This window comes from Scyliorhinus torazame, chromosome 18 (genome assembly GCF_047496885.1).
Source record: "Scyliorhinus torazame isolate Kashiwa2021f chromosome 18, sScyTor2.1, whole genome shotgun sequence".
Classification (NCBI taxonomy): domain Eukaryota; kingdom Metazoa; phylum Chordata; class Chondrichthyes; order Carcharhiniformes; family Scyliorhinidae; genus Scyliorhinus; species Scyliorhinus torazame.
The window spans coordinates 1,413,911-1,558,089 of record NC_092724.1 but is presented as its reverse complement, the minus strand read 5'-3'; the positions used below and the strand labels follow the sequence as shown (position 1 = coordinate 1,558,089).

The window sequence follows — 144,179 nt, the reverse complement described above, 5'->3', positions numbered from 1 at the left end:
GTGTTGTTACAGAGTGTTTGTTGTTATTATCTAACACAGGGCCGGACAATGATGGGAACATCACTGACGATATTTATTGGAGAAAGACGGTAATAGAGGTACCACTTAAACAGTGCAGCTGAGGCAGTCTCATCTCAACGGATGAGAGGTAATTGAAAGAAGCTTGAAACATTAACTGAATAAAGCGGATTGTGACCATTGGAAGTAGGTACACATTACATAACTGTTTCTGAATAAAGAGTAAATGGATTGATAGTAGAAAATCTATTTTTAATTTAGAAGCTAAACTGTCACAAACTGTCACCATAATGGTCCTGCTTGTGGTTGCTAGGACACTTGCATTTCATATTTTATTGTTATATATTCAGATGACGATATGAATTTGATCTTTGTTCAAAGGAAGCAAATATAATGGTCGCTTTCCTTTGTTGCAACAGGAATACTGATTTGCATCAAAGATAATGGCCAACATTTACAATAGAACAAAGTATTGTGAGCTGGCCACTTTCCAGCAAGTCTATTTAGAATTTCAGTAAATTAACCCTTTACATGCTGCACTAGACATTCCTCAGCTCCCCTTTAAGAAAATGTCGTCCCATCGAATCGAGGATTTGCCATACTGTTGCCGTTGTCATTTCAAACGGTCTGCACAATTGCTCATTCGCACACACTGTTACTATTCCTGAGCTAGATGCACATTGTGAAATGAAATGAAATGAAAATCGCTTATTGTCACAAGTAGGCTTCAATGAAGTTACTGTGAAAAGCCCCTAGTCGCCACATTCCGCCGCCTGTTCGGGGAGGCTGGTACGGGAATTGAACCGTGCTGCTGGCCTGCTTTAAAAGCCAGCGATTTAGCCCAGTGTGCTAAACCAGCCCCTGTTGTTGTTGAATGAGAGAGTGTCAAACAGATTTTGAAGTATCTGCACTAAATGCTCCTCTCTTGTCGGGGGGGGGGGGGGGGGGGCTTTATGGGGTCAGCAGCTGTGGATACAGCGATAAAACTCTAAACTCTCCAAGTCAGCCGCTCACTGTTTCGTCACCCTACAACCATCACGTCTTGTAAACCCAACCTGGTATCTATCACCCAATCAGTCGTTCTAGATTTACCGCAGGTTGTGCTTTTGTTAACTCCAGACTAACTTCATACAATGCTCTCCTGGAGAGGAATGTCTAATAATTTTACCGAGATTCTAAATATACTTGCTGGCGTGGCCAGCTCTGAATGTTATGCTCTATTGCGAATGTTGGCCGTTATCTCTGATGCAAATCAGGATTCATCCACCCTCCTTTCTGCTCCGTTCTGGAATTCCCTTTCCAAACCTCTCCACTCTTTTACCTTTCCTTTTCCCTGTCACCTCCTCTCAACTCTGCCAATCTCATCATGTGATTCAGTGTCAGATTGGACCCGATATCGCTGCTCCTGTGAAGTTCCTTTGACCAGTCACAAGGCGCTACACAAGTGAACGTTGTTTTAGTCCCTTCAGATGGCTGGTGTCTTTCTCCCTGGTCAAATGACAAAAAAAAACTGTGGTTCTTAATTTTAAAAGGGCGGGAATGCTGAGAGGTATCTATAATTCCAGGTTTTGTCAGAGTTTCCGAGAAGCCATGTCAAGGAGAGGCAGCAAGTTGCTCATTATTCCAATTGCTTATTGTGTGAAATGAAAGCAGGAAGTGGCTCTGTGCAGAGAGAAACAGAGTTAATGTTTGAAAGTGGAAAATGACCCTTCTTCCATCCTGAAGTGTCATCAAAATCAAAAAGTTAGCCCTGGTGCTCTTTCCACAGGAGCTGCCCGGCCTGCTGAGTTTTCCATTACTTTCTGCTTTTAACTACAGGTTTCCAGCATAATAATCATCTTTATTAGTGTCACAAGTGCAATAAAGTTACTGTGAAAATCCCCTAGTTGCCACATTCTGGCACCTGTTCGGGTACACAGAGGGAGAATTCAGAATGTCCAATTCACCTGACAGTGCGTCTTTCGGGGCTTGTGGGAGGAAACCGGAGCACCCGGAGGAAACCCACGCAGACACGGGGAGAACGTGCAGACTCTGCACAGACAGTGACCCAAGCTGGGAATCAAACCTGGGACCCTGGCACTGTGAAGCAACAGTGCTAACCACTGTGTTACCGTGCTGCCCACATCCGCAGTATTTTGATTTGATTAGTGACAGAGCCACTTTGGCAAAAGAGAAGTGGTAACAGTGCAAATAATGTAAAGAAAGATGTCAAACAATACCGGGTAGAGAGGTTCTCTTCAATTGAACCATTGGCTGTAGCTGTTACAGCAGCGGGAATCAGTTATACTGCTCACTCTGAGTCTCTCAACCACAACATATTGACCAAGCACTAATTAGTGCCATCCAGCAGCTTGAGGGCTTTTTAATATTCATAGACTGACAATGACAGTGAGCCCTTTTCATCTTCACAAACTGAACGAATGGCTGCTGAGTTTTCTTTTAAATGTTAATAAAGTTTTAAAAAGCAGACTGCATTTCCTGCTTCAGTGAACAGCACATGTGATGCCTCAGGAGTACAGCACCTACTCCCTGTGCTCCCTCAGTCAGCTCCGAACATCAGTCGTGTCACTCTGCATATCGAACACTAATGCAGTGCAAATTATCTCAACAATCTTTTCATTTAAGCTGCGCCAACAGAGCAAGTGTCTCAATTCACTCTCCACAGGCGGAGCTGACACCAAGCGCGAGATCAGTGTTCACCCCGGTACGGGGGAGGCGGATGGTAACAGCCTTAAAACACATGGGGAAAACTTCACTTCCCCATTGATCCTCTCGATGTCGCCAACATCACAGAGAGGCTCGTTAAGCAGCCGGCCCCATTGCCAGTCCACAAGACACCGGATAGATACTGCACACATTCTACTCACTCCTGTCCAATTGCCAGAGTCCAAATAATGGCCAATTTTCACAACGTATATTTATCCAGCACCTTCAACATAGCCAAATATCTCACTTGGACATCGGGGCAAAAGCTCAGTCAAGGAACATAGACTTGAAAGAGTCTTAAAGAAAGAAAGAGGATGGGAGCTGTTAGAATATTCCAGCTATCACAAGATCTTTACCATCTACTTGATTGGCAGCTTTTATTTCTACAACCATCCATGTTCAAAAAAATCTTCAGGAAGACAATATTGATCAGGATGAAAGAATGGAAAAAAGATTTTCAGTTGGGTTCAGAAATACAGTTAAAGGGAAGGATTTGGTGAATGGTCTTGATGGCGAATTGGGAGGCGAGTGTATGGAAGACGGAGGCAATGATCTTCGTGCCAGAGGGAGGAGGAGCAGGGGTAAGGACTCGGGCAGGGAAGCTGTCGCATGGGGACAAGAACTGAAGGAGATCACTGGGATAGAGTGCGGACACCATGGAGGGATCTGAAAGTCAGTTCACTGGAGCGAAGGAAGCAAAGTCCTGAAACGATGGCGATGATGGCCGAGCGCAGAGCTTTGAATAGAGGATGATCCTGGCTGTGAATGATTTATTTCCAAAAAGACGTTCTGCCCACCACACAATTCAGTAAAGTCTGGTACGAGTCTCCGCGTGAAGCCAGGAGTGGCTAATAAAATCAAATTACTATATTCCATAAGACCATAAGACATAGGAGCGGAAGTAAGGCCATTCGGCCCATCGAGTCCACTCCACCATTCAATCATGGCTGATTTCAACTCCATTTACCCGCTCTCTCTCCATAGCCCTTAATTCCTCGAGAAATCAAGAATTTATCAACTTCTGTCTTAAAGACACTCAGCGTCCCGGCCTCCACCGCCCTCTGTGGCAATGAATTCCACAGACTCACCACTCTCTGGCTGAAGAAATTTCTCCTCATCTCTGTTCTAAAGTGACTCCCTTTTATTCTAAGGCTGTGCCCCCGGGTCCTAGTCTCCCCTGCTAATGGAAACAACTTCCCTACGTCCACCCTATCTAAGCCATTCATTATCTTGTAAGTTTCTATTAGATCTCCCCTCAACCTCCTAAACTCCAATGAATATAATCCCAGGATCCTCAGATGTTCATCGTATGTTAGGCCCACCATTCCTGGGATCATCCGTGTGAATCTCCGCTGGACCCGCTCCAGTCCCAGTATGTTCCTCCTGAGGTGTGGGGCCCAATATTGCTCACAGTATTCTAAATGGGGCCTAACTAATGCTTTATAAAGCTTCAGAAGTACATCCCTGCTTTTATATTCCAAGATAAATGACAACATTGCATTTGCTTTCTTAATTACAGACTCAACCTGCAAGTTTACCTTTAGAGAATCCTGGACTAGGACTCCCAAGTCCCTTTGCACTTCAGCATTATGAATTTTGTCACTGTTTAGAAAATAGTCCATGTCTCTATTCTTTTCTCCAAAGTGCAAGACCTCGCACTTGCCCACGTTGAATTTCATCAGCCATTTCTTGGACCACTCTCCTAAACTGTCTAAATCTTTCTGCAGCCTCCCCACCTCCTCCATACTACCTTTGTATCATCGGCAAACTTAGCCAGAATGCCCCCAGTCCCGTCATCTAGATCGTTAATATATAAAGAGAACAGCTGTGGCCCCAACACTGAACCCTGCGGACACCACTCGTCACCGGTTGCCATTCCAAAAAAGAACCTTTTATCCCAACTCTCTGCCTTCTGCCTGACAGCCAATCGTCAATCCATGTTAGTACCTTGCCTCGAATACCACGGGCCCTTATTTTACTCAGCAGTCTCCCGTGAGGCACCTTATCAAAGGCCTTTTGGAAGTCAAGATAGATAACATCCATTGGCTCTCCTTGGTCTAACCTATTTGTTATCTCTTCAAAGAACTCTAACAGGTTTGTCAGGCGCGACCTCCCCTTACTAAATCCATGCTGACTTGTCCTAATCCGACCCTGCACTTCCAAGAATTTAGAAATCTTATCCTTAATGATGGATTCTAGAATCCTGCCAACAACCGAGGTTAGGCTAATTGGCCTATACTTTTCCATCTTTTTTCTTGTTCCCTTCTTGAACAGGGGGGTTACAACAGCGATTTTCTAATCCTCTGGGACTTTCCCTGACTCCAGTGACTTTTAAAAGATCATAACTAACGCCTCCACTATTTCTTCAGCTATCTCATTTAGAACTCTAGGATGTAGACCATCTGGGCCCGGAGATTTATCCATTTTTAGACCTCTTAGTTTCTCTAGCACTTTTTCCTTTGTGATGGCTACCATATTCAACTCTGCCCCCTGACTCTCCGGAATTGTTGGATATTACTCATGTCTTCTACTGTGAAGACTGACGCAAAGTACTTATTTAGTTCCTCAGCTATTTCCTTGTCTCCCATCACTAGATTACCAGCGTCATTTTGGAGCGGCCCAATGTCTACTTTTGCCTCCCGTTTGTTTTTAATGTATTTAAAGAAACTTTTACTATCATTCCTAATGTTACTGGCTAGCCTACCTTCATATTTCATCCTCTCTTTCCTTATTTCTCTCTTTGTTATCCTCTGTTTTTGTAGCTTTCCCAATCTTCTGACTTCCCACTACTCTTTGCCACATTATAGGCTTTCTCTTTTGCTTTGATGCATTCCCTAACTTCCTTTGTCAGCCATGGCTGCCTAATCCCCCCTCTAAGAACCTTTCTTTTCTTTGGGATGAACCTCTGCACTGTGTCCTCAATTACTCCCAGAAACTCCTGCCATTGCTGTTCTACTGTCTTTCCCACTAGGCTCTGCTCCCAGTCAATTTTTTGTCAGTTCCTTCCTCATGCCCCTGTAGTTACCTTCATTTTTTTAAATTTAAAATTAAAAAAAAAAAAATTCTCCTCCTTTTTCACATTTTCTCCCACATTTACACCCATCAACAATAAACAATAATCAGCAAGATATGTCAGTCCCCATAATAACAACGATCCCATCCGCCCACCAACCCCCAAACATCAGCCGCATGTTTACATAAACAAATGACAAAAAGGAATCAGGGATTACCCGTAGTCACCCTTAATCTACACAGCCCCCCTCCCCCCCACCCCCACCCCCCCAACTAACGTTCGATGTTATCCAGTTCTTGAAAGTGCATAATAAATAGTGCCCATGACTTGTAGAACCCCTCCGAGCTTCCCCTCAGTTCGAACTTAACCTTCTCAAGGGTCAAGTATTCCAACAGGTCCCCCCACCACGCCAGGGCACTGGGTGGAGAGGCTGCTCTCCATCCCAGCAGGATCCACCTTCGGGCGATCAATGAGCCGAAGGCTATGATATCTGCCTCCGCTCCCGTTTCCAACCCTGGCTGGTCCGACACCCCGAATATGGCCTCCTGGGGACCCGGGTCCCGTTTCACACGCACCACCTTGGAAATTACCCTAAACACCTCCTTCCAGTAATCCTCTAGCTTGGGACAGGACCAAAACATATGAACGTGAATCCCCCCCCCCCGCCCGCAGCAACGCTCACACACACCCTCTACTCCTTCAAAAAAATCGGCTCATCCTCGCCCTCTATATACCACCTTCAGCTGGATCAGCCCCAACCTCGCACATGAGGTGGAGGCATTCACTCTCCGGAGCACCTCACACCAGACCCCCTCCTCTATAACCTCTCCCAGCTCTTCCTCCCACTTTGCTTTGATCCCTTCCAGTGGTGCCTTATCCTCTTCCAAAATAGCTCCGTACACCGCTGACACTGCCCCCTTCTCCAGTCCCCTTGTCGTCAACACCTCCTCCAGCAATGTGGAGGCCGGTTCCTCTGGGAAGCTCTGTATCTCCTTCCTGGCAAAATCCCAAACCTGCATGTACCTAAACACTTCTCCCTGCTCTAGCCCATACTTCGCTTACAGCTCCCTCAATCCTGCAAACCGACCCCGAAGAAACAAATCTTTCAGCGTCTTAATCCCCTTCTCTTCCCATTTCCGAAAACTTCCATCCCACCTCCCTGGCTCAAATCTGTGGTTCCCCCGAATCGGCATTTCCCTTGACCCTAAACCCAACCCGAAGTGTTGGTGAAACTGCCTCCAGATTTTCAATGAAGCTATTATTACCGGACTCCCTGAATATTTCCCCGGAGCTATCGGGAGCGGCGCTGTTGCAAGTGCCTTCAGCCCCGACCCCCTGCACAAACTCTCCTCCATTCTGACCCACTGAGAATCCACCCCTCTGACCCAGCTCCGCACTTTCTCCACATTCGCCGCCCAGTAGGAGTACCACAGGTTCGGGAGACCCAAATCCCCTGCCTGCCTTCCCCTCTGTAGCAGCACCTTTCTCACTCTGGCCACCTCCCCTCCCCATATGAATGAGGTAATCCTTCCCTCAATCTCCCTGAAAAAAGACTTTGGCAGGGAAATCGGTAGGCATTGAAAAATAAACAGGAATCGCGGCAACACATTCATTTTAACCGCCTGTACCCGACCTGCCAGTGACAGAGGGAGGCCGTCCCACCTTGCCAGATCGGCTTTCACTCTCCCCACCAAACTAGTGATGTTGTACCTGCGAAGCCTCCCCCACTCCCGGGCAACCTGCACCCCCAGATACCTAAATTGAGTCCCTGCTCTATGGAATGGCAGCCCCCCCCCCCCCCCCACCCCTGCCCCCACCCCCGGCCGAGACACCACAAAGTACTCACTCTTGTCCAGGTTCAACTTGTAACCCGAGAAAGACCCAAATACCCGTAGTAGCTCCAATATTCCTCCTATCGACGCACTCGGCTCCGACACATACAGCAGCAAGTCGTCGGCATATAAGGACACCCTATGCTCTATCCGCCCCCCCACCCCCCCGCACTATTCCTTTCCATGCTCCCGAACTTCTCAATGCGATGGCCAACGGCTCAATCGCAAGTTCAAACAGCAGGGGGACATAGGACATCCCTGTCTCGTCCCACGGTGGAGAGAAAAGTATCTCGAACTGATATTATTTGTGCGGACACTCGCCTTCGGCTCCTTATATAATAGCTTTACCCAGTTCACAAACCTTGGTCCAATCCCAAACCGCTCCAGCACTGCCATCAAGTACCCCCATTCTACCCGATCAAACGCCTTCTCGGCGTCCAATGCCACAACTACCCGTGTTTCCTTTCTTTCCGCCGGTGCCATAACAACGTTCAAAACCCTCCTAATGTTCGTAAACAGCTGCCTCCCTTTCACGAACCCCGTCTGATCCTCCCCTATCACCTTCGGGAGGCACTCCTCCAGCCTACCCGCCAGTACCTTCGCCAACACTTTTACGTCCACATTCAGAGGTGATATGGGCCGATACGACCCACACTCCGTCGGATCCTTATCTTTTTTTAGTAACAGGGAAATTGATGCCTGCCCCAAGGTTTGTGGTAACACCCCCTTCCCTATCGCCTCCTCAAACATCCCCACCATCTGGGGTGCCAACCTATCTTTAAATTTTTTATAATATTCCACCGGAAACCCATCCGGCCCTGCCACCTTCCCCGACTGCATCCTCCCAATCGCATCCTTTATCTCCTGCTCCACCATTGCTCCTTCTAATGTCGCCCTGTCCCCCTCCCCTAGCCTCGGGTACTCCAACCCATCCAGAAATTCCTGCATCTCACGGACTCCCCCGAGTGGCTCTGACTTGTACAACCTCTCATAAAACTCCTCAAAAACCTTGTTAATCAGCACTGGGGCCACCACCAACTTCCCTGCCCTATCCTTCACCTGAAGAATTTCCCTTACCGCTGCCTCCCTCTGGAGCGGACCTGCTAATATACCCGCCTTATCTCCATGTTCATAAACTGCACCCCTTGCCCATCTCAGTTGGCGCACCGCCTTCCTGGTGGACAGTTGGTCGAAGCTCGCCTGTAGTTCCTTCCTCTTTTCCAGCTTCGCCGGGTCCCCATCCTCTGCATAAGAACATAAGAACTAGGAACAGGAGTAGGCCATCTGGCCCCTCGAGCCTGCTCCGCCATTCAATGAGATCATGGCTGATCTTTGTGGACTCAGCTCCATTCTCCAGCCCGTACACCATATCCCCGAATCCCTTTATTCTTTAGAAAGGTATCTTTTGCATACCTCCTATCTACCTCCAACATCTCATCTATTAGTCTCTGCCGCTCCAACCTCTCCTCTTTATCCACCCTGGCCTTAAACAAAATTACCTCACCTCTCACCACCGCCTTTAGAGCCTCCCAGATGACGGCCTTCAACACCTCACCTGTACAATTGAAACCTGCATATTCCTTAATTACCTTTTCAATTTTCTCACCGAATACTTGGTTCCCCAAAAGCCCCACATCCAGTTTCCATCCCGGTCTCTGCGCTGCCCCCTTCTCTAGCACCATATCCACCCAATGGGGAGCGTGATCGGACACTGCAATTGCAGAGTATTCCGACCCCTTGACTCCAGCCAGCAAAGCCTTCCCCACCACAAAAAAGTCAATCCGCGAGTATACCTTATGGACCGCTGAGAAAAACGAATACTCCCGTTCCCTTGGGTGCAGGAACCTCCAAGGGTCCACCCCTCCCATTTCCACCATTAGCCCAGCCAGCGCCTTCGCCCCCCCCCTGATGGGACCAGCGAGCGCGGCCGTGATCTGTCCAACCTTGGCTCCTGCACCAAGTTCCAGTCCCCCCGCCCCCCACAATCAGCTCATGCGTGTCCAATTCGGGAATAGCCCCAAACACCTTCCTCGCAAATCCCACATCGTCCCAATTGGGACCGTATACACTTAACAACGCCACTAATCTCCCCTCCAGTGCCCCTGTCACAATCACATATCTACCCCCCTGATCTGCCACCACCTTCTCCATCTGGAAGCGTACCCTTTTGCTGACCAGCACCGCTACCCCTCGAGCCCTTCCATCAAATCCGGAGTGAAACACTTGGCTAACCCAGCCCTTTTTAAGTCTCACCTGGTCCTTCACCCTCAAGCGAGTCTCCTGCAGCATTTCTACATCGGCTTTCAAACTTTTAAGATGTGCAAGCACCCTTGACCTCTTGACCGGACCTCCTAGCCCTCTCACGTTCCACGTGACTATCCTTACTGGGGGTCTCTCACCCCCCGCCCCCCCCCCCCACCTTTCTTATCCACCATCACCATACCACCGGGCCCTGCCCCATAAGCCTGACCCGCCCCTGTCCATTGTTAACATCGAACCCCTTCCCCCCCCTCCCAAGAACCCTCCCTACAAAAACATCCCCCAGCATCCCTCCCTCCACCCCCCCCTTGCTCGCTTCGTAGGCTCATTGGAGCCTGCTATCCAGGCTCCAGCGTCCGCAGCCCTCCTCTCACCTCACCCCCGTTCACTAACTGACTTTAGTTAGCTAGCGCGGGTGGCTCCCCCCGCTAAGACCTTTCGCCCCCTTCCGCCCAGTCCCAGAGAAAGAAACACCAAAACAAACCCAACAATCCTTCCCCTACAATTCACTAACATAACATTTAACCGTCGCAACACAGAACACCATTAACCTGAACTCTGTAACAATGCAGAGAAGTAAATTTCAATACAAATCAGTAAAAAGAAAGTTGTAACATTTGTACATTTTCCAGCTGCTCAAACACAGTCCACAGTCTCTCTTCCAGTTCCGCTCTTCACGTCTGTCCCAAGCCTTCTGCCCTCACGAACGCCTCAGCCGCCGCCGCTGTCTCAAAATAAAAGTCTTTGGTGTTATATGTTACTCTCAACTTCGCCGGGTACACCACACCAAATCGCACCCCCTTCTTGTACAAAGCCGCCTTCACTCGCCCAAACGCCGCTCGTCTTTTTGCCAACTCCACTGTCCAGTCCTGGTAGATCCGAACCGCAGTACCAGCCCACAGCACCTCACGCTTCTGCTTCGCCCAGCTTAATACTTTCTCCTTCATGCAAAACTTATGGAAGCAGATAATTACTGCCCTTGGCGGCTCGTTCACTTTGGGCTTCGTCCTTAATGACCGATGAGCTCGGTCTAGCTCGTACAGGGTGGGGCTCTCCCCCTCCCCCATCAGCTCCGCCAACTTCTTAGCGAAGTATTGCGTTGGCCTTGGGCCCTCTGTCCCTTTGGGCAAGCCCACAATTCTCAAATTGTGCCGCTTTGAGCGTTTTCCAAGTCTTCCAGCTTTGCTCGGAGTCCTCTGTTAACCTCCACCACCCTCCGCAGCTTGTCCCCCATCGAGGTGACCTGGTCGCTGTGTCGTGTCACGGCCTCCTCCACCTCCTTCATCTTCTCGCCCTGCTCTCTCACCTCGGCCGATGCCTTTGCCACCTCCACCCTCATCGGGCCGATTGCCTCCTCCACCAATGACCTCAACACGACCGCCGTCTTTCCTCAGGACCTCCATGTGCCTCACCAAACGTTTTTCCAGCTCCACCACCATCACCTCGGTCATCTTCTCCACCGTAAGTAGTGCGGCCCCGCCTTGCAGCTCGGCTTCCGCCATCCTGTCAACACCTTTGCTTTTGCTCGTCTTCCCCTTCGGCGGCGAACCCGCGTTTCCTCCTTTCTTCGACGCTGCTCTTCACATCCTTTAGCGGCTTATTGTTTTTTATCTTCTTTCCTTTCCCCTCTCTCCCCCTTCACCCTCCTGCCCTTCATCAATCTGACACTCTTCTTTTTTGAAAAAAAAACTTTTACCAAACTTCCTTAAACCTTCTTGCTTTCTCCTCTACATTCACCTGGGACCAGGCTTCAACTTTCTTTCTTCTTCCTAGGTGGGAGCCATCCGACGTGGAGCACCCTCCCTACATGGCGCCCTAGCCTCGGGCCTGCCGCCTCGGCCTCCTCTTAGCTCCGCCCCCGCTGCTCTGACCTGCCGGGCCCGGCACCTCAGCCCCCGCCGCCCGCGCGGGGTTCTTCGCCGGTTTTTAAACCGGCCCCGCTGGCTGCTCGGGGCGGCCCCAAAGGCCGACGATATTACCTTTATTTAACTGTAACACCTTTACATCTGATTCTACCTTCTTTCTTTCAAATTGCAGATTGAATTCTACCATATCATGATCACTGCCTCCTAAGTGCTCCCTTACTTTAAGATCTTTTATCAAGTCTGGCTCATTACATAACACTAAGTCCAGAATGGCCTGTTCCCTCGTGGGCTCCATCACAAGCTGTTCCAAAAAGCCCTCCTGTAAACATTCAATTAATTCCCTTTCCTTGGGTCCACTGGCAGCATTATTTACCTAGTCCACCTGCATATTGAAGTCCCCCATGATCACTGTGACCTTGCCTGTCTGACATGCACTTTCTATTTCGTGGTGCATTTTGTGCCCCCGGTCCTGACCACTGTTAGGAGGCCTGTACATAACTCCAATTATAGTTTTTTTGCCTTTGTGGTTCCTCAACTCTGCCCACACAGACTCCACATCATCTGACCCTCTGTCATTTAGTGCTATTGATTTAACTTCATTCCTAATTAACAAGGCAACCCCGCCCCCTCTGCCTTTTCGATAGATTGTGAATCCCTGGATGTTTAAATGCCAGTCCTGAACCCCCTGCAACCACGTCTCTGTGATGCCTACCACATCATACCTGCCAGTCACAATCTGGGCCACAAGCTCATCTACCTTTTTCCGTACACTGCGCACATTTAAATATAGCACCTTTAATTCTCTATTGACCGTCCCTTTTTGTTTTCTTAGTGGCGGACCTTGGTTTACTGAGCCTTTCCATACACTGTCATATTTTGTGGGATGGGGACTATCGTAACCTCTCCCGAGTTCAATCATTTTGTGCTTTTTTGTATTCCTAAGCAGCTACGCTCCCCGCTGATTACTTCATCTCTTGGTTCCCTGACTTTCTTTCCCCCCCAATCTCTAGTTTAAAGTCCTATTGACCACCCTATTTACTCTTTTCGCCAGAACACTGGTCCCAGCTCGGTTCAAGTGGAGACCATCCCAACGGTATAGGTCCCCCCTGTCCCAAAACTGATGCCAGTGTCCCATGAAAAGGAACCCCTCTTTCCCACACCACTCTTTCAGCCACGTGTTAACTTCCCTTATTCTTGCCTCCCTATGTCAATTTGCACGTGGCTCGGGCAGTAATCCGGAGATTATGACCCTTGAGGACCTGTTTTTTAAAATTTAAATCCTAGCTCTTTATAATCTCTAAACCGGTCCTTTTTCCTAGACTTGCCTATGTTGTTGGTACCGACATGGACCACAACAACTGGATCCTCCCCCTCCCTCTCCAGTGTCCTTACAAGCCGGTCAGAGATGTCCCGCACCCTAGCACTGGACAGGCAACATACCATGCGGGGCTCTTTATCCTGCTCACAAAGGATACTATCTATCCCCCTGATAATAGAATCCCCGACAACTACAACTTGCCTATTTACTTCCTCCAGTTCTTCAAAATAAGCAGAGCAACAAGCCCGTGTTTGATAAAACCCAAAACAAAACGGCTGCTAATTGTGATTCAGCAATTGGGCAGCACCTTCTGAACAATCCTGAGTGCGTGAATGGCTACATTAACAACTAATTCAAGATAATTAAGTTGAACTGGTAATGTGCCTCATTTACATTTGCTAAAACTGACATACAGTCATACACAAGGACCTATTCTCAGCAAACTAAAGCAATCTGTTCAAGCCTTTTGGGAGCCTCTAGTCCCCTATTGTTTTCATCATGGCAATGCCTCGGCCAATCAGAGTCAACATGCCAACCAATCAACACCCTTTACCCTTTGCAATACAATTGTGATTGTTTGAAGATTTGTAACTTGTGAAAGGTGGAGGCAAAGATCATTAGAGAAAGTGGAAAATGGATTTTATTAATAATAATCTTTATTGTCACAAGTAGGCATTAACACTGCAATGAAGTTACTGTGAAAATCCCCTAGTCCCCACATTCCGGCGCCTGTTCGGGTACACTGAGGGAGAATTCAGAATGTCCAATTCACCTAACAGCACGTCTTTCGGGACTTGTGGGAAGAAACCGGAGCACCCGGAGGAAACCCACGCAGACACGGGGAGAACGTGCAGACTCCGCACAGACAGTGACCCAAGCCTGGAATCGAACCTGGGACCCTGGTGCTGTGAAGCAAGAGTGTTAACCACTGTGCTAGCGTGCCACAACTGTAGCTATATATTGTGGCTATAGTGGCTCCCTGGCTAACTATATGAAATAAAATCTATCTAAACTTACATAGAACTCCAGTATAATGTCAGCTAGCAGCAGGCAATGCAAATCTGATGGCAAAGGGCTGCTTCTAATCTTTCCACAGGAAGCTTTGACTGGGAGTATCAAACGGTCATACTGAGCAACTGAGGTCATAATGGAGAATGTTCCAAACAGTAAAAAAGCACTACCCGGAGGTTGTTACTTGTGAGGATGAAGCTCTGGGCTCAGTGTGCCTCGGAAAGCTCATATCAAAGTTCCAAAACCTAGGACTCAGCCCCTCCTCTGCAACTGGATCCTCGACCTCGTGACCTACAGAACACAATCAGTAAGGATAAACACCTCCTCCACAATAGTCCTCAATACCGGAACCCCACAAGGCTGCGCACTTAGCCCCCTACTATACTCCCTGGGCACCAGGTGTTTTTAAAACTCTTTTTTTCGCTGACCCATTTTTATCAACCTTCGCGACCCACCATTTTAATGTGACAGGGTGTTCCTCAGGATCTCACTTGCTTTGTCATTTGATGTTACATTTCTTTATGGGTTGTTCATCAGAGGTCCTGGAGCTCACACCACCACTGCTTCGTCCTGTTGTGGATTCTCCTGAACAGCTCTCACCAACACTGCTTCATCCTGTTGTGGATTCTCCTGGAGCTCACACCACCACTGCTTTGTCCTGTTGCGGACTCTCCTGAACAGCTCACACCACCACTGCTTCGTCCTGTTGTGAACTCTCCTGGAGCTCACACCACCATTGCTTTGTCCTGTTGCGGACTCTCCTGAACAGCTCTCACCAACACTGCTTCATCCTGTTGTGGATTCTCCTGGAGCTCACACCACCACTGCTTTGTCCTGTTATGGACTCTCCTGAGCCACTCTCTCCAGCAGGTTCAATTGTATGATCCTGTTTATGTCTCTGGCCCTCTCTTCCTTATTACAAAAATGATCGGGGCTGTTTAGCACAGGGCTAAATCGCTGGCTTTGAAAGCAGACCAAGGCAGGCCAGCAGCACGGTTCAATTCCCGTAACAGCCTCCCTGAACAGGCACCGGAATGTGGCGACTAGGGGCTTTTCACAGTAACTTCGTTTGAAGTCTACTTGTGATAATAAGCGATTTTCATTTCATTTCATCTATTTTAAATTTTGCAGTCCAGTTGCTTGTTTGCTGCAGACAAAATGGAGGAATCGCAATCGCACCCAGAGCCTGTGACGTCAGTGTTCGGGGCCATGACCTGTTCTCTGCCGTCGCTTCAGGCAGGAAGACTGCATTGAAAAAAATAAATAAAAATCTTCTCCTGGGTCAGCGCGTCCGGGCGTGCGCACTGGTGAGCGGGCATGCATGCGCAGCGCGCCCGCATTCTGAAAGCCGGTCGCAGCTGCCATTTTTAAAAGCCAGCTGCTGCAGCCATTGCACATTAATTCCTGCGAATGGGAATGCTGCGATGAATGGCTCCGCGACCCTACCGACACCCGCCCGCACCCACCCACAGGGCACGACTCCAACTTTGAAAATGATTGCGATACACACACGGTGGCAAAATCTGGTTCCAACTCCATCTATAAGTTTGCTGATGACACGACTGTAGTGGGGCGGATCTCGAACAATGCCGAGTCAGAGTATAGGAGGGAGATCGAGAACCTAGTGGCATTGTGTAAAGACAACAATCTCTCCCTCAATGTCAGCAAAACAAAAAAGCTGGTCATTGACTTCAGGAAGCGAAGTGTTGTTCACACCCCTGTCAATGGGCCGAGGTGGAGATGGTTGACAGCTTCAAATTCCTAGGTGCGCACATCACCAACAATCTGTCCTGGTCCACCCACGTCGACGCTACAACCAAGAAAGCACAACAGCGCCTATACTTCCTCCGGAAACTACGGGAAGTCGGCATGTCCACATTGACACTTACCAACTTTTACAGGTGCACCATAGAGAGCATCCTATCGGGCTGCACCACAGCCTGGTATGGCAACTGCTCGGCCCAAGACTGAAAGTAAAGCGCAGAGGTCTGAGAGATATGCTCAAGTTTCATGTCTCAAGGCCTAAAACAAGGCTTTTGTTATTTAACTGTGCAAAGTAAAAGTTAGAATTCAGACCACAATACTTCCTGCTCATCCCTCTCCTGATCTGTTCAGCTTTGGGTCTGGTAGAAGGTGGCAACTTTAACATGAACTAATCTTTAGAACCCAGGAATATACAAGCAGTTGGAAGCTTTGGTGATAACCCAATAAAAACTTTGGTTAAGGACTGGAACTTGTATTCAAAATTTTGGTTCACCCTTTGAATTAAATTTCTTCAGCTTTAAGAGGTTGCAATCAATTTTTAAAACTCCTAGCCACTTTGATAATTTCCGACTCCATCAAAGGAAAACAATTAATTTGAGGGGTGTCCTTGCTGAGATTGGGGCTGTTTGGGATGACTACGACACCACTCCCATAATATTGCAGTCAGTTAAAAAATTTCAAAAGAATCTTGCTGGCTTGTAATTTACTCTTAATCATTTCCTGCAGCGGGACCACACAGGCCAATAAAGCCACATGTTCAAACCAGCCAGTGTTAACCAGGGTAGCAGCAGGATTGATACAATTAGTCTCAACGCCTCAATTTAGAGACGGAAGGAAAATCATCAAGGAGTCCCGACTAGCTTCCGATTGAAGTGGACAACTGCTGATATTAGGTGAAGACCTAGATCAAGGTTAGCTGCGATATAACGGCAAACGATCAAAACATCAGCTGACATTCAGTCAAGGTTCATGCATGAATAGGAGCGAATTGGCATGTTAATGTAAAGCAATAGCCCATGACACTGTACTCCAGCATGACTTGAAGGAAGGGGAGAACATAGTAATGAACAAGACTGATATTCATTTGAATGTCACCCGACATGGGATTGTACCATCATTAATAATTTGGTTTACTGATAACACTGACTCAGATGTGGGTTTGTGCCCGACTACTGGATAGGAACCAAGCATAGGAGCTGAAACTTCAGTTGGGTCGCGAGCTAATCCCTGCTACAAGATGTTAAACTGAGACCCTGTTCATTTGTTCTGGTGGAAATAAAAGATCCCATTGCACAATGTGAAAAGCAGTGAGTTCAGCATTTATCATTTAACTTTAAAAGATTAATTTGTCATTTAACTTTTCTGGCACATTGCTCTGTGCAAATTAGCTACTATATTTGTATATATAACTGACTGCACTTATACGGCAATGCATTGGCTGTCAAGTGTTTTGGGAGTGAATTATAGGCACTATACAAATGCAGTCTTTCCTACTAAAAATAGAATTGTGTCAGCACAGCTGCATTTTCAATGTGATGCTTTCAAACATTACAAAATAACAGGGAGGGCAAGACCAGGTGATCAATCAATCCTGCTCCGTGCACACATTCTGGAGCGGATTTAATTCATTCACAATTTAAAAAATTTGGTTTAAACCACGAACTAGTATGGGCATTTATAATCAAACTGGTGTCACAAGTCTAGGCTGTGAGTGAACTCCCACCTCCAAGCCACGTTCGGGTCATACAGCCACTCAGGTCTGCTCCATTTAATAAGATCATGGCTTCTCTTTTTTTTTTTTAAATTTAGAGTACCCAATTTTTTTTTTTCCAATTAAGGAGAAATTTAGCGTGGCCAATCCACCTAACCTGCACATCTTTGGGTTGTGGGGGTAAAACCCACTCAGACACGGGGAGAATGTGCAAACTCCACACGGACAGTGACCCAGGATTCGAACCTGGGTCCTCAGCGCCGCAGTCCCAGTGCTAACCACTACGCCACATGCCACCCCGATCATGGCTTCTCTTTGACCTTAACCCTGATTTCTTGCCTGATCTCCACACCCCTCAATTTTCCTAGTGCCTAAAAGTCCATCAATCTCAACAACCAAAACTATTGGCCTGTACGGGGATCAAAAGTGTGACCGCAGTACTATTTGTACCATACTCTAACCAACTGAGCTTAACCAGCCTCAGACTCGAGGCCGAGTCCATAATCCAGGCTGACGTGTCAGTCAAGGAGTGCGGAGCTCGGCGGCTCCAACGTGCCTTCAGTTGGACATAACGATTCCACAGTACAATACAGAAGTGCAATACAGGTTCCTAATCATTATTTACCCCTCAACCAATATTAGTAACTGGTCGTTTATCTCTTTGTTGGATCTTGCTGCACACAAACTAGCACTTGTCTATAATACAGCAATAGCCAATATCCAAAAGAATGTCATGAGATGTGAAATGCTTTGAGACATTGAGGTCATAGGACACTGTCAATGCAGGTTCTTTAATCAATGGAGCAGATGAACGGTGACAGTCTCACTGGCAATGACGGTTATAATGGAAATAACAGCTGCTGTGTTGAGCTGTACCAGAGCCTCACCTGGTGACAATACTCAGTGCGGCAGTGCTAAACATCTGGTCTGAAGCAGGTATTATTACAGAAACCAAACCGGACTCTTACCAGACAAAGACTTGTAACCATGGGAGCACAGGTAAATACCTAGAATTGGTTCAGTTGGGGAAAATGCAAGTATAAGCATGAAGAAACCTGTCAGTATGAGAAGGATCAATTCTGAAGATTGCTCAATTGTATGTTTAACATTTTAAAATAATTTCTTAGTGGTTTGAAAAATGAGTGGCACAAAATGGTGGGGTAGGCAAATTTCAAGCTGCTGTACCAGTGCAATGAGAAGTTGATTCTTTTAATCTCAGGTTTGAAACACTTCCCTATTCTCTCTGGAACTATTACCACCCGCAGATAACCGTGTGGCAGGAGGTTCTTCAACATCAAAAGGAGTCCAACCCTGTCCAGACAGGTTTTCAGCACAGGTCGTTATAATGTGGATCAATACCTTCACCCGATTCTCTTTTTCTACAATGGAGCGGTGAAGATAATCTTTTAAAGAATCATACATTTAAGACTTGGGAGTCAAGGATAACCACACCCTGCTTCAGGTAGATTTAAGTTACTGCAGCAAGATTAGAAGAGTCGGAACTTCCTCAGGCATTCCATTGAGCCAATAGTTATCTCTCAAATAACTCCATCAGACAGACGGGCCAAATCCTGCTCCTCTTTCTCATGGTCTCGGATTATCTGTCATTCAAAATGGTCTGTGGGGCCCTGTTGTGTGCAAATTGGCTGCTGTGTTTCCATCACAGGTCTGCACTTCGAAAGTTATTCTTCAGTTGTGAAGAAAAATCAGTTTTGGCAATTAATAAATAGCAAGTTCCAAAAGATATTCAGAACTCAAAAGGATTAATCGGTGCTGGTTCATTTTAGTGATGTGCCTCCATTGCGAAACACATGCCTTGGTTCGGCTTTTTTTTTGCTTACCGTGGCTCTCTCTGGGGCCTTATGGTATATAAACAGGAGCTCTTTTTTCTGTTGTCATTTAGAATGGTCTGGAATATTGGTTAGAAAAATGTTAGAAAGGGCATGTGGCGGATAAACAAAATGTGGGCTACTGAAAACACTAAAAATACAAATAATATATGCAACAGTTGGAAAATCCCCAAAAGACTGTCAAGCTTTGTAATTAAAGCAGTAATATGACCCGAATCTGTGGCATTTTCACAATATATTATACAACTAGGTTCTACAGCAATAAAGGCTTTAGTTTTTCCATTTCTTTAATCAGCATTATCTTACAGTAAATACCCTCCAGTAACATATTACTTCTGCCTGGTCTTGTTTGTGTAGAACAGATTTGAGATTTGTTCTGACACAGCTCTGTGCTGCAATAATTAACAGTTGAACCATAATGACAGATTACAAAGCAGTCACTCAATAGATAAGAGGATTTATTGAACATTAAAATGCCAAAATATTCCCAACTGCTGTCTAGTTAATGAAATTAATCACCAATATTCTTCAGGCTTGCTTTCAAAATAAATTTATTTCCTCAATTCCTGGAGGCTTTTATACGATTGCAAAATTAGTCTGTTCAGGTAGCTCCTGATGCGACTCAGTAGTGTAGCACTCAATGAGTGGAAGCCATTTGCACCCCATACCCCATTCACAAGCGGTTCTTGCCGGAAGCATTGATCCACCCTTCTCTCTTCTGATAGGATGATCGACTTGAACCCTGCACCCTTTCTTGCAAAATTATGCAAAGGAACAAAACTAGCGGCTGGGCGAACCCAACAAACACACAGCAAATTTAAAGAACCAAAATACTGGAAAGGATTCTGAGATGGGATTTATGATTATTTAGAAAAACATAGTTTGATTAAAGATAGTCAGCATGGCTTTGTGAGAACCACTTCATGCCTCACAAGCCTCATTGAATTCTTTGAGGATGTGATGAGACACATTGATGAAGGTCAGGCAGTGGATGGAGTGTATATGGATTTCAGTAAGGCATTTGATAAGGTGCCCCATGGTAGGCTCATTCAGAAAGTTAGGGGGCATGGGATACAGGGAAATTTGGCTCTCTGGATACAGAATTGGCTGGCCGAAAGAAGACAGCGAGTGGTAGTGGATGGAAAGTATTCCACCTGGAGGTTGGTGACTAGTGGTGTTCCGCAGGGATCTGTTCTGGGACCACTGCTCTTTATGGTTTTTATAAATGACTTGGATGAGAAAGTGGAAGGGTGGGTTAGTAAGTTTGCCGATGACACGAAGGTTGGTGGAGTTGTAGATAGTGAGGAGGGCTTTGCAGGTTACAACAGGACATTGACAGGTAGGTTGCAGAGCTGGGCTGAGGAGTGGCAGATGGAGTTCAACCTACATAAATGTGAAGTGATTCATTTTGGAAGGTTGAATTTGAATGCTGAATACAGGGTTAAAGGCAGGATTCTAGGAAGTGTGGAGGAACAGAGTGATCTTGGGGTCCACGTACATAGATCCCTCAAAGTTGCCACCCAGGTTGATAGGGTTGTTAAGAAGGCGTATGGTGTGTTGGCTTTCATTAACAGGGGGATTGAGTTTAAGAGCCGCGAGGTTTTGCTGCAGCTTTATAAGACTCTAGTTAGACCATACTTGGAACAGTGTGTCCAGTTCTGGTCGCCTCATTATAGGAAGGATGTGGATGCTTTGGAGAGGGTACAGAGGAGATTTACCAGGATGCTGCCTGGACTGGAGGGCATGTCTTATGAAGAAAGAGGGGTGACTTGAGAGAGGTATACAAGGTGATGAGAGGCATGGATAGAGTGGATAGCCAGAGACTTTTCCCCAGGGCGGAAATGGCTGTCACGAGGGGACATAGTTTTAAGGTGATTGGAGGAAGGTATAGGGGAGGTGTCAGAGGTAGGTTCTTTACACAGAGAGTGGTGGGTGTGTGGGATGCGCTGCCAGCAGAGGTGGTGGAGTCAGAGTCATTAGTGACATTTAAGCGACTCTTGGATAGGCACATGCACAGCAGTAAATTGAAGGGGTGTAGGTTAGGTGATCTTAGATTAGGATAAGTGGTCGGCACAACATCGTGGGCCGAAGGGCCTGTACTGTGCTGTACTGTTCTATGTGCCGAGCATTTTAGAATGTAACGTTTTGTTTTCCATTCCTCGGAAAATGGCAGATACAGACCCGGTCACTCCAAGGTCAGCAATGTTGCAGCATTGCTAAGAATAGCCTTAAATGCGGCAAATCAGATTTTTGGAACCTTAAAGCCAAACTATAGAGTCTGTTTGACTGACACATTTCTCCCTATTCGTGTGCACTTACACGATTCGTGCGCACTTACACGATTCGTGCGCACTTACACGATTCGTGCGCACTTACACGATTCGTGCGCACTTACACGATTCGTGCGCACTTACACGATTCGTGCGCACTTACACGATTCGTGCGCACTTACACGATTCGTGCGCACTTACACGATTCGTGCGCACTTACACGATTCCAAGCAGCTTCGGCACAGACTTATCACAGATATTCTCCAAGTGCAAGCAATGGTGGGGTTTAACCCAGCAACTAACTTACTAACAGAGGGAACTGATAAAGCTTGACAGTTCAACTAAGATCACCCAACCCAATAATGAAGCTTGCAAGGCGCTGAAGTGTCGAGTAGGAAAAATGCCACCCTACGGTAACAGGTCTACCGATTCGCCTGGGCTCCACAAGCGAGCCAAGCTGGTTGCTCATTCATAGTCAGTATCCTGGCGTACTCCTGATCCGCCTGCTTCGGAATGACTTGGGAGAAAATTCCTTCGCCAACACGTTAACTTTAAGCCAAATTCTCCATCTCCAGGGGACAATTATTATTTGCTCCTCAGGCAAATCGCCAGTGATGATTTGGATTCTTTTGAGATAGTCAGCAGGCAACTCAAGTTCTTCAGAACGAGCACGATTAGCACAACTCACTCTGAACAACGTGACTGCATTGGCACATCTTGCTAACCAATACCATGGACATACATCAAAACTTTGTACCATGGCAGAATTTTCCAGGCAAGAGGCCCGGAGCCTTAGCTGCTTGCCGCTCTTGTAGATGTTCATCCAATTTTTATCCAGATAAATTTACATGCATATAGATCTGACCTTCAGGACCCGTCATGGTAATTACCTGCAGTTCCAAATCGATAATTAGGCCTTTGGACAGTGTAGTCGGAGGGCTAGCACAGAACACCTTGTATTGTGTCAGTTACCTTGATGTTATAACTGTTCCTCGTATGTTCTAATTATTACAGCCAAGTTTCTTTATTAATTGTGCAACAGTGTTATACAGCACACGAGGGCACCCTATACCATCGATAAGTAAATTTCTCAGTGGTGAGTGTATCTCGTGAGGAGTATAGGCGGGTCTGCAAGAACATATTACCACAAAGGAACTCCCAAGTCCCTTACAATGCCATCTAATAAATGACTGGCTCCAAGCTGCTCGGGCTCAGAAGTCACAGGGAACTATTTATAGCTCGGTGCAGCCAGGATGCTGGAGTTGAGAAGCCGTGGCACTGCCAGTTAGAGCTGGAATTGTGCTGGCAGTTTGAGGCAGGAGTGTAGCTTTGCGAATCTCATGGAACACAGTCTCAGAAGTGATTGAATCATCGGGAGCTGAACAATCGTTGTGCAATCTGAATCGGAGCGGCTTTCGAGGGAATTCAAAGGTTAGATCTCCGAAAGTTGAAATCCTTCATAAGGGAGGAAGAGCTTTAACAAGATCTTGTGACTCAGGTCACTGACGTCTGGGTGAGTTTCTAAGGAATCCGTGAAATCGGTCTCGGTTGCATCTATCATTTAAATGTGCAATGTGTGCTCGACCACATTTTGCCTGTTTATTCATATATACCTCGTTAATTCTGAATGTTAAATTATAAGACGTATATTGTAAATTGTTTTACTTTTCTGACTATTGCATAATAAAGTTTATTTAAAACTGTGGAATCTTGTGGTTTTATTTTTAGTGAGTAACTGGGATTTTAAACTTTGTGCCTCCATAAAGAATTATTTAGTGCACAATAAGGTGGTCTACTGGCAAAGTAGCAGCCAATAATGAAAGCTATTTATTCCATATGATGACTCTTCAGTAGTTGTGCGTGTGCTTTACAATGTTGGAGTAAAATGACAGAATTACTTTGTCAAAGTTTGTTTTTAAATTTTCAGTTAAATACATTTAATATAATGTTGCAATAAAGAATTTTTGTCGTTGTTGCAAACAATAATCGCTTCAAAATAGAGAACAATCCAGTGGCATAAAGGGAAAATGACATGTAGTGACCAAAAGTACTTTAACACAACTGGTTAACAGTTACATTCAATCCCACTCCGTTTGGCTCCCATTTTACCACTTTTGACGATTGCACCATTTTACCTTTGCATGTCTATTATCTATTCAACATTAAAAGGTCTTAGTTTAGGGGTGAAACGTCTTAAGTGCATCACTCTTGGGCATGCTCTGGGAATGCATATAGCAAAACTGCACACTCTCCATCTGTGTTTGCCCAGTTTTGAGAGAGACATTCCCAGTTCTCACCAGGGAGTGAGACATTAGGATTCTTATCCCCTCACTCCTCTATCACCTGTTAACTACTAATTTAACGTAAAGATTGAGAGGTGTGCAATAAATTTATAATTAAAAATACATCTTTACCTTAGAACCAATGTCCTATTTAATGATTTCTATCATCTGATAACGGGCATATCCACATTTAGAATCATCATGCACATATTATGGAGGCATTAAAAATATGAACACCTGCAAGGTACAAACAGCATTAATGCCCAGGACCAAGAAATTAATCAAGGGTCTTTAGTTGGTGTAGAAATTAGTTTGTGATATTAGCATGTAAACACTTAATTTTAATGATTCTTAGGCTGCTTTTTAGAAATAAATTTCAAGTACCCAATTCTTCCCACCCCCCAATTAAGGGGCAATTTAGCGTGGCAAATCCACTGACTCTGCACATCTTTGGGTCGTGGGGGTGAGACCCACGCAGACACGGGGAGAATATGCAAACTCCACACGGACAGTGACCCGGGGCTGGGATCGAACCTGGGACCTCAGCGCCGTGAGGCAGCAGTGCTAACCAGTGCACCACAGTGCCGCCCCCGGCTGCTATCTTAACAGAGATGTCAACCTGTTTAAAACAAACCAATTAATTAAATTAGCAGACTGGAGAGTGCCCTGCTGGTGCATTAAGTGATTGTTTGCTAGTATCACAGACAATTTCTAATCCGGATATATTGTCATTAAATTTGGTGATTCTCTCCCTCCCGGTTGTCCAATTATTCCCTCCCTTCCCATAGATGTCAAGCATGCATGGAATTCTATATCACTAGCACCAACTATACTCTGGTATCTGAACCTCATTTGTGAACCTAAATGGGGAGCATCAGGCTATTTAACTGTGAGGCGCATCACAACCTCACTTGACCCTCCCCTCACTAAAAGTCCACATATTTACAAATTCTGCCAAATAATTGGATAATGACCAGAAGGCTGTTTTTCTTTTCCTTTGCTCGCCAAATGGCACTATAAAGTTACCTCGACTCAGACTGGGGTTCAAATCTCGTTATCTTTCCTGGATTGTACAGGAATTCCCGGTATTGGGCCTTCCTTCTCCAATTTCTTAACAGTTCCAGATATTAAGAAGAGTACTCAATCCTATTAATTGCTGATATATTTATAAATTAGTGGAATATCAGCTTTATTCACTTGCTCCAGGTCCTAGTGTTTGTAGATGGTGAAAATAACAAAAAGGTTAATTTAACACAATAGAAAAAGTAGTGTGGATTTGAAACTGATTTACTGCACGCCCTCACAGGTAATCATTATGTTGGTTATGTTACCGCCATGTTTACCATTCTGCTGACCTTGCAGAATAATGTACTGGACATCAATCCTGGTGGGTGTCAGTAAATATGAGATGGATTTTTGTGTTTTACCCCTCCAGTTTTCTCCTTTCCTCTCCTGAAAGCATCCACCTCTTGCTGGGTCAGTTCCACATGTGCTGGCTGCCCTCGCCTCATCCAGCACAACATTTATCACTTCTAAGCCTAGAATGCAAGCACTGACCTTGTTGGGAGGGGGACACAAAAAGAGACGAGTTGGAAATCATAGTCAAGCCTGATCCTGTTGTTGCCCAGCACCAACACAACATGCACACAATAACTAGCAGCAGTCACTGGATAGCAATCAGGAGTGGAAGCCCTAGCTGATTTTTTTCCTCTTTCCTTCCCCACACCCGGGCAGTGAGATTTCCAGCTCCTCTACCTCGTCTCAGCTGAGATCAGCTAACTCAGCACAAACTCAAACTCACGCCTCAGATTCACACCCCGGACTCTCCTTGTCTGTATGGCTCAGTTTCACACTGTGCAGTTCACTTATCCACACTGAACCATCAAGAGAAGTTTCTTTGAGATGGATCTCAAAATCCATTTAATCTTGATTGCTCTGGACAGCTTACGATACAAAAGGCAGGCCACAAGCAGCTACACTGAAACTCCGATGGATCTACCAAGTTGCTGCCAAACAGCTGAGAAATAGTTCAGTGCCCTAAACAATCTCAGAGCACCAGGTCCGTGCTGTGAAAGGCACCCACTGGGTGCAATTTGGTCAGATTTGGCTAATCCAGACATTTGCAAATGCACCCCAATGAACACTGAAAAATCCTGACCTGCGGCCGCAGGAATGGCAGAAATAATGCGCAAACAGCAAGTTTAAGATTTTGGTACACTGAGCTGGCTACTAAACTCACTTTACATTCACAACCTTAACCTAAACCACATTTATAAAATAAATTTCAGCAATTTTCTTACATAAAATATCTCCCCCCCGGTTGTATCTTTTACAATCATGCTTTCATTGATTACTGTCTCAGGCATTCTGTTCAACAAAGATTCAATTCTATGATGCTCAAGTTGTACCATTTCTAACACGCATTACCAATAAGCCACAGGTCAAACAGTTTAACACCTGCGACTTGCTGACAGGATACAATATCCCAAAGTCCTCCATATCCCTCAGTGTGTGTTTAAATGGAGCCAAGAGATGGCAGTTCATATAGGAGTATGGGAAGGGGTATGATACATCACAAGCTGATATCAATATGACAGATCAACATTCTCAGTATTAAAGGGATGAGGAAATAATTTGGAATCTTGTTCCTTTAAGAGCACAGCCTTACAATGCAGTTACATTGGTCTTTTTGGCCAATTTTCTATCCCTTTCCAATTAAGAGTATCGCCATTTTAAAGCTGCTACCCAAGAATGACTCAGCATAATTTGAAAAATAAAGTTCAAAAATACGCTATAGTACTTTTTAGCCAAGACGACCAGAGGGATTACACAAGGTGGCCTGCCTCGTAAAAGGGACAAGTTTCACATTATTCTGGTATCATCCCCACAAATTCTTATACAAATAGAAAATTAACAATTTACTATGGTTGTAAGTAATTAGCAATATTCTCAAGGCTAATTGCTGCATCACATCTGTCTTCTATGTTTTACCTTACTAGCACCCAACGTGAATTTAAAAAAAAACATCATGGTTGTGTTTGTATTTTTGATGCTATCCAAAGTTCTCCTGAAAAAATAGACTTTCCAAAATGTTTGTTCTTGGTTCCATTCAATTCCGTTGCACATTTACCAGTTCATACGAGATAAATTTTCGGAGCCTCTCCAGGTACTGACTGTACAGTTCAATGTCATTGTGACCGGCTCCCTCCACCCACAGTGGCTCCACTGCCTTCATGCAGCGCTCGTATAACGCCAGGCCATGGGAGAAATCAATCACCTCATCCTCAGTGCCATGGATGATCAACACAGGAGATGTGATTTTGGAGATTTTATCAATGCTGTAAAATACAAGAAGAAAATGAATAGTCACAGCACCAAAATAAAAGACATCTTACTTCATTCAGTGTGAATAACAATGGATCAATTCAGGCCGGCAAATTTTATTTGAAGCTTTTTTATTGAAAGGAATGAATTTTTCCAATTTTGTCTCTTTCACTTACGGTTCTTGCTGGATTTCATGGATCTTGCCCAAATTTACTCTTCATCTAGTTAAACATTGTATATGCGATAGTTCAGAGAACTGTGCATTTTGCCTGGTGCTGTGCTGGCCCATGTGGATGGGTGGGCAAGTATTAGCACATGCTGCACGGATACCCTCCAGATGCCAACCATGATTTTGACCCATAGATGACCATTATAAGAGACAAATATCTGAGCCTCTGCCAGTTACCCAGGTAGAAGCCAGAATGTAAACAATGAGAAGTAAAACACGCCCTTTTTCAACATAATTTTCAACATCAGATACTTAAAAGGTTAGTAGTAGGCAAGCCAAATGCAGGGAAAACCGCTGTGTACTCGAGTCCAAATTATCTGCAGGAGAAATAGGGTGGGGTAGGAGTAAAAAAATGTTCAGTATTTTAGTGCGTCTGCTTTCTTTATATGTATGCATTCTGATGACATTTAACAGCAAGGTAAGCTCATGTCTCTAATATCTGTACAGCACCTCACCCAAAAGAGCACAGTGCTAATGCATCAAATAGGTTATTCTTCGAACAGCAAACTTTCTTTCCCTGCATAATGAATTTGTTTGCCAGCAAAACATTTGTTTTGGGCGATTTTCTCATTCCTCCCAATGTTTCTGCTCAAACCAGTTGGATTGTGCCAGTAAAGAGCGCAGCAGCTGCAAACTCATTCTTAGGTGAGAGCAGTGGGACTCCAGCAAACACCTACAGGCCACGTTATTCACATGGAGCAAGTCACATATCCACAATCCAACCATGTACTCGAGACATTCTGAGTGCTAACACTGGCACTATAGACCGGCAGAAGGTAAATACATTGAGACATCTCAGGCACAGCCTCCATGTTGCGACGTAAATGGCCACGAGTAATCTGAGGGCTATAACATTGCTCAAAGGTGTCAATGTGGTCACACACATGGTCGAGACTCTGCATTCATATCAATCCAGCCACTACAAAAAAGTGCAATGCATTTACTACAGGAGTATTCTGATTGAAAGACAGAGAGAGAGAGAGAGGGTCATTCACACTGATAAACAAGAGATCAGGGATCTGATGAGGTCAGTGTAGACTGGCTGTTGTAGCTGGTGTTGTGAGGTCAGTGTAGACTGGCTGTTGTAGCTGGTGTTGTGAGGTCAGTGTAGACCGTCTGTTGTAGCTGGTGGTGTTGAGGTCAGTGTAGACTGGCTGTTGTAGCTGGTGTTGTGAGGTCAGTGTAGACTGGCTGTTGTAGCTGGTGTTGTGAGGTCAGTGTAGACTGGCTGTTGTAGCTGGTGTTGTGAGGTCAGTGTAGACTGGCTGTTGTAGCTGGTGGTGTTGAGGTCAGTGTAGACTGGCTGTTGTAGCTGGTGTTGTGAGGTCAGTGTAGACTGGCTGTTGTAGCTGGTGTTGTGAGGTCAGTGTAGACTGGCTGTTGTAGCTGGTGTTGAGGTCAGTGTAGACTGGCTGTTGTAGCTGGTGTTGAGGTCAGTGTGGACTGGCTGTTGTAGCTGGTGTTGAGGTCAGTGTGGACTGGCTGTTGTAGCTGGTGTTGTGAGGTCAGTGTAGACTGGCTGTTGTAGCTGGTGTTGAGGTCAGTGTGGACTGTCTGTTGTAGCTGGTGTTGAGGTTAGTGTGGACTGTCTGTTGTAGCTGGTGTTGTAAGGTCAGTGTAGACTGGCTGTTGTAGCTGGTGTTGTGAGGTCAGTGTAGACTGGCTGTTGTAGCTGGTGTTGAGGTCAGTGTGGACTGTCTGTTGTAGCTGGTGTTGAGGTTAGTGTGGACTGTCTGTTGTAGCTGGTGTTGAGGTCAGTGTGGACTGTCTGTTGTAGCTGGTGTTGAGGTTAGTGTGGACTGGCTGTTGTAGCTGGTGTTGAGGTCAGTGTGGACTGTCTGTTGTAGCTGGTGTTGAGGTTAGTGTGGACTGTCTGTTGTAGCTGGTGTTGTAAGGTCAGTGTAGACTGGCTGTTGTAGCTGGTGTTGTGAGGTCAGTGTAGACTGGCTGTTGTAGCTGGTGTTGAGGTCAGTGTGGACTGGCTGTTGTAGCTGGTGTTGTGAGGTCAGTGTAGACTGGCTGTTGTAGCTGGTGTTGAGGTCAGTGTGGACTGGCTGTTGTAGCTGGTGTTGAGGTCAGTGTGGACTGGCTGTTGTAGCTGGTGTTGTGAGGTCAGTGTAGACTGGCTGTTGTAGCTGGTGTTGAGGTCAGTGTGGACTGTCTGTTGTAGCTGGTGTTGAGGTCAGTGTGGACTGTCTGTTGTAGCTGGTGTTGAGGTTAGTGTGGACTGTCTGTTGTAGCTGGTGTTGTAAGGTCAGTGTAGACTGGCTGTTGTAGCTGGTGTTGTGAGGTCAGTGTAGACTGGCTGTTGTAGCTGGTGTTGAGGTCAGTGTGGACTGTCTGTTGTAGCTGGTGTTGAGGTTAGTGTGGACTGTCTGTTGTAGCTGGTGTTGTAAGGTCAGTGTAGACTGGCTGTTGTAGCTGGTGTTGAGGTTAGTGTGGACTGTCTGTTGTAGCTGGTGTTGTAAGGTCAGTGTAGACTGGCTGTTGTAGCTGGTGTTGTGAGGCAGCTCCAAAGAAACCATTTGCATACAAGCTCAACCCAGCGGCCCATTCGCAGCGATAGGCGGAGATGTCCCAGTCAAGGCCCAATATTGTGCCTGGTCTCGGGAAGATGGGAAAGTTATGAGACTGGGTTTCTGCTGAAACAAAGGCAGCAGAGACTGATTTCCCAGGCACGCCAAACCAACTACAGGCTCAATTTTATGGATAATGAATCCTCCAGCTCACTGATGTAGCCACCTGGGTTGGCCACTTCCCAACTTAAAATGGAGAACCGCAAAGACTAAAAGGAAATTCAGCCAACACAGGCAAAAACGAGCATGTGCAGAAATCATGTGTATTGAAACTTACAAAAACCAGACAGCACTGAAACCAGCAGCCATCTGCATACTAATGAGCGATTCCCAGGCACAATAGATACACTTCAGGCGAATAAGGCCAAGCCAGACTCCTCGGCGCCTGCAGGAGCCAAGACAAAGGAAGGCCAACGGACACTCGGGGGCCGCCCAGCGATCAAGGAACAACTCCAGTATTGGAGAAATCGATCCAAGTGATCAGAATGCAGTCCAATAATTTGGAACCAGGCACGGGGTCCACCCCGAAGGGCGGGAGGCCCCTGGGGACTATAAAGTAAAGCCCCCCCAAGTTCAAATCGTCCTTGGCAGGGTCACTGAGCAATGCGAATTAACCCTTGACAGTGACCTACCCAGCTGCCGCACCGACCAAGTAAGTCTCCAGTCAACGCTCGCTACGAGATAGGCACTCCTAGCTTCAAGTCCATACCAGCTTTTGAATCCTGCAGACTCAGGGCCTGAACGAAAGACCATTTGTTCCCCTGACCTGGTGGGCCAGTTCGAAGCTAAGTATAGGCCTTTTAATGTTAGAGAATAGTCTAGAAAGTAGAGTTTATGCATGAGTAGCGATTTACTGTGTATAATAAATGTGTTTTGATTTGAATCTTACTAATTGGTGTATTGAGTTATTGATCATTACTTAAACTTGAACCTCGTGGCGGTATCATAAAGATACCTAGCGACTCGAGAGCGAAAATTATAAAACAGAGCAAATGGAACCAACAAAAGTTAGCAACATATTACTGGCGACATCCTGACGGGACCCGACTTAGAAGTGGCTTAACCACTCCGGGAGAACCCAAAAATTTGAATTGGAAATCCAATTGGGAACAGAAAAACCACAAGTGTTCAAGCAGTTCTGATCAATCCTCATAATTCAGAAGTGTGTTAATGCATATGTAACTAACAGGGCTATAAGGTAAAAGTGATAGATTTTTGTTGCGACAAACTGTCGGGAGTTTGTATTCCGGAAAATAGCGAAAGCCGTACCCGCAATTACAGCACCGCCATAGTACCCCGCGTTCGAAATTTTAAGAGAGTATTTAGAGAGGAAAGATGGCAATGCGACGCCTCATGAACCCTGAAGAATTTGTGGTCGCAGCGGTCAGCAGCAGAGTAGGACAGTGTCCCGTTTGGGAAGAGGAAATCAGAAAGTACCTCAAAGGGAAAGGATGGCCCCTTTGGAGCGAATTCTGTGACAATGAGGAAACAGGACCCGGGAGTATAGGACATACTTGGTGGGAGAACCGATCATCAATTCATAAGAAAAGCTTGGGAAAAGCTCGCAAGCCGATTGCAATCGTGTCCTGTCTGACACAGAGGAGGTCGCTCAGACGCTCCGTAAAGAGATAGGAGTACATCAAATGAGCAAGGTCGATGTAAGTGAGGTTGAGAAAGAAAACGTAGAATTAAGAAGGAAGTTAGCAGCAAAGGATGGAGAGGTGGATGATGCCAAGTGGGCACACCAGTCTTGTCTGGCGCACCTAAGCAGCTTCCAGACACAGTACGAAAAGGCCTATCAGGACATGCAACATGCAATCTTGGTAAGAGAGGAAACAGAGAAACTGGTAGAGGCATTGCAAAGGCAGTGTAGCGACCTGAAAGCAGCATTACGAGCAGTCCATGCGACCACTACGGAGCAGAGACAAAGCTCACTAGATCATGCGAAGTGCAGGAAGCAGATTGCAGAACTGCAGTCTTTGCTTTCAGTTCAGAATGGATTCCAGAGCACCTTTGGATCCCAGGTAGATACAGAAGATGGCCCGGATTGGGAAGAATTAAATGAGACCACGCATAGGTATGTTCAGGGAACATGCGCGCAAGGAAAGCCCCAGAAGAGAAAAGCGCCCCAACCCCCCACATTGCAGATAGTTCAGGCACCAATGAATCCAGTAACCACCCACCGCACAGTCACATCGGACGGAGATACAGAATTTCTTTATACCACCCCCTTAACCGTGACCCAATTACGGGACAAATGCGTGAAAATCACACTGTTCCTCCCCACCTCAGACCCCCACCACTTCTTTGCTAGAGTAAAGCAGCAGGCGACCATGTACGTCCTGGATGAGCGTGAGCGCGTGAAGCTCACAGTTTTGAGTTTAGACCCTTCGGTCGTAGCAGCCCTTCCCGACCCACAGAATGTAGGAGGAGGTACCCTTACAGAGATGCACACAGCGATCCTAGACGCGATCGGCTACAACAGACGTGACCCAGTAGAAGGCCTGAATAAGTGCAGGCAGAAAAAGACAGAACACCCCACAGCGTTTGCTGGACGCCTGTGGATTCACTTTACAGCGGTTTCGGCAATTTAGACCGCGCCCATTTGACCCAAGAAGGTATGGCCAAATGGACCCCCACCCTTATCCCCCATGCCACAGAGGCAGGACAAAAAGCCTGTACCAACTATGACCACTCAGAAGAAGCGCATAATGAGAAATGGGTTTTAAAGAGATTGTCCCGCACCTGGGAGCAATCTGTCCAAAACAAACCTGCAGTTAGGAAACCCGAGGAACAGCAGGCAGAAGCAGACATCCAAGCGGTGAAAACGCACCAGAACCCTGCATGGGTGAACGAAGGCAGGAACAGCCCCCCACAAAAGCCACAGGAGTGTTACAACTGTGGACAGTTAGGACACTGCACGAGAATGCAATACCCCACGAAAGCCACAGAGAGCCCAGCAGGCAGGCACTCTGAATAAGAATAGGACAGAGCCCATACATAAGTGTGAACACCCATTCAGACCAGACGGACCTGAACGGAACGGACTGACGGTGTTCGGGCTCCCCCAGTTGGGGCTGCGACACCCTTTGGGATAGGTCCAGCCGATCAGTAGTTGCAGCAAAGATACGGGGACAGCCCATCGAATTTCTCTGGGACACAGGAGGGTCCCGCACCACAATAAATTCCTCCACCATGTTTCAGAAAGACACGTGGCCCACTACAGCCACAATCACCCTCAGCGGCTTCACAAGCCACTGACAGCAGGGACACATCACAGTCCCTGTACCCATTCAAATTGGCAATATAACGACAAAGCACCCCATAGTTTTAGTCGATCTACCCCACACAGCAGAACACATTTTGGGAATTGACTTTATGAACTCCCACCACCTTTCATTTGATCCGGTAAACCAATGTGTTTGGAGAATGGCAAAATCCGCAAGAGCCCCCTCAACGCTCACAATAGGTGAATACGCAAACAAGATTAGCGCAGTCGGCGAATTTTGGTTTGACCCGACCACGATTAGCACAGACAAGCAGGTTAGGGCAGTTCTGCAGAAGCACAGGACAGCATTCGCGACCCACAAACACGACTGTGGCCGGATACTAGCTGGCTTTTAAAGCAGACCAGGGTGGGCCAGCAGCGCGGGTTCATTTCCTTTACCAGCCTCCCCGAACAGTAACTTCATTTGAAGCCTACTTGTGACAAGCAATTTTCATTTCATTTTCATTTGGAGTGTATGATATTGCCCAGGCCACTGGGCACCCGGCTCTTTGAAATAGCCCCATGGAATATTTTACATCCACCTGAGATGGCAGTTTAATGTCTCATCTGAAACACATGCACCATTGACCATCCAACACTTCCTCAGTACTACAATAGAGTGTCAGTTCTGATTGTGTTTGTGCTCAAGTTCTGCAGGAGAACTTTAACCCACGACCTATCAACAAAAAAGCAAGAATGCTGGCAACTGAGCCACTAATTGACACTAAATGCTTCAAACATAAGTTACTTGTTTGTGAATAAAAACTTACAAATCTTGATTTTATGAGTGGGGAAACAATAAATCTTGAAGAGTTAATTTACCAGTGATGTCTCATACTCCATTACAAATTCTGGCCTTAAAAGTAGGCGCGATGTGGAGATGCCGGCGTTGAACTGGGGTGGGCACAGTAAGAAGTCTTACAAACCAGGTTGAAGTCCAACGGGTTTATTTGGAATCACGAGCTTTCGGAGCACAGCTCCTTCATCAGGTGAGTCAACCTGATGAAGGAGTTACGCACCAGAGGCTCGTGATTTTAAATAAACTTTTTGACTAATTTGGTGTTGTAAGACTTCTTACTGAAAAATAGGCTCACTGAATATTGTTACACAATCTATACTTCGTCGTTGGGAACTTCAACTCATAACAAACTTTGAACTTTCCGCGCATGGGCAGATTGGAAACGGGCTGCATGTGCATAGTTTGGCAGTGTAAACTCTTCGGGCACCAATGCGCTGGTGCACAGAAGAAAAATGGCATGAAAAGTAAAGTCAGGTGACCAGGAGCAGAGCTCCATAGCCAGCAGGTCTCCCAGGGAGAGGCCCCAGATATCTCCCAGGTATATGACCAACAGATCCCAGTTAAGGATAAAAAGAGGAACAGAAAAAGGTTGTGGGTAGCAGTCTCTTAAGTGAAGAGGGCTCAGGATACAAAATGATCAGGGGGTTGGATAGGGTGGACAGTGAGAGCCTTCTCCCGCGGATGGATATGGCTGGCACGAGGGGACATAACTTTAAACTGAGGGGTAATAGATATAGGACAGAGGTCAGAGGTAGGTTCTTTACGCAAAGAGTAGTGAGGCCGTGGAATGCCCTACCTGCTACAGTAGTGAACTCGCCAACATTGAGGGCATTTAAAAGTTTATTGGATAAACATATGGATGATAATGGCATAGTGTAGGTTAGATGGCTTTTGTTTCGGTGCAACATCGTGGGCCGAAGGGCCTGTACTGCGCTGTATTGTTCTATGTTCTATGTTCTATGACTGGTTCCGTTCAAATCACAGGACCTGACCCTAGACCCCAAAAGCAATATGGATTTCCCTAAGAGGCAGAGGGAGAAATCGCAAAAGTTATCGACAGCTTATTAGAGCAGGGCGTACTCAGATCAGTCGCCTCCACTAATAATGCCCAATTTGGCCAGTGAGAAAGCCCGATGGATCATGGCGACTGACCATCGATTACCGGGAACTCAACAAAGTCACCCCCGCAGTAGACCCCACGGTAGCCTCAAGTCCCGAGGCCATGCTCGAACAGGGACTCAACTCTCAGGGATTCTGGTCCATTCCATTGGCAAAAACGTGCCAGTACAAATTTGCCTTCACTTTTAAAAGTCAGCAGTACACGTGGACATGCCTTCCACAGGGATTCCACAACTCCCCCTCCATTTTCCACCGACAGCTGGCAAATGGATTATCAAAACTTTCTCGCCCCGAATATCTGGTCCAGGATGTAGACGACCTATTACTGCTGACAGACACCAAGGCAGAGCACATCAAGCTTATGTCCGAACTCCTGGAACGCCTACATTCAATTGGATGCAAAGTAACCCCCAAAAAGGCCCAGATTTTGGAAAACTGTATATTTGGGTACGATTATCACACGTGGTAAACGCGAGATCGAGCACAAAAGAATTGACTCGATTGCCAAATTGCCCCTTCCCCAGAATGTTTCAGCCCTCCAGTCGTTTTTAGGACTGGTTGGTTACTGCCGAAGCCACATTGACGGTTTCGCCAGCAAGGCAGCGCCCCTCTCGGAACTCCTAAAGAAAGGAGCCCCTTGGGAATGGCTTCCGCAGCATACGGATGCTGTGGATGCTTTGAAAAGAGCCCTCATTGTCCCCCCGCACTACAAGTTCCAGACCCGCTTTCCCCCTACGCTATAGAGATTGCTAGCACCGACCGCACCCTTTCGGCCGTGCTCCTCCAGGAACGGCCCGAACAATTAAGCTTACGCCTCCAGACTTTTAGATCCTGTGGAGCAGGGATTTTCGGCCTGTGAAAGGCACCTGCTCGCAGTTTTCTGGGCAGTTCAGTATTTTTCCCACATAACCGGACTAAACCCCATCACAATCCTCACGGAACACCCCCCCCCACCCAACTTCTACTCGACGGACGCCTTAAGGACGGTACAGTTAGCCAAATTAGAGCAGCTCGATGGACCCTTCTTTTGCAGGGACCGGGACATCACCGTTAAAAGGACCAAGACCCACACCTTCTTAGCTGATAACCTTCAGTACCCAGGCACCCCCCCCTCCCCCCCCCAAATGTGAAATCATCTCACTGCACCACAACACAGGCCCCTTTATTGCGAAAACACCCCCCAGAAAGATAGGTAGTTCACCCCAGAGCCCCCAACACACAGACACGTGCGCAACTTTAAGGATATATGTGGATGGTTCTTCCACTGTATGAGAAGGGAAGCGCATTACAGGATGCGGCATATATGTCGAGGACGCGCAGGGACGCACCCTAGAAGAGATCTCCTTAAAGCTACCAGGCCACTTAGGCGCGCAGGCGGCAGAACTAGCAGCCGTTGCGTATAATTATAGATCACCCAGATTCCTTCCCCAGCCCGGCAGACATATACTCGGACAGCCTCTATGTTTGCAACAGCCTTACAGAATTCCTACCCTTGTTGAAAGCGAGGGGATTTGTTTCCGCAGACAGGAAACCTCTCCCTTCAGCCCCATTGCTCCGCCTCATTTTAGAGAAAGCACAGGACAGGACCTTTGGTATTGTTAAAGTTCGCAGTCACCACCGTTCCTTCCCCCCAGGAAATGTAAAGGCCGATGCACTGGCCAAAGCAGGTTCCAGGCATGGATATTTTTGGACACCTCCCGAAAGCGCACCAGTGAATACAGTTCCGGTCTCGCAGACTAATATCGAGGATTTAGTGCAGGCCCAGAAGCAGGATAGCAGTCTCAGGGAGATTTTGAAAGGACAATTTACAGCACCCTATGGTAGGTTTAAAAATGCACTGACCACACATGACGGTGTAGTGTTAAAAGACACCCTTTATATGGTTCCTGAACAGGACAGCAATCAACTTATTTGTTTGTTCCATGACAGTCATGGACATCAGGGAATTGATCCCACTACAGCCCACCTCAGGCAGCTCTGTTGGTGGCCGTATTTAAAAGAAGACGTAATGCACTATGTTGAGAATTGCCTTATCTGTGCCCAGAACAATCTGGACAGATACGCAAAGAAAGCTCAACTTAGCCACACCCGCCCCGTTAATGGCCCCTGGACTAATCTCTAGATTGATTTTATAGGTCCATTGCCCCCTTGCAGGAATGGTTACAAGTACGTATTAGTCACACTTTTACGAAATGGGTAGAGGCATTCCCATCCAGAACGAACACGGCAAAGACTACCGCAAAGATCTTAACCCACGACATCTTTACGAGATGGGGAGTCCCCTACAGCATTGAATCCGACCAAGGTTCCCATTTTACGGGACGTGTCATGAAGAACGTCCTCACGATATTTGGCATTACCCAAAAATTCCATATCGCATACCACCCCCAGTCAAGTGGTATTGTGGAGCGCATGAATCGGACCCTAAAAGCAACCCTCAGAAAAATGGTCCAACAAAACAACTCCACTTGGGATTCAGTCCTCCCTTTTACGCTGATGCTTTTGAGAAATATTGTCTCAACATCCACAGGTTACACCCCACACACTCTCATGACCGGACGCCCCATGAAAGGCACAGAATTTTTATTAGGATTGGACTTGACCAGCCCCGAAGTGACGGCCCTCACACACGAGAACGCAGTCAAACAGTTATTGGAAAATGTGAAAACGGCTCAGCTAGCAGCCGCAGTAAGAATAGGCACAAGAAAGAAACAGAGCAAGGTCTGTTTCGACAAGACAGTGCATGCGACTGAGTTTGAGGTAGGACAGCAGGTCATGCTCTCAATTTACAACCCCAGCACATTCCTGTCACTGAAGTATTCGGGTCCGTACTCCATTGCAAAGTAAGCCCCTCAGTGTATAAAATTAAGTACCCCAACGGAAAGACTGCGTGGTTCCATATTAACCAGCTTAAGGCATATGGCCCACAGTCCAATCATGCACACCATGTCATGCTCTATGCAGCAGATCACACCCCGCCCACACCCAACGTATCCTTACCCTCCCCCAACACGCCCACCACATCCACGGACTCGCCCTAGACTCCACCCCCGACCTCTAGACTCCGCCCCGGAATGCCCACAGAAAGCAGCAGCAGCGACTGTGACATGGACAATAGCCACAGCACGTCTCCCTACTATCCCCATGCAACAGGACCTATCAGCCCTTATACATTCGAGAGTATGGCATCCGGGAGAAGATGACGACTTTGAGTCTGACTCCCAAAGCGAGAACCCCTTTGCGACCCTGTTCGCAACTGATAACTGAGGTGTCCAGATGATGTTTTAAAAAGGAACCGCTTGGGAGAAACGGTGTCCTTTCTGATGGAACCTGCAGCATGTTGTTTAATGTTGTTTGTTACTGTTATTGTTATGTGTTGTATGAAGATCGGAATTTTTTCCCCCACGGCCCCATGCCTCATTTGTTGGCCGAAACCTATGAAAACTTGCCAGCACGTTCATCGGCAGAAACCGGAGAGCTTGCCAGACCCCCGTTCATAACTGCCCTTTCTGGTTCGAAGGTAGAACCAATACGGCAACTCCCCACGATGACTACATTTTTGCACGATCTTGCCGGTTGCTCAGGCAGTGGATAAACTGCATTGGTCTCCGCCCTGCCTGAGGACCCCCCCTCTGGTCAACCACGCTCGGGTAGAGCGCATACGGCATTGATCACCATCCTACCCGGGGATTCCATCCAACTCTTACCCGTCGCGGCCCATACACACCTCATTTCGGCACTTTTGGTTCCAAAAGTTGTGTTTTGTTTTCGGGCAACCCTTAGGTTGCCATCCCTATGCTATTTACATCCTCAAACATTTGGATGGTAAATCGCACAGCCTGCGAGACGGCTCGCACTGTTTCAGTATTTTTAAGTGTGTCTTGTCCTGAATATTCGGTTTAAAAAAAAAGAGGGAGTCACACATGGTGACAAATTATAAAGGGAGAATTGGCACTAAAGGGCAGACATACTAACAGACGAGATATTAACCAAGACAGTAACAGACACAATGCTTGATCCATAAAACCCCAGACGCTCCAGGAAAATATACAAAACGGAAAGGAAGAGACAAAAAGAGAACGAAGAAGAACAATGAGGACACCCTCCCGGTTGATCACCACCATTATAATGTGCATTCAGTTGCGCGCGAACCCCCTGACCCCAACCCCGCCGGCCGTTAATGATTCACTTCCCCATAGCACCCAGAGCCCGTAACAGGCAACACCACACCATCATGGTACTGCCTTTCCTACGTAGTCGAATCCCTATTAGTGTTGGCGATACTCTGCAGCATCGTGCAAACTATCCGCATGAGGAAATGGCGAAGGAGAGCCTACCGCGCTCGCACCCCGGTATACAGGATAAGATCCCCTATTTTCGGTTATCACCTGGACACCGAACCCCTTGATCTACAATAAAGGCCATTTGTGTTACATCTGTTGTAAATAAAGAAATGTGCATATTGTACACCCCTGTGCTCGACTGCCGAGTCAGAGGAAAAATGTGAATGCTGCTATTATTTTTGTGTTGTTTATGAAGTTAATATGACTGAATGTTTTAGTGAGTGTAGTTTATTGAGGACAGTTAGAGGTACCGTTTTTTTTGGTGTTGTAATGCATGTCCCTGTCTGACATAGCGCCACTTAGAAACTGTTAGTTAAAATTTTTACTGCATAGTTATGGTCAGTGTAGAGGCCATGGAAGAGTGCTCACGGGTCAGGGAATTAAGACAACACAGTTATGTGGTCCTTCAATCTTCGCGTTAGGGATCACAAGGAAGGAGTGTAGCCACCTGGGTTGGCCACTTCCAAACTTAAAATGGAGAACCGCAAAGACTAAAAGGAAATTCAGCCAACACAGGCAAAAACTAGCAAGTGCAGAAATCGTGTATTTTGAAACTTGCAAAAACCAGACAGCACTGAAACCAGCAGCCATCTGCATAAAGATACCCGGCGACTCTAGAGCGAAGGTTATAAAACAGAGCAAATTGAACCAACCAAAAGTTAGCAACACCGAGGAACAGGAAATCCCAGGGAATATTCATCCCTCAGAATGTTTTTTTTTTTTATATAACTTTTTTAAAAATTGGGTTTTTGATCAGTCTATTTACCGTTATGTACACAGAATAAGATATCGTACACATATAGAAGAGAAGGGCACACCCAAACATACTAAAAAAAAAGTAATTTACAAGGGGTGTGGGGGGGGGGTGGAGACTGGGGAGGTAGATATACATTTCTGTGACGGAGAAACAATTACAGAGGGCAATACTCGAATGGGTTTGGTGTTGTCACTTGCTTCTCCCGGACAGATCTCGCTGCCGTTGTCGTCTCGCGCTCACCTCCGCTTCAGCCGTTCCTCCAGTCTTTCGCCTGTATTCTCCTTGTTCTCTGTTGATGCCAAGTTTGCTATCGTTTCCCGTGCCCTCCTTCCGGCTGTCATTTCCCTGCCTCCCCCCACCTCCCTGGTTCTCCTCTCTTGTTCCCTGTCCCTTCCCTCTCCCCCACCCCCCCGCTTCTGCCCCCTCCCCGCCTCCTGTGGTTCGCCTTTCTTTCCTCTTAGGTTTAGCTGTCTTCTCCCCCCGCCCCTCCCCCCCCCTATCTCCCGGTCTATCTCTCCGTCTCATGCTTTGGCTACTTTCCCCTGATTTTTGACTACCTGGCTATTCTTCTGCTTATTCGTTGGCCACAAACAGATCCCGGAACAATTGGGTGAATGGCTCCCACGTTCTGTGGAAGCCGTCGTCTGACCCGCGGATGGCGAATTTGATTTTCTCTATTTGGAGAGATTCAGAGAGATCGGACAGCCAGTCTGCAGCTTTGGGTGGTGCTGCTGACCGCCAGCCGAACAGGATTCTACGGTGGGCAATCAGGGAGGCAAAGGCAAGGGCGTCCACCCTCCTCCCCAGGAATAGATCTGGCTGGTCTGATACCCCGAAGACCGCCACTTTCGGGCATGGCTCCACCCTCATCCCCATCACTTTGGACATTGCCTCGAAGAAGGCTGCCCAGTACCCTGCAAGTCTGGGGCAAGACCAGAACATGTGGGCGCGGTTGGCCGGGCCTCCTTGGCACTGTTCACATCTATCCCCCACCTCCGGGAAGAACCTACTCATACGGATTCTTGTTAAGTGGGCTCTACGTACCACTTTTAGCTGCGTCAGGCTGAGCATTGCGCACGTGGACGTGGTGTTGACCCTGTGCAATGCTTCGCTCCAGAGTACCCACCCTATTTCAATCCCCAGGTCCTCCTCCCATTTCTTTCTTGTTGCGTCCAGTACGGTGTCAGCCCTTTCTACCAGTCGGTCAAGCATGTCGCTACAGTTTCCTTTATCTAGCATGCTTGCGTCCAGTAACTCTTCCAGTAATGTCTGTCGTGGCAGTTGTGGGTATGTCCTAGTCTCCTTTCTTAGGAAGTTTTTGAGTTGTAGATACCTTAGCTCGTTCCCCCTGGCTAGCTGGAATTTCTCGGTCAGTTTGTCCAGTGTTGCGATCCTGCCGTCGGTGTATAGGTCCCTGACTGTCAGTGTCCCTCCGTCCTGTCCTCACCGTTTGAAGGTGGCGTCAGTCAGCGCTGGTGTGAACCTATGGTTGTTGCAGATGGGAGCTTTGTCCGACATTCTGGTCAGGCCAAATCGCTGCCGTAGTTGGTTCCAGGACTGGAGGGTGGCTATCACCACCAGGCTGCTGGAGTGTTTTTTGGGTGGGGATGAGAGTGCTGCCGTGGCAAGGGCCTGGAGAGAGGTCCCCATGCAGGAGGCCTCTTCCGCGCCCACCCACTCGGCTTCTGGCTCCTTGATCCATCCCCTTATTCGCTCGGCCGTCGCCGCCCAGTGGTAGAATTGTAGGTTTGGGAGGGCTAGCCCCCCTCAGATTTTGTTTTTTGTAGGACCTTCTTTGGGATCCTAGCATTCTTTCCCCCCCCCCCGCATACGAACGCCATGATTAGTTTGTCTAGTGCTTTGAAAAAGGCCTTGGGGATGTAGATTGGAATGGATCTAATTAGGAAGAGGTACCTGGGCAGTACGTTATTTTTGATCGTCTGGACTCTCCCTGTGAGGGTGTGTGTTCCACCTTTGCAGGTCCTTTTTTACGTCCTCCGTCAGACTGGTGAGGTTCCATTTGTGGATCCCTTTCCAATCGTGGGCTATTTGGATCCCCAGGTAGTGGAATTTGTGATGGGCTTGTTTAAACGGCAATCCCGTTAGTGCTGCCCCACCTACTTGTGGGTGTATCGGGAAGATCTCGCTTTTGCTCATGTTGAGTTTGTAGCCCGAGAAGGTGCCAAACTCTTTCAGGAGCGCGATGATTCAGTCCATGCTGCTTTGTGGGTCCGAAATGTAGAGGAGTAGGTCATCTGCATAGAGTGAGACTCTGTGCTCTCTGCCGCCCCTTCGGATCCCCCTCCAGCATTTTGCTGCTCGGAGTGCGATTGTTAGTGGTTCGATCGCTAGAGCGAACAGCAGCGGGGACAGTGGGCATCCTTGTCTGGTGCCCCTGTGCAGCTGGAAGTATCGGGAGTTGGTGTTGTTGGTCCGTACGCTCGCCATGGGAGCGTTGAATCGGAGTTTTATCCAGGAGGTGAACCCTGTTCCAAGCCCGAGCCGCTCCAGTACCTCTATGAGGTATTTCCATTCGACTCTGTCGAAGGCCGTTTCTGCGTCTAAGGAGACAATCACCTCTGGTACTCTCTCCCCAGAGGGGGTCATTATCACATTCAGCAGGTGCCTGATGTTTGAGGTAAGCTGTCTACCTTTGACAAAGCCCATCTGGTCCTCTGCGACAACCTCTGGTACGCAGTCCCCTCAGAATGTTAACAGTACACAAGTGTGGGAGGTGAAAAAGGAAACACAGTATCACGAGGTCCATAAGGCAACACTACAAACAAATACAACTAACCAAGTGCAGCAAAAGCTGCAAAACCAATCTGTCATTCTCATAACAAATCAACATACCTCTGAGAAAGCTCAATATGAAAGTCCAGGATGCAAGGTTCAAAATGTGGCAATTTCTTAACCTTTTAATTAACTCGGGTGATGGCATATTCCTTTGGAGCAAAGCCATGCCTCAGAGGGAGGGAAGCTCGAATACTCATCTCCAGATATAATGAGCTTCTGGTGCCTGCCATAAAGATTTGAGAGCAGCCGTGTCACATCAAATCTAGGATGTCAAATTCTGATGGTGAAGAGATGCAAGGACTACTCCTGGGATTTTACAATTACCATCATTTGCTTCTGCTCGACTCTCGCAGCCTACAGTTCCACATGTACGCCATGATCTGGGAACCTCTCGATCTGCTATCGCTACCAGCCCCACCTGCCACCGTTACTGCCCCCACCTGCCACCGCCCCCACCTGCCCCCGCTACCGCCCCCACCTGCCCCCGCTACCCGCCCCCACCTGCCCCCGCTACCGCCCCCACCTGCCCCCGCTACCGCCCCCACCACCGCCCCCACCTGCCCCCGCTACCGCCCCCACCTGCCCCCGCCCGCTCCCTGCCACCGCCTCCACCTGCCCCCGTCTCCCACCACAATCCTGATCTGGGAATGTCTCGATCTGCTACCATCCTCCACCACCGTCCTGAGCTGCTACCGTTTCGCACCACCATCCTGACTGCCAGTAAAAAATCTGAGCCAAGATAAACTGCTGCTCTGATTTAACCTTCATCCTCTGTGATCTTCTCCTGGCTTCTGAACTAAAGTGCTGCATCAATTTTATTTTAGGATTCAGAGTATGTGACAACAGTAGATGCCAGCATATCAGCATATCCGTCAGGAGACAGCAAGTGTTTGAAGAGTTGGGCAAAGGAAATAATAGTGACAGCAGTCAGAACATCACCAGCCTAGAAATTACAGAGTGATTTTAATGGAGGGGTTACCTATTTAGTTTAAAACTTCACTTACAGTAGGAAACAGAACTATCATGTGAAAGCACAAATATCACAAAACAGTAATGTCAAGGATCACAATTTAATTAAAAATTTTATTTTTAATTTTTAAAAAGAGTACCCAATTTAAGGGGCAATTTAGCGTGACCAATCCACCTGCCCTGCACATTTTTGGGTTGTGGGGGTGAGACCCACGCAGACACGTGGAGAATGTACAAACTTCACACCCGGGGCTGGGATTGAATCCGTGTCCTTGGCGCCATGAGGCAGCAGTGCTAACCACTGCGCTGCCATGCCGCCCTCAGGGTTCACAATTGACTGGTTCAATCAGCTAAATCAGGGCCTCATAATGACCCAGATTATTCATTTTGTTTGAACAGTCTGAAAATATACAAGTTCTTGTGCAGTATTGCTTAATCCTTTCATGTAGGTCATTCATTTATTCTGGTGGTTTCCAAACCTTTCTGCCAGAAACCCCTGCAACTCTCAATCATTACAGCACCGGAGGCCATTCGGCCCATCGTACCTGTTCCAGCTCTCCCAACAAACATTTCACTTAAATGTCATTGTCCTGCATTCTCCCCCTAATCCTGTACATTCAGACAATTTCCCCAGCTCTCTCATTCTACAAATAACTGGAAAATATTGCCAGTTTCGGGGACCCTATCTGCCAAGAAAGGAAACAGTGCTGTCATTACAGAAAATGTTTTTATTAGTGTACAATGGAAAAAAAATGCCAATAAGCCAACAATAAAGATAAACCCTTATTTATATATTTAAAAGTAGATCTCTTCCCACAAATGTCTAAACTGCTTCACATGCAATGAACCAGGATGACTGTACGTATGAAGATAAACAGGGGGAAAAGCTCAAATCTGATAAGTCATAAATCTAGTGACCTTACAGACAGACAAAGGCCTGCAGACAGCTGAAAACCCAAGTAAACCTTAGTATATATCTGCTGATATGTAGAAAGAAATGGTCATTATTTACTGAAAGTAAAACATTTTCACCAATTTAAAGAGTGTACAATGCTGGGCAATATTACAAAATGGTGTTTGTTTCTGTGGGAAATAGGTCAAACAGGGCTAGTAAGCCCTACACTTCCTTCTAGTAGGTTTAGGCTACACACTGTAGCACGCAAAATGCATGTATGTCTGGTGTTTAAAATATTAAAATGAATATGTTTCATAGTTGACGCATCCTATCAAGAGGTCTTTAGATTTTAAGGGTGTCAGAATAACTGGATCGCTCTTTCAAAGGGTTAGCACAGGCATGGGCCAAATGGTTTCCTTCTGTGCTGTGCCTTGCATCATTCTATAAGAGGACATGTTCCCAGCGCTCATCATTGTGCCTAATCTGGGCACATGGACATGAGAGGGGAACCAGGGATGTCTTATCCTCCCTGGGAGGAAATGCTTTGGCTCCTCTCGGCATCCATTCTCATGACTCAGAATTTGGATTGTCCACATGCAGCCTAGAGTCGTGGCCTCTGTTCCATAAATCACTAGTCACAAACGTGCTGTCCTAAACACAACTCCCCTTTGTATTTCATCCCTCAAAATCCAGGCCAACATTCTGTCGGCTGTTCAGATTGCTTTCTGTACCTGTCTTCTAGCTTTTAATGATTTGTGTACGAGAGACACATAACTCAATAAAATAATTTAAAAATATGATTGCTTATCCCAACAAGCAGTCACCAAAAGGAACATTTTACATTGAAAAAAAATGACAGATTTGGCCCCTGTCACTGTTCTTCGGAATATTACAGAAAATTTAAAAAGCTGAACAAAGATCCTTACAATGGCTTAAACGGCGTCTGTCTGTGATCCCAGAACAAAATCTCACACCCAGTCATCTCTGAGGAGCTATTAATGATCACCTAGGCATTGCACAGCCCAACATCAAATGGAATTACATGGAAGGCCTTTTGTATTTGATAAACCAGGCTGGCCAGCAGAGACAGAATGTCTACTAAGAAATGGCCTCCCAAATATTCCTTTTAACTCAGAATGGCCAAGACATAATTGCCCTGAAAGGCAAGGCCAATTACAAAACACTGGAGGTCAAGTCACATAACGAGGCCTTTAGTTTGTTCAGCAAGTGATGCTGCCTTGATGGGCTGAATAGCTCAATCGGTTATTTAACATTTGATGAACAGACCATTCCAAAGGAGGTCTAGACCAGGTTGGACTCTGCAGCTGCACTGCTTCTGCTGGAAGTCTGTACCATCACCTACAAGACGGATTTATCCCCGCATGCCAATATCATGTGTAATCAACACCATCAGAAAAGTGAATTATCCAGCATCGGGTTGCAGCCCACTGACCTGCGTGAAGGAATACCCCATTGGACTTTGATTCTGGACTCTGGAACTCACATGAACCATATTTATTTATGTGGTCTCTGCATTGCAAATCCTTCTTTTCTCTGTCCCTCTCTGTACTAAGTGTGGAGGTGACATTGCAACCCTCCTCCCACATTGTGTACGTGTGCAAATAAAGTAACCCTTTGAGTTCATTCTATACAGAGTTTGCTCTCAGGCTAATAGAAAATTGGATCACACAAAAACAAGGGGATGGGGAAATATGTCATCACTTATAAAGTGGGAAATAAATTGAAACACCTTTCTGCTTAGGGAAAGTTGGGGAGAGGGGAAATCAGTGTTGTTTAAATTGACCCCCTCCCTGTATACAACTGTAATTCAGAACTCCAATTTGGGATCACCCATTTGAATTTGATCAGAGCCCAAGACACAAACCAGATAGAAAGAATCCAAAAAGGGAAAACCCGGGGGCCGGTACTTATTTTAAAACACAAGTCACTTATCACAACAAATTCCGTTTCCCCAAGAAAATGGCAACTATTTATGTCCAGATGTGGATCAAGCAAGATGTGAACAGTGAAACATTAGCATTTCTTAGCCGAGAGCAACTGAAACCTATAGCTAGGGGTTACTGTTAATGTTATCCAGTGAAGTGAAGAGATGCAAACTGATACAGTTGTTGGTACATTTGGGTCCCACATAGAACTGGTAGATGAAGGGATGAACTATGACACATCCGCTTCCAGAGAGAGCGAGAGTGCACGAGTGCAACAGAGCACTAGCGAGCGCATAGGCGAGCAACAGAAGGGCACAACGAGCGAGACTGAGAGCTTGAACACAGCTGCGTGTTAAATTCTCACTCTCTACCCAGAAGCACCCCTATCTTCCTAACTCAGGTTTATTCAAATACGCGAGATTAATTCCCAAATTCAGAGAGAATTATGCAAAATAAGAAGTTGCAGGACAGCTAAAATGGCCAGCATACACTCAAATCTTTTTAACTCAGACTGTTGTGAAGGGCTCTTCCGTGCCGACTCCTGATGTGTTCATGAATTATGAGCAGACCAAGACCATCCTATGTTTTAGTCCCAGAAGCATATTGCCGGCAATTCCAGAATACTCGCAAGAAACCTACCAAACCTATCTAGATTTCCATAGAATCCCTACATAGTGCTGGAGAAGGCCATTCGAGACTATGCCGACCATCTGAAAGAGCAGCAATCCTAGGCCCAACTCCTCCACCCTACCCCTGTAACCTCACCTAACCTGCACACCTTCGGACTGTGGGAGGAAACCGGAGCACACGGAGGAAACCCACTTACACACGGGGAGAACGTGGAGGCTCCGCACAGACAGTGACCCAAGGCCAGAATCGAGCTTGGCTCCCTGGTGCTGAGAAGCAGCAGCACCGAGCACCGAATTTGAATGGTTGAAGCAAATCCTGTTTTACGGACAACGGTCCTAAATATTCCACACAGCCACGAGGGATTGAGTTGATATTGTTGGAGGAATTCAAAAAACTGCTCACCCTCCAACCAGCGGAAGCCATTACAGCAGATAATCCTGATAGCCAGGGATGAAGCAGTCACAGCACATGGCTATGATCTTATCCATACATTGGACACTCAGTCAGACCCTTTCCAAGGCAGTCCCTTTCCAACCCATGCCCATTAACATTGGAAAGATCAGCAGAAGCCACCTAGATTACAGAGCTCCCCTACTCAGAAAAGAAAACACAAGGGTGGGTGCAAGTAGTCCTCCTGCAGCCCAAAAGGATAACCTCAGAAGCTGGCATATTCCCATTATAATAAAATAGGCCATTACAGAATGGAGGAAAACCTGTAATCTAGCAGAGCCCCATATTAGTCCCCAAAGGGCACCCCAATGGGTAGGGAGACAGAGCTGAAGATACTTACTCCTTGAAGGGCAATGCACTGCGGCTGAGCCAGACAAACTCCCAGATAGCACCAACGTGCCCCCCCACCCATCCTCCCCGAAGATCAACACACCCCCTGATCAGTGCAGTTGCAGGAGGACCTGTCGGCAGCCCTCCATAGGTGTCCACCTGGAGTGGATCTTGCTTCAGATCCTGCCATGGCACAAGCTGTCCCTGAACGAGCAGTAGCCGGGATCGATGTGGCTGGCAGCAAAGTGCTAGCTAGCAAGAGCAAAGAGGCCCAATGTCAGCCAACTGAAATCTGCAGGAGTGCAGAAGGCCCAGGAACGTTTAGAGGGCAAAAGATTCAATAAGCTGCTTGTTGGTATGAGGAAGTACAAACGCAGTGAGCCAAATAATTGGAGCTATTTATTAGAAAAGTGGCAGTGTAAGGATTATTTGTTTAAAATTATGAGAAAAGGTTAAATGTAAGAGATTAGCACAAAGATCAGGAGAAACAGTTGGTTGTGAGGCTGCAAGAATACACACCCAGAATTAGGAATTGAAACGAGCACCGTGGCGCAATCTACCCGAATGGGATCAGAGTCCCACAACCAGTGCGTTTAGCCGGGTGTTTCCTGGTGCTCAGAGTGCCAAGAAACCCCAGGCTATTGATCGGGACTCTGTTCCCACTCGGGTAAACTCAGGCCTCAGTGGAGAACTCCCCGATGGAGCTGCACGTAATCCAGTTTCCTGGCAGGTGAAGTGATGAAGGAGCAGCCCTCCAAAGGTGTGTGATTTCAGATAAACCTGTAGGACCCGGTGTTGAGAGACTTCTTACTGTGTCAATCCCTTCAGGCAGCCCCACGCACCTTGAATAACCTCTGGGTCAGGTTACACTCTTTGTCTGGTAAGCCTTAAACCGGCCCCTCCAATGGAGCACGACTACTTCTCCGTGCTCATGCACCTCACAGCAGCAAACATCCCTTAAATCGGGTGAAAAAGGACCAAGCAATTCCACCTCAAGCTGGAGCCACCAAATGTGAGACCACTCACTGCATGGCCACCTCCGGAAGTCCAGGACACAACCCCCCCCCCCCCCCCCCCCCCCCCCCCCCACCAACTCCCAGCCCAGCACAACTGGAATTTAGTATATTCGTAAAACTGAGAACACTTTAAAGGTAAAAATTTGTAAACATAGCCTTGGGAGCAAGGTTTTAATGAGGAAGGTTCAATCTGCGATTTACCATCATTGTGCTTGTGTGGCGAAACCCTGCAGACTGGAAAACTATCACAGCTGACAACTGTGGTTTTTGCGTCCCGTTCCACTGATTTGCATAAGGACATAGTCACTACGGCTGTAACACTGGAAGAGCATTGTCCCCTGCCAGCGCAATATAGTCACTGATACCCCGTCTGCACGCGTGCAAAATCAAATGGCGTGCATGCATCAGTTTACTCAGCACACGCCAACTCATTGCTTTCTAACTCGTTTATCGCAACATTAGAGTTTGTGGATTTCCAGACTCCCACATATCCCTCTCAGCAGGAAGCTTGGAATATCTAACCTAAGAATTTTATTGACACTTTGAGAAAACGTTACAGTATTTTATCTTTTCAGTTTAAGGAGGATCAATAATTTAACTGATTGATTAAAGTACCCAATTCTTTCTTTTCCCAATTAAGGGGCAATTTAGCGTGGCCAATCCACTATCCTGCACATCTTTTGGGTTGTGTGGGTGAGACCCACACAGACACGGGGAGAATGTGCTAATTCCACACAGACAGTGACCCAGGGCCGGGATCGAACCCGGGTCCTCAGCGGCAGGAGGCAGCAGTGCTAACCACTGTGCCACCGTGCAGCCCACCATGAAATCATTGTTGACTGGCGTAAAAACTCATCTGGTTCACGAATATTCTTTATGGAAGGAAACCTGCTGCCCATACCCAGTCTGGCCTACATGTGACTCCAGACCCACAGCAATGTGGTTGACTCTGAAATGCCCCTCAAGGGCAATTAGGGATGGGCAATATATGTTGATCCAGTGTGCTGCCCACATCCCATAAAATAAAAACAATATACAGTTGGTTCTACAGTACACAGTTATGTTTGCCTCTTCACAAGTGATTATCCATAACCACCACGTCCAGACATTAGGATTAGATGCCTCAAGTTATCACAATAAAGGGACACGGTGGAAATTAGCGAAAAATCAGCTCAGCATGCAAGCTCCAGTTGAATCATGGCAGTGGGCACTTACTTGGGGAATGCATCAAAGCAGTATGTTTTCTTGGTGTCTGGGAATGCCACCCGCATTCCTGAGGTCAGAGGAGAGTGCAGAATAACAGCAGCACACTCATACCGGGAAGCCAAGTCTACAGTCGGAACCGTACCAATACTCTGCCCATACAAGATAATGTTTTCAGGACTGATTCCATATCTGTAAAGGAAAAGAAATCAAGCACGTGAGAGGCACTCATCGCTTAACAGATCCCAATAATCCAGTCTTCTAATGCTGTATTTGCATCCAACAAGTGTAGTTCAGATTAATGCCCATCACAATTGACTTCTACTGAGACAACGCAATAGCAATTACCGTTCAAAACCAAAAGTAAACATATCTGCAATGTAGTTTTTAAAAAACGTGTTATGTAGAGGCGGCACGGTGGCAGAGTGGTTAGCACTGCTGCCTTGCAGCACCATGGATTCCGGGTTCCATTCCGGCCGTAGGTGGTTGCCTTGCGAGGGTTTCCTTCGGGTGCTCCAGTTTCCTCCCACAGTCCAAGAATGTGCTAGGTGGGTTATGGGGATAGGGTGTGGGAGTGTGACTAGTAGGGTGCTCTTTCAGAGGGTCAGTGCAGACTCAATAGACTGGATAGCACCCTTCGGTACTGTAGGAATTCTATTTTTATTACTTTTTAAAAATTTTAAAAATAAATTTAGAGTACCCAATTCATTTTTTCCAATTAAAGGGCAATTTAGTGTGGCCAATCCACCTACCCTGCACATCTTTGGGTTGTGTGGGCGAAACCCACGCAAACACGGGGAGAATGTGCAAACTCCACATGGACAGTGACCCAGAGCCGGGATCGAACCTGGGACCTCGGCGGCGTGAGGCAGTAGTCCTAACCACTGTGCCACCGTACTGCTCAGTGTAGGAATTCTATATTAAAAAATAAATGCCTTCTGTGATCACAGGTGTCTCCAAAGTGCTTTATTTTTGAGGTGGCACCACATTGATTTGTAAGCTATCACAGTATCCATCATGTTCACTTGACCAACTGACTTGTTCCCATGGTACAAATTGGTGAATTGCTGACTAGGGCAGAGGAAAAATTCATTGTTCTTCTCAGCATTGTATTATGCAAGCATTTATGTCCATCTGAACAGACAGAACCTTGGTTTAATATCTCAACTAAAAGAAATCAGCTATATTCCCTGTGCACAATGAGCCAAGTTTATAATTAACGTGCACAACTGTGTCAACAACAGCAAGATCCAATCTCAGTGGCACTCATCATGATGCACATAAATAGGATTTCCTGTTTTCTAATCCTGCCGATGGTTTGGTTCCTGGTGGCAGGAGATACTCCTTGTTGCAGGGCAGTACAGCTGCAGATCTTGGGCAGAGGTAGCAGAATGAAATAACAGTCAACAGCACAGGAGGCCATATAGCCTATGATGTTTGTGGCAGGTCTCTGCAAAGGTAACTCGGCTAGTCCCACTCTCCCGTACTTTCCCCACAACCCTGCAAATGTTCTCTTCAGATGCCAATCCAATTCCTTTCGAAAGCAATGATTGAATCAGCATCCACCACACACAGTCAGCGCATTCAAGATCCTAACCAGTCAGTGTAAATGTTTTTCAAACAAAGAACAAAGAAATGTACAGCACAGGAACAGGCCCTTGGTCCCTCCAAGCCCGTGCCGACCATGCTGCCCGACTAAACTACAATCTTCTACACTTTCTGGGTCCGTATCCTTCTATTCCCATCCTATTCATATATTTGTCAAGATGCCCCTTAAATGTCCCTATCGTTCCTGCTTCCACTATCTCCTCCGGTAGCGAGTTCCAGGCACCCACTACCCTCTGCGTAAAAAACTTGCCTCGTACATCTACTCTAAACCTTGCCCCTCTCACCTTAAACCTATGCCCCCTAGTAATTGACCCCTCTACCCTGGGGAAAAGCCTCTGACTATCCACTCTGTCTATGCCCCTCATAATTTTGTATACCTCTATCAGGTCTCCCCTCAACCTCCTTCGTTCCAGTGAGAACAAACCGAGTTTATTCAATCGCTCCTCATAGCTAATGCCCTCCATGCCAGGCAACATTCTGGTAAATCTCTTCTGCACCCTCTCGAAAGCCTCCACATCCTTCTGGTAGTGTGGCGACCAGAATTGAACACTATACTCCAAGTGTGGCCTAACTAAGATTCTATACAGCTGCAACATGACTTGCCAATTCTTATACTCAATGCCCCGGCCAATGAAGGCAAGCATGCCGTATGCCTTCTTGACTACCTTCTCCACCTGTGTTGCCCCTTTCAATGACCTGTGGACCTGTACTCCTAGATCTCTTTGACTTTCAATACTCTTGAGGGTTCTACCATTCACTGTATATTCCCTACCTGCATTAGACCTTCCAAAATGCATTACCTCACATTTGTCCGGATTAAACTCCATCTGCCATCTCTCCGCCCAAGTCTCCAGACAATCTAAATCCTGCTGTATCCTCCGACAGTCCTCATCGCTATCTGCAATTCCACCAACCTTTGTGTCGTCTGCAAACTTACTAATCAGACCAGTTACATTTTCCTCCAAATCATTTATATATACTACAAACAGCAAAGGTCCCAGCACTGATCCCTGTGGAACACCACTGGTCACAGCCCTCCAATTAGAAAAACATCCTTCCATTGCTACTCTCTGCCTTCTATGGCCTAGCCAGTTCTGTATCCACCTTGCCAGCTCACCCCTGATCCCGTGTGACTTCACCTTTTGTACTAGTCTACCATGAGGGACCTTGTCAAAGGCCTTACTGTAGTCCATATAGACAACATCTACTGCCCTACCTGCATCAATCATCTTAGTGACCTCCTCAAAAAACTCTATCAAGTTAGTGAGACACGACCTCCCCTTCACAAAACCGTGCTGCCTCTCACTAATACGTCCATTTGCTTCCAAATGGGAGTAGATCCTGTCTCGAAGAATTCTCTCCAGTAATTTCCCCACCACTGAAGTAAGGCTCACCGGCCTGTAGTTCCCGGGATTATCCTTGCTACCCTTCTTAAACAGAGGAACAACAATGGCTATTCTCCAGTCCTCCGGGACATCCCCTGAAGACAGCGAGGATCCAAAGATTTCTGTCAAGGCCTCAGCAATTTCCTCTCCAGCCTCCTTCAGTATTCTGGGGTAGATCCCATCAGGCCCTGGGGACTTATCTACCTTAATATTTTTTAAGACACCCAACACCTCGTCTTTTTGGATCACAATGTGACCCAGGCTATCTACACCCCCTTCTCCAGACTCAACATCTACCAATTCCTTCTCTTTGGTGAATACTGATGCAAAGTATTCATTTAGTACCTCGCCCATTTCCTCTGGCTCCACACATAGATTCCCTTGCCTATCCTTCAGTGGGCCAACCCTTTCCCTGGCTACCCTCTTGCTTTTTATGTACGTGTAAAAAGCCTTGGGATTTTCCTTAACCCTATTTGCCAGTGACTTTTCGTGACCCCTTCTAGCCCTCCTGACTCCTTGCTTAAGTTCCTTCCTACTCTCCTTATATTCCACGCAGGCTTCGTCTGTTCCCAGCCTTTTAGCCCTGACAAATGCCTCCTTTTTCTTTTTGACGAGGCCTACAATATCACTCGTCATCCAAGGTTCCCGAAAATTGCCGTATTTATCTTTCTTCCTCACAGGAACATGCCGGTCCTGTATTCCTTTCAACTGCCACTTGAAAGCCTCCCACATGTCAGATGTTGATTTGCCCTCAAACATCCGCCCCCAATCTATGTTCTTCAGTTCCCGCCTAATATTGTTATAATTAGCCTTCCCCAATTTAGCACATTCATCCTCGGACCACTCTTATCCTTGTCCACCAGTACTTTAAAACTTACTGAATTGTGGTCACTGTTACCGAAATGCTCCCCTACTGAAACATCTACCACCTGGCTGGGCTCATTCCCCAATACCAGGTCCAGTACCGCCCCTTCCCTAGTTGGACTGTCTACATATTGTTTTAAGAAGCCCTCCTGGATGCTCCTTGCAAACTCCGCCCCGTCTAAGCCCCTGGCACTAAGTGAGTCCCAGTCAATATTGGGGAAGTTGAAGTCTCCCATCACCACAACCCTGTTGTTTTTACTCTTTTCCAAAATCTGTCTACCTATCTGCTCCTCTATCTCCCGCTGGCTGTTGGGAGGCCTGTAGTATACCCCCAACATTGTGACTGCACCCTTCTTATTCCTGATCTCTACCCATATAGCCTCACGTTATACCCATATTTTCCTTTCGTCATCGATTGCTCTTTTGCCAATAACCTTAAAATCAGTGTCTCCTGGTTCCCAGTCCCTTTGCCAATGGGAACAATTTCTCTCCAACCACTGTTTAGGTGTCCTGCAAATTCAAGCACCTCTACGAAATCTCTTTTTGGCCTTCTCCAAGAAGAACACACCAGCTTCTCCAATTGATCCTCTTAACGGAGATCCCTCATCCATGGAACCAGCTTTCCTTTTAACATCCATAAGACTTAAAAAACATAACCTTTAACAGAAGCACATAAGGTTAAAGTCACTACTGAGAGCAGTTATTAGTTTTAAACCACCAAAGGATCGATTTATATTCTTTAGATTAGAGAGAGAGAGACTCATACACCTTCTGGCTGTGACTGCAGCTAACCAGCTCTGAAAACGAAACTAAAACACACCCTGCAGCAAACAGCCTAAAATGAAAGTAAAAAGCTGACAGACAGCCCAGATCCACCCACTCTCTGACATCGCTGCAATAGTAAACACCCATTTCTTAAAGGTACTCTCAGCACAGATATTTATATACACACCCATTTATAAACACCCATTTCTTAAAGGTACTCTCACTTGACATGTGACTCCAGCTCAAGTGGGGCTGAAATTGACTGTGCAATAGCCTGGGGTGTTGTGACAAAAGGGCATTAAGTAGCAGTACCTAACCTAGTAAACAGTCCAGAGTGCTGAGGCATTCTGATGGCATTCAGGAGCAAATAAATGTTGAAGATTGTGATGATCCTCAATTACTGCAAAATAACTTCTCTGGTAATTTTACAAATGTGAAGCTCCATTCCTTTAGAATTTAATTATTGGAGAGTTTTCTAAAAAGTAACATTTTTAAACCGCTCACTTTTATCGTTCTCTCAAACCTATTTTTGTGCCCTCCCGTTTCACTCCTCCTACATGATTTCACCATAATTATATATGAGAGAGAGAGAACGAGAATTAGAGAGAGAGAGAGAAAGAGAGAGGGGGAGGGGGAGGGGGAGGGGGAGGGGGAGGGGGGAGGGGGGAGGGGGAGAGGGGGGAGGGGGAGGGGGAGGGGGAGAGGGGGGAGGGGGAGAGGGGGAGGGGAGTGGGGGAGGGGGAGAGGGAGAGAGGGAGAGAGGGGAGAGAGGGAGAGAGAGGGAGAGAGGGAGAGAGAGGAGAGAGAGGGGATGAGAGAGAGAGAGAAAAGAGAGAGAGAGAGAGAGAGAGAGAGAGAGAGAGAATGAATAAAACTAATTTACAAAGAGGCAATCTGCATTTGGGCAGGACAAACGAGGCAAGGGAATACATGATAAACGGCAGGACCCTGGGAAGCACAGAGGATCAGAGGGACCTTGGTGTGCACGTACACCCGCCCCTTAAGGGAACAGAGCAGGTGGACACTGGTTAAGGCGGCACATGGTATACGTGCCTTTATTAGCCGAGGCATAGAGTTTAAGAGCAGGGAGGTTCTGCTGGAACTGTATAAAACGTTGGTTAGGCTACAGCCAGAGTATTGTGTACAATTCTGGAATCCACAATATAGGAGGCATGTGATAGCACTGGAAAGGGTGTAGAGTAGATTTACCAGGAAGTTGCCTTGGCTGGAGAGTGTTAGTTATGAAGAGAGATTGGAAAGAACATAGAACAGTACAGGTCCTTCGGCCCACAATGTTGTGCCGACCACTTATCCTAATCTAAGATCAACCTAACCTACACCCCTTCAATTTACTGCTGTGCATGTGCCTGTCCACGAGTCGCTTAAATGTCCCTAATGACTGACTCCACCACCTCTGCTGGCAGTGCATTCCACACACCCACCACTCTCTGCGTAAAGAACCAACCTCTGACATCTCCCCTATACCTTCCTCCAATCACCTTAAAACTATGTCCCCCCCCGTGACAGCCATTTCCACACTGGGGAAAAGTCTCTGGCTATCCACTCTACCCATGCATCTCATCACCTTGTACACCTCTATCAAGTCACCTCTCTTCCTTCTTCGCTCCAGTGAGAAAAGCCCTAGCTCCCTCAACCTTTCTTCAGAAGACATGCCCTCCAGTCCAGGCAGCATCCTGGTAAATCTCCTCTGCACCCTCTCCAGGGCATCCACGTCCTTCCCATAATGAGGCGAGCCGAATTTTAGACAATATTCCAAGTGTGGTCTAACCAGGGTTTTATAAAGCTGCAGCAAAACCTCGCGGCTCTTAAACTCAATCCCCCTTTAATGAAAGCCAACACACCATACGCTTTCTTAACAACCCTATCAACCTGGGTGGCAACTTTGAGGGATCTATATATGTGGACCCCAAGATCCCTCTGTTCCTCCACACTTCCAAGAATCCTGCCTTTAACCCTGTATTCAGCATTCAAATTCAACCTTCCAAAATGAATCACTTCACATTTATCTTGGTTAAACTCCATCTGTCACTTCTCAGCCTAGCTTTGCATCCTGTCAATGTCCTGTTGTAACCTGCAACAACCCTCAACACCATCTACAACTCCACCAACCTTCATATCACTGGCAAACTTACTAACCCACTGTTCCACTTCCTCATTCAAGTCATTTATAAAAACCACAAAGAGCAGAGGTCCCAGAACAGATCCCTGCGGGACACCACTGGTCACCAACCTCCAGGTGGAATACTTTCCATCCACTACCACTCGCTGTCTTCTTTCGGCCAGCCAATTCAGTCTCCAGACAGCCAAATTTCCCTGTATCCCACGCCCCTTAACTTTCTAAATGAGTCTGCCATGGGGAACCTTATCAAATGTCTCACTGAAATCCTTATATACAACATCCACTGCCCGACCTTCATCAATGTGTCTCGTCACATTCTCAAAGAATTCAATGAGGCTTGTGAGGCATGACCTGCCCCTCACAAGAATGGTTGTTTTCCTTGGAGCAGAGCAGACTGTGGGGGGACGTGATTGAGTTGTATAAAATTGAGAGTCATAGGTAAAGTAGACAGGAAGAAACATTTCCCCTTGGTGGAGGGATGACCAGGGGCAGAGATTTAAGGTGAGGGGCAGGAGGGTTAGAGGGGACGTGAGGATAGACTTTTCACCCAGAGGGGGGTGGGAGTCTGGAACTCGCTGCCTGAAAGGGCGGTGGAAGCAGAGGCCCGCATATCATTTAAGAAATATTTAGATGTGCACTTGCGATGCCAAGGCAAACAAGGCCAAGTGCTGGAAAATGGGGCTCGGAGAGTGAGGTGGTTGATTTTGACCGGCGCAGACACGGTGTGAAGGGCTTTGACTGTGCTGTGGATCTCGGACTCTATGCTGTTGGTTATTTCTGATGCAATCAAAAAATGAGAGTTTCTGGGATGGTGACTTTTGCTTGGAAGAGCTGCAGGCCCCAATAATTAATCTCAGCCGCACAGAGAATCTGCTCACCAGATAGGCAAGAGGATTCCATGATTTGTTGACACCACAAGATGAAAGGAGTGTTTTTCTTAACAACAAACTTTATCTAACTGCTGAGCCTGTCGGCAAAATTCTCTAATCTGATGAATAAAATGAAACCAATTTAGGTCATTTTCTCTTGCACCATGGAATTCTTCAAGAAATCAGTTGTCAAAACAGACTTCTAGAGCAATCCTGTTGATAGTAAAAATGGTGTAAATACGGTGAGCATAATTTCCAATCACAATGCCGGCATTCACTTCAACCAAAACATGTTTACTTAAGGCTAAAGAATTAGGGGCCAGAATCCAGCTTCTGATCAATGTTATAACAGCAGCAAACTTCCTTTGTGCCAAGAACACAGGGCTTTAAAATAGAAACATTTTTCTAACTCTAATTTATGAGAACAGCAAAAACTCAATTACCCATGTCTTACAGTGGAATAAAATTAATTTGAAGTTGTTGAGTCTTCAGTAGAAGATTGATCTAGTTAAAAGACTGGTTTGTGGGTAAAGGGACAGGGTGAGGACAGTGAATAATTGGAAGAGCAGTCGGTTTGTATTCAAAGGTCCAGAAATGGTCTGGATATGCCTTCCCTCCCCCCACTACACAATAGCTACAAGGTGGCACACACCTGGAACCTGTAGCAGATCAATCCAGGAAACATTCATGGCCAGTTCATTGTCAGGAGGAATGTGCTTCACGACAGTTCAAGGCATTAACAGCACTTCAAATAGCATTGAGTGCCAGATTTAAACATTTATGTAGCTGTTCGGAGTGGTTCAGCCATTCCGTGCTCCACAAACTCATATTTCTGTCAAGGGTTCCGCACACGGTAAATTTCCCATTGTTGCCAGGCTTTTAGAAGAGATGGCGGAGAGAGAAAATACATAACCTACAATGGAAGGGGTGGAGAAGATATTGGAGGAAAGTCAACCAAGATGAATTTACTTGCATCTTTGACTACATCCCAACCCCATGCACCAATATCACCACACACCTTGTGGTGAACAGCAAGTGGTCTGGTTCTAAAGGTGTGGGAATAGCTGTGCTGTTGATTATTTTAAATAGTACTGAATCAACAGAACAAACTGGCCTGATAGTTGGGTGTCTAAAGGACTGCCGGGTACGGGACTGATCCAGAGGTCAGATAATCCATTCCTGGTTTGTGCTGATACTACGATCTGGGGTCCAACGGAGGGGAAAGCCTCCCTGCGGAGCACTTCCTGTTCTCAGCTACAATCTGCCAGTAACGTTTGGAAAACAATTGTGTGGACGTGATTAATATGAGTGTTAATGGAATCATATCCCAGCAAGCATCATCCCTTTCAAACAAGGAGAAAAGGGAGGGGGTAAGAAAACTAGATTAAGAGGGGGGGGGGGGGGGGTGGATGGGGAGATCAGCCACTAAGTGATGTGCAACTGGCAGTAATAACAAAACTGTAACCAAGCAAGAAGTCAACGCCTCAGGAGAGAAATTAGGACGGAAAAAGAAACAGAGCAGGCTGTGTTACTTCATTCCACAGTTTAGTCCCGTGGTACACATGACAGCTGTTAATACTGCACCAGTGCCAACACAGAGTTATTGGAGCCCTGCCCTTTTCCTGTGCTGTCTCGTGCCCTGTACTCCAGCAAAGCGTCTTGTAGAATAGTTACAGAGGCTTTGACCTCAACAATCTGGTTCGTAATTTAAATTATTCCACATTTCAACAGCATGTCATCTATAATCCTTGCATTAGTTCTAATATTGCAGCCTAGTTCAGAGCTGTTCTCTTTCCTCCAGCTGTTGCTGTTATCATGACACCAAATTGAACAATACAACCAAATCAGCTCTGCTCTCCTCTCCTGAATGCAGTCTTTCCCGGGAATATAGTTCAATATCTGTCTCAGTCACCCATGAATCTTTCCCCACAACCACCATCATTTTGGCTGCAGGAGCGGAGGCATATTGATGGCTAATTGACAGGTTTATCACAGCTATGTATCATTCTATCCTCTGCAAAACATGCAGGCAGCGCATGCTAGATCTTTGCCACCAAGGAGGGGGGAAACGCAGCATGGTACTGCAGCACCCAGTTGAAAAGGAGCACAGACCCCCCCATGATCAAAACTCAAACTTTCACCAGGCCAAAGATGACATTTTGGGACATGGGGAGAGATAGGAGAAAGACGACGTGACTGCCGACAGCCTCTCCCTCACCTGCAGGGCTTCTGCTGCTGACCCGGAGACGACAGTCACCCAGCTACTGGATACAGAGGCAATGGAGGCACAGGCAGAAAGCAAGGATATTAGGTAGCTTGGCAGGCTCTGCTTCCCCCACTGTCATCTAGAAAAGCAGCTCAGCGGAGACAGTGCAGGTGAATGGCAGTCGCACTTGGAACTGGTACAAGGTGTCACACGATCGGTGTGCATTTCTGCCACGATCGTGCTCCATATGTAGCAGCAGAACCAGCGCGAAGGAGAAATCCGGTTATACCATAACAAAGTCACACGAGTCGCAGAGGCAGACAGCTTTCTGTTATATCTTTTTATGGAAAACAAAGTCTCAGTTTCAATGTGATGGTGTTATGGCAACACCAGGTCTCTGCCCGAAAGGCAGCAGACTTCAGAATAGAAAAACATTCCAATACAGCGTAGAACCCTCCGTGCTTTAACAGCAGCAGCCTGGTCTAATGATTGTACTATTTTAACAGACCTAGTCCTCATGCTGAATTTGACTTGCGCTCGAGTAGAATTGTTTGAATTTGTAACTATCTTATATTGAATTTTAAATGAAACACCCATTTACGATGTTTGACACGCTTCTGGATCTTCAGTCAGGAAAAATATTCAGCTTCGGTCATGAAATGAACAGTGGTCCAAAAACATGCAAGTTTCAGATTCACCACATACACAAACCCTGGCTCAATGATAGCAATTTTGCTAGCAAATTACATAGTCAAGCATTCATCAGGATTAATTGCATACAATCTAAACATTAAATATAAAATAGACTTATTGCATACTTTTTTAAAAAAAAAATGTATTTTATTCCAAACTTATTCAAAAAGTACAAAAATACTAACAATCCGGGGAACACTCCCCAACTCTCAGTTTTACGATCTGTACAAGTTTTTCCGCTCTTCACCCTGCCCCCTCGCGACAAACAACTCCTTGAACGTGGCCACGAACAATCCCCACCTTGCCTCAAAGTCCTCCTTTGAACCCCTCAATTCAAACTTACTCTTCTCCAACTGAGGAAGTGGTACAGGTCCCCTAGCCAGGCCGCCACCCCTGGTGGCGTTATCGACCGCCATTCCAGCGAAATTATTCACCGGGCACCCAGAGGTGAAGGCCACAATGCCGGCCTTCCTCCCCTCAATCATAGAACATAGAACAATACAGCGCAGTACAGGCCCTTCGGCCCACGATGTTGCACCGAAACAAAAGCCATCTAACCTACACTATGCCATTATCATCCATATCAGCTCCGGCTTTTCCAATATCCCAAAAATCGCCACCATAGGGTCCGGCCCGGCCTCATCCCCACAATCTTTGCTAACATCCCGAACACTCCCACCCAGTATCTCTCTAACTTCTCGCACCCCCAAAACATGTGCGCATGGTTTGCTGGTCCTCTCACACACTTCTCACTCATCTGCCACTCCCTGGAAGAACCCACTCATCCTAACCAGAGTCATGTGCACCGTGTACCACCTTAAACTGTATCAAACTATCCTCGCACACGAGGTCGAAGTCACCTCACTCCACACTCCATCTCCCCCGCCCGCATTTCTCTTTGATCCTCACCACTTACGTACCCCACTGCTCTCCCAGCCACCCTTGCATGTCCCCAATCCTCCTTTCCCACGTCGGGAAGCAACCGTACCAAAAGGGCATACTTTGGCAGGTTGGGAAACTCTTCCACACCTTCCATGCAAAGTCCCTTGTAAATATCTAAATTCACTTGCCTTAGGGAGCTCTACCCTCTCCCACAGCTCCTCTAGGCTTGCGAACCTCTCTTCCAGATATAAATACCTCACCCTCACCAGCTCCACCTCCCGTACATACCATCCGTCTCCCCTGGCTTACACCCGTGGTTCTCACAATGGTGTTAGCACCGACATCACCTCCATCCTAAAAGTGTTTCCACAGCTAGTTCCACACCTTTCTCGTGGACTGTATAACCGGGAATCGCCGTGTTCCTCCTCAGTGCCAGCGGCGGTACCGGTGTCACCACGGCCCTCAGGCTGGAGCCCCTACAGGACTCTTCCTCCATCCTCACCCATTCTGACCCCTCGCCTTCGTACCACCGCCTCACTTTCTCATAGTGCAGCAGGTTCAGTAACGCCAAACCCAAACCTCTCTAATAAGCTCCTAATCCTCCCCACACTCTCCAGTGGGTCTGTCACATATAACAGCAGGGCGCCTGTGTACAGCGACACTTGGTGTTCCCTACTCCCCCACAACTCTACTGACCCCCTAAGGGCCATAGCCAAATGCTCTATCACAAGTGCAACCAGCAGTGGCTGACATCCCTGCCTCGTTCCCCTGTGCAACCCGAAATTCCGTGAGCTCATCTCATTAGTCCTTACATTTGCCACTGGGGCCATGCACAGCAGATGCACCCATGTCACAAACTTTGGCCCAAACCTTCTCAGGACCTCTAACAGGTACCACCACACCACCTGATGAAATGCCTTCTCCGCCTCCGAAAAATACTTTTCACTGTACTTCGGTACGTGACAATAAATTAAATCAACTGATGTGTGGCCAAGACCGGAATTGTTCCCAGCAGCTCCCTCATAAACCCCACATCATCCCAATTCAGTGCGTGTATATTCACTAGCGACCGACATCCCCTCCAGCACCCTGCTCACCATCACGCATCTCCCACCCGGGTCCTTCACTTCCTTCGCACTCATAAACCATCTTTTTACGCAGCAAAATGGCCACTTCCCGCAACCTGGAGTCAAACCCCAAGCGAAATACCTGACCCAACATCCCTTTCCCAGCCTAACCTGATCCCTCACACAGAGGTGTGTCTCCTGCAGAAAGACCAGCCCTGCCTTCAGACTCCTTAGGTGCACAAAGACCAGAGATCTCTTCATTGGCCCGTTTAGCGCCCGCACGTTCCATGTTATAATAATAATCTTTATTGTCACAAGTAGGCTTACATTAACACTGCAATAAAGTTACTATGAAAAGACCCTAGTCGCCACATTCCGGCGCCTGTTCGGGTACACAGGAGAATTCAGAATGTCCAAATTATCGAATACGAGCTTTACTGGAGGCTTGCACCTCCGCCATCCTCCCCTACCGATTCCCTCTTTAATTTCACATTCAAGGTGGCCCCCTTCTCCACCCCCGACCACGCTTCTCCTCCAGCACTGCCACATCGCAATTCCACATCACCTGTGGTGATGTCTATTTTTTGGAGGAGGTGGCCTGCAGTTTTGGATGTGTCCTTGTTTGGGTGGGTGAAGGTGAACCCCACATGGAGCCATTTGCACAGATGAAGGAGGAGGGGATGGATGGAGGGGTAGATCGGAGTAGCCTTCGAGCAGGAGCTGCCACACTGGCAGGTAATGCTGGTGAATGGAAGTGAGGTGGGGAGATGGCCGCGAGGGGAGGGCGGGGGGTGCAGTTGCCCCCTTACAAGCTTATTACTGCTTAACAAATAGTCATCTCAATGAAATCCCCTCACCGAAGATGAAAAGCCCTCTCCCACCCTCCAACCCCCACACTACCCGTGTCCTCTCAACTCCGCTGTGCCAACTCCTCTGTCTCCCATCAAAGTTCAATTCTCCCCCCAGTTTATGCTCTTTAATTAAGTCATTGGCCTCAGGGGCTGGTTTAGCACAGGGCTAAATCGCTGGCTTTTGAAGCAGACCAAGGTAGGCCAGCAGCACGGTTCAATTCCCGTACCAGCCTCCCCGACCAGGCGCCGGAATGTGGCGACTAGGGGCTTTTCACAGTAACTTCATTTGAAGCCTACTTGTGACAATAAGCCATTTTCATTACATTTTCTAGGGTTTCAAAATAGTACTCCCGGCCTTCAAAAACCACCCACAGTTTTGTCGGGTACAGCACCTCAAACCTGAGCTGCTGTGGATGGAGAGTCGCCTCGACCCTGTTAAACTCAGCACGTCTTTTTGCCAGCTCCGCCCCAATGTCGTGGTATATTCAGACCTTGTTCCCCTCCCATTCACAATTCCGTTTCTCTGTGGCCACCATAACATCCTTTCCTTCTTCACAAACTTGTGGAGCCTCAGTCACCACCCGTGTCTGCTCCCCCGCTCTTGGCTTCTGCCTTAGGGACCTGTGCACTCTAACTACCTCTGGGGCCTTGTCTCGCACCCCCTCCGCCACCAGCCCCGCCAGCATCCTCTCATGGCACTCGTGCCTTCCACTCCTTCAGGTTCTGCCTTCTAGATCGGTTCTCCTGCTCTTCTACCTTTGCTCTTAACGACTTGCAAAAGGTCCCCCAGGAGCCCCACCTCCGCTTCCAATGCCACCACCCGATCACTGTGGTGAGACATCACCCTCTCCATCTCCCAGGTCTGTGACCCTGTGCCTCCAAACACTTTGACTCTCTGCATCGAGCTTTTCAGGGGTGCAACCGCTCCTTCCACTGGTCTTCCTGCATCTCCTTTCTTTGTTGGTGGAACTCTTTGATAAATGCCATCAACTGCTCCATCTGGGGCTTCCCAACCTGCGACGACCCTTCTCCCTCCACCATCTTTTCAATTGCTACTGCGCCACAGGCCTCTTCCAGTTCCTTGGCCAAGTTTTTCACCTTTTTCTGCCGGGTCTGATGACCAGCAGGCATGCCAATCCCAGGGGGAACTTCTCCTCCACATCTTCAACTACAGTTTCCCATCAACATTCTCCCACTTTCAGGTAAAAAGAGCTCAGATTTACGCCTTTGAGCTGGAGCTGCCGTGTGTGTGATCACTCACTCCATGGCCGCCACCGGAAGTCGACTTACTGCATGCTATACAGTTTAAAGAATCATTGCTATTTTGAGTGTGCTGATAAAGGTGTTTGTTTGACATGATATCATTTAAGGGAATCAATAATTACTTCCTAATACAAATGCAAAAGTACAACTACACATTTATAAACAAGGAGGTACAACTAATAATCGCGCCACTCAGTTTGTAAGTCAACCACAGCCCTGGCTGACTTAGCCAGAATCAGCGTTAGCACCACTCAAGAGTGCTGCAACTGTCTTCAGTGTGCAAAAATTGGGGATGGGTGGGCACACCAATCTGCCAGGATCGCTATCTTATGAAAAATGCATGTTGGGTGATAAGCTCTCGCTCACCCAATCTAACAGACGGCCGCTGTTTTCAGTTAATGGCCATTTGGATAAGTTTAGGGATCAGCAGGGTCCATGGAGGGGCTTGGAGGAGAGGGTGCCACTTCTCTCACATAGAAAAGGACAGATGAATGCTCAGCTATCTAGAACCCACCATTTCACACTCCATTAACCCACAGCTCTAACCCTTCATTAGGGACCATTTAACCTACAACCATAAATGAAAAAAGAATCTTATTTAGACAAAGGGGTTGGGCACTATTCACCAGTTCTAGAATCTCACTGCTTTGTTTAATTTCCCAGTCATTTTCAGGAGCTGTGTCACAGTTCGGCTATCAGACAGTGTGTGGGTGGATTCATTTCTTCCTGAAAGTAGAAGCAACGGTTTGCTGGGTAAGAATCATTTCTCTTGCACCCACCATACATTTTACCCAGAAAGGGTTTTTATAATTTTAATCTTCACTTTTCTCTTTTGAATTGTAATATTTTTTCCATTTTGTCAACACAGCTACTTTTACACAGTCACCTGTACCTGCTGTGCACTTGTAATGTTTCCTCTGCTATGGAGGCATAAATTACCAGCTTCAATTAACAACTGTCCAAGGATTGGCAAAGATGGAGTTCCGGGGCCCATTTCACCGGGATCTGATCTTTGTGCACTGGATAAAACCCACAGCCGTGACACACCTCGTACTCATTCCCATTTCCCAACCCTGACTTTCCCAGGCAGAGGCAGTTATTGGTGTAAGAGTAGGCCGCATTACTGTTGGAGAGACAATGAGGTTGGAAACGGAGTACAACTGCCAGCACTCAGAAGTAACTTATACTGGACCCCTCATCTTACAATTGATAATGCACAGGTAAATGAGAGAAAATAGGCAAGGGGAGGAAGAGAACAGGAAGATGGTCGATGAACAGGGAAATCAAGGGAACCTAGGCTTTTAGGAACAAAAATAAAAATCAGGTAAACAGGAGCCCAGATCACTGCAAATACACTATCAGCTTTAAAATTTGCACAGCCAACACACATGTTCAGCACGTGGATCAATTGTTTGATGGTTGAAAAGTCCAATGTACAATCTGCACACTACCACATGGAGGACAGGTGGTGCTTGAAGGGTTGGGTAGATGGGTTGTTTGGAGGTTTGCGCAATCTTGCTGTGCCACAACATCAATTTGCCTTGTTCCCGAAGTCGCCCAACGTTTTCACTGCCATTCTAAATGAACCGTCTCCATTTTGGTTGGGAACAATTCAGAGTCTCCAGGAGCTGATAAGGATGTTTGACCTCATCAGGGATGCTTTGAGGACCTCCGTAAAGTGTAAGACTTCAATTTATTGTCATGTGTACTGAGGTGAAAAGTATCGTTCTGTATACAGTCCAGGCAGATTGTTCCATTCATGAAAAACATAGGACATACATAAAGACACAATGTAAATACATAGACATTGGGTGAAGCATACAGTTAGAGTTAGTGTTACAACAGTAGAAACGATGCGTAGAGAGATCACTTCAGTCCATAAGAGGGCCATTCTGGTGTGTGGTAACAGCAGAGAAGCTGTTTTTGAATCTATTACTGCATGTTCTCAGATTTTTGTATCTTCTGCCCGATGGAAGAGGTTGAAAGAAAGGATAACCCGGGTGGGAGGGGTCTTTGATTATGCTGCCCACTTTCCCAAGGCAGCGGGAGGTGTAGACAAGAGTCAATGGATGGGAGGTGGGTTTGTGTGATGGACTGGGCTGTGTTCACGACTCTCTGTAGTTTCTTAGTGTCTTGGGCCGAGCAGTTGCCACACCAGGCTGTGATGCAGCGAGATAGGATGCTTTCTATGGTGCATCTGTAAAAGTTGTTCTGAGTCAACGTGGACATGTCAAATTTCCTTAGTTTCCTGAGGAAGTAAAGGCGCTGTTGTGCTTTCTTGGTCATAGCGTCGACGTGGGTGGACCAGGACAGATTGTTGGTGATGTGTACACCGAGGAATTTGAAGCTGTCAACCATCTGGATCCAGCAGAGGGCAGTACAGCAGAGCTGCTGATTGACTGTTGCGGGGAAAATTAGCATCAGTGCATTTTGGTCACCGTATCTTGAACGTGGTTTGCTGAGGAGCCGTTGTCAAGTGACAGTTAAACCCGAAACACTTCTTCAGTGTTTCCCTCCCTCCCTCCTCCTCTAACCAAAAAAAAGAGACAATCACTGTAAGGATCCCAGCCGAGTAAAGATCAAGAGGCAGACTCGAGGGCAGGTAGAAGTGGAAAAAAGTTGAACTGTGACGTCACAGACTGCAGTGAAAGAGCGCGAGGAGAGCGGCGGAGACTCAGTGAAAGAGCGCGAGGAGAGCGGCGGAGACTCAGTGAAAGAGCGCGAGGAGAGCGGCGGAGACACAGTGAAAGAGCGCGAGGAGAGCGGCGGAGACACAGTGAAAGAGCGCGAGGAGAGCGGCGGAGACACAGTGAAAGAGCGCGAGGAGAGTGGCGGAGACTCAGTGAAAGAGCGCGAGGAGAGCGGCGGAGACACAGTGAAAGAGCGCGAGGAGAGCGGCGGAGACACAGTGAAAGAGCGCGAGGAGTGCAGCGGAGACACAGTGAAAGAGCGCGAGGAGTGCAGCGGGGACACAGTGAAAGAGCGCGAGGAGTGCAGCGGGGACAGAGTGAAAGAGCGCGAGGAGAGCGGCGGAGACTCAGTGAAAGAGCGTGAGGAGAGCGGCGGAGACACAGTGAAAGAGCGCGAGGAGAGCGGCGGAGACTCAGTGAAAGAGCGCGAGGAGAGCGGCGGAGACAGTGAAAGAGCGCGAGGAGTGCAGCGGAGACACAGTGAAAGAGCGCGAGGAGAGCGGCGAGGACACAGTGAAAGAGCGCGAGGAGAGCGGCGGAGACTCAGTGAAAGAGCGCGAGGAGAGCGGCGGAGACACAGTGAAAGAGCGCGAGGAGTGCAGCGGGGACACAGTGAAAGAGCGCGAGGAGAGCGGCGGGGGCACAGTGAAAGAGCGCGAGGAGAGCGGCGGAGACTTAGTGAAAGACGCGAGGAGAGCAGCGGGGACACAGTGAAAAAGCGCAAGGAGAGCGGCGTGGGCACAGAATAAAAGCGAGCGAGGAGAGCGGTGGGTACACAGCTGCTGGAGAAGCGGCCTTCAGGTTTTCGGCGGGAGCAGTGGCCAGCGGTCTGTCAGGAAGCTAAGTTTTCGCTTTAAAAACTTACCTTGAAGAATGATATCACAGCAAAGCAGTGACCTGAAAAGCTGGTAAGGAAAATGCTCCAATTAGCAGTAGCTGGGAGAAATTTAACTCTTCGTGTGTTGGTAAGTATTGTGACTGGTAAGTAAAATCTTTATTCCTTTCACTTATTCATTATTTGATATTATATTTGTAATCAGTTAAGGTAAAGTGTAAAAATGGCAGGAGATCCCAGTCCCGTGTTATGCTCCTCGTGCTCAATGTGGGAGTTCAGGGACGCGGCCGATGCCCCTGACTCCTTCATGTGCGGGACGTGTGTCCAGCTGCAGCTCCTGTTAGACCGCATGACGGCTCTGGAGCTGCGGATGGACTCACTTTGGAGCATCTGCGATGCTGAGGAGGTCGTGGATAGCACGTTCAGTGAGTTGGTCACACCGCAGATTAGGATTGGTGAGGGAGACAGGGAATGGGTGACCAAAAGGCAGAGAAAGAGCAGGAAGGCAGTGCAGGTGTCCTCTGCCGCCATCTCCCTCCAAAACAGGTATACAGTTTTGGATACTGTTGGGGGAGATGACTCACCAGAAGGCAGTTGTAGCCAAGCCCATGGCACTGTGGCTGGCTCTGCTGCACAGAAGAGCGGGAAAAAGACTGGCAGTGCTATACTCATAGGGGATTCGATCGTAAGGGGAGTAGACAGGCATTTCTGTGGTCCAAAACGAGACTCCCGAATGATATGTTGCCTCCCGGGATGCACGGGTCAGGGATGTCTCAGATCGGCTGCAGGGCATACTGAAGGGGGAAGGTGAACAGCCAGTTGTCGTGGTGCATATAGGCACCAACGATATAGGTACAAAACGGGATGAGGTCCTACATTCATAATTTAGAGAGTTAGGAGAGGAGTTAAAAAGTAGGACCTCAAAAGGTAGTAATCTCAGGATTGCTACCAGTGCCACGAGACAGTCAGAGTAGAAATTCAAGAATAGTCAGAATGAATACGTGGCTTGAGAGATGGTGCAGGAGGGAAGGGTTCAGATTTTTGGGACATTGGAACCGGTTCGGGGACGGTGGGACCATTACAAATCGGATGGTCTACACCTGGGCAGGACTGGAACCAATGTCCTAGGGGGTGCTTTTGCTAACACTGTTGGGGAGGTTTTAAGCTAATGTGGCAGGGGGATGGGAACCAGATTAGGAAGTTAGAGGTCAATAAAGAGGCAGCAACTAAAGCCAGTAAGGTACTAGATAATAAACTCAATGTGACTAAGGGGAAGAGTAGACAGAGAAGAGATGATGAACGCAAAGGGACAGGTGGCCTAAGGTGCATTTGTTTCAATGCGAGAAACGTAGCAGGTAAGGCAGATGAATTTAGGGCTTGGATTAGTACCTGGGAATATGATGTTATTGGTATTACTGAGACTTGGTTGAGGGAAGGGCAAGACTGGCAACTAAATATCCCAGGGTATAGATGCTTCAGGAGGGATAGAGAGGGAGGTAAAAGGGGTGGAGGAGTTGGATTACTGGTCAGAGATGATATCACAGCTGTGATTAAGGAGGGCACGGTGGAGGATTCGAGCACTGAGGCAATATGGGTGGAGCTAAGAAATAGGAAGGGTGCAGTAACATTGTTGGGACTTCACTACAAGCCTCCCAAAAGCTAGCGTGAAGTAGAGGTACAAATATGTAGACAGATTATAGAAAAATGTAGGAGCAATAGGGTGGTCGTGATGTGAGATTTTAACTTCCCCAACATTGAATGGGACTCATGTAGTGTTGGAGGCGTAGATGGAGCAGAATTTGTAAGGAGCATCCAGGAGAGTTTTTTAGAGCAGTATGTAAATAGTCCAACTCGGGAAGGGGCCATACTGGACCTGGTATTGGGGGATGATCCCGGACAGGTGGTTGAAGTTTCAGTCGGTGATTACTTTGGGAAAAGCGATCATAATTCCGTAAGATTTAGAATACTCATGGACAAAGATGTGAGTGGTCCTGAAGGAAGTGCGCTAAATTGGGGAAAGGCCAAGTAAAACAAAATTCGGCAGGAGCTAGGGAATGTGGAATGGGAGTAGCTGTTTAAGGGTAAATCCACATTTCAAATGTGGGAGTCTTTTAAGGAAAGGTTGATTAGAGTGCAGGACAGACATGTCCCTGTGAAAATGAGGGATAGAAATGGCAAGATTAGGGAACCATGGATGACGGGTGGAATTGTGAAACTAGCCAAGATGAAAAAGGAAGCATACATAAGATCTAGGCGACTTAAAACTGATGAAGCTTTGGAGGAATATCGGGAAAGTAGGACAAATCTCAAACGCGCAATAAAGAGGGCTAAAAGGGGTCATGAAATATCTTTGGCTGACAGGGTTAAGGAAAATCCCAAAGCCTTTTATTCGTATATAAGGAGCAAGAGGGTAACTAGAGAAAGGATTGGCCCACTCAAAGGCAAAAGAGGGAATTTATGCGTGGAGTCAGAGGAAATGGGTGAGATTCTTAATGAGTACTTTGTATTGGTATTAACCAAGGAGAGGGACATGACGGATGTTGAGGCTAGGGATGGATGTTTAAATACTCTAGGTCAAGTTGGCAAAAGGAAGGGGGAAGTTTTGGGGTATTCTTAAAGGCATTAAGGTGGACAAGTCCCCAGGTCCGGATGGGATCTATCCCAGGTTACCGAGGGAAGCGAGGTACGAAATAGCTGGGGCCTAAACAGATATCTTTGCAGCATCCTTGAGCACGGGTGAGGTCCCGGAGGACTGGAGAATTGCTAATGTTGTCCCTTTGTTTAAGAAGGGTAGCAGGGATAATCCAGGGAATTATAGACTTGTGAGCTTGACGTCAGTGGTAGGCAAACTGTTGGAGAAGATACTGAGGGAAAGGATCTATTCACATTTGGAAGAGAATAGACTTATCAGTGTTAGGCAGCATGGTTTTGTGCAGGGAAGGTCATGTCTTACAAACCTAATAGAATTCTTTGAGGAAGTGACAAAGTTAATTGATGAGGGAAGGGCTGTAGATGTCATATACATGGACTTCAGTAAGGCGTTTGATAAAGTTTCCCATGGCTGGTTGATGGAAAAAGTGAAGTCGTATGGGGTTCAGGGTGTACTAGCTTGATGGATAAAGAACTGGCTGGGCAACAGGAGACAGAGTAGTGGTGGAAGGGAGTGTCTCAAAATGGAGAAAGGTGACTAGTGGTGTTCCACAGGGATCCGTGCTCGGACCACTGATGTTTGTGATATACATAAATGATCTGGACGAAGGTATAGGTGGTCTGATTAGCAGGTTTGCAGACGATACTAAGATTGGTGGAGTTGCAGATAGTGAGGAGGACTGTCAGAGAATACAGCAAAATATAGATAGATTGAAGAGTTGGGCAGAGAAATAGCAGATGGGAGTTCAATCCAGGCAAATGCAAGGTGATGCATTTTGGAAGATCTAATTCAAGACCGGGTATTGAGTACAAGAGTCGGCAGGTCATGTTACAGTTGTATAGGACTTTGGTTAGGCCACATTTGGGATACTGCGTGCAGTTCTGGTCGCCACATTACCAGAAGGATGTGGATGCTTTAGAGGGTGCAGAGGAGGTTCACCAGGATGTTGCCTGGTATGGAGGGTGCTAGCTATGAAGAAAGGTTGAGTAGATTAGGATTGTTTTCATTGGAAAGACTGAGGTTGAGGGGGGACCTGATTGAGGTCTACAAAATTATGAGGGGTATGGACAGGGTGGATAGCAACAAGTTTTTCCAAGAGTGGGGGTGTCAATTACAAGGGGTCACGATTTCAAGGTGAGGGGGAAAGTTTAAGGGAGATGTGCGTGTAAAGTTTTTTTACGCAGAGGGTGGTGGGTGCCTGGAACGCTTTGCCAGCGGAGGTGGTAGAGGTGGGCATGATAGCATCATTTAAGATGCATCTAGACAGACATATGAATGGGCGGGGAACAGAGGGAAGTAAATCCTTGGAAAATAGAAGACAGGTTTAGATAAAGGATCTGGATCGGCGCAGGCTGGGAGGGCCGAAGGGCCTGTTCCGTGTGCTGTAATTTTCTTTGTTCTATCTCCACCTCAGCACCATTGATGCTGACAGGGGTGTGTATGATACTTTGCTTCCTGAAGTCGATGATCAGCCTCTTCACTTTGCTGACATTGAGGGAGAGATTGTTGTCGCTACACCACTCCACCAGGCTCTCTATCTCCTTCCTGTACTCTGACTCATCGTTGTTCAAGATCCGACTCACTACGGTCACGTCATCAGCAAACTTGTTGATAGATGGAATTGGAGCCAAAATTGTGTGTCTCAGTCGTGTGTGTACAGGGAGTAGAGTAGGGGGCAGCCTTGCGGGGCCCTGGTATGAGGACTATCATGTAGGTGTTGTTCTTTATCCTTACTGATTGTGGTCTATGGGTCAGAAAGTCGAGTATCAAGTTGCAGAGTGAGGAGCCAATTCCAGGTTTTGGAACTTTGATATGAGTTTGGCTGGGATTATGGTGTTGAAGGCGGAGCTGTAGTCAATGAATAGGACTCTGACTTCGGAGTCTTTGTCATCGAGATACTGCAGGGATAAATGTAGGACCAGGGAGATAGCGTCTGCTGTGGACCGGTTGTGGTGGTATGCAAATTGCAGTGAATCAAGGCAGTCTGGAAGTATGAAGTTGATATGTCTGATGACCAACCTCTCAAAGCACTTCATAATGATAGATGTCAAGGCACTGGACTTAGTCGTTGAGGACGTTGCCTGGTTCTCCTTTGGCACCGGTACGATAGTGGTCTTCTTGAAGCAGGTAAGAACCTCAGAATGGAGTAGGGAGAGGTTGAAGATGTCTGTGAACATACATACTAGTTGGTCTGCGCAGGGTCCGAGTGCACAACCAGGGACTCTGTAAGGACCTGTTGCTTTCCATGCGTTCACAATTGTGGAGGCCGATCTGACGAGGCTGGTGGTGTGTCCGGGGCAGTTGACAACATTTTCTCGGCTTCCTGCTCGAAACGAGCATAGAATGCACTTTCATCGGGGAAGGGTGCTCTGTTGCCAGAGATTCTACTCGACTTCAGTTACATTGTTTAAGCCTTGCCACAACCGGCACGAGTCCATGTTGTTAGTATGTGACTTGAGCTTTGTCTGGTTTTGCCTTTTGGTGTCCCTGAGGGCTTTGCGGAGTTCGTACCAGGATTTCTAGTATCGGTCAGGGTCACTGGTCTTGAACGCCTCAGACTTGGACTTCAGTAGCGAGTGGATTTTTTTTTTTATACATTCATTTACGGGATGTGAGCATCGCTAGCTAGGCCAGTATTTATTCTCCATCCCTAGTTGCCCTTCAGAAGCTGTTGGTGAACTGCCTCCTTGAACCGCTGCAGTCCTTTAGGTGTAGGTTCACCCATTGTGCTGTCAGGGAGGGAGTTCTAGGATTTTGCCCCAGCGACAGCGAAGGAACGGTGATATATTTCTACGTCAGGGTGGTGAACGACTTGGAGGGGAACCTCCAGGTGATGGGGTTCCCAGGTATCTGCTGCTCTTGTCCGTTTAGATGGTAGCGGTCGTGGGTTTGGAAGGTGCTGTTTAAGGAATCTTGGTTAAACCATGGTTTTCGGTTGGGGAACATACACATTACCTATTTTGGCATGGTGTTTCCGCTGCCTTCCTGGGAGTCTCCTATGGCAACCAAGCTGCTGAGGGTCTGGTATCAGGCATACAAACTGCATGCCTTGTCCAGCAGTGCTGGTTTTGAGTGATAAGTGCCTTGAAGTTGGACTTATTGCTTGGGAGAGGACACTGCCGCTGGACCACTTTTCTTGCCACCCGATTTGGGGATCTTGCAAGCCATTGCTGGTATTACTTCAGTGTTTTGAGGTGCCTGCTATAGCTTCTCCAAGTTTTTGAAGTTTATAAAGAGCAAGAATGTTTGCAAATCATGAAACTGGTAGCGCTTCTGAGAGTCCACAGACATGGATCAATGTTTTCAGATTCACATGGATCTTGGGCTCCATGCAATACTTAGATCAATGGGCAGAATTAGAAAACCGTAAATCAAGATAAGACGTGGAAGTGAAAATTTCATAGTGTCTGGGTCAGCTTGGGACTGGTGCCCTGCCCAAATGTAGTTAGCATCGAGACACAGCAGGAAGGCAGCAGAATCAGAGGGTAAATCATTCACCTTATTTCAACTGGTTCACCACCTGGTTTCCATCAGGTGTGAGTGGGGCTCAAATTTGTGACTTAATGTTGTCCTTATCAAGATCCACACACATACATTCTTTTTTTAATTTAATTTTTTTATTATAAATTTAGAGTACCCAATTCATTTTTTCCAATTAAGGGGCAATTTAGAAGTGGCCAATCCACCTACCCTGCACATCTTTGGGTTGTGGGGGCGAAACCCACGCAAACACGGGAAGAATGTGCAAACTCCACACGGACAGTGACCCGGGGCCGGGATCGAACCTGGGACCTTGGCGCCGTGAGGCAGCAGTGCTAACCACTGCGCCACCGTGCTGCCCCCACGCATACTTTCTTGTACATTGCCGGAAATAATGTAGACCGGAACATTGCCTGATTTTTTCTTTGCTTATTCCAGGCATGCTGAAAGCAATTACAATGTCTAACTAGTGTCTCCATTGACAAGCCAATTTAGTACCAAGAGATCAAATGTGTAACCTACCTAGTACCACACCTGACACACATCTTGACATTAAAATTAAACAAAGAGTGATTCCAATCTTTGTCTTCTAATTTCACATGCCTCTGTATCTCCTTCCCTAACCCTCCCGCCCCAACCCCTCAAAGGTGAAATACATCATTTTTAATTTAATGGCATGACTAATAATAAAACAAGGGACATGGCTATGGTATTGTCCAACATACACAGCAGCCCAAAACTGGGTCACTTTCTCAGACAAAATTATTTTTCCTTGTTTCAAGAGTTAAGATTCAGTCGCTTACAACTGATATCGGGAGGGTGGAGATACAAGTTTTCACAACCTTACAGATTGACTCTGGCCTGCGAGCAACAGCTAGTACTGGACTTTGTGGGCCTGATGAGATACTTTGTCAGGCTGTGTATCCTCTCCCTAATCCTTCACGCTTCCTCCCTGCTCAAAGTAATTCACATTAGACACTGGCTGGAATTCTCCGGCCGTTGGGATTCACTTTACCCGCTGGCAGCGCACCCCGCCCGCGGGTTTCCCAGTGGCATGGGGTGGCTTCAATGGGAAATCCCATTGACAAGCGGCGGGAGTTCAGAATCCCGCCATGTTGCCAAGAAACAAGAGGCTGGGCGACTGGAGAATACTGCCCATTGTATAACCTACAACGTATTTGCACCAATTGCTTTTTAAATGAATTCTTGTCGCACTGCTAATTCTTGCAAAGAGAGATGGAAATGTCACAAAAGTAAAAGGGAAAGCTGTTGTGCAGCGTCTTGGCTGCATTTAAAGTGCTTGGAGACAAATGCTAGATTACACAATATGAATAGGCTTCAAAAAGGTTCAGTGGGGAGAGAATTGAACAGCTGCTGTTCCCGAGGGCCACAGCTAATTTAATCAATTAAAAACCTTTTGCTAAATAATTAGTTGCAGGTAAGGGTAATGTGAACAGAGAGTTGACAGGCCTGTCTTTGACTTTTATTGCATCACTCATGCTGACCATAATTTGGGAATTAATTTCCCCATAAAAAGCAAACAGCTAGTGTGTCTGTAGCTGACTGACAAGAGGGCCTTTTTCTATAAATGTGCATTGTCACCATACTAAAAAAGATGACAGGGCTGGGGGATGGAAGGAATTTGTATTTTCCTTCAACTCTCAATTCCATGAGATTCAAGTATCTGTGGTCTGATGGCCATGGATATTTCAGGACAACTGAGAATTGCATATTAGCCCCTTTCTACATCTGCCATACTCTAAATGCCTGGTTTGGCTTATTAACAGCATTAGAAGATGTACAGAAAACTGTACCAGTGATCCTCAAGAGATCAGAACTCAGTTACCAATCCCCTTCAAGTTTCCAGGTAATTTCTGAGAGCAAGACAGAAGAAGTTGGTGAAATATCCTTTCCCACATCACTTTCATGCATCAATTTGAGTTCAACATCAGTAACTATGAAGTGCATCCAGGTTTCATATCTCCAGCTCCAAGAATAAGGAAAAACAAAAGGAATTGCATTTATAAGCATCTATAACATAACAAATCTCAAGGTGCTTCACATACAAGATTAGAAAACAGCACACACAAAGAGCTATTGGACAGGTGGCCAACAGCCAGGGCAAAGAAGTAGGTTTTAAGGTGTGGCTTTGAGGAGAGGTACAGAAGGTGGAAGAGGGTCAGGGAGTGGATTCCAGAGCCTAGGGTGCAGGACTATCTCCAATAGTGTTGCTATTTTAATGAGGATGAGCAAAAGGCCATAATCAGAGCAGTATCGAGACCTCGGTGGGCTGCAAGAGATAAGAACTGCCATGGAGATTTGGAAATAAGGATGGGAATTTTAAAATTGGGCACTGTTGGATCAGGAGCCATGTAGGTCAGCAAGCACAGGGAGAAGAAAAGTAGGGAACAGGTACAAACCTAACCTTAAAAATAATGTATTCTTCTAACTAACAATATGAGTAAGAAAAACAAAAATCATTCACACTGACTGTGATATCCGAATGGAATGTTAAACGTGCACTCAATTCTGGGCCATAACTGGAGCAGCTGTTAATCGGAGGATGAAACAATACTGCAACAGCGACTGGAAAGGAATAAATGAGACCATTAAAAATGACACCACTGATAAAACAACCGGGTCATCATATTACGCAACACTGGTAACAGTGCCCCTAGTAACTGGATGGAAAATTGGACTTGCAATCTTTTTGGTGTCAGATATCTGGACTGGCCAGGTCAGTGGAACAGCGAGATGCTAGCAGCAGTTTCAGGGACTTCGTACTAGACACCGACAGCAGAGTTTGGGTTAAGCAGAAATATCATATTTAGGATTAGAAAAGGTTCTCAAAATTGTTTTAAAAAAAAAAAAACTTTCAAACAAGTTGTTTTTATTTAACCGACAAATGGAGTTCAGAACCAACAGATGGAAGTGGAGGATAGTGCTGCCAATGCCCTCGTCTGCTCTGATAGTCATACCCACTTTGTTGCATTGGGGGATAGCTAGAGAAGCAGCTCAGGGGAAATTTCTTCTGTGTGTGAGCAGCAGCAAAATGGTCACAACTACAGCGAATGCATTTGTGATTTAGCAGCAGCCAGTTCGCAATGAAACACTCCCAAATGCTTGCAATTGGAAAAAAAGCTTAATTTTGGGATCAGCTGATAATTTAAGTGCCGTGGAAAGAGCTTCAAGACCGAACAGGGTTTCCGATTCCAACTGATTACACGTGATCAGTTTTTGTTCGCTTACACTGTGTGCCTTTATGTTCAGGAAGAAATGGATATAATCGGAAATGCCCTGTCACCCAGTTTGTTAAAGTCATAGTTACTAAACTGAACGTTCAATTGCAAACAAGTCAAATCGATTCCAGAGGTATAAGCAAATCCGGATTTTAAAATATAAGACTGCTTATCCGACATTCAATACTAAAGGAGCAGACACTTCTTCAAATTCCAAGCCATGTTCTCGACCATCATCCCTGTACCAAAAAAAAAAGCCAAGCAGCGTGCCTTAATGACTATCGTCCAGTGGCTCTGACATCCATCATCATGAAGTGCTTTGAAAGGTTAGTCATGGCACGAATCAACTCCAGCCTCCCGGATTGTCTTGATCCATTACAGTTCGACTACCGCTGCAACAGGTCCACAGCAGACGCCATCTCCATGGCCCTGCACTCTACCCTGGAACATCTAGATGTCAGACTCCTATTTATCGACTACAGCTCAGCCTTCAACACCATCATTTCTACGAAACACATCTCCAAACTCTGGGGCCTTGGTCTCGGCTCCTCCCTCTGCGACTGGGTCCTAAACTTTCTAACCCACAGGCCACAATCAGTAAGGATAGATAACAGCGCCTTCTCCACAATCATCCTCAACACCAGTGCCCCACAAGGCTGTGTCCTCAGCCCCCTACTATACTCCTTATACACCTATGACTGTGTGGCCAAATTCCCCATCAACTCGATTTTTAAATTTACTGATGACACCACCGTAGTGGGTCGGATTTCAAACAATGACGAGACAGAGTACAGGAATGAGATAGAGAATCTGGTGAACTGGTGCGACGACAATAATCTCTCCCTCAATGTCAACAAAACTAAGGAGATTGTCATCGACTTCAGGAAGCGTAGTGGAGAACATGCCCCTGTCTATATCAATGGGAACGAAGTAGAAAGGGTCGGGAGCTTCAAGTTTTTAGGTGTCCAGATTACCAACAACCTGTCCTGGTCCCCCCATGCCGACACTATAGTTAAGAAAGCCCACCAACGACTCTACTTTCTCAGAAGACGAAGGAAATTTGGCATGTCAGCTACGAAACCTCACCATTGAAAGCATTGTTTCTGGTTGTATCACAGCTTGGTATGGATCCTGCTCTGCCTAAGACTGCAGGAAACTACAAAAGGTCATGAATGTAGCTCAATCCATCACGCAAACCAGCCTCCCATCCATTGACTCTATCTATAATTCCCGCTGCCTCGGAAAGGCAGCCAACATAATTAAGGACCCCACAAACTCAGGACATACTCTCTTCCACGTTCTTCCGTCAGGAAAGATATCAAAGTTTGAGGTCACGTACCAACCGACTCAAGAACAGCTTCTTCCCTACTGCCATCAGACTTTTGAATGGACCTACCTCGTATTAAGTTGATCTTTTCTCTCCACCTTACTATAACTGTAACATTATATTCTGCAGTCTCTCCTTCCTTCCCCATGTACGATATGCATTGTTTGTACAGCACGCAAGAAACAATACCTTTCACTGTATACTAATACATGTGACAATAATAAACCAAATCAAAATTAAACATTGATAAGACCAAACCCATTATTTTAGGTCCCCACTCCGAATTCCATTCCCAAGCTACAGACCCCATTCCCTCTCCCTGGCAACTATCGGAGACCAAACCAAATGGTTCACAACCTTGGTGTCAACCTACCGCAGTATGAGATTCTGACCACATATCCACATCACTGCTAATCCTCCCCATTTCCACCTCAGTAACATCGCCCACCTTCACCCCAACATCAGCTCATCTGCTGCTGATACCTCGTGTGTTGTTACCTTTAGACTCAACATGCTTAACCAAACCTCTGCTGGCTGTGTCCTTATTCACACCAAGTCCCCTTCACCTATCACCACTATACTCACTCACCTACATTGGCTGCCAGTCAAGCATCGCCTTTATTGTAAAAATTCTCATCCTGGTTTACAAATTCCTCCATGACCAATCTTACCTCTGTAACCCTTTCAGCCCACAAACCACCTCATCTAATTCGGACCCCTTGAGCACCTCCTCCAATTTTAATTGCTCCACCTTTGGTGGCTGTGCATTGTTGCCCAGATTCCAAGCTCTGTAATTTCCTCCCTACACCTCCCCAGCTCTCCACCTTACTTTCTTCTTCACTCCACCCCTTAAAAATCCATCACTTTGACCAATCTTTTGTTCAGCTGAACGAAAATTGCCTTGTTACTCTGCCCCTTTGGAGCACCTTGGCCTGTTTACTACATTAAAAGCACTATACAAGTTATAGAACCATAGAATTCCTACAGTGCAGAGGAGGAGGCCATTCAGCCCATCATGTATGCACCAACCCTCTGAAAGAGCATCCTACCAGACCCACTCCCCCACTCTATCCCCGTAACCCCCCACCTAACCTGCACATCTTTGGAAACCCATGCAGACACGGGGAGAACATGCAAACTTCACACAGTCACCTAAGCCAATTTGCTTCTGCACTAATCTCAGGCAAACATAGCACAAAGTGACGAGCAAGGGCAAGTGAAAGACTTATTCCTCTCACTTAGAACATCCAAATTTCATAAATCACTCCAAATGGAAAGATGGGAAGGGCAAGAAGATTGTTTTGAAACTTCCCATCAATTGCAATTTCCAAGGCAAGATTGAGACTAGCCTTGGTCTTTGTTTCCAGTCAATGTGTGCGGAATATCAATTCGGAGTTAATTATGAAGCTATATTATATACAGGCTTAAAATAGAAGATAGAAAATAAGAGTCGCTCTCCTCTGACAGAGCTGTGAGGTTAGTAGCCAGCAGCAGCAGATTTCTGCATGTGAAATACTTGAACCAGTTTAGCTTCAAGTAGCTTAGCTGGAGAAATGAACCAACATTCATGGAATTAAGTTGTGTGCTCACAATCATAGAAGTTTACAGCATGGAAACAGGCCCTTCGGCCCAACCAGTCCATGCCGCCCAGTTTTTACCATTAAGCTAGTCCCAGTTGCCCGCACTTGGCCCATAACCCTCTATACCCATCTTACCCATGTAACTATCTAAATGCTTTTTAAAAGACACAATTGTACCCGCCTCTACTACTACCTCTGGCAGCCCATTCCAGACACTCACTACCCTCTGAGTGAAGAAATTGCCCCTCTGGGCCCTTCTGAATCTCTCCCCTCTCACCTTAAACCTATGCCCTCTAGTTTTAGACTCCCCGACCTTTGGGAAAAGATGTTGACTATCTACCTTATCTATGCCCCTCATTATTTTATAGACCTCTATAAGATCACCCCTAAGCCTCCTACGCTCCAGGGAAAAAAGTCCCAGTCTATCCAGCCTCTCTTTATAACTCAAACCATCAAGTCCAAACAATCAAGGAGTGTAGAGATAAAATGTTACCACTGTAATAACTATATATTGTTCATTTATGCACGTTAGATAAAACAAACCAGCTGACAGTTCGAAGCGATGCCCGAGTTAAGAGCACTCTTCAACACAACACGAGGAGGGAACACAAATGACATCAATAGTTAGCTTCTGGATGAAGCGTTTTTGCAACAGTCCTGTCAAAAAGATGCTGTGTGCCCAATGATGCTGAACATGAGAAAATATCTAGAGCAAAATCCTCAAATTGTGATAACGGCACTTTTACCTGAGTAAGTAGGTCACATGTTCAAGCCCCATTACAGATTTGAGTACGTAATCTAGACAAACTCTTCCACGGAACACAAAAGTGCCGTCCTTTGAATGGGATGCCAAAACCAAGGTTCCGCTTGCCTGTTCAGATGGATATTAAAGATTCCACGATCCTACTCAAAAGAAGAGCATGGAGCCATCTCAGCACTCGGTGGACAACATTTCTCAAAACAACTTTACCAGAAACAGCTGCAAAATGGTTTGCTTTGTTTGCCCATTGTTTATGCTTCGAGGTTTTCCTCGGACATCTTTGCGATGTTCTGAAGATCAGAGCCGCACCAGAAAGGCCATCATCCTGAAACGTAAACTGTTTCTGCCCCGATACAGCCTGACCTGCTGGCTATTTTTCAGCATTTTCTCTTTTCAGACCAGATTTCTAGCATCTATAGTATTTTGATTTTGTACAGGTATTTCAGCACCATCATTTGTGGGATTATACAGTTGACTTACATTTCATGTCTTCTGCAGTCACCTGCATTCTATCCACCAAATATGCCAAAAGCATAATGGACCTGAGAGCTTACAAAAAATTAGCAAAAACTGCAAACTACAATAAGATGAGAAATCGCAATGGAGTGAAAAGCTCCTTCAAAGCTCAGTAAAACATCTGATAAACACACCTGGTCCTCAATGCCTGCCATGCAGCATCGATGTCGGCATACAGGTTTTTCTCAGAAGGTTTTCCATTGCTGACTCCATACCCCGAGTAGTCATAGGAGAAGATGTTACAGTTGATTCTGGTGCCTAGTCCAATGTAGAAGCTGCTCATCTGACCCAAGTCCACTGCATTCCCATGGGAGAAGAGAAGGGTGAACCTGGAAACAAAGAAAATACATTTACAAACCGGCCGAGTCAATTTATCAATGCCATTATTGAGGCAAGAAATCAATAAAACAAATTTCACTACTTGTAAAGAAAAATGTTTTCTAGTTTTGAAAGGAACCTTATTAAAATGGTGAGATTTTCCAAAAATAGATTTTTGACATGAAGAAATATACCTACGTATTAAAGACCATAAACAGGTAATTTAGAATATTTTACACCACTATGTAAGGGCTGTCACCCGCCCAGGAGCTGAACACGCAACACAAGAATACCGCTGGAAGCAACTCAGGAAAAAAAGACAGGCATTAAAATCTTACTTATTATTTATAAATATATTGAAGTTGGGCAAGAAAAGGTGTCTGCTGCTGGTTCATCCAACTGGGTTCTGAAAGTCTTTTCACTTTCCAATTGACGTGGGAAGGCTTTGCACCAAGAGAATGGATGGACGTTTGGGGGACCCACTGGAGGGACCACGAGCATGGGCAGTTAGAGCAAGGACATATTATAATTAAACTTTCAGGAATACATTAGGACCTGGACCAACATGATCCAGTAAAGGGATGTGCAGTAGTGGGGCTGCACCATGGACCTCATCTATTCATTCAGCTTAAGGTCCACATAACTCAATGAAAATCCACCCAATTAACAAGATTCCATTTTGTAGCTACCAGATTTAATCGCTTATTTGTATATGGCAATAAAACATTCATGTCAACAGCTGGCTACTGATTGAGTGAATACATTAACCTATTTTTCCTAAATATGTACATTCAAAAGAGTAGAAATCTGGTTTGCTTCTGACAAATGCCGCACTTTTATTGCAAAGCAACACAAGCTGTGCAGCATAATCAAAAGGTCTTTAAAGCTAGTTTAACCTCAATCTTCAAGCTACAATGCAGTTCATAGTTACTGATGCCATATTGTAACGGAAATAAACCTGCTATTCATGGAGCCACTACAAATGCCAGCAGCCAAAAAGACTGTTGTCTCTTCTAGTTCTGTATGTTCCTGTTTAAATGTTTAACCCGAGGCTCACATTTAAAATTGAGCCTTTGAGTCAACACCACATTTCATCAGGTGTCCGAGTCACCTGAAATCAAACAGCAAATTCAGAAAAACTGTCACAAATTTATTTGATTCAGACACAGTTAGATACAGAGCTAATCTCTAAAAGTTTAACGGACGAGGAAGATTTTCAGGCAAGTCCCAAAATAACTTGGGGACATGTAAATGTTACAGCATCAACAACTTGCATTTATTTAATCCTTTTAATGTTTTTTTAAATCTCTCCAAGGTGCTCCCCAGAAACTTTACCAAAGTCTGACCCCAAACCTTGTAAATGGGCATCTGCACAGCTGACCAAAATCTTGGACAAGGAGATCAGAAGTGTGTGCAATGGCTTTAAGTGTATGTTAAAGAAACAGACAGTAAGGAGGGGATTCCAGAGCATCGAGCCTTGGCTGCTGAAGGAACGAGAGGGTCGGTTGATGGGTTTGCCCAGAGGTGGAATTCGCTCATTGACTTCTTTAAAGATTAAAAATGGGGAAGGCAAGATGGGAGGAGGGGGGTGGGCGCGGTGGTGTTGATTAGTTACTTATTATGGTGTTCCTGTTTGCTCTTATTTGCGTATTTGCTGTTTATATAAATGCCTTTATAAAAAAAAATATATATTTTTTAAAATAATACAATAATCTCTGTCCTGTTCCTCAGGGTAGTGTCCTGGACCCAACCATCTTCAGATGCTTCATCAATGACCTTTCCTCAAGCAAAATGGCAGAGGTGGGGACGTTCGGCACGATCATGATTCCTCAGACATTGAAGCAGTCCATCTTCAAATGCTGCAAGACCTGAGCAATATCCAGGCTTGGGCTGGCAAGTTATATTCATGTCACACAAGTGCCAGGCAATGACCATCTTCAAAAATAGAGAATCAAATAATTGCCCCTCGACATTTAATGGCATCACCATCGCTGAATCCTCCGCTATCAACATCCTGGGAATTATACCAGTGACCAGAAACTGAAAGGGACTAGCTTTGCAAATATTGTGGTTACCAGGGCAGATCAGGTTCGAATTCTGCAGATTGAAACTTTTCTCCTAGCTTCCTGTACAGTGAGTACAAGGAGTCAGGAGTATGATGGCAGGCTCTCCATTTGCCTGATGAGTGCAGCTCCAGCAATATTCAATAAGCTTGGTTCCATCCTGGACAAAGCAGACCACTTGATAGGCACCCCATCCATCCCTGTCAACATTCACTGCCTCCGCCACTGACAGCAGCACCATCTTCAGAAACTCACCAAGACCCCTGTGGTAGCACATTCCAAAACCACAGCCTCTACCACCTAGAGATGGACAAGGGCAGCAGATGAACAGGAAGACCCACCACTTGCAAGTTCCTCTCCAAGTCACAAACCATCCCGGAGTTGGAATGATATTGCCCAGGTCAAAACCCTGGAACTCCCTCCCTAACAGCTCCGTGGATGTTGCTACAACGCATGGATTTCAGAAGGTAGCTCACCATCATCCTCTCAAGAACAATTAGGGATGGGGAACGTTCTGAACGAGCCAGCAACACCCACATCCCATGGACTTTTAAAAACAGAGAATGGAACCAAGTATGGGCAGACCAAATGAAAACCACTTATTGTCACAAGTAGGCTTCAAATGAAGTTACTGTGAAAAGCCCCTAGTCGCCACATTCCGGCGCCTGTTCGGGGAGGCTGGTACGGGAATTGAACCATGCTGCTGGCCTGCCTTGGTCTGCTTTCAAAGCCAGCGGTTTAGCCCTGTGCTAAACAGCCCCTCTTCCAGTTGAGTCAGTTGAATGACAGGAGGTTTGAAGAGGATGATATGGACAACCCTGTCAAAGGTTGATGGATTGCCAAAAGGGAGATAATTTCCAGTTACTGTCAAGGTTCATGACTGGCAAGAATTTGGAGGCGACCAACATATTCAAAGACCGGAGAAAAAATAGAGCTTAAAGATGGGCAGTAGTTTGCAAGGACATAGGAGATCACAGCTGTTTTTTTAAACTGGAAACATGGTGATGGCAGGTTTGAAGGGGTGACACATCAGTTAGCGATGGATCAGTTAGCATGGGAGTTAGGGTTTTCTGTTTCCTGTTCTACAGCAGGCTGGTGATATAGTACTGAATCATGAACTGGAACACATTTGGGTTTCATAACTTCAGGAGAATATAAACACAAATATAGGCAAACTGGACTGTGCTCCACTTAGTGATGGTGTCATATTTGTGTATGATCCAAACTCAGGATGCAACACTTTCCTTCAGACGGATTAACTACTCAAATGCTTCATTAGTCATTATAATGTAATATATAATCAGTGAGTTAGCTGCAATGTACGCAGGATAAAAAAATTAAAATGGTAAATGTATTTGAATTCACGGAGTTCCCAAAGACAAAACTCAAATAGACAAATATATCCTGCAAAGGAAGGGTAACATCCAATGAAATGCATGCATTGTGACTGTCAATGCAACAGGGGCAGTTTCTATGGCTGAGGCTGTTTACAATGCTCCTGGATTGCCTTTGGAGTCGCCAAGGTTTACACTTAGGTGAGGAATAAAAGAATGACCAAGGTGAAGTTAGGGCGTAGTGGGAATGTGTGCATGGAGTCTGAAGATATAGGAGAGGCCCGAAATGGATACTTTTCTTCAGTGTTCACAAAGGAGAGGGGCCATGTTGTTGAGGAGGATAGTGCGATACAGGCTGGTAGGAGGTAGATATTCAGAAGGAAGATGTGTTAGAAATTTTGAGAAGCCGGAGGATAGATAAGTCCCCTGGGCCTGATGGGATACATCCTAGGATTCTTTGGGAGGCGAGGGATGAGATTGCAGAGTCTCTGATCTTTATGTCCTCACTGTCTACAGGAATAGTGCCAGAAGACTGGAAAGAGGTGAATGTTGTCCCCTTGTTCAAGAAAGGGAATAGGTATAACCTTGGGAATTATAGGCCGGTTAGTCTCACTTCGGTCATAGGTAAATTATTGGAAAGGGTCCTACGGGAAGGATTTCTGATCATTTGGAAAGATGCAGCTTAATCCAGGATAGTCAGCACGGATTTGTGAGGGGTAAGTCTTGCCTCAAGTTTGATTGTATTCTTTGAGGAGGTAACTAAATACATAGATGAAGGTAGAGCAGTTGATGCCGTATACATGGATTTTAGTAAGGCGTTTGATAAGGTGCCCCATGGTCGGCTCATGCAGAAAGTAAGGAGGCATGGCATAGAGGGAAATTTGGCCGATTGGATCAGTAACTGGCTATCACACAGTTGACAGAGGGTGGTGGTAGATGGTAAATTTTCATCCTGGAGTCCAGTCACCAGCGGTGTACCACAGGGATCAGTGCTGGGTCCTCTGCTATTTGTGATTTTTATCAATGACTTGGATGATGGAGTTGAAGGTTGGGTTAGTAAATTTGCTGATGACACCAAGATTAGTGGATAATGTGGAGGGCTGTTGTAGGCTGCAAAGAGACATTGATAGGATGCAGAGCTGGGCTGAAAAGTGGCAAATGGAGTTTAACCCTGATAAGGGGCTGGTTTAGCACACTGGGCTAAATCGCTGGCTTTTAAAGCAGACCAAGCAGGCCAGCAGCACGGTTCAATTCCCGTACCAACCTCCCCGAACAGGCGCAGGAATGTGGTGACTAGGGCTTTTTTCCACAGTAACTTCATTGAAGCCTACTTGTGACAATAAGCGATTTTCATTTTCATTTCATTCAAGTGTGAGGTGATTCATTTTGGTCGGACAAATTTGAATGCGGATTACAGGGTTAACGGCAGGGTTCTGAATTTTGTGGAGCAGCAGAGATATCTCGGAGTTCATGTCCATAGATCTCTGAATGTTGCCACCCAAGTTGATAGAGCCGTGAAGAAAGCCTATAGTGTGTTCGCATTTATTAACGGGGGGTTGAGTTTAAGAGCCGTGAGGTTATGCTGTAACTGTACAAGACCTTGGTTTGACCACATTTGGAGTATTATGTGCAGTTCTGGTCACCTCATTATAGGAAGGATGTGGAAGCATTGGAAAGAGTGCAAAGGAGATTTACCAGGATGCTGCCTGGATTGGAGGGTAGGTCTTATAAGGAAAGGTTGAGGGAGCTAAGGCTTTCCTCATTGGAGCGAAGGAGGATGAGAGGTGACTTAATTGAGGTGTATAAGATGATGAGGGGGATAGATAAAGTGGATGTTCAGCGACTTTTTCCTTGGGTGGATGTAGCTGTTACAAGGGGGCATAACTATAAGATTCATGGTGGAAGATATAGGAGGGATGTCAGAGGTAGGTTCTTTACTCAGAGTGGTTGGGGCGTGAAATGTACTCCCAGATATGGTAGTGGAGTCGGACACATTAGGAATTTTCAAGCGGTTATTGGATAGGCATATGGAGTGATTGGGAGTAGGTTGATTTGATCTTAGTTTCAGACTAGTTCGGCACAACATCGTGGGCCGAAGAGCCTGTACTGTGCTGTACAGTTCTATGTTCTTTGTTAAAGAAAACTAATTTCCCAGAAACTCTAGTGTGCAACCTGGGAGAAAAAAATAAAATCATTGGAGCACTTTCTTCCCCCACTGGAGTCACAACGAACAGGACATCAGCATTCCTGGGAAGTTTCCCTGCTACAAGCATGACAACTGGAGCAGTTTGTGAAGCCCAGAGGATTGTGTATAGCAGCCACCAATATTGACCTATTTCCAGGACCGCTTGCATTTCTGGTAACCAATTGCAGGAACTAGGGCAGAGTGATTGAAAGGGGGTCACAATGAAACAGCCTGGAATTGTGGCCATCCTCTAACACACAATAGTAAAGCCACAATGACAATGGAAAATAAAATGCACCAGTAAATCTATGTTGATTTTCAGCGGACTGTTTGCAGTTTGCTTTCTCAATATTCAACATCAGGTTCAGAGTGAAAATGCAGCACGGTGGCGCAGTGGTTAGCACTGCTGCATCACGGCACCAAGGTCACAGGTTCGAACCCGGCTCTGGGTCACTGTCCGTGTGGAGTTTGCACATTCTCCCCGTGTTTGCGTAGGTTTCGCCCCCACAACCCAAAGATGTGCAGGGTAGGTGGATTGGCCACGCTAAATTGTCCCTTAATTGGAAAAATGAATTGGGTACTCTAAATTTTTTTTTTTTTTTTTTTTAAAAAGGTTCAGAGTGAAAGTCCCAACTATAAAAGCCATTCATTAGAACAGTTTGTATAGTCGCTGCTAGCGGGGACTATGCTTTATTGGATTTTAATTTTTTTATTTCCAAAAATTACCATGCAGCAAAGTCTGACTGTACATTGTACTTACTCTGTATACTCGAACCAAATTAATAATACTCTCCCACCCAAATTCAACAGGAGTGAAAAATCCTAACTGCAGGAGGCTCCAGCACAGAACACCAGGCTTCAACTCCTATTTCTACCAAGAGTCAGCTTCCTTCACAGGAATATCAGTAACATTTTAACACTCACCACATGCAACTTATGACCATTCTTACATCAAAACCTTCTCCGTTTTTTTGATGATTGCAAAATGGATGCTCCTTCACTCAAACGACTGGCCACCACAACATGGAAAGGGAACTACAGAACTGGAGATTATTCCAAGCTAACTTTTGACATCATACATCAAAACAGTACTCACACAAGGCATGTGAACTGGTTTGCATCAAATTTCAGGCAGTTAAACAGATCACTTCCAGAATCTGACGGACTTATTATCTTCGACAGTGCATATTAAATAGTTTAGATGTTCTCAAACAGATAACTTGGCACAAGCGAGACTTCAAGTTCATACTGTTTTAACATCTCAAAGTTGACTTATTTCTGATGCAATTAATTTGCACACAGGGAATCAACAATACCATGGGAACAGGCCTTGCCCCAGTTACATGAACAAAGAAAAGAAATCTGTTTAGTGAAATCAGGATCAGAGAGAGAGAGAGAGAGAGAGAGAGAGGCTCCCAGTTAAAGACAGGGCTAGCGAGAACATCGGGAAGATCCCAAGGCTGGTGATGATCCCAAGGTTGGTATGATTTAATATAGACCGTGAAACAGTGGTGTTCTCTTGGCCTCGCTGGGTACCCGAGAGACTGTGTGGAAGCTTGAATATACGCAGGAATACTGAAAGAAGTTTGAAATCCTGGCTGTGGCTCCTTGAAGTCATTCAAGAGAAAGCATTGCTTGGGAGAAGATTCCAAAGTGCGACCTTCGAGAGTGGAGTTTAGAAATTCTCGTGTGAATGAACGTCAGTGAAAGCAGTTGACTTGGTGTGACGAGCATCTGGGGGGATTTGGTGAGAAAGCCACAAGTTGTTTGGATGGCATTTGTCACTAGGTTTCAGAGTATGGGGTGTCTGATCACAGTTTGCCTATTGGTTAACATGGACTGTACTTACTGAGAACATTACAGAACATTTTGTAACTTGTGTTATCCTTGTGTATATCCACAAAGGTAGCTGGGGAGAAGCAGTAGTGTATGATAGTTAATCTTCGTGTTTAATAAATATTCTTTTAGCGCAGGTTTATCAGCAGACCAGTGACGCTTCATCCACGTCTCTAAACAAAAAATAAGTTAGAATCTATCAAGCCGGGTTCCACTCTGGGACCTGATTGTCCTGTAGCATCAGCTGGAATCACAACACACCATAATGAGCCAACTACATAATGCAACGGTATAACGTGCATGCAGGCCAACCACCCACTGCCTCTCTGAAGGGGCCGTCAGATACAGTAGGGAGATTTCATTACCGGTAAAAACACCATCAATATTTTTCAGAAAATCTGCTGAGATTTTCCAGCATTTTCTCTTTGGTTCCCTATTTACAAGTGTTCAAATACCCATCACCTGTTTTCCCTTCATGTAATGAAATTAATAAGCTTCAAAAATTGCAATTGATAAGACATTGGCACAATGTATCAAATCTTGAGTCGTTTAATAATTAATTTTGTTCCGACACATTGGGGTGTTTTTACGTCATAGTGCAAGCTATCACCATATGGAAGGACAGATGAACAGACTGGAACAAACCTACCACAGCTGCAGCGTTAGCACTTGATACAGTTTGATTTAAGAATCTCAAAAACGAAGAGAAAGCAGACACTCTGTATCACTGAGGTTTTGTTCCAGAATTGTTTTCATGGTCAATATCACAAAGTCAGTTAAGATTCTTTCACAATGCAGTGTACAAACACACCTGTTGAGCCTTTATGTAAAGCTGATCCACCCCATAATCAGCTTGATGAAAATATTGATTTTTAAATGATTCACAATTATCTCATTTCTTCCATTGAGGCACATTTAAAATATGGGTGACGTGGATAAACTAGCTTAACAATACCCTGAACATATCACCTTGACACAATGACAGAAGGTAGAGGTTCATTGAAAATCTGACCTCTCAATGTACCATACAGAGTGTGCACATGGTTGTCGCTCAACAAAAATGCAATCTTACTGACTACTCTCGCAAGAGTGCTAACAATTAACACAAGTAAACACTTTTGATTTAATGGTGATAGATTCCTCTGCAGGCCAGCTTTATAAAGCAGCAGTAGAGTTCACAATTTTCCCATTTTGGCCCCAGACATGCCCGAGAGACTGGCACAGGTCAGTCATGGGGAAACTGCATTGCAGGGGCCTATTAAGGTTGGCACATAACCCACCCCATCATAGGCCAGAATCAAACTTCAGCCTCAATTACACACGGGGTTTGCAGAGATTCTTTATCTTTACCACGAGGAATCCCTTTCCTCCAGATGCAAAGACCAAAATCGTTTCACAAGGCGACCTTCCTCCCAGCCTCTGGAGGACATACACTGCTTCATTATTAGGCCCAACTGCAGACCAACAATGCAATTCACACATGGCTATCTTGCTAATACCCCTGGAAGTAAACAGGAAATGCATGGTGTGAAAGACATAGCTTAGAAATAAATAGCTCCAAAAGTGAAGATCCATGATCTGAAATGTTAACTCTCTCTCTCCACAGTATTTCCAGCATCCGCACCATTTGGATTTTGTTCAGGAGGGTTCATTGAGGGCGGCACGGTAGCACAGTGGTTAGCACTGTTCACAGCGCCAGGGTACGAGGTTTGATTCCCGGCTTGGGTCACTGTCTGTGTGGAGTCTGCACGGGTTTCCTCCGGGTGCTCCGGTTTCCTCCCACAAGTCCCGGAAGACATGTTGTTAGGTAATTTGGACATTGAATTCTCCCTCTGTGCACCCGAACAGGTGCCAGAATGTGGCGGCTGAGGGCTTTTCACAGTAACTTCATTGCAGTGTTAATGTAATGTGACAATAAAGATTATTAAAATTGAGCACTTAAAAATCCTACCGTAAAATCTGATGCAATCATATCCTCACAACATGTACATGCAAACGATAGCTGCACCTTGTTTTACAAACTTATTGGAATTTTAGATTTTCAGATAAAATGTGGAAGCACGCCACTTGTATTGTAGTACAAACAATTGAAATTGCAATGGTGTATAAATCACTGTTGCTTTAGAGATAGTGGGGTTGGGAGGGAAAGAGAGGAGAGAGGGCATACGAAGAGGGAGGGAAAGATAGATAAGAAAGCAAAAATTTACATTAATATATCACTTTTACCCTCGAAAAGCACCCCAACTTGGTTCGTAGAGATGCAATCAAATGTCGATCCCAAGTCAAAGGAGGGGAGATTAGGAGGTGTCACCAAATATTTGCTCAAAAAGCGAGTTTGAGGGTCTTAAATGAAGAGAATGTACTATGCTTTATTCTGTACACATACAGTACACTGCATCAGAAGGTCATCAATTTTCACTGAAGCTTTTCAGTATGTGTGATCTTCGCATATGCTATAGTGTAGAGATCTGAAACTAAAAATAACAGTACACAGAACACAAAACACACTCAGTTCATCACCATTGGTGTGTTTCAAACAGGGAGCCTGCTGACATTTACATTTCCTGCTATTCCCAAAGGTCTTGCTTTGTCAATCTAAAAAGAACACAAGAGTCTGTATGGTAAGCTTTATTCTGCGAGTATAGTACCCTACCCAAGAGTGTTTTAAACTGCATACAGTTGGTTTTACTGCCCAGAGCAGGTGCTGCAGTAAGTATTTTGCAGTTATAACATTTTATCATAGAATGTACAGTGCAGGAGGCCATTCGGCCCATCGAGTCTGCCCCAGCCCTTGGAAAGAACACCCTACTTCAGCCCACACCTTCATCCTGTAACCCAGCAACCCTATGTAACCTTTTTGGACACTAAGGGGCAATTTAGCATGGCCAATCTACCTATCCTGCACATCTTTGGACTGTGGGAGGAAAAACATGCAGACACGGGGAGACCATGCAAATTCCAGTGACCCAAGCCGGGAATCGAACCTGGGACCCTGGCTCTGTGAAGCAACAGTGCTAATCACTGTGCTACCTTACCGCCCTTTTTAGGTGGAAACTGGCACCAAAATATGTCTGCTTGGTATGAATCAAATATTGTGATTTAGATTTAACTGCGTGTCATTCCATCAGGCTCCCTCCTATTAATCTCTGCAACATGGGCAGGGCAGGCAGACAGTGACTCCTCTGCTGACTCCATGACTAAGTGGCAGGAGACCGAATTTCTTCAACTTAAGTATCATAACATTCCTATTAACTTAAACAACCAAACAAACCTTCTGCATCCAATCCATCCAGCAACTCAAGCTCGGGACTGAAATATCTTATAATTCAAGATACTCAATTAATTAACTTGATCTAAAATTCACTGAAAATGCAAACTTTAATCACCCCACTAGATCGCCAAATTCATTGACCAATAACATTTGGAGCACTTTCATAACTGAAAATATCTGATTATTAGAAGTAATTCTCATAATCCATCATTTAAATTTAACACTCCCAGCCAACAAACAAACAAGTATTTTGAAGCTGGAACAGCCTGACTGTGTGAGATGCTGACAAATGAGATTTCAGAGAAACCAAAGAAAATTGTTTGGCTTGAAAATGAGTTTGGTATTGAGTGTATCAGCATAAATCTGCAAGGCTAGTCAAGTATACGTGCTGAGCATGTATTTTTGTGATTCAAATAGATTGTATAGGCAAGTAGGAACCAAATTGTGAGTCAAGTGAAGGATAGCTGAATAAGTATCCATTGGGTTTGAGCAGGTTCTACCAAAAGCCTAACTAATGTGGCAGGGGGATGGGGACCGATGCAGGAAGTTGGAAGGTAGTAAAACAGGACAGAAACAAAAGGCAGTAAGGGGGAAAGTGTAAGGCAGAGAAGCCATAGTCAAAAATCAAAAAGGGCAACAGTACAAAGTACAGTGACTGAGGGGAGCTCAGTGAATAGGACCAGGAATACTAAAAGGAATAAAACAGGAAGTAAAAACATTAATGGTAAGCGACGCGGCAGGTTGTTACATGAAGATATGGGTTCAACGACAAGGAAAATTAGGAGAAAAGTTAAGAGGAAATATAACTTAGGAGAGGTTACTGATTGAGGTGTTAAGATTCAGAACAGAGGTAAAAAAAGCCAACATAAGTGTACTTTACCTGAATGCTCGTAGTATTCGGAATAAGGTAAATGAGTTGATGGCGCAAATCATCGTGAATGACTATGATTTAGTGGCCATTTCTGAAACATGGTTAAAGGATGGTCACGACTGGGAGTTAAATATCCGAGGGTATCAAACTATTCGGAAGGACCGAGTGGATGGTAAGGGAGGTGGTGTAGCTCTGTTATTTAAGGATGACATCCGGGCAATAGTAAGGGATGACATCGGTGCTATGGAGGATAAGGTTGAATCCATTTGGGTGGAAATCAGGAAAAGTAAGGCAAAAAAGTCACTGATAGGAGTAATCTATAGGCCACCAAAAAGTAACATTATGGTAGGGCAAGCAATAAACAAAGAAATAACTGATGCATGTAGAAATGGTCAGCAGTTATCATGGGGGATTTTAATCTACACGCGATTGGTTTAACCAGGTCGGTCAAGGCAGCCTTGAGGAGGAGTTTACAGAATGTATCCGCCATAGTTTCCTAGAACAGTATGTAATGAAACCTACGAGGGAACAAGCGGTCCTAGATCTGGGCCTGTGTAATGAGACAGGATTGATTCAGGATCTCAGAGTTAGGGATCCTCTCGGAAGGAGCGATCACAATATGGTGGAATTTAAAATACAGATGGAGGGTGAGAAGGTAAAATCAAACACTAGTGTTTTGTGCTTAAACAAAGGAGATTATACTGGGATGAGAGAAGAACTAGCTACGGTAGACTGGGAGCAAAGACTTTATGGTGAAACAGTTGAGGAACAGTGGAGAACCTTCCAAGCGTTTTTCACAGTGCTCAGCAAATGTTTATACCAACAAAAAGGAAGGACGGTAGAAAGAGGGAAAATGGCCCGTGGATATCTAAGGAAATAAGGGAGAGTATCAAATTGAAGGAAAAAGCATACAAAGTAGCAAAGATTAGTGGGAGACTAGAGGACTGGGAAATCTTTAGGGGACAACAGAAAGCTACTAAAAAAGCTATAAAGAAGAGCAAGATAGATTATGAGTAAACTTGCTCAGAATATAAAAAGATAGTAAAAGTTTCTACAAATATATAAAACAAAAAAGAGTGGCGAAGGTAAATACTGGTCCTTTAGAGGATGAGAAGGGAGATTTAATAATGGGAGATGAGGAAATGGCTGAGGAACTGAACAGGTTTTTTGGGTCGGTCTTCACAGTGGAAGACACAAATAACATGCCAGTGACTGATGGAAATGAGGCTATGACAGGTGAGGACCTTGAGGATTGTTATCACTAAGGAAGTAGTGAAAAATGAAAATTGCTTGTCACAAGTAGGCTTCAAATGAAGTTACTGTGAAAAGCCCCTAGTCGCCACATTCCGGCGCCTGTTCGGGGAGGCTGGTACGGGAATGGGCAATAGTGATGGGCAAGTTAGTGGGGCTAAAGGTAGACAAGTCTCCTGGCCCTGATGGAATGCATCCCAGAGTGCTAAAAGAGATGGCTCGGGAAATTGCAAATGCACTAGTGTTAATTTACCAAAATTCACTAGACTCTGGGGTGGTCCCGGCGGATTGGAAATTAGCAAACGTGACACCACTGTTTAAAAAAAGGAGGTAGGCAGAAAGCTGGTAATTATAGGCCAGTGAGCTTAACTTTGGTAGTAGGGAAGATGCTAGAATCTATCATCAAGGAAGAAATAGCGAGGCATCTGGATGGAAACTGTCCCATTGGGCAGACGCAGCATGGGTTCATCAAGGGCAGGTCGTGCCTAACTAATTTAGTGGAATTTTTTGAGGACATTACCAGTGCGGTAGATAACGGGGAGCCAATGGATGTGGTATATCTGGATTTCCAGAAAGCCTTTGACAAGGTGCCACACAAAAGGTTGCTGCATAAGATAAAGATGCATGGTATTAAGGGGAAAGTAATAGCATGGATAGAGGATTGGTTAATTAATAGAAAGCAAAGAATGGGGATTAATGGGTGTTTCTCTGGTTGGCAATCAGTAGCTAGTGGGGCGCGTCTACTGAGGTAGTATGGCTGAGGTTATAAAAAGGAAAGGAGAGGTCACCCTGTTAGGGGTTTTCTATAGGCCTCCGAAAAGTTCCAGAGATGTAGAGAAAAGGATTGCAAAGATGATTCTGGATAGGAGCGAAAGCAACAGGGTAGTTGTTATGGGGGACTTTAACGTTCCAAATATTGACTGGAAATGCTATAGTTCGAGTACTTTAGATGGGTCTATTTTTGTCCAATGTGTGCAGGAGGGTTTCCTGACACAGTATGTAGATAGGCAACGAGAGGCGAGGCCATATTGGATTTGGTACTAGGTAATGAACCAGGACAGGCGTTAGATTTGAAGGTCGGTGAGCACTTTGGTGATAGTGGCCACAATTCGATTAAGTTTACTTTAGTGATGGAAAGGGATAGGTATATACCGCAGGGCAAGAGTTATATCTGGAGGAAAGGCAATTATGATGCGATGAGGCAAGACTTAGGATGCGCCGGATGGAGAGGAAAACTGCAGGGGATGGGCACAATGGAAATGTGGAGCTTGTTCAAGAAACAGCTACTGCGTGTCCTTGATAAGTATATACCTGTCAGGCAGGGAGAAAGTGGTCGAGTGAGGGAACCGTGGTTTACTAAAGCAGTCGAAACACTTGTCAAGAGGAAGGAGGTTTATGTAAAGATGAGACATGAAGGTTCAGTTAGGGCGCACGAGAGTTACAAGTTAGCTAGGAAGGACCTAAAGAGAGAGTCAAGAGCCAGGAGGGGACATGAGAAGTCTTTGGCAGGTAGGATCAAGGAAAACCCTAAAGCTTTCTATAGATATGTCAGGAATAAAAGAATGACTAGGGTAAGAGTAGGGCCAGTCAAGGACAATAGTGGGAAGTTGTGCGTGGAGTCAGAGGAGATAGGAGAGGGGCTAAATGAATATTTTTCGTCAGTATTCACACAGGAAAAAGACAATGCTGTTGAGGAGAATACCGAGATTCAGGCTACTAGACTAGAAGGGCTTGAGGTTCATAAGGAAGAGGTGTTAGCAATTCTGGAAAGTGTGAAAATAGATAAGTCCCCTGGGCCAGATGGGATTTATCCTAGGACTCTCTGGGAAGCTACGGAGGAGATTGCTGAGCCTTTGGCTTTGATCTTTAAGTCATCTTTGTCTACAGGAATAGTGCCAGAAGACTGGAGGGTAGCAAATGTTGTCCCCTTGTTCAAGAAGGGGAGTAGAGACAACCCCGGTAACTATAGACCAGTGAGCCTTACTTCTGTTGTGGGCAAAATCTTGGAAAGGTTTATAAGAGATAGAATGTACAATCATCTGGAAAGGAATAATTTGATTAGAGATAGTAAACACGGTTTTGTGAAGGGTAGGTTGTGCCTCACAAACCTTATTGAGTTCTTTGAGAAGGTGACCAAACAGGTGGATGAGGGTAAAGCAGTTGATGTGGTGTATATGGATTTCAGTAAAGCGTTTGATAAGGTTCCCCACGGTAGGCTACTGCAGAAAATACGGAGGCATGGGATTCAGGGTGATTTAGCAGTTTGGATCAGAAACTGGCTAGCAGGAAGAAGACAAAGGATGGTGGTTGATGGGAAATGTTCAGACTGTAGTCCAGTTACTAGTGGTGTACCCCAAGGATCTGTTTTGGGGCCACTGCTGTTTGTCATTTTTATAAATGACCTGGAGGAACGCGTAGAAGGATGGGTGAGTAAATTTGCAGATGACACTAAAGTCGGTGGAGTTGTGGACAGTGCGGAAGGATGTTACAAGTTACAGAGGGACATAGATAAGCTGCAGCGCTGGGCTGAGAGATGGCAAATGGAGTTTAATGCAGAAAAGTGTGAGGTGATTCATTTTGGAAGGAATAACAGGAAGACAGAATACTGAGCTAATGGTAAGATTCTTGGCAGTGTGGATGAGCAGAGAGATCACAGTGTCCATGTACATAGATCCCTGAAAGTTGCCACCCAGTTTGAGAGGGTTGTTTTCAGAAGGAAATGGTGTCTTAGCTTTTATTGGTAGAGGGATTGAGTTTCGGAGCCATGAGGTCATGTTGCAGCTGTACATAACTCTGGTGCGGCCGCATTTGGAGTATTGAGTGCAATTCTGGTCGCCGCATTATAGGAAGGATGTGGAAGTATTGGAAAGGGTGCAGAGGAGATTTACCAGAATGTTGCCTGGTATGGAGGGAAGATCTTATGAGGAAAGGCTGAGGGACTTGAGGCTGTTTTCGTTAGAGAGAAGAAGGTTAAGAGGTGACTTAATTGAAGCATACAAGATGATCAGAGGATTGGAAAGGGTGGACAGTGAGAGCCTTTTTCCTCGGATGGTGATGTCTAGCACGAGGGGACATAGCTTTAAATTGAGGGGAGATAGATATAGGACAGATGTCAGAGGTAGGTTCTTTACTCAGAGAGTAGTAAGGGCGTGGAATGCGCTGCCTGCAACAGTAGTGGACTCGCCAACACGAAGGGCATTGAAATGGTCATTGGATAGACATATGGACGATAAGAGAATAGTGTAGATGGGCTTTGGAGTGGTTTCACAGGTCGACGCAACATCGAGGGCCGAAGGGCCTGTACTGCGCTGTAATGTTCTATTCGGAGTTAAAGCTAACGGGATGGTACAGGGTGGCGGCGGAATCGCACGGATACCATCAGGGCCGCAGAAAGCTGACAGGAAAGGAGGGAGGGAGGGAGGGGGCACCGGGGAGGGGAGGGAGGGAGGGGGCACCGGGGAGGGGAGGGAGGGAGGGGGCACCGGGGAGGGGAGGGAGGGAGGGGGCACCGGGGAGGGGAGGGAGGGAGGGGGCACCGGGGAGGGGAGGGAGGGAGGGGGCACCGGGGAGGGGAGGGAGGGGGCGGGCACCGGGGAGGGGAGGGAGGGGGCGGGCACCGGGGAGGGGAGGGAGGGAGGGGGCACCGGGGAGGGGAGGGAGGGGGCGGGCACTGGGGAGGGGAGGGAGGGGGCGGGCACCGGGGAGGGAGGGGGCGGGCACCGGGGAGGGGAGGGAGGGGGCGGGCACCGGGGAGGGGAGGGAGGGGGCACCGGGGAGGGGAGGGAGGGGGCACCGGGGAGGGGAGGGAGGGGGCACCGGGGAGGGGAGGGAGGGGGCACCGGGGAGGGGAGGGAGGGGGCACCGGGGAGGGGAGGGAGGGGGCACCGGGGAGGGGAGGGAGGGGGCGGGCACCGGGGAGGGGAGGGAGGGGGCGGGCACCGGGGAGGGGAGGGAGGGGGCGGGCACCGGGGAGGGGAGGGAGGGGGCACCGGGGAGGGGAGGGAGGGGGCACCGGGGAGGGGAGGGAGGGGGCGGGCACCGGGGAGGGGAGGGAGGGGGCACCGGGGAGGGGAGGGAGGGGGCACCGGGGAGGGGAGGGAGGGGGCGGGCACCGGGGAGGGGAGGGAGGGGGCGGGCACCGGGGAGGGGAGGGAGGGGGCGGGCACCGGGGAGGGGAGGGAGGGGGCGGGCACCGGGGAGAGGAGGGAGGGGGCGGGCACCGGGGAGGGGAGGGAGGGGGCGGGCACCGGGGAGGGGAGGGAGGGGGCGGGCACCGGGGAGGGGAGGGAGGGGGCGGGCACCGGGGAGGGGAGGGAGGGGGCGGGCACCGGGGAGGGGAGGGAGGGGGCGGGCACCGGGGAGGGGAGGGAGGGGGCGGGCACCGGGGAGGGGAGGGGAGGGAGGGGGCGGGCACCGGGGAGGGGAGGGAGGGGGCGGGCACCGGGGAGGGGAGGGAGGGGGCGGGCACCGGGGAGGGGAGGGAGGGGGCGGGCACCGGGGAGGGGAGGGAGGGGGCGGGCACCGGGGAGGGGAGGGAGGGGGCGGGCACCGGGGAGGGGAGGGAGGGGGCGGGCACCGGGGAGGGGAGGGAGGGGGCGGGCACCGGGGAGGGGAGGGAGGGGGCGGGCACCGGGGAGGGGAGGGAGGGGGCGGGCACCGGGGAGGGGAGGGAGGGGGCGGGCACCGGGGAGGGGAGGGAGGGGGCGGGCACCGGGGAGGGGAGGGAGGGGGCGGGCACCGGGGAGGGGAGGGAGGGGGCGGGCACCGGGGAGGGGAGGGAGGGGGCGGGCACCGGGGAGGGGAGGGAGGGGGCGGGCACCGGGGAGGGGAGGGAGGGGGCACCGGGGAGGGGGGGGGCGGGCACCGGGGAGGGGAGGGAGGGGGCGGGCACCGGGGAGGGGAGGCAGGGGGTGGGCACCGGGGAGGGGAGGCAGGGGGCGGGCACCGGGGAGGGGAGGCAGGGGGCGGGCACCGGGGAGGGGAGGGAGGGGGCGGGCACCGGGGAGGGGAGGCAGGGGGTGGGCACCGGGGAGGGGAGGGAGGGGGCGGGCACCGGGGAGGGGGCGGGCACCGGGGAGGGGAGGGAGGGGGCGGGCACCGGGGAGGGGAGGGAGGGAGGGGCCGGGCACCGGGGAGGGGAGGGAGGGAGGGGGCGGGCACCGGGGAGGGGAGGGAGGGAGGGGGCGGGCACCGGGGAGGGGAGGGCACCGGGGAGGGGAGGGAGGGGGAGGGCACCGGGGAGGGGAGGGCACTGGGGAGGGGAGGGAGGGGGAGGGCACCGGGGAGGGGAGGGAGGGGGAGGGCACCGGGGAGGGAGGGGAGGGGGCGGGCACCGGCGAGGGGAGGGAGGGGGCGGGCACCGGCGAGGGGAGGGAGGGGGCGGGCACCGGCGAGGGGAGGGAGGGGGCGGGCACCGGCGAGGGGAGGGAGGGGGCGGGCACCGGCGAGGGGAGGGAGGGGGCGGGCACCGGCGAGGGGAGGGAGGGGGCGGGCACCGGCGAGGGGAGGGAGGGGGCGGGCACCGGCGAGGGGAGGGAGGGGGCGGGCACCGGGGAGGGGAGGGAGGGGGCGGGCACCGGGGAGGGGAGGGAGGGGGCGGGCACCGGGGAGGGGAGGGAGGGGGCGGGCACCGGGGAGGGGAGGGAGGAGGCACCGGGGAGGGGAGGGAGGAGGCACCGGGGAGGGGAGGGAGGGGGCACCGGGGAGGGGAGGGAGGGGGCACCGGGGAGGGGAGGGAGGGGGCACCGGGGAGGGGAGGGAGGGGGCACCGGGGAGGGGAGGGAGGGGGCACCGGGGAGGGGAGGGAGGGGGCACCGGGGAGGGGAGGGAGGGGGCGGGCACCGGGGAGGGGAGGGAGGGGGCGGGCACCGGGGAGGGGAGGGAGGGGGCGGGCACCGGGGAGGGGAGGGAGGGGGCGGGCACCGGGGAGGGGAGGGAGGGGGCGGGCACCGGGGAGGGGAGGGAGGGAGGGGGCGGGCACCGGGGAGGGGAGGGAGGGAGGGGCCGGGCACCGGGGAGGGGAGGGAGGGAGGGGGCGGGCACCGGGGAGGGGAGGGAGGGAGGGGGCGGGCACCGGGGAGGGGAGGGAGGGAGGGGGCGGGCACCGGGGAGGGGAGGGAGGGAGGGGGCGGGCACCGGGGAGGGGAGGGAGGGGGCGGGCACCGGGGAGGGGAGGGAGGGGGCGGGCACCGGGGAGGGGAGGGAGGGGGCGGGCACCGGGGAGGGGAGGGAGGGGGCGGGCACCGGGGAGGGGAGGGAGGGGGCGGGCACCGGGGAGGGGAGGGAGGGGGCGGGCACCGGGGAGGGGAGGGAGGGGGCGGGCACCGGGGAGGGGAGGGAGGGGGCGGGCACCGGGGAGGGGAGGGAGGGGGCGGGCACCGGGGAGGGGAGGGAGGGGGCGGGCACCGGGGAGGGGAGGGAGGGGGCGGGCACCGGGGAGGGGAGGGAGGGGGCGGGCACCAGGGAGGGGAGGGAGGGGGCGGGCACCGGGGAGGGGAGGGAGGGGGCGGGCACCGGGGAGGGGAGGGACGGGGCGGGCACCGGGGAGGGGAGGGAGGGGGCGGGCACCGGGGAGGGAGGGAGGGGGCGGGCACCGGGGAGGGGAGGGAGCCAAGGAAACACCAATGGGGAGCCCAGGGAGAGACGGACATGGGGACCAGAGGGTCCCTCACAAACCTATAAGAATAAAACAAACACCAGAATAAGCCACCTACAGTGATAGAAAGGACCTGGAGACAGGGTTAGCCAAAAAATAACCCAAAATTCATAACCGCTTCTTCCATTTCTTGTACAGAATAAAAATGCGAACTTTAATAAAAATATTTTTTCACAAAACAATCTACAAAACCACACCTCTTGAATTATTTTTACTGCTTTGTTCCAGAGTTAAGTTTGTTTTTTGTAGGCTGTGCACCAGAGGCCCTGGAGCTCTGTAGGGATAACACTAGCAATGCTTCCCAAATTGGAAGCAGCACTACTCTGATTTAGCACCAAAAGCAAATACAAGGTGCGACCACCAAGAAAGCACAACAGCACCTATACTTTCTCAGGGAACTAAGGATATTTGGCATGTCCACATTAACCCTTACCAACTTTTACAGATGCACCACACAAAGCATCCTACCTGGCAATGAGTGGAGATGCCGGCGTTGGACTGGGGTGAGCACAGTAAGAAGTCTTACAACACCAGGTTAAAGTCCAACAGGTTTGTTTTGATGTCACTAGCTTTCGGAGCGCTGCTCCTTCCTCAGGTGAATGAAGAGCTATGTTCCAGAAACATATATATAGACAGATTCAAAGATGCCAGACAATGCTTGGAATACGAGCATTAGCAGGTGATTAAATCTTTACAGATCCAGAGATGGGGTAACCCCAGGTTAAAGAGGTGTGAATTGTGTCAAGCCAGGACAGTTGGTAGGATTTCGCAGGCCAGATGGTGGGGGGTGAATGTAATGCGACATGAATCCCAGGTCCCGGTTGAGGCCGCACTCGTGTGCGGAACTTGGCTATAAGCTTCTGCTCGGCGATTCTGCATTGTCGCGCATCCTGAAGGCCGCCTTGGAGAACGCTTACCAGGAGATCAGAGGCTGAATGCCCTTGATTGCTGAAGTGTTCTCCGACTGGAAGGTAACATTCCTGCCTGGTGATTGTCGCGCAATGTCCGTTCACTCGTTGTTGCAGCGTCTGCATGGTCTCGCCAATGTACCACGCTTCGGGACATCCTTTCCTGCAGCGTATGGTAGACAACGTTGGCTGAGTCGCACGAGTATGTACCGCGTACCTGGTGGGTGGTGTTCTCACGTGTAATGGTGGTATCCATGTCGATGATCTGGCACGTCTTGCAGAGATTGCCATGGCAGGGTTGTGTGGTGTCGTGGTCACAGTTCTGAAGATTGGGTAGTTTGCTGCAAACAATGGTTTGTTTGAGGTTGCGCGGTTGTTTGAAGGCAAGTAGTGGGGGTGTGGGGATGACCTTGGCAAGATGTTCATCTTCATCAATGACGTGTTGAAGGCTGTGAAGAAGATGTCGTAGTTTCTCCGCTCCGGGGAAGTACTGGACGACGAAGGGTATTCTGTCGGTTGTGTCCCATGTTTGTCTTCTGAGGAGGTCGGTGCGGTTTTTCGCTGTGGCGCATTGGAACTGTCGATCGATGAGTCGAGTCCCATATCCCGTTCATACGAGGGCATCTTTCAACGTCTGTTACGCTCCTCCTCGTCTGAGCAGATCCTGTGTATACGGAGAGCTTGTACATAGGGGATGGCTTCTTTAATGTGTTTAGGGTGGAAGCTGGAGAAGTGGAGCATCGTGAGGTTATCCGTGGGTTTGCGGTAAAGCGAAGTGCTGAGGTGACCGTCCTTGATGGAGACGAGTGTCCAAGAATGCAACTGATTTTGGAGAGTAGTCCATGGTGAGTCTGATGGTGGGATGGAACTTATTAATGTCATCGTGTAGTCGTTTCAGTGATTCTTCGCCGTGGGTTCAAAGGAAAAAAATGTCATCGATGTATCTGGTGTATAACCTGGCAATGGTATGGTAACTGCTTGGCCCAAGACCGCAAGAGACTTCAGAGAATTGTGAACACAGCCCAGTCCATCACACGAACCTGCCTTCCACCCATTGACTCCATCTACACCTCCCGCTGTCTGGGGAAAGCGGGCAGCATAATCAAAGACCCCCCCCCACCCGGCTTACTCACTCTTCCAACTTCTTCCATTGGACAGGGGATACAAAAGTCTGAGAACACGCACGACCAGATTAAAAAACAGCTTCTTTCCCGCTGTTACCAGGCTCCTAAACAACCCTCTTATGGACTGACCTGATTAATACTAGACTCCTGTCTGCTTCACCCGATGCTGGTGTCTATGTATTTACATTGTGTACCTTGTGTTGCCCTATTATGCATTTTCTTTTTATTTTATTTTCATGCACTAAATGATCTGTTTGAGCTGTTCGCAGAAAAATACTTTTCAATGTACCTCGGTACACGTGATAATAAACAATCCAAATCCAAAATGCCAAGTGTACATGTAGGGCACATGACCCGCTCTCTGGACCTGGAGTCAAATCGGTTAGCAATTTACACAATTTTTACAGATTTTCAACTTTGTTTTTTCATAGGATGTGCCAACATTTGTGCTCATGCCAATGCCCTTGAACGGAGTGACTTGCCCCCTTTCTGCTGTCTCCAGGTCCTTCCTTTCACCGTAGATGGGTTGTTCTGTTATCTGTTTCATTCTTATAGCTTAGTGAGGTGCCCTCTGGTCCCTGTGTAGGTCTCTCCCTGGGTTCCTCCTTGGTGTTACCTTGGGTCTCTTCCCCCACCCCCCCCGCCATTTCTGTTAGTATTTCAGCGCACAATGAACAGTCAACCACTTAAAGAAGTCACATGTAATAATCTTTATTAGTGTCACAAGTAACACTGCAATGAAGTTACTGTGAAAATCCCCTAGTTGCCACATTCCGGGGCCTGTTCCTGTACTCTGCCGCACAGGCTAGACCAGGATAACAGATTTCGTTCCCCAAAGGACATTTGTGAACAAGGTAGGTTTTTAAAGACAATTGGATAAGTTCCCATGTTGGGTGCTTCGGTTTCTTATGGGTGGCACGGCGGTACAGTTTAGCACTGTTGCTTCACAGCGCCAGGGTCCCAGGTTCGATTCCCGGCTTGGGTCACTGTCTGTGCGGAGTCTGCACGTTCTCCCCATGTCTGCGTGGGTTTCCTCCGGGTGCTCCGGTTTCCTCTCATCAGTCCTGAAAGACGTGCTGTTAGGTAATTTGGACATTGAATTCTCCCTCAGTGTACCTGAACAGGCGCCGGAGTGTGGCGACTAGGGGATTTTCACAGCAACTTCATTGCAGTGTTAATGTAAGCCTACTTGTGACAATAATTAAGATCATTAATAATAAAGATGATAGGTTCATGGTCCCCATTACTGTGACTAGCTTCGAATTCTAGATTTTATTAATCAAATCCAAATTCAACCAATTGGTGGGATTTGAACCCATGTCTCCAATGTATTGGAGCAGCCCCACTTTTTAGTTTGGACGGGCAGCATGGTCGGCGCAGGCTTGGAGGGCCGAAGGGCCTGTTCCAGTGCTGTACTTTTCTTTGTTCTTTGTATTAGCCCAGGCTGCTGGATTCCTAATCTAGTGATATTACCACTTTACCACAACCTCCCCTTGCAATTTGAGTGGAATCTGCAATAAAATTATTTAAGGAATTGGCCTGATGTCATCAGCTTGTAGGTGTGCCTGGGGTTTAACGGTCTGCATCGGGATCACAATCGCTGTGGTACCATAATGGACTTTTCAGGTTGCGACATCCTAGCAATTCCATTACACCCCCCTCAACTCCATGTAATGACTCATTAAGTGGGAAGATGGTTTAATTTAATGCTAGCACTCATTAATCATGAAGCTGCAGTCTACTTGTGCATTTGCATTGTTTACAGAACGACTGCACTGGGCACTGCGTGGGTACCAGTTACAGGGGTGGTGCTGCTAATTAAAGGGCTGAGCCATCAAGTTGAGAGGGGGGGAAACGAGGGGGTGGACTTAGTGTCACAGCAACCTGAAACAGTGCACGCAGTTACCACGGCAACAGCTCCCTGATGCAGGGAGGATCTCTGGGAGCAAGCAGTAGTAAGATTTCTAACTAAGCGTCGACAGGACTGAACGCAGTGAATAACATATAAAGTGAATCATACTGGAAGCGTCTTGAATCAGCCACAGAGATCAGCACTGCTCTGTTCATGAAACAGGACATGTCAGGCACACGGTAAAACTGAAGGGTTATGTTGCTCTTCAGATTAATCTCAGGAGGGATGCTATATATTTGTCACTATCTTACTGGAAGGAAGAAGTTAAAACTGACCAAGCAGTCACCTGCACTGGGACCTGCTGCTGAGATTCAAGTGGTGTCTTAGCATCATGCATAGTTATATTTTTAGAACACTTTGATTCAAGGGATACTGAGGTAATATTGCAGGTGCTCAGCATTGCAGAACACAACCATATGCCCTTAAGAAGCAGACAATAGCTAGGTGTTTATTCACAGTAGTAGAGCGCAGCGATTCCTAAACGTGACTGGCACCGGCGAGGAAAGATGAACAGTTTAAGGAAGAGCGCAGAACTCCAAAAGGACATGAATAAAAAGATTACCACATTACATTCCACATGTAATATTGGTTTAGGCTTCACAATGATTTGTGGGCAGCACGGTAGCACAAGTGATTAGCACTGTGGCTTCACAGCGCCAGGGTTGATTCCCTGCTGGGTCACTGTCTGTGCGGAGTCTGCACGTTCTCCCAGTGTCTGCGTGGGTTTCCTCCGGGTGCTCCGGTTTCCTCCCACAGTCCAAAGACGTGCAGGTTAGGTGGATTGGCCATGATAACGCGCCCTTAGTGACCAAAAAAGGTTAGGAGGGGTTATTGGGTTACGGGGATAGGGTGGAAGTATGGGCTTAAGTGGGTCTTTGCAGACTCTATGGGCCGAATGGCCTCCTTCTGCACTGTATGTTCTATGAGCAACATACATTCATCATGGTTCTGTAGCCATCTGGGATGGCCACTTCCAACTAGGTACAGAGAAACTCGCAATGCCTGGTGGGTAAAATGGACAAGCCAAGACTCAGGCAGGCTCAGAGCCTGAAATGCATATTTGTGAGCAAGAAATCCAGACGGTACCGAAACTCCGTCCAATTAGCATTTTGATGGCCCATCTTCACCAAAACAAAGGACTGGTACTCAAGCAACCGGGACAGTCCCAGACATTTCGGCGGCACTCCCTGTTCAAGGGAAACGCAAACAACGGGGTCAGTGACCGCTTGGGACACGCCCAGCCATCCAGATCCCCGCCCACTTATTGGTTAGGAATCGAACAGAGTGATCAGGGATCACCCAATTAGCAAGGCCCAAAACGGAGAATCGGCGAAAACCCCCAAGTGTAAGAAGAGTCCGCCATATGTTCGCTCACTTGGTCCTGGTACCCAGGTCACGGCCTTCTCCAAGTGCAGGAACACCAGAAGCAAGTACAAGTTCAACGCTCGCTACCAGACGGATGAGCCCAGCTGAGCAGCAGTTACTCCTTCGGACTCGATAGATCAGAATCGAACAGCGGCCACTGTTCCTCTAACCTAAGCCGGGTGCCTGAAGTTAAGTACAGGTTGTCTTAGTCGATAGGTGTAGTTAACTAGTAGTGTTTATGTTGCATGACTAATTGTGTGTAAATACAGTACCCTTGACCTTGAACTAACTAACTGGTGTTTGGCTCTTTGATCGATAGCCGGTTGAAACTTGTGGTGGTATCATTCGATACCTGGCGACTCTGAGCATTAGAACATAGATAGCATAGAAAGGACAAATTCACTGATTGCCATAATTGGAACAGAGCCACAGAAAGGACAGAGAAAAGAGTATAGGAAAGAACTCACAACAGTTCTCAGAACAGTACCCCAAGAAGACTATAATAATTTCAGTTAATCTGATTAACTTAAAATACAAATGTAAATCACTGATCGATGGAGAGGTTGGTGAAACTTAAAGAATGCACAACTCGGAGACAGGCCATACAGGCACTTTCAGCATTTACTCTCAAAGTCAGTATATAGTTCCAGTCACATTTTTGCATGGTCGCAGGAATTATTTTCTACGTAATTGTTAATTAACGGACTATTTCAAAGAACTTCAGAAATAGTGACAGATAGCCCAATCAACTGGTGGTGCCATGCGGCAGAGGAATGTCTATAGAACTTCACCCTCCCTGTCCCACAAAATTGCACAAGGTCATAAATCCATTTCACTAAATCCAGAATACGAGCAGCTTTCCCTTCTCATTTCAGGAAAATAATGCAATATGACAGACCTCACATCAAAATAACTCACCTGTGCCACAAGCATTGTTCTGAATATATATCAGCCAGTAGTTGTGTACAAATATCCCACGCAGTCTCTGTTTCCCCCACAGTCAAGACTACATATCTTTAGATTCTCTGCTTTGTATTAAGACTAACAGTTTGTCTAAAGTCCAACTCTTGGGCAGGTTTGCATTCCATCCTTTACATAGTTACTTTGTGTCACGTGAATGCCATCTGTTACAGTAAAATTAAAACATCTGAAAAAGCTTTTTAAAAAAGGGAAAATCTTCAATTCCAGTTGAAAGGATAGCAGGTGATTGAAAGAACCAAGACCTCAGGGGCAGGAATGCCTTCTGTTGTGACAGAGACCATGTCAGCCCTCTGGGACCTCACTCGTAAACAAACTTCACGTGACAGCCCAGGAATCTGATGTTGGCACAAGAGTGCTGCACAGCCAAGGCCACTCATACCCTCACCGCCACTTTCCAGCAGTAAGCACGACACAGCAACAGTACATTCATAGGAACAGGAGCTGGCAATTTGGCACCTCATGTCTGCTCTGCCTTTGAAATAAGATCATGGATGATCCGATTGTGGTCTCAACACCACTTTCTTGCCGACCCACTCGTACCCCTCAATTCCCCATCAATCAAAAAATCTATTTCAAAATGAAATGCATTCAATGACCCAGCCTGCACTGCGCTCGAGGGCAAAAAATTCCAAAGATTAATGACCCTCTGCATCTCCATCTTGAATGTGAGATTCTTTATTTTGAAGCTGCCACCTGATTCTTCAATGGAGGGGAAACATCCTTTCTGCATCTACGCTGCCAAGCTCCTCAGAATTTTATATTTCAATAAGATCACGACTCAATGTTCTAAACTCCAATGAGAATAGGCCCAACTTGCTCAACTTTTTTCACAAAACCTCTTCCATCCCAGGAATCAACCTAGTGAACCTGCTCTAAACTACCTCAAATGCAAATATAGTTCTATTTAAATACGGCAATTTCGACCATTTCAATTTTCTGCTCTGCCGCAAAATTATTTTTTTCTTTTAAAAAATAAATTAATTTAGAGTACCCAATTATTTTTTTTCCAATTAAGGGGCAATTTAGCATGGCCAATCCACCTACCCTGCACATCTCTGGGTTGTGGGGGAGAATGTGCAAACTCCACACGGACAGTAACCCAGAGCCAGGATCGAATCTGGGTCCTCAGCACCGTGCTGCCCTCCCGCAAAATTAACAGCAAAACATGCTTTTTCACAAATCAGGCAGTGCGAATATCCAGTAATTCACAAACTATTACAAACGAAGCTGAAGACCAAATGCACCGCAAGGAGTGCGAGGCACAAAAAGTGCTTCCTCTCACAAGAACAAAAATACCCGTGGTTCTATCAAGCCAATCTCTTCAAACCAGCCCATTATTAATTTCTTTACTTTTGGCTACTGACCTTTTCTTGTTCAGCGATCACTCGCTAACGAGTATGATTGTCCACCCAAGAAACTCATGCGTTCTTGTGTGGCCGAGGAGTCTGATCCTAGAGCCACATTTTCAGCCGCACACTTGGCAGCTGTTTCTGGGAGGTGGGATCGGTCCTTGGACTCTATAGTTCTCTGGTGTTCCTTTCCTAGGCACCTTTTCCGGGCCTTCTCCTGCCGTCGGGTGTCCCTTCAACTAAGAGGTTCCTCCAAATGAGTTTCTTCTGAGCAACGGTCTGCCAGGGGCTGACACGACAATGCATTTCTTGAGGGAAGCCTTCAAGGTGCATTTATTGAGCTTCCTTTTGTCATCCTCTTGTGCGAGAGTCTTCCTTGAGCTGGATGAAGAAGATTTGCTTTGGCAGTTGAGACTCTCAGATACTAAGCACATGGCCGACCTAGCTGAGTTGGTTTCTTGGCTCCTTCAAGGACACGGATGCTAGTACACCTAGTCTTCCCATCTGATGCAGAGAATCCGTCTCAGACAGCGTTGATGGTACATCTTTGGGGCTTTTGGAGGTGGCTGAGCCACGAGTTCCAGACAGCATTCCTCTCAGGATCAATGGAACACTCAAGCTTCATCACCATGGCAAGGTGGCAATCCATGGAAAGGCTACTGAAAACTAGCAGATTAAAATAAGCTGATATCCTTTATTTAATGTCTATTGTGCATAATGTATCCACATTGATCCAGTTTTGGACGATGGGGGAGCACTCACTCATTCTGTTATATGAGACAATTAAATAATTGCTTGCAGCGTTACAGCAAAATAATGGCAATTATTTTGTTGATATTCATCAACAGAATCTTGTCCTTCAACTTTGATCCCTGCAAAGTTCCAATATTTCACATTATTCTGCCACTGTTCTTTCTGAAAAAAAAAACTGAGCCAGACCTCTAGAGCACACTTGTTTTCAACAGTAAATGGTGTTGGTGGATTGGCTGCATTAAAATATCAAAACCTGAAAAATATAGGACATTTCATGCCCACTTACGATACAAATGCTTTGAATTGAAAATTGTCTGAGATTCACAGTTAAGCATGCCCACTGTAGTGGAAAGGGGCCCACGGCAAAATTGAAGCACCGTTGGGAAAGGGGTAGGGGTGCTAAGAATAAGATCAACTGTGCCATCTCCTCATAAGAATTTCCAGCCAACATATCATAAAAATTCATATAAAAATCTCAATTGGAAGAGGCACCATAAGACTGGCAGAGGTGGGTCTCCAGCTTAGCAATGAGTCAATATCCTCCCACAAAGAGGATATTGAAAATACTCCATAATTGAAATCCATAACTTCTACTTTTTAAGAATGGTATTGAGCAGAGATTTACAAAAGATAATATTACTGACACTCGAATCGATTTTAAATTTTCTCAACTGTACAGCTTTGCGACCAAACTTGCAGCTATTTCATCTGCTGTATTGCATCAAACTTTTCAAAAACATTAATGTCTAAACTGGCAGTAGAGCATCCCTCCCTGACACATTGATGCAGGCTTCCACATAGCCATTTACTGTACAGCCTTCTTGGCAGCTAATGGTCATGAGCTCCAATGTGACCCTGAGCATCACAATAAAAAGGGTCAAATTTCCCAACGGTGGTGCAACTTTACAGCAGTGAATCTCAAGACAGCTTCCAATTGCAAGTGGGCAGCACGGTGACGCAATGGTTAGCACCGCTGCCTCACGGCACCAAGGACCAGGGTTCGATCCTGGCCCATTGTCCGTGTGGTGTTTACACGTTCTACCTGTGTCTCATCCCCACAACGCAAAGATGTGCAGTGCAGGTGAATTGGCCACGCTAAATTGCCCCTTAATTGGAAAAATGTTTTAAAAAGTTTCAAATTGAAAGAATTTGCATCCTAAATTAGGCATGGAATGTTCTATATTCCTCCAGTTTTGATGTTTTAGTGCAGCATTTTTATGCCGTATAATTTTAAGCACATTTTATAGCACGTGTTTTCCAGCTTCCATTTCTAATAGTTTCTACGTATCACTGGAGTTAAGATTTTAATCAGAGCTCCCATTACAAATAGCAGAGAACCAACAACTTGATTTCAAGTTGGACCAGGTCACCCAGATCAGAAAAAATGACAAAATGCAAAACACAAGTTGAATAGGAGTATTGAAAATCCTTGCTCATCCTCTGAAAGTTAAACTTAGAATTGAGTGCTATGTTCTTGATCATGACAGCCTGGTATTTAAAAGTCTGGTTAGACAGCCAAAACTACAAGTATTTACTATGAGTAATTTATGTTGTTTCCTCTCGTCCTTCAATATTAATAATTCTTCCAAGAAGTTCTTCCTGCATCCTAGCCAAGATTGTTCCCTCAACAATTACTACCAAGACGACAGATAAACTGGACATTTATTTTATTGCTGTTTCTGGGATACTGCTGCAACATTCATTGTACTTTTAAAGTCACACATTTGTAAACCACTGGATAAAATGACTTAAATACGTATAAATGCATTACAAGTATTGTTTTTATGCACCCAATAGAAACCTATTAATCCATGTTTCCTGGTCAAGGAATGCAGATCAGCACCATAAACACAAGGCCATAAAATATCGAGCCCTCAATTCTCACTGAAATAACTCCCAGAAATAGTCAGACTTGTGAAACAACCTACAATATATTCAGAAAACCTCTGCTAAAATTATAGCTATATTCTGACATCTCAATTCTAGCTTTCAGTCTTCCAAATCTGTCTGCATGTGTCCACATAACTGATTTTAAAAAGAAACAATCTGTCCATTTAATTTTTAAATTAAAATGGTGAACAGTGTTCCTCCACATGCACAAACCCCCATTAAAACCATTGCTCATAGAATTTACAGCGCAGAAGGAAGCCATTCGCCCATTGAGTCTGCTCTGACACTTGAAAGAGCACCCTACCTAAGCCCACACATCCACCCTATCACCGTAACCCAGTAACCCCACCTAACCTTTTTGAACGAATGGCAATTTAGCTTGGCCAATCCACCTAACCTGCACATCTTTGGACTCATTCTCACCCAGCCCATTCCCCAGTTCAACCTTGATCTCCAGTCCCTGAAACCCAAGGGATGCAGATGTGAATGGATATGGTGGACAGCTGGTTTAGCCATTCATCACCAGGTCCAGCCACATCAGGTCTTACTCTGGTCTTTCAAAACTGCTCACTATTGCAGGATCATCTTGGAATGCAAAGATAACCCTGATTTCTTTTCACAACAGAAACGCAGCTTAAATCCTCCCCACTGTTCCTCTGACACCGTGTGAGTGGAACTCATGGATTTGTCACTAAGGTACTGTCAGCTGCCTTTGCTGTTTCGCTCTCGCAAAGACTCTGCTCAACTGGGAATCTTTGTCTAGTTTCTCTCTCATCCCTCACTAAACTGGCCTTATCCATGAGACTGCCATCTGCTCCGTAAACAGTATTCCCACTCAGCTGCTCAACGCCAACTTCCCCTCCAGGCGCCCATATTATGGACAATGGTTCTCTCTGCCCCCTCCTTCAAATCAGTCATCACACCAATCCACAAAATTAACACCTCAACTTTCCTGTCATTGTAAACTATCAGCCAATCTACAACCTCCTTTTCCTCTCTAAAAGTCCATGAACATGTTGTCATCTCCCAAAATCAGCTATCCCAGAATCCCAGGTTTGAATCCATCCAATGAGGTTCCTCACCTCATGGTACGAAAATCACTTTCACCAAAATCACATCCAATGTCACTGAAAAGAGGTAAACTACCCATCTTTTCACAGTAACTTCATTGCAGTGTTATGTAAGCCTACTTGTGACAATAAAGATTATCTCGTCCTTGAACATGGCCAATCTCACGAATCTCCTCCAACATCTCTCCATCGTCATCCAGCTAGATGGGACTGCATTATCTATCCAGCTTCGACAGCGAATTACCTACACTCCTCTTCCCACTCCAACGTTACTTCTTGTATTCCCTCAAGATTCACCCTTGGCTCCGCTCGTTCTCATCAACATGCTGCTCCTTGGAAACATCATTTGAAAAGAGTCCGTTTCCATATGTGCACCGACGACAACCAGATCTACTGCACCATTACTCTCAACACCTTCACTGTTTGACAGACTGCTACCATTTACTAATGATGAAAGGTTTCCTACAATTAAATATGGGGACGGTTGAACTGTTGTCTCGAATCCTTCCCTGTCAACAGTAACGCTGAACTACACAGCTCACAACCTCGGTGTCATACCAGAGCCTCCCCACAGTGCGGTCCAGTTATCATCCATGCCTGGACCGCACTGCCTGCCCGATCCCGCCTGGGCCGCACTGCTTGCCACACCCCGCACTGCCCGCCCGATCCCGCCTGGGCCGCACTGCCCGCCCGGACCGCACTGCCTGCCCGATCCCACCTAGGGCGCACTGCCCACCCGACCCCGCTTGGGCCGCACTGCCTGCCCGACCCCGCACTGCCTGCCCGATCCCGCTTGGGCAGCACTGCCTGCCCGACCCCGCCTGGGCCGCACTGCCCGCCCGACCCCGCCTGGGCCGCACTGCCCGCCCGACCCGCACTGCCTGCCCGACCCCGCCTGGACCGCACTGCCTGCCCGACCCCGCCTGGACCGCACTGCCTGCCCGATCCCGCTTGGGCAGCACTGCCCGCCTGGGCCGCACTGCCCGCCCGACCCCGCCTGGGCCGCACTGCCCGCCCGACCCCGCCTGGGCCGCACTGCCCGCCCGACCCCGCCTGGGCCGCACTGCCCGCCCGACCCCGCCTGGGCCGCACTGCCCGCCCGACCCCGCCTGGGCCGCACTGCCCGCCCGACCCCGCCTGGGCCGCACTGCCCGCCCGACCCCGCCTGGGCCGCACTGCCCGCCCGACCCCGCCTGGGCCGCACTGCCCGCCCGACCCCGCCTGGGCCGCACTGCCCGCCCGACCCCGCCTGGGCCGCACTGCCCGCCCGACCCCGCCTGGGCCGCACTGCCCGCCCGACCCCGCCTGGGCCGCACTGCCTGCCCGGCCCCACCTGGGCCGCACTGCCCGCCTGGACCGCACTGCCTGCCCGACCCCGCCCTGCCCGCCCCCGCCTGGGCAGCACGGCCCGACCCTGTTCAATTGATTATTCCAATGTAATCCCGAGCAGCCTCCACGTTCTTACCCCTCAAACTTAATGATCACACCTTCACTGTTTGACAGACTGCTACCATTTACTAATGATGAAAGGTTTCCTACAATTAAATATGGGGACGGTTGAACTGTTGCCAGGGTGGGATTTGAACCCCCCATCTGCGCATCAATACTTGTGCCTTTGGATTACTGGTCCAGAGATACTGCTGTTATGCCACCCTCCCCACAATGCAGGTGACAAGGGACACTTCTTTAAAGGAGCTTCCACCTATAATAAGCAATTAAGTTTCCAGTATTTTCTGTCCTCCAGCCATATGTAATATTTTTGTTTTATTCCACTGCAGGCCGTGTCAATCCGAGTCATGTGGTAGATTTTGTCTTCCTGCGCAATCCTTATGCTCACAGCTTCCAAGGCCCTAAACTTGGAATTCCCACCCTATAACTTTCCAATGCTCTTCCTCTATAATTTGCTCCACAAACCTCTCTCTTTGGCCAATATTGGGAGTTATCTGACCTAATCTTACATCAAATTCCTTTTTAAAATTTGTTTGTTTGATGGCTCTCCCGTGAAGCACCTTGGGACAGTTTACCACATTAAAAGCACAAAATAGATAATTATTGAAGAGCATTGGCCAAAATTATGATCCAACACAGACACGGTTTCTTCGTCAATTCATCCAATTAAGACTAAATTTAGCATTTCAATGGATACTCTTTCTGCATTTAAAACATTAGTAATTGCATTTGTTTAAATGAAAGACTCAAGGGGACCAGTTCCTTAAAATAGATTTGTTTAGGTTCTGATTCAATTCAGGGGCTGGTTCAGCACAGGGCTAAATAGCTGGCTTTTAAAGCAGACCCAGGAAGGCCAGCAGCGCGGGTTCAATTCTCGTACCAGCCTTCCGAACAGGTGCCGGAATGTGGCGACTAGGGGCTTTTCACAGTAACTTCATTTGAAGCCTACTCGTGACACTAAGTGATTTTCATTACAATACAATAATTGCTTCATTGGAATGTTGGGAACATTTCTTGATCACAGGATGAAAGGGCTTCCCTCAGGAATTTTCTGCTGTAATATAATGGAAGTTACATAAATAGCGGTTCAAACATGATTTAAGTCAAGAGATATATATTCCACACTGAAAGTGCAACAAGCAACATATTCCTTGGTAGATCTCAGCAAGCAACACCAAAACTCATTTGCACAACGTTAGCCTCTATTGTAGATCACTCACCACTGACCAATCTGAACACAAAACTGCAATCCACTGTCAGATCACATCACTTCTCCGCAGACAATTTGCAATATCAGTACAACTTTGTATTGCCATGGTTTTATGTAGATTTATTGTGCTATTGAAAGTGAACAAGTTTCAAATGACCAGTTTTTTTGAATTAACATTCACAGAACTAGCAGGCTCACTGGATTTATCCAGTATATAACGAAGCCACATAGACCGGCAGACTGGTTGTTGGGCTGAGCTCAGCCAAGACAGTAAACAAATTACAATTGGCCACAAACCCCGAATGAGTGGGGAAATGGTTTCCACTCCTGTGTCTCGGATCGTGTCTTCGGGATCCTTAAGGGGGAGGGGGGAGCAGCCCCAAGTCGTGGTCCACTAAGGCACCAATCACATAGGTAGGAAAAGTGATGGGGATGTAAGGCAGGTATTCAGGGAGCTTGGGTGAAATCTTAGAGCTAGAACAGAGTTATTATCTCTGGGTTGTTACCCATGCCACGTGATAGCGAGACGAGGAATAGGGAGAGAACATTTGAACATGTGGCTACAGAGATGGTGCAGGAGGGAGGGATTCAGATACCTGGTTAATTGGGGCCCATTCTGGGGTACCAATATCCTGGGGGGGGGAAATTTGCTAATGCTCTTTGGGAGTGTTTAAACTAATTCAGCAGGGGGATGGGAACCTGAATTGTAGCTCCAGTGTAGAGGAAGGAGGTTGAGAGTAGTGAGGTCATGAATAAGGTTTCAAGGTCGCAGGAGTGTACCGGCAGGCAGGAAGGTGGTTTAAAGTGTGTCTACACCAGGAGCATCCAGAATAAGGTGGGTGAACTTGCGGCATGGGTTGGTACCTGGGACTTCGATGTTGCGGCCATTTCGGAGACATGGATAGAGCAGGGACAGGAATGGTTGTTGCAGGTTCCGGGGTTTAGATGTTTCAGTAAGCTCAGGGATGGGTGGTAAAAGAGGGGGAGGTGTGGCGCTGTTAGTCAAGGACAGTATTACGGTGGCAGAAAGGACATTTGATGAGGACTCGTCTACTGAGGTAGTATGGGCTGAGGTTAGAAACAGGAAAGGAGAGGTCATCCTGTTGGGAGCTTTCTATAGGCCTCCAAAAAGTTCCAGCGATGTAGAGGAAATGATTGCAAAGATGATTCTGGATAGGAGCGAAGGTAACAGGGTAGTTGTGATGGGAGACTTTAACTTTCCAAATAGAGACTGGAAACGCTATAGTTCGAGTACTTTAGATGGGTCAGTTTTTGTCCAATGTGTGCAAGAGGGTTTCCTGACACAGTATGTAGATAGGCAACGAGAAGCGAGGCCATATTGGATTTGGTACTAGGTAATGAACCAGGACAGATGTTAGATTTGGAGGTAGGTGAGCACTTTGGTGATAGTGACCACAATTCGGTTACGTTAGCGATGGAAAGGGATAGGTATATACCGTGGGCAAGTTATAGCTGGGGGAAAGGAAATTATGATGTGATTAGGCAAGACTTAGGATGCATAGGATAGGGAAGGAAACTGCAGGGGATGGGCACAATTGAAATGTGGAGCTTGTTCAAGGAACAGCTGCTGCGTGTCCTTGATAAGTATGTACCTGTCAGGCAGGGAGGAAGTGATCGAGCGAGGGAACCGTGGTTTACTAAAGTAGTTGAATCACTTGTCAAGAGGAAAAAGGAGGCTTATGTAAAGATGAGATGTGAAGGTTCAGTTAGGGCGCTCGAGAGTTACAAGTTAGCCACAAAGGACCTAAAGAGAGAGCTAAGAGGAGCCAGGAGGGGACATGAGAAGTCCTTGACAGGTAGGATCAAGGAAAACCCTAAAGCTTTCCCTATAGATGTTGTCTATATGGACTTCAGTAAGGCCTTTGACAAGGTCCCTCATGGTAGACTAGTACAAAAGGTGAAGTCACACGGGATCAGGGGTGAACTGGCAAGGTGGATACAGAACTGGCTAGGCCATAGAAGGCAGAGGGTAGCAATGGAGGGATGCTTTTCTAATTGGAGGGCTGTGACCAGTGGTGTTCCACAGGGATCAGTGCTGGGACCTTTGCTCTTTGTAGTATATATAAATGATTTGGAGGAAAATGTAACTGGTCTGATTAGTAAGTTTGCAGACGACACAAAGGTTGGTGGAATTGCGGATAGCGATGAGGACTGTCTGAGGATACAGCAGGATTTAGATTGTCTGGAGACTTGGGCGGAGAGATGGCAGATGGAGTTTAACCTGGACAAATGTGAGGTAATGCATTTTGGAAGGGCTAATGCAGGTAGGGAATATACAGTGAATGGTAGAACCCTCAAGAGTATTGAAAGTCAAAGAGATCTAGGAGTACAGGTCCACAGATCACTGAAAGGGGCTACACAGGTGGAGAAGGTAGTCAAGAAGGCATACGGCATGCTTGCCTTCATTGGCCGGGGCATTGAGTATAAGAATTGGCAAGTCATGTTGCAGCTGTATAGAACCTTAGTTAGGCCACACTTGGAGTATAGTGTTCAATTCTGGTCGCCACACTACCAGAAGGATGTGGAGGCTTTAGAGAGGGTGCAGAAGAGATTTACCAGAATGTTGCCTGGTATGGAGGGCATAAGCTATGAGGAGCGATTGAATAAACTCGGTTTGTTCTCACTGGAACGAAGGAGGTTGAGGGGCGACCTGATAGAGGTATACAAAATTATGAGGGGCATAGACAGAGTGGATAGTCAGAGGCTTTTCCCCAGGGTAGAGGGGTCAATTACTAGGGGGCATAGGTTTAAGGTGAGAGGGGCAAAGTTTAGAGTAGATGTACGAGGCAAGTTTTTTACGCAGAGGGTAGTGGGTGCCTGGAACTCACTACCGGAGGAGGTAGTGGAGGCAGGGACGATAGGGACATTTAAGGGGCATCTTGACAAATATATGAATAGGATGGGAATAGAAGGATACGGACCCAGGAAGTGTAGAAGATTGTAGTTTAGTCGGGCAGTATGGTCGGCACGGGCTTGGAGGGCCGAAGGGCCTGTTCCTGTGCTGTACATTTCTTTGTTCTTTGTTCTTTCTATAGGTATGTCAGGAATAAAAGAATGACTAGGGTAAGAGTTGAGCCAGTCAAGGACAGTAGTGGGAAGTTGTGCGTGGAGTCCGAGGAGATAGGAGAGGCGCTAAATGAATATTTTGCGTCAGTATTCACACAGGAAAAAGACAATGTTGTCGAGGCGAATACTGAGATACAGGCTACTAGACTAGACGGGATTGAGGTTCATAAGGAGGAGGTGTTAGCAATTCTGGAAAGTATGAAAATAGATAAGTCCCCTGGGCCGGATGGGATTTATCCTAGGATTCTCTGGGAAACTAGGGCGGAGATTGCAGAGCCTTTGGCTTTGATCTTTATGTCGTCATTGTCTACAGGAACAGTGCCAGAAGACTGGAGGATAGCAAATGTTGTCCCCTTGTTCAAGAAGGGGAGTAGAGACAACCCCGGTAACTATAGACCAGTGAGCCTTACTTCTGTTGTGGGAAAAGTCTCGGAAAGGATTATAAGAGATAGGATTTATAATAATCTGGAAAGGAATAATTTGATTAGGGATAGTCAACCCGGTTTTGTGAAGGTTAGGTCGTGCCTCACAAACCTTATTGAGTTCTTTGAGAAGGTGACCAAACAGGTGGACGAGGGTAAAGCAGGCGATGTGGATTTCAGCAAAGCGTTTGATAAGGTTCCCCACAGTAGGCTATTGCAGAAAATACGGAGGCATGGGACTCAGGGTGATTTAGCAGTTTGGATCAGAAATTGGCTAGCTGGAAGAAGGCAAAGGGTGGTGGTTGATGGGAAATGTTCAGACTGGAGTCCAGTTACTAGTGGTGTACCACAAGGATCTGTTTTGGGGCCACTGCTGTTTGTTATTTTTATAAATGACCTGGAGGAGGGCGTAGAAGGATGGGTGAGTAAATTTGCGGATTACACTAAAGTCGGTGGAGTTGTGGACAGTGCGGAAGGATGTTACAAGTTAGAGGGACATAGATAAGCTGCAGAGCTGGGCTGAGAAGTGTCAAATGGAGTTTAATGCAGAAAAGTGTGAAGTGATTCATTTTGGAAGGAGTAACAGGAATACAGAGTACTGGGCTAATGGTAAGATTCTTGGTAGTGTGGATGAGCAGAGAGATCTCGGTGTCCATGTACATAGATCCCTGAAAGTTGTCACCCAGTTTGATAGGGTTGTTAAGAAGGCGTATGGTGTGTTAGCTTTTATTGGTAGAGGGATTGAGTTTCGCAGCCATGAGGTGGTGTTGCAGCTGTACAAATCTCTGGTGCGGCCGCATTTGGAGCATTGAGTGCAGTTCTGGTCGCCGCATTATAGGAAGGATATGGAAGCATTGGAAAGGGTGCAGAGGAGATTTACCAGGATGTTGCCTGGTATGGAGGGAAGATCTTATGAGGAAAGGCTGAGGGACTGGAGGCTGTTTTCGTTAGAGAGAAGGTTAAGAGGTGACTTAATAAAGGCATACAAGATGATCTGATGATTAGATAGACAGTGAGAGCCTTTTTCCTCGAATGGTGATGGCTTGCTTTAGATTGAGGCGATATAGATATAGGACAGATGTCAGAGGTAGGTTCTTTACTCAACGAGTAGTAGGGGCATGGAATGCGCTGCCTGCAACAGTAGTGGACTCGCCAACATTAAGGACATTTAAATGGTCATTGGATAAACATATGGATGATAATGAAATAGTGTAGATGGGCTTTAGAGTGGTTTCCAGCGCAACATCGAGGGCCGAAGGGCCTGTACTGCTCTATTGTGAATAATATCCGTTTAAGTGAGGTACTCTTGTCCATGAAACCACAATGTATCAAGGAATGAGTACCCTCTAAGAAAAGAGGTGGGAAAAAATTCTTGCCATGTATTTGCCATGCAAACAATTTTAATCTTCCTAAAACCAAAGAGAAAATGCTGGAAAATCTCAGCAGGTCTGGCAGCATCTGGAGGGAGAGAAAAGAGCTAATGTTTCAAGTCCAGATGACCCTTTGTCAAAGCTCTTTCTTTCCAAATCTTTCTAAACTAATTAAGTTATGCTATTGTTAGAAAAGGCTTAAAATGTACAGATTTTAACATCTAACCACAGCTGGTCTATTTGTAAATAAAACCTACAATATAACCATAAAATTGATTTACAGGATGCAGTTCTCAGCCACATCTGTCAAATGTGCGTTGGTTTACATAGAACATAAGAGTGCAGAAGGAGGCCATTCGGCCCATCAAGTCGGTACCGACCCGCTGAAGCCCTCACTTCCACCCTAACCCCTCCTAACCTTTTTTGGACACTAAGGGCAATTTAACGTGGTCAATCCACCTAAACTGCACGTCTTTGGACGGTGAGAGGAAACCGGAACACCCGGAGGAAACCCACGCAGCACAGTGGATAGCACAATTGCTTCACAGCTCCAGGGTCCCAGGTTCGATTACGGCTTGGGTCACTGTACCGAGTCTGCACATCCTCCCCATGTGTGCGTGGGTTTCCTCCGGGTGCTCCGGTTTCCTCCCACAGTCCAAAGATGTGCAGGTTAGGTGGATTGGCCATGATAAATTGCCCTTAGTGTCCAGAATTGCCCTGAGGGTTGGGTGGGGTTACTGGGTTATGGGGATAGGGTGGAGGTGTGGCCTTGGGTAGGGTGCTCTTCCCAAGAGCTGGTGCAGACTTGATGGGCCGACCGGCCTCCTTCTGCACTATGAAATTCTATGGGGAAAACGCGCAGACTCCGCACAGACAGTGACCTTCATTAGTATTAGGTTTGATGTTATATTAATGCTTTTCTGCCGCCCAGATGATAAGGGATGAAGTATCACATCATCACTACATCATAGAATCAGAATTGGAGTTTGACATATGGCTGTGTGTGCTGCACCTGTACACAGGTCACTGATGCTGCACACATGTAGAAACAGGTTGGACGACCTGGGGGGGGAAGATAATGGGGGAGGAGAGAAGAGGTAATGGGGAAAGAGAGAGGGTAAGGGTGGGTTTGGGGGGTAATCCGCAGGTTAATGGGGAAGGGGGCAATTGCTGGGGGGGGGGGGTAACGGGGGTATTTTCCGGGGGATGGTACTGGGGGTAATTTGCAAGTGGGGGTTCCCGGGGGATGGGAGAATTGGGGATAGTTTACGCGGGGGGGGGGAAGAGAAAATAGATTGGGGTATTTTTGCGCGGGCTGGGGAACTGCGGAATAGATCCGGGGGGGGGGGGTGTTAAAGGAGAGATATTGGGGGTACTCCCGGGCCAGGTAACAGGGGTACTCTCCAGGGGGATGGTATGGGGGGTAATTTGCTTTGGGGGGGGGGGGGTTATTTCCTGCAAGGGGGGGGGGGAGAAAGAGGGGAGGATTACCCGCGGGGGGGGGGGTATTTCCGCGGTTGGGGGTGATGTCCCGCGGGGGGGGGGGGGGGGGGGGATGTCCCGCGGGGGGGGGGGGGATGTACCGCGGGTGTCCCGCGGGGGGGGGGGGGTATTTCCCGCGGGGGGGGGGGGGTGATGTCCCGCGGTTGGGGGGGGTATTTCCCGCGGGGGGGGGGTATTTCCCGCGGGGGGGGGGGGGGGGTGATGTCCCGCGGTTGGGGGGGGGTATTACCCGCGGGGGGGGGGGGGTATTTCCCGCGGGGGGGGGGGGGGTATTTCCCGCGGGGGGGGGGGGGTATTTCCCGCGGGGGGGGGTATTTCCCGCGGGGGGGGGGGTATTTCCCGCGGGGGGGGGGGTATTTCCCGCGGGGGGGGGGTTGATGTCCCGCGGGGGGTGGGGGGGCTCTCCGGGTACCTGGCGCTGGGTGAGCAGCGGATGAACATACAGGCGATCCTGTTGCCGCGGCTGGTGCGGATGAGGAAGATGTCGGTGCAGTCCAGCTCCCGCTGCCCGTACTGCCACTCGGCCCGCTCGGTGAAGCGGAGGCTCCAGCGGCTGCCAGACTCGTCCGCCACCGCCGCGTAGGTGGCGTCGGGCGGCAGGAAGGCCAGCTTGGCGGCGATGCGGCTCGGGCAGGGCGGGCAACAGAAGAGGCAGCAGAGCTCGCTGAGGGAGAGGCCGTTCATGGCGGGCCCCGGGCGGCGCTCCCCGGCCCCGGGCTCTCTCTCGGGCGGGCCCCGGGCGGCGCTCCCCGGCCCCGGGCTCTCTCTCGGGCGGGCCCCGGGCTCTCTCTCTCTCTCGGGCGGGCCCCGGGCTCTCGCTCTCTCTCTCTCTCTCTGTCGGGCGGCTCCTCACTCCTCCGCCTTCCCTCCATTGGCGGCAACCAAACCAGAGCTGCCCTGGCCGGAAGTGACATCGCTCCCAGTTAAGTGACGTCGGCATCCAGTGGCGGAAGTTGCGCGCTGTCCCGCCCAGCCCCTTCCGGTCGGCTCTGGGCGCCGCTCAGTGAGGCCCACCCGGAACGGGCTCTGGGGCATCGCGTCATCAACCTGCCCGTGTCCTCGGAGCACAGGCGAGGGGCGGGGGAGGGTCTCATTAAACCCACAACATTCACTCAAAGGCTTGTGAATCTTTGGAATTCTTTACACTGAGGGGGGGAGGGGGGATAGGGCAAGTGGGGGGGGGGGGATAGGGCAAGTGGGGGGGGGGGGGATAGGGCAAGTGGGGGGGGGGGGGGGGATAGGGCAAGTGGGGGGGGGGGGGGATAGGGCAAGTGGGGGGGGGGGGATAGGGCAAGTGGGGGGGGGGATAGGGCAAGTGGGGGGGGGGGATGGGGCGTGGGGGGGGGATGGGGCGTGGGGGGGGATGGGGCGTGGGGGGGGCATGGGGGGGAGAGGGCGGGGGGGTAGGAGAGGGCGGGGGGGTAGGAGAGGGCGGGGGGGTAGGAGAGGGCGGGGGGGTAGGGGGGGGGAGGGGGGGGGGGAGGGGGGGAGGGGGGGGGGGGGAGGGGGGGAGGGGGGGGGGGGAGGGGGGGAGGGGGGGGGGGGAGGGAGGGAGGGAGGGGGAGGGGGGGGGGGGAGGGAGGGGGGGGGGGGGGAGGGAGGGGGGGGAGGGAGGGCAGGGGGGAGGGAGGGGGGGGGGGAGGGAGGGCAGGAGGGAGGGAGGGAGGGAGGGAGGGCGGGAGGGAGGGAGGGCGGGAGGGAGGGGGGAGAGGGCAGGGGGGTGGCGGGATGGGGGGGAGAGGGCAGGGGGGTGGCGGGATGGGGGGGGAGAGGGCAGGGGGGGTGGCGGGATGGGGGGGAGAGGGCAGGGGGGTGGCGGGATGGGGGGGGAGAGGGCAGGGGGGTGGCGGGATGGGGGGGGGGGAGAGAGGGCAGGGGGGTGGCGGGATGGGGGGGGGGATAGGGCAGGGTGATGGCAGGGGAATGGAGTTGAAGGCCAGCATCAGCCATGGTCATATTGAACGGTGGAGCCGGCTCAATGGGCCGAATAGCCGGATCCTGCTCCAATTCCTGGTGTTGGGAGTAAACAGGGTACGCGGCTGCGGAGCGCCGAGCCCATCACACTCAACACCCCAAGGTGTTATCCCCGAGATCTTCCCCCCCCCCCCCCCCCCCCCCCCCGCCCCCCTTCCTATTTCAGGGGAAATTATTGAATCACTTTCACAGATTTCCCATCCTCAAAACTTTGTTACAGCAACTTTGATGGGGGCGGGGCATGTGGTGTAATGCTATTGTCACTGCTCTAGTAATCCAGACACCAGGGTAATGCTCTGGGGACACGGGTTCGAATCCCGCCATGGCCGATGGTGAAAATTGAATTCAATAAAATATCTGGAATTAAAAGTCTAATCATAGAATTTACAACACAGAAGAAGGCTATTCGGCTCATCGAGTCTACAAAAAAGAACAAAGAACAAAGAAATGTACAGCACAGGAACAGGCCCTTCGGCCCTCCAAGCCCGTGCCAACCATGCTGCCCGACTAAACTACAATCTTCTACACTTCCTGGGTCCGTATCCTTCTATTCCCATCCTATTCATATATTTGTCAAGATGCCCCTTAAATGTCCCTATCGTCCCTGCTTCCTCCATCACCTCCTGTAGTGAGTTCCAGGCACCCACTACCCTCTGCGTAAAAAACTTGCCTCGTACATCTACTCTAAACCTTGCCCCTCTCACCTTAAACCTATGCCCCCTAGTAATTGACCCCTCTACCCTGGGGAAAAGCCTCTGACTATCCACTCTGTCTATGCCCCTCATAATTTTGTATACCTCTATCAGGTCTCCCCTCAACCTCCTTCGTTCCAGTGAGAACAAACCGAGTTTATTCAACCGCTCCTCATAGCTAATGCCCTCCATACCAGGCAACATTCTGGTAAATCTCTTCTGCACCCTCTCTAAAGCCTCCACATCCTTCTGGTAGTGTGGCGACCAGAATTGAATACTATACTCCCAAGTGTGGCCTAACTAAGGTTCTATACAGCTGCAACATGACTTGCCAATTCGTATACTCAATGCCCCGGCCAATGAAGGCAAGCATGCCGTATGCCTTCTTGACTACCTTCTCCACCTGTGTTGCCCCTTTCAATGACCTGTGCTCCTAGATCTCTTTGACTTTCAATACTCTTGAGGGTTCTACCATTCACTGTATATTCCCTACCTGCATTAGACCTTCCAAAATGCATTACCTCACATTTGTCCGGATTAAACTCCATCTGCCATCTCTCCGCCCAAGTCTCCAGACAATCTAAATCCTGCTGTATCCTCCGACAGTCCTCATTGCTATCCGCAATTCCACCAACCTTTGTGTCGTCTGCAAACTTACTAATCAGACCAGTTACATTTTCCTCCAAATCATTTATATATACTACAAACAGCAAAGGTCCCAGCATTGATCCCTGTGGAACACCACTGGTCACAGCCCTCCAATTAGAAAAGCATCCCTCCATTGCTACTCTCTGCCTTCTATGGCCTAGCCAGTTCTGTATCCACCTTGCCAGCTCACCCCTGATCCCGTGTGACTTCACCTTTTGTACTAGTCTACCATGAGGGACCTTGTCAAAGGCCTTACTGAAGTCCATATAGACAACATCTACTGCCCTACCTGCATCAATCATCTTAGTGACCTCCTCGAAAAACTCTATCAAGTTAGTGAGACACGACCTCCCCTTCACAAAACCGTGCTGCCTCTCACTAATACGTCCATTTGCTTCCAAATGGGAGTAGATCCTGTCTCGAAGAATTCTCTCCAGTAATTTCCCTACCACTGAAGTAAGGCTCACCGGCCTGTAGTTCCCGGGATTATCCTTGCTACCCTTCTTAAACAGAGGAACAACATTGGCTATTCTCCAGTCCTCCGGGACATCCCCTGAAGACAGCGAGGATCCAAAGATTTCTGTCAAGGCCTCAGCAATTTCCTCTCCAGCCTCCTTCAGTATTCTGGGGTAGATCCCATCAGGCCCTGGGGACTTATCTACCTTAATATTTTTTAAGACGCCCAACACCTCGTCTTTTTGGATCTCAATGTGACCCAGGCTATCTACACACCCTTCTCCAGACTCAACATCTACCAATTCCTTCTCTTTGGTGAATACTGATGCAAAGTATTCATTTAGTACCTCGCCCATTTCCTCTGGCTCCACACATAGATTCCCTTGCCTATCCTTCAGTGGGCCAACCCTTTCCCTGGCTACCCTCTTGCTTTTTATGTACGTGTAAAAAGCCTTGGGATTTTCCTTAACCCTATTTGCCAATGACTTCGTGACCCCTTCTAGCCCTCCTGACTCCTTGCTTAAGTTCCTTCCTACTTTCCTTATATTCCACGCAGGCTTCGTCTGTTCCCAGCCTTTTAGCCCTGACAAATGCCTCCTTTTTCTTTTTGACGAGGCCTACAATATCACTCGTCATCCAAGGTTCCCGAAAATTGCCGTATTTATCTTTCTTCCTCACAGGAACATGCCGGTCCTGTATTCCTTTCAACTGCCACTTGAAAGCCTCCCACATGTCAGATGTTGATTTGCCCTCAAACATCCGCCTCCACTCTATGTTCTTCAGTTCCCGCCTAATATTGTTATAATTAGCCTTCCCCCAATTTAGCACATTCATCCTCGGACCACTCTTATCCTTGTCCACCAGTACTTTAAAACTTACTGAATTGTGGTCACTGTTACCGAAATGCTCCCCTACTGAAACATCTACCACCTGGCCGGGCTCATTCCCCAATACCAGGTCCAGTACCGCCCCTTCCCTAGTTGAACTGTCTACATATTGTTTTAAGAAGCCCTCCTGGATGCTCCTTACAAACTCCACCCCGTCTAAGCCCCTGGCACTAAGTGAGTCCCAGTCAATATTGGGGAAGTTGAAGTCTCCCATCACCACAACCCTGTTGTTTTTACTCTTTTCCAAAATCTGTCTACCTATCTGCTCCTCTATCTCCCGCTGGCTGTTGGGAGGCCTGTAGTATACCCCCAACATTGTGACTGCACCCTTCTTATTCCTGATCTCTACCCATATAGCCTCACTGCCCTCTGAGGTGTCCTCTCGCAGTACAGCTGTGATATTCTCCCGAACAAGTAGCGCAACTCCACCTCCCCTTTTACATCCCCCTCTATCCCGCCTGAAACATCTAAATCCTGGAACGTTTAGCTGCCAATCCTGCCCTTCCCTCAACCAGGTCTCTGTAATGGCAACAACATCATAGTTCCAAGTACTAATCCAAGCTCTAAGTTCATCTGCCTTACCCGTAATGCTCCTTGCATTAAAACATATGCACTTCAGGCCACCAGACCCGCTGTGTTCAGCAACTTCTCCCTGTCTGCTCTGCCTCAGAGCCACACTGTCCCTATTCCCTAGTTCTCCCTCAATGCTCTCACCTTCTGACCTATTGCTCCCGTGCCCACCCCCCTGCCATACTAGTTTAAACCCTCCCGTGTGACACTAGCAAACCTCGCGGCCAGGATATTTATGCCTCTCCGGTTTAGATGCAACCCGTCCTTCTTATACAGGTCACACCTGCCCCGGAAGAGCTCCCAGTGGTCCAGATAATGGAAACCCTCCCTCCGACACCATCTGTTTAGCCACGTGTTTAGCTGCTCTATCTTCCTATTTCTAGCCTCACTGGCACGTGGCACAGGGAGTAATCCCGAGATTACAACCCTCGAGGTCCTGTCTTTTAACTTTCTGCCTAGCTCCCTGAACTCCTGCTGCAGGACCTCATGCCCCTTCCTGCCTATGTCGTTAGTACCAATATGTACAAAGACCTCTGCCTGTTTGCCCTCCCCCTTCAGGATGCCCTCTACCCGTTCGGAGACATCCTGGACCCTGGCACCAGGGAGGCAACATACCATCCTGGAGTCTCTTTCACGTCCACAGAAGCGCCTATCTGTGCCCCTGACTAGAGTCCCCTATTACTATTACTCTTCTGCGCTTTGACCCTCCCTTCTGAACATCAGAGCCAGCCGTGGTGCCACTGCTCTGGCTGCTGCTGTTTTCCCCTGATAGGCTATCCCCCCCGACAGTATCCAAAGGGGTATATCTGTTCGAGAGGGGGACAACCACAGGGGATTCCTGCACTGACTGCCTGCCCTTTCTGGTGGTCACCCATTTCTCTGCCTGCACCTTGGGTGTGACCACATTTACATAACTGCGATCTATGATGCTTTCCGCCACCTGCATGCTCCTAAGTGCATCCAATTGCTGCTCCAACCGAACCATGCGGTCTGTGAGGAGCTCCAGTTGGGTGCACTTTCTGCAGATGAAGCCATCCGGGACGCTGGAAGCCTCCCGGACCTGCCACATCTCACAGTCAGAGCACAGCACCCCTCTAACTGACATTGCATCAATTAATTAAAATTAAAATTTGTCTTTTTTTTAAATACTTTTTTTAAAATTTCAAAGTTACTGTCAACTATCTGTTTCCTAGCACTAGATTTCTAATAGAAATGCGATAGCTAAATATAGTACTCTCCGATCTCTGGCTTAGATATCCCTCTAAATTATAATTAAGTTATTAGGTTTAATTAGTTACCAAATACTAGCCACTCTGGCCACAGCTTTTCTGTGATGTCACTTCAGTTTCTCCCCGACACACACAATTTGAAAAAAGGTATAAAAGTAAAAATAAGTAAAAATCACTTACTTACCTTCTTACCTTCTGAGTGTCTTAGATGTTCTCAGGTTCTCTCGCTGACAGAGACTGCTCCTCCACCTCCGAACCTTGACCTGCACAATGCTAATAATATAATAATAATATAATATGGCACTTACCTCACACCAATGGGTCTTATTATTAGGTTAGAGGAGGAGGGCGGGTGGGAGACACTACACGTGTAGTGTCTTGGGTTTCCTCTCCACCAGAATTTATTGGTTGGGGGGGGGGAACTTCCCAGAGGTCCGCGGGTCGAACTTCCGGTTCCCGCCTTATATAAAAACAAATAAAACAGAAAAGAAGAACAGACACGGGACCAGGTAAGGCTTTTTAAAGTAAGTACTCACCTCCCAGAAGGCCCCTGCGCACCGCTGCCGCCGAAATCCAAAGGGCTGCTCCTGTAAAGGTAAGTGGTTTTAAAGTCGCTACTCACCTCCCAGAAGGCCCCTGCGCACCGCTGCCGCCGAAATCCAAAGGGTTTACACCGGACCTTGGTAAGAGCACCCTACTTAAGGTTAAGCCCACGCCTCCACCCTATCCCAGTAACCCCACCTAACCTTTTTGGTGGGGCAATTTATCATGGCCAATCCACCTAACCTGCACATCTTTGGACTGTGGGAGGAAACCGGAGCACCCTGAGGAAACCAATGCAGACATAGGGAGAAAGTGCAAACTCCCCACAGTCACCCGAGGCCGGAATTGAACCCGGGACCATAGAGCAGTGCTAACCACGGTGCCGCCCCCTGGTGACCATGAAGTCATTGTCAACTGTCGTAAAAAACCATCTAGTTCACTAATGTCCTTTTGGGAAGGAAATCTGTCGTCCTTACCTGGTCTGGCCTACATGTGACTCCAGACCCTCAGCGATGTGATTGACTCTTAATGATGTCACTCAGTTCGAGGGCAATTATGGACAGAGACAAATAATGAAAGAATTTCAAAAAACAATACAGAAATTAAGACAATTTCAGGAACAACTTGTCTGCACATTGACATGTTTGGAATAATGCAAAATGCAAACCAATTAAACTACTCAATGCTCTCAAACGGAATAATAAAGTTTATCCCCCAATAATAAAGTTTATCCCCCAATTTTGATGGGTAATTTTGCTTTCTGTATTAAATCATGTGGCCCGACCCCAGGAGCAACCAAGACGGGAGCAGAACACAGGACACTGCCCAATGTGCCTGCGACCCAAGACCCCCAAAGCGGTGGAGACCACGCGATGATCTAAACATGCTGCAAAGTATTCCCGTACTCGCAGAACACCAGGATCTGACCGGATCGCAAACATCCCTCCCCGGCAACCGCAACAGCATCCGGGACCCTACCAGATGACACCCCAGAAACGTCACCAGCGCCCTCCCCCGCCAACGATCCGGCCCCCGCCAGAGGCAACCACCTACCTTCCACAAAGTCAGACTTTTCTTATCAAATCCTGGGACCATCCGCCGCAGCCGCTGACCGAGGAAGTGAGGGAAACGCGGCGGTCTGCAGGTTAGACTGAAGCAACGCGGTTTCAAGACCCCTCTCCCCAGCATACTCCTGGCAAACGTACAAGCGATCAAAAACAAGTTGGATGAACTTAACACCAGGCTTACCTCTCAGAGGGAAGTAAGAGACTGCTGTGTGCTCTGTTTCACAGAGACATGGCTCACCCCTACCTCACGGACTATGCCATACAACCTGAAGGCTTCTCAATTCATCGGGTGGACTGCACGGCATCATCAGGCAAAGCGAAGGGTGGAGGGGTTTGTCTCCTCATCAACTCCTCCTGGTGCTTGGATGTGGTGACCCTGGCGACCTATTCTCCCTGGACCTGGAATATCTGACAGTGAAATGCCGCCCATATTACCTTCCACGTGAGTTCACTTCAGTCATTATCATCCCAGCCCAGGCAGAAGTGAGGAAGGCGCTGGACAAACTGTACACAGTTATAAACAACAACGAAACAGAACACCCGGAGGCCTTTTCATCGTGGCCGGAGACTTCAACAAGGCCAACCTCAAGAGTGTACTACCAAAATTCCACCAGCACATCTGTCACACCAGGGGTGACAACACTCTTGACCACTGCTACACAAAAATAAGGGCGCCTACCATTCCATCCCCCGACCGTACTTTGGAAAATCAGACCATAAGACGGTGCTCCTTCTCCCGGCATGCAAGCAGAAACTCAAGCGGGAGAATCCAGCTAAGAAGATCGTGTAGTGCTGGTCCGAGGAAACATAAGAGCTCCTACATGACTGCTTGGAGACAGTGGACTGGTCTCTATTTAAGAACTCAGGGACCGACATAAATGAGTATGCCACCACCGTCACAGACTTAAATCAGCAAATGTTTAGACGACTGCATGCCAAAGAAAGCAGTACGTACGTTCCCCAACTGGAAACCATGGCTCAATCGGGAGATTGACTCCCCACTGATTTGGATTTATTTATTGTTGCATGTACCGAGGTACAGTGAAAAGTATTTTCCTGTGAACAGCTCAAACAGATCATTTAGTGCATGAAAAAAAGAAAATACATAAACCTGCAAGGAAAGATAAAAGAGAAAGGTTAGTGATAATGTTAGTTTTAGAATTAAATTTTAAAAGATTAGTCCGATTATAAGAAATGTAAAAAGAGGATCTGTTTGGGAGAGCTCGCAGAGAATCGCCACACTCCTGCACCATCTTGCTTGCTGAAGGACAGGTCTGAGGTGTTCAAGTCAGGCGACCCTGATCTATACAAGAAATCCAGGTACGACCTCCGCAAAGCCATCCGGGGTGCCAAGAGAGGATATCAGACCAAGCTAGAGTCACAGACTAGCTCTACAGACTCTTGGCGGTTGTGGCAAGGACTAAACAATATAACGGGCTACAAAGCGAAGCCGAGCAGTATCTCCAGCAGCAGCGCACCCCTCCCTGATGAACTCAATGTATTCTATGCTCAGTCCGAGTAGGAAACCATCGATCGGCTATCGAGTGCCCCAGCAGCCCATAACACACCCATACCCACCATCACAGCTTCTGATGTCAGATCGGCCTTCCTGAAACTGAACCCTCGGAAGGTGACGGGCCCAGACGGGATCCCTGGTCGTGCACTCAGAGCCTGCGCAGACCAGCTGGCAGATGTGTTCGTGGACATCGTCAACCTGTCCCTACTTTGCTCCAAGGTCCCCACCTGCTTCAAGAAGACCACCATCATACCGGTACCAAAGAAGAACCAGGCAACGTGCCTCAATGACTACCATCCAGTGGCCCTGACTTCAGTCGTAATGAAGTGCTTCGAGAGGTTGGTCATGAAGCGCATCAATTCCATACGTCCAGACCGCCTTGATCCACTGCAATTCGCATACCGTCACAACTGGTCCACATCAGACACCACCTCCCTGGCCCTACCCTCATCCCTAGAGCATCTCGACAACAAGGACTCCCACATCAGACTCCTATTTATTGACTACAGCTCCGCCTTCAACACCATAATCCCAGCCAAGCTCATATCAAAGCTCCAAGACCTAGGACTTGGCTCCGCATTCTGCAACTGGATCCTCGACTTTCTGCTTTCTGACCCACAGATCGCAATCAGCAAGAATAAACAACAATATCTCCTCCACGGTAGTCCTCAGTACTGGGGCCCTGCAAGGCTGCATACTTAGCCCCCTACAATACTCCCTGTGTACACATGACTGCGTGACAAAATCTGGTTCCAACTCCATCTACAAGTTTGCTGACGACACAACCAGAGTGGGCCGGATCTCGAATAACGATGAGTCAGAATACAGGAGGGAGATAAAGAACCTATTGGAGTGGTGCTACAACAATAAGCTATCCCTCAATGTCAGCAAAACTAAAGAGCTGATCATTGACTTCAGGAAGCAAAGTACTGTACACATCCCTGTCAGCATCAACGGGACCGAGGTGGGGATGGTTGACAGCTTCAAATTCCTAGGGGTGTACATCACCAAAAATCTGTCCTGGTTCATCCACATTGACGCTACCACCAAGAAAGCACAACAGCGCCTATACTTCCTCAGGAAACTAAGGAAATTCGGCTTGTCCACACTGACTCTTACCAACTTTTACAGATGCACCATAGAAAGCATCCTATCAGGCTGCATCACAGCCTGGTATGGCAACTGCTCGGCCCAAGACCGCAAGAAACCTCAGAGAGTCGTGAGCACAGCCCAGTCCATCACACGAACCTGCCTCCCATCCATTGACTCTGTCTACACCTCCCGCTGCCTTGGGAAAGCAGGCAGCATAATCAAAGACCCCTCCCACCCGGCTTACTCACTCTTCCAACTTCTTCCATTGGGCAGGAGATACAAAGGTCTGAGAACACGCACAAACAGATTCAAAAACAGCTTCCCTGCTGTTACCGGAATCCTAAACAACCCTCTTATGGACTGACCTGATTAATACTACACTCCTGTATGCTTCACCCGATGCCGTGTATATGTATTTACATTGTGTATCTTGTGTTGCCCTATTATGTATTTTCTTTTGATTTTCTTTTCATGTACTAAATGATCTGTTTGAGCTGCTTGGAGAACAATACTTTTCACTGTACCTCGGTACACGTGACAATAAACAAATCCAAATCAGAAGCAGCCATTGAAGCAGTCATGTACATACCAGGAATTAAATACTCTATTAATCTAACATTTAAAAAAAAGCAGCTTCCATAAGTGCAGTCACAACGTGCATTCTGATTCAATGTTATACAATACACAGCACGCTTTGTTTTATATCATCGTTGCCTCCATCTTCAAACATCAGAATACTTAGACATCAAATAAAGTAATATAAAGCAACTTTAAATTAAAGTTCACGAAGGTAACATTAAAATCAAGGCAACATCTTAAAATAAATTGACCATCAGTCTAATAGTGGGCTACAAATGATATTTAGAGACGATTAATTAAAATGGATATGATCATTAACTTGTAATATATTTACACTTTGCCATATCTTCTGCAATGTTTGATCATTGATATACTGGAGTGGGTTCAACGAAAAATCAATTGGGTAATTATAGGATGTGGGACCCAGGAATAGACTTATAAAAGTTGAACTTGCTTCCACTAAGGAAAGAAGGCTGAGAAGCATAATCCAAATCGGTAAAATGTTTAAAAAGTCCTAAACTATGGACTTTCTCCCTAAATTTCTCTGTCTCACTTTCTCTCTTGCCACCATTAAGACACTGCTTAAAACCTACTCTTTCGACTAAGCTTTTGGTCTACTTGTCTAATATCTGCATGGTTCAGTCTCAAATTTTGTTTGCTAACAAATTTGTAAAGCTTATTACATTTGAAAGTGTTAACAGGTGAATATCCAATCACGAATCAGGCAGCAGGAAGACTTCCGATGATTCAGGATAATTTTGTGACACAATAGTTCAGCACAAACACTGATTTCTACTCCCTCCTAGATCCTGTCCTCCCCACGAAGGAAAAACTCAATGAGCATTACCTGCTCTCAATTCCCTGTGAAGCTAGTCCTGGTTTAGTCTTAAGGGACCTACATTTCTAACATTAATAAAAATAACTCTATATAATAATCTCTTATTGTCACGAGTAGGCTTCAATAAAGTTACTGTAAAAAGCCCCTAGTCGCCACATTCCGGCGCCTGTTCGGGGAGGCCGGTACGGGAATTGAACCCACGCTGCTGCCTTGTTCTGCATTACAATCCAGCTATTTAGCCCACTGTGCTAAACCAGCCCCTATATTTGCAAGTTGCTGTTGATGTAAAAAGACAATCTGACTTGGGACGCACAGAATTTAGAGACTTTTTTCTTTAGTTTTTAATGGTCTGTGGGTGTCATTGACAAGGGCAGCATTTGTTGCCCATTCCTAATTGCCGTGGAACTGAGTGGCTTGTCACACCATTGCAAAGGGCACTTTAGGGTCAACCACATTGCAATTCAAAATTAACAAGTGAACCAAGAGAGTAGGTTATAAGATTTACCAAATTGTCAGCTCTGGTTGAGTGGGTAGCACGCTTGCCAGTGAGTCAGGAAATGAAATGAAAATCGCTTATTGTCACAAGTAGGCTTCAATTAAGTTACTGTGAAAAGCCCCCAGTCGCCACATTCCGGCGCCTGTTCGGGGAGGCTGGTACGGGAATTGAACCATGCTGCTGGCCTGCCTCGGTCTGCTTTAAAAACCAGCGATTTAGCCCTGTGCTAAACAACCCCTTTGTACATTTGGAGATTGTACATTTAAGTCCCGCTCCGCACTGACACTCCAGTTGAATGCTAAGGGAGTGCTACACAGGGTGAGCTGTTAAACTGAGGCCTTTCCTGCTGTCTCAGGATGATATAGAAGATCGATGGCATTATTTCAGCAAAGGGCAGGGGAGACCCAATGTCCTGGCCAATATTTATCATTATCAAATTATCTAGTTCTTATCACATTGCTGTAATGTTCTTGTCGGATGGCCTGATTTATATTACAAGAACACTTGTAGCAAAAGCTATAAACAATTTATTAATATTAACTGTGGGTCAATTATGTACAAAACAACAGATGAATAACAGTATTAACATACACAAGCACCCTCGCTCTTCTCAGCTCCCCAGTCAGTCTGAGGTCACCTGACTCTAACATTCACTTATATAGTAGACTCCGAGTGGTCAGTCGGTGAATTACAACACAATGATATCGCCACATCCCCTTTCCTTTGAAGGAATACGTTAATACATTTATCATCAGTCTATTTACATGTGATATCATGAGCCTGCGTGTCTAACTATTTTTTTAAAAATTGGTTTGACAAATATACATATATATATATATATATACACACACATACAATCACACAAGAACAGCAAGTATAGTATGTACAAATAGTCCAAATCTACAAATTGTGTCGATCAGGTTTCCTTCTGATTCTAGTTGATCTTCTCAAATGTTGACCTTGCTGCTCAGAACTTGAAGATTCAATGTTGTCCGTGACATTCTCGTGCTCAGGAACTGTTTAACTATCTGACACTGCTGCTGACATTGATTCTGATGTAGATTTGTCGTCCATCACATTGTTGTGAAAGTCTTCTCTGGTTTTCAAGAGTGAGCGATGATTTCTTCTTCAAACCCACCCATTGGCTTGATTAATTGCTTTGTTAATCTTGGCCTTTCAGCTTTGTGCACAAATGCATTCAAATCTGTTTGTTTTCGCACCTCCTTCAAACTCCCATTCAACTGGACCAGTAGGCAAAAATCCTACAATTACCTTTGTTAATAGCCTGATCCTCCCATTTCAGCAAATCAGAGCATTTTATTGGCAGGAAGGGCAAGGGAACATCGAAAGCTAAGTAAAAACTTTTGTTTTCAAAATGGATCTGAAGATAGCAGCCAAAATACCTGGAGCCGATGGCCATTGACACTGAAATTCCAAACGCAAGTTTTTGACAAGAGCTAGGTCTGCACCTTGGGGACATTTGGCCTAAGTGTAAAGCTGGAAGTCCAGACAGGTTCAGGCCACGTCAGGTAGAGTGTGCTTCAGCTACAATCTGCCTGACCAGTGTGCAAACTGAAGGAGAGGGGAACAAAATCAAAGCAATTCCTTGGAAAATCATACCCTTTAAACCTTGACTATCTGGCCTCTGAAGCCTTTCAGCAGTAGCACTGCACACCCCAATTTCTATCTCTGTTATCTTTACAATGCTGGGTTTGTATTCTTAACTTTTTTGGCCCTGGCTGTTCAGAATGCTTTGCTCACAACCCTGCTTTCCTATTAGTGAATAAACCTCCATTGACAAGTGTCTGACAATAGTTGAGGCAATTCCGCTGCCTTTGACCACTAAGGCGCATAGTCTTCAATAATTGTATAAATTAATAACGTCTTTGACTAACTTTTACAGAAAAAGCATTCAAGTAATGGATTTTGGAGGATTTCGTTCAGTGAACTAAATTCTTTAAAAGACTTGAAAGCACCAAGATGAAATAAGAGTAATTCTTTAAAGGTGTTTTCAATGTATTTTTATTTACATGTCACAAAGTAATTTTTATGTTTTAATTCATCAAAATTAATCTAAGTCTGTAACAGTCAAGATAAAGGGAGCCAAGGCAATGCGTCTCTGTGGATCTAGAGGCTCAGCCCACTTCAGGGTATGGCCTGTTCCATATGCCTTGCTTGCCAAGGTGGGTGTTAAGTTGTGGGGCCTGGAGAAATTGGGCATCACACGCCCTGTGCAATTTGCAGAGTGGTACCCGTAGTACCGGTGATGAAGCTGGACAAGTCTTCACCTTTGTGGGGATGAGAAACTAACCATTAGAACTGGACTCCGCATCTCGGAAGTATGTAACTATTAACATCCACAGGGGGCTCTTTGATTATACACACCTCCCTTTCGGGGTCTCAACAGCCCCTGCAATCAGGCATATTGGAACCGCCCCATACCACCCGTCATCCAATGGCCTGGCCAAATGGGCAGTCCAAACATTTAAGGGCGGCAAGCGGAAGCAGGCTCCCTGGACACAGGGCTGGCGAGATTCCTTTTTAACTATAGGACCATCCTGCCCACATGTAACAACAGGGATGGCACCAGCAGAGTCTCAGAACCTGATTAAGCCTGACCTTCCCAAAGCTGGACAGGAAAGTCGAGCTGCAGCAGGAATCACGGCGATGGTATCCTGACCACTGGATGCCAGAGTGGAATGTTCAACCAGTTTATGCTGCAGCTTCAGAGATGCTGCACTCCGACTCTCAGGGACCACATTGGAGAAAAAAGGGCCCATATTATACAAGGTTAAGATCCAAGGGAAAGTGGCTGACTCGGTGGTGCAGTGGTTAGCACTGCTGCCTCATGGTGCTGAGGACCCAGTTTCGATCCCAGCTGCGGATTACTGTCCGTGTGGAGTTTGCACATTCTCCCCGTGTCTGCGTGGGTTTCATCCCCACAACCCGAGGAAGTGCAGTGTAGGTGGATTGGCCACGCTAAATTGCCCCTTAATTGGGGAAAAAAAAGAATTGGGTACTCTAAAAGGATCACTTTTAAAAAGGATCCAATGGGAAAACCTGCATAAACACATGGACCACCCAAAAAAGCGAGAACCCGCACTAGAATATGCCTGACCAGTGACGTCGGTACCTCCACCTTCCCAGGAACCACTCCTTGGCCAAGGCGTGCAACCCACCATGGTCCAACACCTGGACCATCAACACGATGACGAATCTGGCTCAGAGATGGACACCAAAGTGCCCACACAGACAGACGGTGCTGTATCCGAGACCAGAATCCTGGCAATAACTCTCTGGAGATCATCTAGATAAAGGCAGTCCACCAACCATTACACGCCACCTAACCCAGACCCACAGCCAAGCGCGCCGCAGAAGGATTTCTCAGTTGGTTGCAGAAGGGGTACCTTCAGACTAGGAGGGATAGATGGTGTGATAACCTCCACAAGGCCCACAGGGAAACCAGAATTGATATCCCCATGGCACTCATGGAATACAAGCTTCCCTGCTAGTGAGCGGAGGCCCACCCAGCTGGGGCTTGTAACATAGAGCATAAAAGCCGGGCCAGGCGGGACCGGCGTGTTGATTGTCCCAACGGGACTGTATAGTGTAAATATTTTGCTGCCATGGGCAGACTTTGAGTTACCTTAAATACATTCTATGTTCTTCCAACCACTGGCTTCCAGCAAACAGGTCTTCAATTAGCAGCAGTGGATAATGATGTACACACAAAACTGGATTTATTATAGTTTTAACATTTCCACAAATTCTCACTGAACCATCCTGTTTTAATACAGGAACGATTGATGTTGCCCAATCACTTGTAGCAACAGGTTCAATGTTTCCTGTCCGTACTGATCTTTCCAGTTCTTCTTCAACTTTAGGCCTAGTGATGTATGGTACGGTTCTAGCTTTGAGACATTTGGATGTGCTGTCTGGCTTGATTTTTAGGTGTAGCTCACCTCCAGTCATAGAGCCTCGTGAATCTTTGAACACCTTCTCATACTTCTTCAGAAGTTGTTGCATATTGCTCTTTGAATCCACTAATTGATTGACTGTTTGCCAGTTAATTTTTAAAAATAAATTCAGAGTACCCAATTATAGTTTCCCAATTAATGGGCAATTTAGCATGGCCAATTCACCTATCCTGCACATCTTTGGGTTGTTGGGGTGAGGCCCATGCAGACACGGGGGAGAATGGGTAAACACATGGTCAGTGACCTGGGGCCGAGATCGAACCTGGGTCCTTGGCGCCGTGAGGCAGCAGTGCTAACCACTGCGCCACCGTGCCGCCCTGACCATTTCCCAATTAAGCCCAATTTTGGCCAACCATGCTCTTCCAAATCGAGCAGGAAGGTTTCCATGGACAATGTGAAAACGCCATTGTCACATTGGCCGCTGCCTGCCCATTTGCTTCTGCTTTCACCATTATGCATTCTTTTAATGGTACCACCTCTTCAGTGTGCATCCTTATGATCAGATTTGATGGTTTTAAAGGCAGGTGCTTCAGCTTTTGATGATAAATTGTCTCAGGTGTTAGTGATACTGCTGGGCAGCTCTTTATCAAGGTGAGTGGTGAGGTAGTTGATTCTGAGATCAAGGTCCTGAATCTCAGTAAAGGTAACTATGATGGTATGAGGCATGAGCTGGCTATGACAGACTGGGAAACATTACTGAATGAAAGAATAGTGGACAGGCAATGGCAGGCATTCAAAGAATGAATGCATGAACTTCAAAAGTTGTTTGTTCCTATTCAGCGCAGGAATAGAAAGGGAACTGTGGCCAAACCATGGCCTACAAGGGAAATTAGAGAGTGTTTGAGTTAAAGGAGAAGCATACAGATTAGCATAAAAAGCAATAGACCCAAGGATTGGGAACAGTTTATAATTCAGCAAAAGTGGACCAAAGGATTGATTAAGGAAAGGAAAATAGAGTATGAAAGTAAGCTAGCGGAGAACATAAACACTGACTGTAAAACGTTCTATAGATACGTGAAGAGAAAAACATTGACAAAAACAAATGTCAGTCAGAAATGGGGGAATTCATAAAGGGGAACAAAGAAATGCCTGAGGAACTAAATTTGAACTTTGCTTCTGTCTTCACAAAGGAAACACAGGTTTTAGTGAGGAGCTGAAGGAAATTAGTATTAGTAGAGAAATGGTTTGGGGGAAATTAATGGGTTTGAAAGCGTATAAATTTCCAGGACCTGATAATCTTCATCCCAGAGCACTTAATGGCCCAAAATCCCTTGGACTCTGGAATGGTTTCTACAGATTGGAAGGTAGTTAATATAACCCCCACCATTCAAAAAGGGAGTTACAGAGAAAACAGGGAATTATAGACCAGTGAGCCTAAAGTCGGTAGTGGGAAGTTGCATATCAAGGATTTTATATGTTCCGGACACCTGGTCAGCTCTAAACAGTGGCTAAGTGATTGGACCAGGACCATAACTTTTTTAAGTTTTAAGACAGTGTGGAAAGATCGATTTGTTCCAGGAATGATAATACAAGAAATAGGGCTTGGTTATTTTCTGAACAAACTTTATTAAAAAAGAAAAGAATATTTAAAATTCAACCCTAACAATAGCAGATTACATGCAATTTCTTAACCTTAACACACTGGTTCCCATTCAACAACACTTTACAGAACATGCAGTTCTCACTCCAACAACCCAAAGACAAAGGCAATACTGCATTAACAAAGCCATTTTTCTTCTGTTGGGGACATTCATTCATAATCCTTTTCCAAAGCCTGCCTTGGGACAATTTTCATGACCTCTCTCGGTTGATTTCCAAAGCCTTCTACTGTCCCTGTTCACAACAGGATTTTTTTTCTCTTTTTCTCTCTTAAGTTGCACCCAGCCCCTCAAACAAAGATTCTCTGGGCTTTCCAGACTTGAACCTAACATTGTTATTTTGGCTGTTTGATGGCCTCCTCCTGTTTACACAAAAGAACAGAACCATGCTATTGATATGCAACTAACCTCCCAATGACGGACAGAGGCCATCAGACTCTGTAATGGGCTAATAGCTGGTCAGACAGGAGTGTCCCAAAGAACAATGGAGCTGGGGGCATCCCATGTTCCCACTGATGCGTTTATGTCTGACTGGGACAATGTAACTTGGCCAGGTGTGGGCATCTGACTCTGCTAGCAGTATTTCCTCTGTCTGTTTAACCCCTAAATTGCCTGCTACATCTTCAATATCGTTTCTGGACTCAATTTCCTAATATCTCCCTCGCGTAATACATAGCACAGTATTTGGAAAGCAGTGGTATAATCAGACAAAGTCAGCATGGATTTATAAAAGGGAAATCATGTTTGACAAATCTACAGGAATTTGTTGAAGATGGAACTAGTGGGGTTGACCAGGGAGGTGGATGTGGGTTACTTAGATTTTCAGAAGGCTTTCAACAAGGTCTCACATAGCAAATGTCATACGAGCGTCCCTTTACCAAAGGTTTGGTCTTACCACATGACTTGTAGCACGGCTTCAGTGATGTAATGTGTGGGTAGAGCTGGGCTGTGGCTGTCAGGTGAGAGGGGGTTTAGTGTTTGGGTCTCAGTTTCGGTTTGTTGCTTTGGACTGCAGAAGGGAAGCAGTGTTTCCCTGTTTTCATTTTAAAAGCTGTTCAAGGGAATTGAAAACACATTGGGTGTGACAAACTGCCAGGGGTCCTGGCAAGAGACCAGTGTTGCCTCTGGCAAACTGCCAGGGGTCCTGGCAAGAGACCCCTGTTGCCACGTTTAAGAAAAACATGTCATTATTAAGTGCCACCCAGGCAGGCTCCCCAGGGGCGATGTCCGACCTCCCAAGACCTGTTGACCAGAGGCTGGCAGCTCCATTGAACAGTGGTGCCATTGGGGAAGCAGTGGTGGCTGTTGGTACTACACTCTTCTGAGGCCTCGAATCATCTCTGGATCCCAGGACTCGGGTGAGTGATGGCGGGAGAGGGTGTCATGGGGGGGGGGGGGGGAGGGTGAATCAACAAGGGCAGGGGTGACTTTCAGCAAGCCCTGCCATCCCAATGTCAGGTTCCTCAAAAAAAAAATGGGAGTGCTTTTGAGTGACGGACCCTTTCCCCAGGAGCCTGCAAGCAACCCCAATTGGGTTTACCACGCTCTGGGTGGTGAGCCCTGCACCGCTGCTGTGGCAGTGGGACGGGGGTGGGGGTTCACCCTCCTACTTGATTAAATGCTCCCAACTCCAAATTTGCCGTGGGGGAGGCCATTGAATTCTGGTCATCGTGTTATTGCTGCTTCCGTTGGCTCGGTGGAAAATCATCATTCTCTAGACCTCCTCACTCTCTACACAAGCCCCAAATCCCATTCCCCACTCACTGGGGTAAGGTTTCTATTCATGCCTGCAGTGGGTGTGATGGATATCACGTTCGCCGCAGAATATGGTTTGAAATAAGGCAACAGAAATTAATACCAGTATTTTAATTCAAAGTGGAATAAAATCACTTCAGCTAAAGGTCGTCCAGAAGTCACCATTTGAAGGGATATACTCCTAGCTGACTTCAAGGATCATTAGGACACCCGGCATTGGAGAGGTTCTGGAGAGGAGTGGCGGGAGCAATATCTCAGGTGGTGAAAGTCCGGGTCAAGCCAAGCTGGGGGCTAGCAATATTTGGAGTAGTGGATGAACCGGGAGTGCAGGAGGCGAAAGAGGCCAGCATTCTGGCCTTTGCGTCCCTAGTAGCCCGGCGAAGGATCTTGCTAATGTGGAAGGAGGCGAAGCCCCCCAGCCTGGAGGCCTGGATAAATGATATGGCTGGGTTCATAAAGCTGGAGAGGATTAAGTTTGCCTTGAGAGGGTCTGCGCAGGGGTTCTACAGGCGGTGGCAACCGTTCCTAGACTATCTCGCGGAGCGTTAGAGGAAGGTCGGTCAGCAGCAGCAGCAACCTAGGGGGGGGCGGTCCTGGGGGGAGGGGGGGGGGATGGGGGCTTGCCTGGGAGGGTGGATGAGCAAGAGATAACATGAAGGATTGGGGAAACTGGCACGTGCAGGAGAGAGCCAGTGTACAAAGCTGTGTAAATATATCATTTTGCCATGTATATATCTTGCTCTGCGCGATTTCTCTTTTTTTTTGTTACGAGGTGGGGGGGTTATTGTTTGTAAGGGAGAAAAATTGTGTTAAAAAACTTTAATAAATATATATATTTTTTAAAAAGGATCATTAGGACATTCCAAACAAATACAGGATAAGGAAATCCTTGCATTGACACACCGTAAATACTCTAGATCACTCCCCTACACCTATAATTATTCAAACCATGAGGACAGTCTTCAGATAAACAATACACAAATCTTTCCTTAACTATATAACTCTTGCCACTTAGAATAACCCTCAAAGAAGTATTGGTTTGACAATCTATATATCTTAAGAAACATGACAACACTGAAAAGAGACAGATCTCTATAAGAGTCCCTCTTTGCCAATATATCTTAAGACACCTGACATTCACGCAGACACTAAGATCATTAAAACATATGTTGATGATAATACATCAAATTAGCCATTTGGCTGTCGGCAATTAACCAACAATAAGTGATAAGATCACAGAAAATGTCCTTGACCCAATAGAAGATTTTATGTATAAAAAGGGCATTGTGGCAGATAGGTACCTTCTCACTCCCCTGCAGGAGTGTGGGTCAAAGCTCTGTTCTTCAAGCTTGCCTCGTCAAATAAAGACCATCACGGTTTTGTAAGTATGTTTTTGTTAAACTTCTTAGAAATGTATTAGAAATTGATAGGAGATACTTTAGAATTTTCCATGTTTTAGATATCACATTCTCTTAAGAGAAGTTAGTGTGTTAGCAGATAACAAAGGACTGTTAACGGTTTTATATTAAGAGATAACTAAAGACTGTTAATCAATTTATATTTTTTAACTCTGCAATTCTCTACGTATCAATTGAGAGTATTTTACAATAAAAATACTTTTATTAAAATTGTACTATGTAGACTGACTCAAAGTTTAAAATCCGAGACACTCATTTAGGAAGTCTCAATGACTAAAACCCACAAACGTTTCCCATAAAAAGTAACTGAGATCCTGGTTAACTGTCTGAGACCTGGAGAAGCATTCTCCTTTCGTGAGATCTATTTTGAGTCTTAGCAGAAAAACGGATTTTCCTCTTTTGGTGGGTTAACCTAAATCATAGGTTAGTAATAAAGTATTATCAGGTC

At 47.3% G+C, this 144,179-nt stretch overlaps 1 protein-coding gene across 1 annotated transcript; it reads right to left on the bottom strand.

The window, feature by feature from the left end:
* Window positions 1-23,525: 23,525 nt before the first annotated feature.
* On the bottom strand, window positions 23,526-123,234 carry LOC140394887 (alpha/beta hydrolase domain-containing protein 17B-like). The gene is made up of 4 exons (XM_072482045.1): window positions 122,809-123,234; window positions 82,354-82,548; window positions 50,562-50,741; window positions 23,526-27,237 (listed from the first exon to the last, which is right to left on the bottom strand). Exons 1-4 carry the CDS (start codon window positions 123,078-123,080, stop codon window positions 27,009-27,011), a joined length of 876 nt encoding a protein of 291 aa, XP_072338146.1. The 5' UTR covers window positions 123,081-123,234; the 3' UTR covers window positions 23,526-27,008.
* Window positions 123,235-144,179: the final 20,945 nt, after the last annotated feature.

What these genes read in the sequence shown, in the direction of transcription:
- LOC140394887 (XM_072482045.1), bottom strand. Translation starts at nt 123,080, where the DNA reads ATGAACGGCCTCTCCCTCAGCGAGCTCTGCTGCCTCTTCTGTTGCCCG. An exon ending in TGGCAGGCATTGAGGACCAG is followed by an intron (nt 50,742 to 82,353) that starts GTGTGTTTATCA and finishes TTTCCTTTACAG; the next exon opens with ATATGGAATCAGTCCTGAAA. An exon ending in TGCTTTGATGCATTCCCCAA is followed by an intron (nt 27,238 to 50,561) that starts GTAAGTGCCCAC and finishes TGTATTTTACAG; the next exon opens with CATTGATAAAATCTCCAAAA.